We start from the raw sequence: 139463 nt of genomic DNA on the forward strand, positions 1-139463 counted from the left end.
TATGCTAGTAATTTGGTAGTGCTTTGGTTATGGTATGAGAGGGTAGAAAATTCAAACTGCTGATCATGACCAAAATGCATCTTCATTATTGTTAGTAAGAGAGAAAGATATATATATATATATATGTATATATGTATGACGATTCAGTCATTCAGATCATTAATCTGAGCATATTGGATGACAAAGTTTCTACAGGGAGAAAATAAGAAGCTATATAGTAGTATATGGGTAAAAGGTTTAACTCCATTATTGGGAAAGGAAAGCAGTGATGGGCGGCCCGCCACGGTGGGACCCAATCTGCGCCAACAGCTTCTCGAGCCGCACGTGAACGCTGCGCCAAGCCTCCATTAACTTAGCCTCTTTGGCCTCTTCCTCCCTCTGCACCGCCCCCAACCGCTCCCTGTACTCCCCTTCCATCCTGCTAACATACGCCGCCTCCTCCTCCCTCAGCCTCCTTATCTTCGCCTCCACCTCCTCCGCCTTCTCCCTTCCCCTCCGCTCCTTCTCCGCCTCCAGCTGCTGCTCCAGCCGCTTAAGCCTCCACGCCGCCTCCTTCCTCTGCCGTGCCCACACCTCCCTCCCCTCCTCCAGCTCCCGGATCAGCACCCCCATCTCCCTCACCGGCAACGCCTCTGATGTCGGCGGCGACGCGTTCATCCACGGCGGAAGCACGGCGGCGGGATTTGCCGGAGGATCGGGCGGCGGAAAGGCGAGTTTCGGCTGGACGTATTTCTCGGCGAATGTGTCTAAAATGTGGTCGTAATTCCCGGCCTGGGAAGGGGAAGAGTGGTGCTTGAGCTGCTTCTCTTTGAAGACCTCCCACCACTTGCCGAGGCGCTTGGCGGTGCGGCCGGGGACCTCGGCGGCGATCTTCTTCCACTTGTTGCCGTATTTGGCCTGGAGGGAGATGACGAGGGACTGCTCTTCGGGGGAGAGGGAGCCCTTCTTGATGCCCGGCTTGAGGTAATTCTTCCAGCGCTCGAGGCAGGACTTAGGGTCGCGGTGGAGGGCGGAGGGGAGGCGCTGGGAGATGAGGTTCCATTCGCGGGGGCCGTACTGCTTCACGTAGGCTCGGAGGAGGGCGTCTTCTTCCGGCTGCCAGCGCTGACGCTCCTTCATCGCATATTTACTGTTTGGTGGGTTTGGATTGGGTGTAAGAAAATGGGTTATATAGGGAGAGTAGCTGCTGTGCCTGTTGTAGTTTGTTTGGACATGATAGCACACCATACCACTCTCTACAAGATGCCAGCCAACCTATGCATTACTGAACTCACTATACATCTATCTTTTCCGATTTCCTCTGCTTTTTTCTCCCTCCGTGGGTTCCACTCCCAAATCCATTCATTATTGTTCTTGTCCCCTTTTTCCACTTATTTTTTCTACATTTTAATTTGTGTTTAATATGGTGAGTTTCAACCTATTTTAAGGACAACTTCAAACTCAGTCTATTAACAAAATTGCAATTCAAACTCAATCCCGGATGATTTTTTCAAACTCGAAAGTAGCCCAAACATGATATGATCTGTTAACTGCATCAACTATTTTTGTCTTGACGCGACATGATAAGAATAAACCTGGCATAGCTATAACAACATGATCTGATTAAATGCAGTGAAACTTATAACACTATTGAAACTTATAACACCATTAGAATATGCTAACACTATTAAAACTTGATTTAAAAATTGCTTAAGATTAAAAATCTAGAATTTGATACATAATAGTAAAATCCAAAACAATCACTTAGATATTACTATTAGATTCAGAGAGTCAATATATTCACACTAGCGTTGTAACCCTAATTAAAAATTTCAAGATATAGAAATAAAATTATAATATATTACCCCATCTGTTCCACAGTAGTGAAGTCATTTTATCATTTTAGTACGTTCTCTAGTAATGAAGTCATTTTATCTTCTTAGTAAAAATCAACACATTTATTATAACTTAACTTACTTTGACTTACTTTATTCTCTCTTCATCTCTCTATTTTTTTTTCATTTGTTACGTACTTTATTTTTGCCATATATAACTCACTTAACACATTTTTTCTTTATTTTTTCTTTATATAACTCACTTTAACACATTTTTTCTTAAATTGCGTGCCAAAAATAAACACTTCTACTAACGCGGAATGAAGAGAGTATTTATTAGTGAATTATTTGAATCCAACTCGACTAAATTCGAAATTATTGAATTTAATGGATCTCTTTAATAGTAATCTGAACTCAATAAGCATTGTTTCAAATCCAAGTGACTAAACAGAAAAGGTAATCTAAATAGAAAAAAGAAAAGAGGATAAAACAGAAAATAACATAACAAATTTAAATGATTTATTTAAGACGAAAATAGTAGTAGTCTATTATTAAATATGTACAAATATAATTGCGGCACATAACATATCATATTAGACGAATACGACATAAATCTATAACGAACACAATACAAAAGTATTGTCTCCCCCATCGAGATGATAAGAAGATTCATATGATAAGGTTGTGATTCATCCCATCCAACACGAAATTTAAAGAATTGATATTTAAAAAGTTAAAATAGTAAAAATAAAATATGAGAGAGAAAAAATAGAGAAATAAAAAGAGAATAAAGTAGGTGGATAATAAAGTAAGAGAGATAATTTTTTACTAAAAATGAAAATGACTCACCAATAGTGGGACGTCACAAAAAGGAATGTGACTCGCTTATCTGCTTATCTTGGGACGGAGGGAGTATTAATTTCATGTACTAGTACTCCCTCAGTCCCCATTAATGGTCCACTTTTTGACATTTTTGTTCGCCCCCCATTAATTGTCCACTTTCACTTTTACTATAAATGATAAGCATGTCTCACATCTCACTAACTTATTTTATTCATATTTTATTTTAAAATCAATAAATAAAAATTAGACTCATGTTACACTAACTTTTTAAACCAGTTTTGATTATATTTTTTAAAATCTGTGCCGAAACTAAAGTGAATAATTGATGGAGGACGAAGGGAATAGTATATTAGTAAAAAAAATTGTGAAACTTATTTAAAAAACAATAGGAAAGAAAAGAGAGGGTGAGAGCGACGGTGTTAGGGAAGCGCGTGGGAAAGGGGGGGGAGTGGCGCCTGGAGCACCGCATTTCTCGGATCTGTTGTGGCTACTCCACCAACACTCAGTGTGTGTGGTCCGTTGGTGGGGGCGGCGCGGGGACCTCTCTCCCTCTACAGTGCCATGCCCATCTCACTTGGAATCTCATGCGCGCTTCTCAATCTTTGTTTTTTAAAACACGACTATTACATATTGTAGTAATCAGTGCCCTACCACTACCATCCCCTTTTCCCTTTTCACAAATCATAGCATCGGAATGTCAACATCCCTCTTCCTCACCTCATCAAATCACTTTACTTTTTATTACATACGTCCACTCCTCTTTTCCCCCACCCGTGTAACGGTGAAAATTTTAGTGCTCTTATTGTAGTACTCCCTACCTTCCATAAGAATTAGTACTCCATCCGTCGCACCTCAAGTGATTAACTTTTCATTTTAGATTATCTCATTTCAAAGTGATTGATTTTCTTTTTTAGCTAAAAGTAAAACTTCAACATCTCTTACTTTATTTTCTATTTCTTATTTGTGATAGCTTCCCTTCGAATTGATAGCTTCCCTTCGAATTATCCATATATTAGCTTTAATGTGGGGGGAGGATCTTTGTTGATTATCTCCTTTTTAACTGCATCATATTTGTGATCTGGGGCTCGCAAGAATTGGTATACCCGAAATCTTTGCTCTCTCTGGTTGTATTTTTCGATCTCTGTCGGATAACTCATTGGGTTTGGATCTCGGGTGTCAATCAAGATCCATAAATCCTGGATTTTGTTCCATAATTCTTCCAATGTCATTGTACCTTGTCTCATGTAGTATGCTTGTTAGTGCAGATCTCATATCTGGACAGGGTCTGAGCCGCTCATGTATGTGATGACAAGTCCGTCCCATAAGTCTCTTATCGTTTCATATCGGGACACCTCATTGACCAGGCTTGTCTCGAGGTTGTTGATAATCCAATTGAACACCGTATCATCCCGTTGTTGCCATTTTGCATAACCGGGATTTTCGATCGGGGGGAGGGGGTTTGAAACTCCGATTATGTGAGAAGTCAATCCTTTTCCGCCGATCGCTCGCTTCATGAGGGTCACCCACAGAGGATAATTGTCTCCGTTCAGTTTGGTTTTCACAGAGACCTCCCCGAAATTCTCGGGATGGTCTGGTTGAACTGACAGGGTTATTTTTGGTGGTGTTACTAGCTTTGTTTCTGGTGGCATGTTGAAATTTTGTTTCGTGAAAGCCGCAAGTTGTGCAGCAAATTCGGGTGGAAAGACAGATTGGCTGCCCTCGGTTTGGGGTTTTTTTGGAGTGTCTGGTTCTGAGTCTGACATGGTTTGGGTTGCTGATTTGCAGGTTTTGGTTTGGAGGGGATTAGGCTAAAGGCCGAGAATGGTTAGGGGCGATGATGACTTTGTTTCTGAGTCCCATGGAGTATGGAACCCGCTCTGATGCCATATCAAATAGAGAGATTTAGACAAGAAGAGATGATATTAGGAGGAAGGTATCATTCTTTATTTCAGTGTATTTGTTTGTACAGAACTTTCATCCTCTTATAGGTAGAGAGAGGATGTAAATATGATAGAGACTTAATCTATTCCTAGTATAATCAATTACATATCAATTACATGCTAATTGTGCTACTTTCCCGGAGTAGATGATTCTCTGCAATCTTTTCTTGTCAACAGAACCATCACTCGCCTTGCCCATAACTGCATTAATTGCTGCGCAAAGTTTCTAAAGTTAAGTACTGAGAAGTTGAAAATTAGCACTCAACACATTTGTGAGAGAAATAAACAAAAAGCATTCGTACGAGAGAAGCGGTGAGTGTTATATTGCTAACTCAATATTTAATTGCTAACTATAATTAAATAATAGCTATTAGATATTCAAATTAAGGGCCTAGATCATTAGTCCCGGAATATCAATACGATCAACAAAAAACGTCAATAAGGGTATTAAGGTCAATTTACAACAAATTAGTTGTAATTAACCTTTGAAAAATATCTCATAACTTTAAAAAGCATATAACTTTCTCAATTTAACTTATTTTTTCGCACAACATATATCAAATTTTAGATAATTTCATAAGAATTCTAACGAGATCTCACTTGCATATGTTCCGATGTCAAAATTTTAAAAAAATCAAAAATTTTCAATTTTTCGTACAGCAACAAACGATAACATGATATAAATTATGTCAATATAATACATGTAGAATGTCAATATAAGCAATGTGTTAATATTCTCAAATCATTGTGTTGACATTCTCAAAGCATTGTGTTGATATTTTTAAAACACTATATTGAGATTTTCATCAAAAACCCTAATTTGGTAGTTTTTTTTATCTTTTTCGATTTAATTAATAAAAATGAAAATTACACGTTGCAAATTGTAAACCACGAGTTTTCTAAAATCCTATGGTCTCAAATTAGTCGTAGTTAACAATTATCAATCCCCCGCATTATTTAAGGATATATGTTAGTCTCTTTTCACTTAACTAGTAACCGAATCGAATCACGTCGAAAGTTATGATGTGAATTTGTACTTAATTAATAACTGAATCAAATCAAACATTAATTCCAATTCGGATTAAATAATTAAAAGTTAAATACCAAATTTTAAATCAAATACTCTTACTTAATTACCTTGTAATCCAGAGACAAAGTGCCAGTGTCACTTGTGGTGGAGATGGATTTAATTTGCAATAGTAGATTTTAATTAAAATTGTGAATTCTTACGCTTAAACACTGAAAATTTCATATTATGCATAATTATTATTAGAGGTCCCCAATCCGAACCGAACCGGACGAACCGGCCCGGAACCGTCACCGGCGGTTCCGAACCGGAACCGGAACCGTCGGCGGCGGTTCGAACCGGCACCGGAACCGCCGGTTCGGCCTGGCCGGTTCCGGTTCCAATTTTTCGCTAACCGTAACCGGCGGTTCGGAACCGCCGGTTTTGCCGGAACCGCCGGTTCGGCGGTTCCCGGCACAATTTCAGGCCTACTCCTAGCCTTTTCAGAAACCGGGCCCGCGGCCGCCGGATTTGACCGAAACCATGGGCGGAAACCGCCGGTTCCGCCGAAAACCGGCGGTTCCGGCGGCAAACCGGCGGTTCCCGCCGTTTTTTCCAAATTTTGAAAATTCAAACAGACGCCTAAACCGCCGGTTTCCGCTGAAATCCGGCGGTTCCGGCGGTAAACCGGCGGTTTCCGCCGTGTTTTTCAATTTTTTTTTTAAATCACAATTTTCCCCTATAAATACCCCCCCAATCCTCTTCATTTCTACTCACCCCATTCTTGTGTAACTGTGTTAATAAGAATTTCTCTCTCAATCTCAATTTCTCTATTCTCCATTTGATAAGTATCTTATTGGTGAAAAAAAGTGGGTATCTTTGGGGCAGATGGTACTGGAACACAAATTTATATATGGAATCTGGATGAATGGGGATCAGATTATAGTTTAAAATGGGAAGCTGGGTTCACTGGCGGGAGTTCGTTTCATCAGGCCATCAGGGTGGTATATTCATCTGAGTCCGACGATGAAACGAACTCCCGCCAGTGAACCAAGCTTCCCATTTTAAACTATAATCTGATCCTCATTCATCCAGATTCCATATATAAATTTGTGTTCCAGTACCATCTGCCCCAAAGATACCCACTTTTTCACAAATAAGATACTTATCAAATGAGGAATATCTTTTAATGATCTTCTAAGTCTTTTTTGCCAACACTTGTAAGTTGTAAATTTGTAATTGTTGTAACTTGTAATTGTTGTAACTTGTATTTAAATTTTTCGATTTGTAACTGTTGTAACTTGTATTTAAATTTTTCGATTTGTAATTGTTGTAACTTGTAATTGTTGTAAGTAACTTGTATTTAAATTTTTCGATTTGTAATTGTTGTAATTTGTAATTTTAAAGTTGTAATTTGTAATGTTAAGTAATAAGTTGTAATTTGTAAATTTTAAGTTGTAATTTGTAATTTTAAAGTTGTTTGTAGTTTGCAATTTTAAAGTTGTAATTTGTAATTTTAAAGTTGTAATTTGTAAATTTTAAGTTGTAATTTGTAATTTTAAAGTTGTATTTTGTAATTTTAAAGTTGTAATTTGTATCAATAAAATTGCATTTGAACATCGCTTTATTCTAATTTTATTTATGCAAATATATCTACATATTTTACTTGAATTACAAATTTAAAATGTAAAAAAAAAAAAAAAAAAACCGCCGAACCGGATGAACCGGCCCGGAACCGGGCAAACCTAGGCGGTTCCGCGGTTCACGTGAACCGGCGGTTCACGGTTCCGGAACCGGAACCGCCGATCCTTGGCCGGTTCGGTTCCGGTTCCATTTTTTTCGAACCGGAACCGGCGGTTCCGAACCGTGAACCGCCGGTTCCCGAACCGTGGTGACGTCTAATTATTATGTTCTTTTGGTATTTTTATTTAAAAAAAACGGTCAAATTAATTAATTATATAATGTCATAATAATTTAGATACAAAAACATTACTTGTGCAAAGCATATTACATATAAAAAAATATACATAAAATTAAAATTTGTTGATTTATTTACAGTCCTACTCTACTCTAACTTATAAAAATAGGTACTCTAAATTTCGACTCATAATTAGCTTACAATAAGTGTTGCAAATTCAGACAATTTACTCTTAAGCCCATATCAGATTTTTAAATTTATTCAACTTGATACTGGGCCCAAATATATTATATGGGCTAAATTTAAGCTTATGTAGAGGAAATGCATAACATCGAGAGCTAAAGGAAACTATTACACCTCCCGCTCAAACTTGGTGATTGCAATTTAAGATTCACAAATACTTTAAAGATATTGGTTTAATTAGATAGCTTATATTAAGATTACTCATAATTGCATATGATTTTTACGTTTTTTTTTGTAAAAGAAGCGAGTAACAGTCAATTATATTATTTTCGGGGGTAAGTTCTTTAGAAGTTTGTGGTATTTTTGTTGTAATTGATAGAATCTTGCCTTTAGCTTTCTTAAAGATCGACCGCATGCTTTCTCACTTGAATGGACATGCATTTACACAAATTTAATAAGAAGATGTGAACAACCCTATTCTATGTGAATTCATGTGATCATGTAGTTCGCTTTTGATATATGGTGATTATGTAGTTGATTATTTCTTTTCCATCATACTTTGTGCATTTTATATATTAATAGCCCGTGGCGAATTTACCATAAAATAAGGGGTACAATTGTACTTCAAATGTTCAATGGCAAAGGAGGTAATTACAGGGACTACATATTAGAAAAAAAAAAGTGTTTCATTACAAAAGAATTAAATAAAAAAAGTACTCCTCGGTTAACATTTTCATCTACTCTTTATTACCGCCTCCGTTCTACAAAGTTTGTTCCAGTTTGACTCGGCACGAGTTTTAAGAAATTATTTGACTTTGTATTAAATGGAGGTTTGTAGTGGAATAAGAGTCCCACATTGAGGAGATTGAGAGGTGTATTTAATATATATTTTTGAAAAGATTTCAATTGGGACAAATTTTGTAGGACATATGAAAATGATAAACTGAACAAACTTTGTATGATGGAGAGAGTACATTAGTTTTTTTTAGTACCAATAATTACTAAGTACAACTTTGTCTTGCATTTCCGACCACTCTAAAATAAAACAACCGCTTAATTATAATTCAAATAGTCGTGGGCCTTGTTTCTCTTAATAATACTCGAATTATTGGATTGACTATTCAATATTTTGACTCGAATAATTCCCACAAATTTGAATACGATTTTTATTTTAGAGCATCCACAACGGCAGTCGTCCCAGCGGACACGGATGTGCGTTGCAGACACTGGAGTTCCGCGGCATTCCGGGGACGTCCGTCATTGCGGTGACACGACGGATGTCCCGGCGGACGTCCCGATTTTTCATTTAAAAAAAACTCTATATATACGGCTCGTTAAACTTCATTTCATTCACACCACTTGTTTTAACGAGTTTCTCTCTCTACTTTCATTTCTTTTGAAGATAAATGGAACACTTCGAATTTAACATAGCTGAATTCGGCTAATCAACCTTGTACCCATGCTCACAGACTCAGTCCATACCAAAACCATGTCCACCTATAAATGTAGTAGTACTCCTATTGACGAAAATAATCGACAGTTGTATGACTAATTTTTTTTTTTTTTTTTTGGTCAAAAACTGACTAAATTGTGTTGGTCTTTATACCCTTATTTTCAACGTTAAAGAAAATTATCGATAGACTATATTTTTACCCTCTTAAATTGTTTTGTGTATGATGTTTTTTATTCTAAGCTTTTATTACTAAATCCATGGAAAACACGTGGTAGTGGAAATATAATAAAATTATTCCTACGAATTTGTTACGAATCTATGTCCTCGTCTAATGAAACTCAACAGAAATTATGAACAGGAAACAAATTTGGATTCATAATAAATATTACACGATGAACATTTATAATGGTTAAAAAACTTATCTATTGTAATTTGTTTTTCCACAATAATCGAATCATGGAGATGAATTCATTAGTTTCAGTATCCACATTTGCTATAAATCTTTTAGTTGAGAAACCATTTGCTATGAAATCTTAATATTGGGCTAATGAAAAATAAAAATTACCGTATTCCATTCAAATGACAAGTGCAACATCATTTAGGATCAAAGTATTGCAAATGTAAACTCTATTTATAGATTAATTGCAATTAGGATCACACCAAATTTCCACGCCATCACAAATCCAACAATTACTGAAATTTAACTTGTAAACAAATTCACTTGTATTGATTAGCAAAAATAAACATTGATTCTAAAGAAGTGGAAGAAATAGACATTTTTACATGACGCAATAATTTTGTTGGAGTAATTCTAGTTAACCAAAAACGTCAAAATAAAAATAAATTATATAAACATTTTAAAATATGGAAGTATGGAACTAGGTTGTGACCGGTGACCACCGTCCAACAAAACACGTACACGCACACATTGAGGCACAGCCCGCCGCTACTCGTTTTACATGCTCATATATTTCTATCATCTCTATATATGACACTCTCAACATTCAATCAACAACACATCAACTCAATCCAATCACACAGATACATACATCAATCATTCATTTCAACAAACAATTTTGCCATGGCCGCCGCCTCCTCCACCATTCTCAAAGCCGCCGTCTCCTCCCCTTCCCCCGCCAGGCTTCCGCCGCCCGCCGCCGCCCAGAAACTCTTCTCTTTTACCCCATCCAAGAAGAAACACTTCCTTCCTAAACCCCTCACTAAATCCTTCTCATGCAAAGCCCAGGCTGCTGATCCAGCTTCCACTACACCAAGTAAGATCGATTTGCTTTCATCTTTCATCTCCAATTCCTCAATTTGTTACTAATTTCTTCATTAATCACAATTAATTTTGTTCTAATTCAGCCAAAGTCCAACAACTGCACGTCTACGAGATCAACGAGCGCGATCGCGGCAGCCCTGCCTACCTCCGATTGAGCCAGAAAACCGTCAATTCCCTCGGTGATCTCGTGCCTTTCAGCAACAAGGTACAAAATTCCCAAAATTAACCTAATTAAATTCCAATTTCACAAAATTGACACGATTACGGATCGGGCTTTGCAGGTTTACACCGGCGATTTGAAGAAACGGGCGGGGATAACGGCGGGGATATGCATCCTGATCAAGCACGAGGAGGAGAAGAAGGGCGACCGCTACGAGGCGATCTTCAGCTTCTATTTAGGAGACTACGGCCACATCGCGGTGCAGGGGCCCTACCTCACCTACGAAGACACCGAGCTCGCCGTCACCGGCGGCTCCGGCATCTTCAAGGGTGTATACGGCCACGTCAAGCTCCACCAGATCATCTTCCCGTTCAAGCTCTACTACACCTTCCACCTCAAGGGCATCCCCGATCTGCCGGCGGAGCTGCTCGGCCAGCCCGTGCCGCCAGCGATCGAGGTGGAGCCCACCCCCGCCGCGAAGAGTTGTGAAGCCGGAGCCACGCTCCCTAACTTCACCAATTAGTTGCCCCTTCTTCGTGGCCGGTGACCGGTTGTTGTAATAAATTTTTTAAGATTAAATTAGTTGCTTCTTTTTTATATTTTTAATCATCATTAGTGGCCAATGCATTTTCTGTTTTGAGAGTGACACCCACTCATCACTGTCTCCATTTAATTTGAAGTCATGATCTAGTTTAATTTACCTTTTTGGTATCTTTTTCCCAAGTTTAATTAAGTGTTTTGTTATGTAAAAACTGAATAAGGTGACATTTAAAAGAATGAAAGTGTCATTAATCAAAGAGGTGGTGTATGTGAAAGGTAAGTTATCTTCTTATATGTAAGTGGCATGTTTAAGTTCAATACCGCTATTTCGCAACTAATTTTAGATACTAAATCTTACTATATCGAGAGACATTAGAAGATTATAAATCAACCTGTAATTTTAAACATTTTGATATTTTTGTTTAAAAGATTTGTATAATTTTGATCAGACGAAAGAAACATTATATTTTAGTTTTTGGGTTAAAGAATTGGCCCCATTACATATATGGGTTGGGCCTAAATTTTCAAGGCGCCTATTAACACAGTCTCTCATTTTATTCAGATTGCGAATAAAGAAACCTTTATTCTAATACTACTATTTGTAGAAAAGTTAGTTGATCGGAAGCAAATTTAAGCCACATTATATTGACATGAATAGCAAGTGAAGTGATATGGAGTGAATCTAAATAATCAATAAACTTATAGCAGATAAATTACTAACATCTTTCTACATTATTATACAGATAATTTGTATTTATTAATTGATAATTAGATAAATAAATACAATAAACGAAGTTCGTATCCCCTAATTCAAATACACTTGGATTAAATAATATTATGCTTTACACGAGTGACGAGTGCTTAGTAAAACTTAGTCTTTTCACGTTAATAAGATACTACTAGTATCATTTAAATGTTTTGTTTCCATACATTTTATTTTTCATTTCTATACTCTTACGTGATTATGCTATTGCAACTAAATGCAAGTTGATCACGTGTGCACCAAAAGTACAAATATAAAAATAGAGCACATGATTTAAATGGAGGACTAATGTATTTTATATCGTTAGCTTTATCTGTCCCACCACGCCACATATGGGCTGCTTTTTCGAATTTAATTGAACATGCCAATACAATGGTAAATAGTAAATTAAAAATTGGTTTGGTGACCTACCGAGTCATATTATTCAAGATTTATTTATTACAACGACAATGTATATATGAGTGGACGACAGTCTTTTCTTAGACCATCCACAATAGCGCCCAGCCGACCGCCCAGCCGAGCGCCGGCGCTGGGCGGTCTATTGCAGTCGCCCAGCGGACGAATGGAGAGAGAAACCGCGCAACGCTGGGCGGTTTCGTGGCGCTGGGCGATCTGCTCGGCGCTATTGCAGCGCCCGGATCGCCCAGCGCACCGCCTAGCGCGAAATTAAATTTTTTTTTTCCGAAACACTATATATACGCGCTTTGCTCGTCATTTTCATTCGCACCACTTGTTTTAACAAGTACTCTCTCTATCTTAATTTATGTACAAGATCAACAACGGGAAATGGATCTCAACAACGAGGAGTGAATTGGCACTCCTTTTTATTATTATATTTTTTTTAAATTAATGTATTTTTTAAAATTATTGTACTTTTTTAAATTTTAATAGTATTATTAAATTTTTCCCGTATATGTCTCGTAAATTAAATTTCGTATATTGTGTGATTGTTAATTATTTCATTTTGTATATATTTGTTAATAGTGATGTGGATATTATGTGGCTAGGCTATGACTGGGCTATTGCTGGGCTATTTGCTTGTTTTGATGATGTGGCAAGAGGATTTTTAGTGCTGATGATGTGGCAGTGGCTAGGCTATGGCTGGGCTATTGCTGGGCTATTCCTATTGTGGATGGCCTTAATACATTTCGATGCGCGGAAAGAAAAATCTTTAAAGTATCAAAATTCATTTTTAGCCAACATCTATTTTTTACGAAACAACGAGATTTAGCTGATTGGTTATTATTCGCCGCATGTGAAAATACATTTTTTTCCAATCTAATTTCATCAAATATAATGAAATGATAAAAAATGACTGATATAGTCCTACGCATATCATAATTGAGTTGAACGAAGTCGAATTTGTATATGTGGAGAGACACATAGATCTCGAATTCAATTACTAAAACCATTATTTTTAAATAGACAAATATTAGAGATGACTAACTAATTAAAGTGGGCAAATATGAAATTAATAGTTGTATTTGCGAAGGATATTAACTAAACCCTAGCTACAATCGCGGATCTTGAATTTTCAATATGGGGATACGATAAAAAATAATATTGACTTGGAAGTTCAGAATCAATCTTTTATCTTCTACGTGTCTTTATTTTTCTGGTAAAAAGCTTTAGTATTAATAAAAACATATTATTTTTTAGTGTTACTACTTAGACTTTCATTATTAAAAAATGAAATTTCTAAATCTCTTTCTAGTAATTTATTTAAAATTTTGCATAGTATGTTATTTTTTTTGACAAATCATTTTTTGGTTTATTGAAAAAAAGTAGTATGAAGTAATTAAGAGATTTAAAAAAAATTCATTCGAAATAGAAAATACTACTAGTATAAAAATTAAAAAATATTAAAAGAATTAAGCTTAAAAGAATAGTGTAAAAATATAATAAATATATTAGTAGAAAATAAAAAATGTTTTACATGAAAAAATTAAAGATATTACGTATTTAAATGCATTACTAAACAAAGAAGTTTCAACTGAACACAACCAATTAAAACATGACTTACCCCGCTACCCCAAGACTAGGGATGTCAATCGGGCTGGTCCATCAGGTTTCGGGCTAATCGGGTTGTGATTTCTTTCGGGTTATAAAAGTTCAACCCTAACCCTAAGAGCTCGTATTTCGGACTAGCCCAACGGGTTAATCGGGTGCTACAGATAAAATTTACATGCGATAAATCCAATAAATAGTGATGAAAATTATTATATTCATGAAATGTAAAACATCTAATTATGATAAATTTGAGATATTTCGTGAAATTTTAATGCATGTTTAAGAAAATTAAATATTTTTTTAGCGAATTTGAAGTTTTTAATTTATTTATTAATTATTATAATAATATTAATTTTTAATATATAAAATTGAAAGTTATTTTTTTAATTATCTATATTATAAAATTTATCGGGTTCCGGGCTAGCCCATCGGGTTTTCGGGTCTGACCCTAATGGGTTGCGGGTTAATCGGGTGTGAGCTAATCGGGTTTTAATTTTATCAGGCTAGAAATTTCCAATCCTAACCCTATAAATTTGGCAGGCTATTCTGGCCAGCCCACGGGTTGCGGGCTATACTGACATCCCTACCCAAGACTCGAACTCGGGTCTTGGAAGACATACAAAACTTTCATCTCACTTGGCCAATTTCATAACTTGAAAGATAGTGGATTATAAATAAACTTAGTACTCCTCATATCCCACTTTAAGAGTTTCATTTGAGTTCGGTACGAATTTAAGAAATGTACAAGAAAATTGGTGAAAAAAAATAGTGGAATATGAGTCATACTTTCATATATTAGTTTTATAATAAAATGTGAGTGAAAAAAGATTGGTGGAATGTGAGACCTATTACCATTTATGGAATATTCCAACGGAATTCCTAAAGTGGGACACCCAAAATTGGTAAATTGAGACTCCTAAAGTGAGACGGAGGGAGTACATGTTTTGGGGGTATAATTATACTCCGATGTTCTATTCTCCCTCCTCCGCCAGTGTCGAGCTAACATCATCATATGCATGTACATAATGTAAAGCAAATTAGCAGTTGAATCATGAATTATGAAATTCTTGTTTATCCCACAACTTGAAATATCGATTGTAAAAACCATGAACTCTGGTTTGTGAAAATGTTAAAATTCTTGATTTTTATTGCTGATTATCATAATTGATACTTAAAGTTGCGGGACGAGCATGAGTAAAACCAAAATTTATGATTTTTCCAACAAATTTGCTCTATAATTTGTAAACAAGCTTGTTCACTAGACACAAGCGAAGGGGGTAGCCGTTTACTGTTGTCAATTGTAAATTGGGTTGATGATAAGAGCATCGGCATTGCCATCTCGATGCGGGCTCAAACTCGTCTCGGCGAGACAAGCCAGCATCGAGATGGCGATGCAGCCCTCCCGTCGCGTCCAGTGTCCCTCAGAGACGAGGAAGCTGGCAAGCTAGCTCGCCACGCGCCAACACCACGTGGCGAGCTCTGGCGCAAGGCGTGACGCCCGCGAGTGGGCGTCGTCATGCTGATGCAATAAATAATTTTTTTTAAAAAAAATTGATTTTTCGAAGAAAAAAAATTATAAAATTAAAATTTTTAAACGGTAATATTACCGTTTGAATTTATTTTTTTTTTCTTTTTTTATTCTATAAATACTCTCATTACCTCTTTCGTTTTACACACAAACACACTATCTCTCATCTTTTTTTCTTCTTATCAGTTCATATCATCTCTCTTTCCTCTCCAATTTCTGCAAAAATGTCCTGTGACGGAAACTCCGGCGTCTAGGGCGGCTACGACTTGAACGGGTTTGTCGACTGGGGGCATGTACAATGTTTTGGGTGCTTCCGGTTCCGGTTAGTCGCCAGGCACCCAAGGCTCGTCGACGCCGGCGTACCAAACACTATCTTTTCCAATTGATGTATAATATCGTCCCTCCGCCCTGAGGTATGGGCAAACGCAAGGATTATCCCAAATTAGGGAGAATATTCCGGAGGAACACACTCCGGAAAACCTTCCTACCGGAGCTAGAAGAGGAGGAGGCGGAAGAGGGTGCCAGAAGAGGAGGAGGACGAGGCGATGGAGGACGTAGGTCGTCATCCATACAGCTCCGCGAAGACAATGGCTCTCTTCAACGCTTGGATCAGCACGTCGTACGATCTCATCGTCGGGAATCAACAAATCCGCGAGTGTTTTTGGGATAAGGTCACCGACGTATACAACGAGCAAAAGCCGAAGGGGACCTTCCGCCGCAACATGAAAATGCTTCACAGTCATTTTGAGCGAGCCGACAAAGATATCAAAATATTTTGTGGGATTTACAAGCATGAAGCGGAGAATTACCAAAGCGGAGCAAGTGGAGCCGACATTTTGAGAGCGGCTTTGCTAGTCTTTAAATCCGACACCGGCAAAGATTTCAAACATCCCGATGTTTGGCAGTCGGTCAAAGAGCTTGATAGGTGGGCTGGCGGTGTCCAGTCCAACACGGGCTCGAGCTCACGAAGCACACGGCGGGTGGCCAATACTCGTCTAGTGAGGGCGGGGAAGGCAACGCCTCACAAGAGGTTGAGTTCCCAACATTTGATGCAGGGGGCTCCTCCGGTACACGACGTCGGCCGCAAGGGAAAAAGGCGGCGAAGACGGCTAGAGCTCGCGCATGGAGGGGCCGAGGCGAATCAAGCCAGGTGGGCTCCCAAGGTCCGCCGCCCTCCTTAATGTCCATGTACTTCACCATCACGATGGCTGACACTTCCCACATGACGCCTGACCAATATCAAGCCCATCTTGCCGGCTTTGCTTATCTAGCAAGACAACTTGGTATTCCGCTTCAAACGGGTGCACCGCCACTGCCTTCGGGGGATGATTCGCCGGCGGTGTAATTTTTATAATTTAAGTTTGCAATTTTTAATTTCTAGTATTTTAAATTATGTCTTATTTATTTATTTTTTTAGATTTTAATTATGTGTTTTTTTTTTTTTTTTTTAGGATTTTAAATTGTAATTTCATTTTATTTGATGAAGTGTGTTTTTTATTAATTGAATTTGTTGGAAATAAAAATAAAAATGAAATTGAATGAATAGTTAAGGGATGAGATGGTTAAGAGATGGAGGGTTGCAGGTGTTGTCTCTTAGTTAAAAGATGAGGTAAAAAGTGCAGTGAGGCCCATGAATAGTTAAGGGATGAGACGGTATTGAGGCAGAGATGTGAACGGCTTAAAGAGCAATGTTTGTGAGTGAATATTTGGGATTGATGTTAGAGGTAGGTTACGGATTCCATGCGCACGCAGAGGCAGTTTAAGAGTCTGTAACGTCCACAAATTCTGTGCTGATATACACGATATTTCATTATCAAACCACCCACTGAAAATTACCCATCACTGAGGGGCTATGTTATAATTTAAATTATGCATCACTTGCAAAACTGCACATATGATATATGTGTCATGATTTGATTCTCTTACAAGATAATATGTACTCAAACTCCTCTAAGTCTTGTTTCCATCCCATTCCCCTCCTATGCTATATGCTAGCTTGCGCCATATATTTAGCATGTCATATATAGTGTAGAGAATATTAATTTAGGTTAATTCCAAAGAAAAATCTATAAACTATAAGAAAATGAAGCTAGCTAGTCTGCACCAATCAAAAGCTTTACAATCATCAAGTAAAAAAAAATCTTAATAATAATGGAGAGGGACCATTGTACCATATAAAGCTCAGGATAATAAACCGCAGCGATAGCCTTCCATTTCCGTTTCGTCTCTTTCACCATATAATAATCAAACCCTTTCAAATAGTGAAATAGTGTTGTAAGTATTTAAATGACCACGTGCTCCTACGTATGTTGCAGTAATATTTCAACTTTCTGTTTTTTTTTTCAATTCAAAAACTAAAACATACTCCACATGACCAATTAAGTTATAAATAAACTAATTTGAGATTGAGAATATTTTATACAGTAATTAAAAAAATCTGAAATTTGAGTAGACATATCAACTTTATTACGAAAGAAACAAGGGATCGGAGGATTAATAATCCAAAACGATTTATTATTATTTTTCCATTTTATTAAAATATATCTAAACCAATGTCAATAGTGATAATCATATTCGCAATTTTCCAGTTATAAAACAAAATAAACATATATGCGAGAAGAAAAGAAGTTACGTTTATTTGATTGTATTTGTATGGTACATTTCAGTATGCATTCAAATGCATATAAAAGAACAAATGTGAAATCAAGAGTGACATAGATATCCACAAATATAGCAGCTTCCATGATTGAGAGATGTCTAGGTCTTCTTAAATCTTCCTTGATGTCAATCCCATAAATCTCGTAATTCCTCGAGGCGGAAATATCGGTAGGTTTCTTCTCCTATAATATATGAACCTATAAAACGACAAACTAATTACTAGGAGTATCATTTTAGTAGTATTTCCTTGTATATAAAGTAGTAATTGGTGCAATTTCATTTTAGTAGACCAAGCTGAATTGTTAACTGAGTCTAACATATTTTAAAGGACGAAATAGTCTTTTGTTGTTTTTCCTGACTTTACATTTTATTTTGTCAGAGCATCCACAACGGGCGGACGTCCGCCATTAGGCATGAGAGGGACGGATACGGACGTCCGCTGCGGACACCTGAGTTCCGCGGCATTCCGACGACGTCCGTCGTGACGTCCGCCATTGCGAGTTCTCGACGGACGTTCCGATTTTTTATTTTTTTTTAATAAAAACTCTATATATACGGCTCGTTGAACTTCATTTCATTCGCACCACTTATTTTAACGAGTTTCTCTCTCTCTCTCTCTTTACATTTCTTTTATATATCCAGAATGGTTAGTGGTAGTGGTAGTGTGCGGGTGGTAGTCGTGGAATTTCTGATGACGTACGTCGGTGAATTAGAGAACAGTTGCGGGTCGTTACGTCCAGGGAGATAAATCGTGCGATACAAGCAGCCTTGCAGCAGCAGCTGCAGCCGGCGGTACCTCGACCCATCCATCGTCGAACTATAGTACCCCGGGACCACATCGCTGCACACCGTCGGTTGTATGAGGACTACTTCGCTCCGGAGCTGCAGTTTGAAGAGAACATGTTCCAGCGACGTTTTAGGATGCATCATCCGCTATTTCTGCGTATCGTGGGCGCTTTAGAGCGTCGATATTCGTATTTCAGGATGAGGGAGGATGCGGTTGGTAAACCCGGCTATACGCCCATACAGAAGTGCACTGCCGCAATTAGGCAACTGGCATACGGAGGTGCGACCGACATGTTCGATGAGTACCTCCACATCGGCGAGACGACTGCCCGCGATTGTCTGAATTATTTTTGTGAGGGCGTTAGGGAGATATTTGCGGATGGGTATCTTCGGAAGTCTACCCCGGAAGATTGTCATGCTCTGATGGATATGCACGAGAGTCAGCACGGGTTTTAGGGAATGTTGGGCATCATAGATTGTATGCATTGGGAGTGAAAGAACAGCCCCGCCGCCTGGAAAGGGGTGTACACTACTGGTTCCAAGGGCAAGAATCACACGATGATCCTTGAAGTGGTAGTTGACTACCGGCTGTGGATTTGGCATGCGTATTTTCAAGTAGCCGGATCGAACAACGACATCAATGTCCTCCAGTCATCGCCCCTTTTCATTGTCCAATGCATGGGTGTTGGTCCGGCCGTCAGTTTCGTCGCCAACGGCAACCAACACAACATGGGCTATTATTTGGCGGATGAGATATACCCTGTGTGGCCCGTCTTTGTGAAGACGATCAGATGCCCCACAAAAGAAAAGAAGGTGTATTTTGCGGGTCGTCAGGAGGCAGCGCGCAAGGATGTGGAGCCAGCATTTGGTGTGCTCCAGGCTCGATGGGCGGCAGTGAAGGGTCCATCACGGCTGTGGTATATTGACAGCATCGCTGATATCATGTATGCATGTATTATCATGCACAACATGATTGTCGAAGATGAAGGTCCAGCACTGACTGAGTGGGCCAATGATGATGTTGATGCTGCCGGTCCAAGCCCCGGCGTGACCACCGCCAATGTACGTATGTGGATACCCCATGAAGAGGCCGACCGAGTCTGTGCATTTGCCTCCATGCGCCAACGACAAGCCCATATTTGACTCCAGAAAGATATAATCGAAGAGCTATGGACGCGGAGGGGTCGTCGTTGATATTTAGAATGTAATTTGTTTAGACTTTTTTTTGCTGAAATGTACTTTTTTTTATTTAATGAAATTATCATTGCACTTTCTACGTCCGTATTTGTGTCGAAATTTTAATTTCGTAAATTGTTGAATTCCTTAAATTGTTTAATTTGGTGAATTCGTGAATTTTTATTATTGTGGGAAATCCGTCGGGATGTCCTTAGGGATGCCCGTCATTGTGTAGTGGGATGTCCTTATAACGTGGCAGTGCAGTGGGATGTCCTTATGACGTGACAGGAGGTGTTTTTGGGAAGTCCGTTGGGATATCCGCCGGGACATCCGTCCCAGTGTGGATGCTCTAATTTTGTTTTATTTCCTTTAAAGACAGGGTTTCAAATCACTTATATTAGTGGGTTTTATTGTATCCCAGTTTGTTTATAAAATTGCCTAGGCTCCGCTATAGTTTAAAAAGGGACGTAGGTGCCTAATATTATAAAAAGTTTTAAAAATTTATTTTTTTTCAAGAACTTTAAACTTATATAATATCACAAATTTAAATAGTTATTGAATTTTTCTCACCAGCGACAAAATTCAACTACATTTCATTTGTCATTACATCACATAAGATATAGTTATTACTAAAAAATGATAGTGATGTGATTATAAAGTTCCTAAAAGCTAGATATAATTATCTATCTCATTTTAATGTAGTCCGAATTTGTCGCCGGTGGAAAAAATTCAACAACTATTTAAATTTGTGATATTATATGTCAAGTTAAGAGTTCGTGGAAAAAATAATTTTTTAAAAAATTTCGTGATATTAGGCATCAATATCCATTTTAAAAATCAGTAAAAAAACTATAAAATTTGAATTTAGTCTCAATTATCTCATGGTGAAATATGTTGAGGAAATTTTCAACCAAACAATGTCGTTTTATTATGAATAGATAACATTATTTGACTCACTAGTTGTGACATCCGCATATGACTTCTCAGCTATCATATACTCTATCCGTCCGCCATTAGGAGTCCAATTTATGGGCGGCACGGGTTTTAAGAAATGTAAGAAAAGTGGGTGGAAAAAGTTAGTTGAATTGGAGTCTTACTTGTATATATTAATTTTAAATGAAATGCGGGTGGAATGAGCTAGTAGAAGGTGAGACCCTATTACCATTTATGGTAAAAGTGAACCGGGACTCCTATTCACGGACGGACTAAAATGAAAAATGGGACTCCTATTCGCGGACAGAGGAAGTATCAGATACTCCCTCCGTCCCACCATAAGCGAGTCACTTTCCTTTTTGAGATGTCCCACCATAAATAAGCTATTTTCATTTTAAGCAAAAAATCATCTCTCTCACTCTATTTTCCCACCTACTTTATTCTTTTTACTCCTCTATTTTTTTTTCTCTTTCATACTTTACTCTTTGTACTTTAACTTTTTAAATAACAATTCTTAAAATCTTGTGCTAAAAGAAGTGGTGCTCTTATGGTAGGACGGAAGGAGTACAATTTTAGATAAACTTTTCGCTACATGATTTATATTGAGAAGAAGTTAGTGAATTTTCCAGCTTATTTTAAAAGTTGTGGGGCTATATCACTATTTTTCCAGCAATTTATCATTGAGTTATATTTCCACATCTAAGAATGAATTCGGCTTGGAATTTTTTCGAACTACTAGTATAACTTTTAACCGAAACTTCTTAAGTCAAAATACCTAACCCAACTAAGATATTGAAATGTCATTACCAAATTGACAACAATTGGACATAATAGTGCGCATAACTTATTTCCTTTTTTTCTTTACTTGCAAGTGTAGTTTACCAAGTTGCTTACATGTTAAAATCTGCACTGTTTGAATTTTCACTTAAATGAATTTTCACTTAAATGAGGCTTAAACTTATTTCGTCGAATAACAATTTCATTTAGGAACTAGCTAGAATAGTGCCATTCCATCTTATGTGTGAATTATTTATGATAAGACACCAATTAAATCAAATAATTAAAACCATTTATGCTGACAAAGTAACTCAAATGACTGCACCATATATTACATGAATGAAATCACAAAATATATGCAAGATTTTGTTTCCACTCCCCACCACTAAATATATGACAAATGGAGAGAGTGGCCCATAGTCGATCGATTACAAAATATTTACAAGTTGGAATTTCTTTGCTGATTGGACTTATTATTTATTTATTTGGAGTCATTTATTTATTGGCACTATAAATATGATAATTCAGATATTAGAAGTAGTATTAGAAAGAAAACAGAGTATGGAGCGATCAGTAGACGAGAGTGATTTTAACCTCAATGAATGGGGCGTCAGAGCTCGAAGGATCAGCCGCGAAAACACCAAATCCAGAAGATTCTCAGCTTCAAATTTGAAGAGCTTGAGAGAAGAAGCCGCCTCCTTCAGATCAAACGTCACCGTTTCAAGCACCGCTTCCTCGCCTGGCTACACCATCAGAGGTAATTAATTGAACACCCAACACATTCCTCCTCATCTCTACCTTTCTTCAATTTTGACACAAGCTCCATTGATCACGCAGAGGAAATTGATCCTTCCACATATTCCTTCACAACCGCTCTCAGAGGTAAAAGTGAAGACTAATGAATCAATCAATCAATGAAAACACATTTCAATTCGAAAATTGAATTAATCAACTGGTGTTGCAGGGTTGCAAGCGAAAACAGCGTACGCGTGGGAGGCGCAGCAGCCTCGAGATGGATTGATTCTGAATTCGAAATGGAACGAAGCGGAAAAATACATAAGCAATCCGTTATCAGGAGAAGTTCCTCTGGAGTGCTTATCGGCCAAAACCCTAAGCGGCAGATCCTTCCGCGGCCTCGCCACCAGAATCAGCATGTCCGCGCCGCTCATCTACCCTTCCCAAATCCACCACGAAAAACCACGTACCTTTTCTTCTGCATCATCTATAAATACAGAATAAAAAATGTATACATAATTTAAAATGTTTTGATTGTTGGAGAGCAGAGGCGGAGAAGAAAACGAGAGACGTGGGGACGCAAAGCACGCCGATAGATCTGAGCTCGAGCAGCCCGACGCCGGCGGCGACGCCTTCGATTGAAGATCGATCGATGAAGATATTGACGAGTGAGGCGGAAGGGGGAGATTCATCTGTTTCGTTCAAATCGGAAACAGCAACGCCAACAGAGGTGAGTAATTAAGTAACTGACGGACTTGTTGTTTTTCCTAAATTAAGAAGAGTTAATATAAAAATGATTTAGAGTCCGTCGCTTTCATTGGTCCCATAACAGAGGCAATACGATAAGTGGTCCATGAATGAAATAGACCACACAAGAACACTTGCAAGTTAGGCAATGAGTTCCATGTCCATCACAGGAAAATGTGGACTCAATCATCTTCATTCTTCCTCGTCTTCCCCTCACTCACTCTCATCTTCCCTTCTATCCACCTATATATTTACAAATAAGGCAGCTAGATTTTGGACAGACAGGGGTAGTAAGTGTGGGGGACTGGTAGAGATTCGGTCCCTTAGCATGTGCTAAGGTCACATTCTTCATCTTGTTTTCTTTTGATGCACCCCTCTCTCTTCTGCCAATCATCAACCATTCTTTATTTATTTCTAATTCACAATGAATAAGAACCTTGATTGAATTTGAAGTATGCTTGATGCACCTTATAAACACTCCTAAGAGTTTCATAAAATGTTAAAAATTATTAGTCATTTATCACGCGAATGATTGTGGAACATGGGATTTTATCCATCATAAAATAAGTTTACCCAAACAACTCTTAGTGTTGTCTTCCACATATATATCGCCAATTTAATACCATCCTTTCACCACACAATCCTCTTCTTTAATTTCCATTGCTCTTAGTAGATATCATAAGATTCTTCCACTCTCAAAGTTTATTGATTTGCCACAATAATTGTTAGAATATCTTTTATTTACTTTCTTCCTCCATTAAAATGTATGCATACTAACTACGGTCTATTTGATTATTAATTACCATGTATATAGCCAGTGTGTGTGTTTTGTGTGAGAAATGGTAGTAGATGATAATAATAGCTCACTGATGTATTCCACTTCACCCAAGTTCAGCACCAACTAGTTGATATATTCAACTAATGAGGAACAAATATAAATATCTCATGACAAAAATAAACTCTAACCAAAAAAAAAAGTTCACCCTTGTTAAATTTAGTAATAAGAAGAGAAATTTGTCAACTTGTTAAGAGAACTATTTAGTTGAAATATGGCTTGCAGAAATTCCTATTAATTAACTAGTGCATACAGGTAGAAGAGAAGGAAACAATAGAGGAAGAAAGAAATGGAGGAGAGAGAAAAAAGCAGTGGGGGATGGGATGCTACTGCTTATCCTTGAGGGGTCTGTATATCATGAGATCACAAAGGCACAAAGAAAAACACAAAAAGGAGAACAAACAATCCCACCTTTCTTGATCATCTCAATGCCTAGCCTCACTGCTACAACTTTGTCACAAAATAGAAAGATTCTCCATTCCCCTCTTCCACTTACCTATGCTCATATTGCACATCAAAACCATTCATAATATGCATGCATGTTAGTTATGGTTATATTTTTTTACCATCTAGTATTATTTCCAATGATGTATAATATATTCTTTAAATTGTATATCAAGCTTTAATTTTCATGAATATAGTAAAATTAAAATGTCAATAATTTAGTCTGTTAGAATCAAACTAAAAGTATAATATTTAACAAATAATGTGACCGTGCATTAAACAAAAGTGGTGCTTACTGATGATACTCACATAAAGTATGTAGCGTACATATCATTCCTCACACATATATCGCATATACAGTTGGGCTTTTCAGTATAAAGAGTTTATATACTAGTATATAGTTGAGTTGTGCATGGAACTTGCTGGTGTATGAAAATCAATCCCAAATTACCTTTTCCGGTGAAAAATTAAATTATTAATTTTATAGCAGAAGCCAATGTTGATATTTGAGAGCAACGTGACATGATCCCTAAATCAAGCGATTTTGTGAGTTATGAACGCAAATTCCAATACGCCTCACGTCATTTTCCTAATTTTCTCATTAAGTTATTTATATGATCATACAATATTATTGCAAAATCCTGTGAACAATTTATTATGTCAAATACGATGTCCTTGTGCAGAAAATAATGCAAATTTAGTCTTATTTTTTTTATCTTCGAGAAACAAGTCCCCTTACTCAAAATACGTACATGCATATGACTGATTACATACCGTACACTGTACACAGCTCCATAGAGAAGAATTGGGACATACATATATTTAAAATTTACTACTCCTACAAATTAATTTGGAATATTGACAAATGACATATACTGTTGTCATAAAGGAAATTATAATATCATATATAAAAATATTGTTGAGCATATTGATAAATTTGTAACCCTAATTTTTAGCATTTTTTACCTAGTATAAAATATACTACTATATTCTATATGTAACATAAGTTAGAGATGGATGTCACCTCGTATGCATTCTGGAGTTCAGAACGTGGTGAAGAAAAAGGAAAAAAAGTGATGAATGATAAATGGAGAAAGAGCCAAAAGTTTTTTGTAGTGGGCAAATATGTGGTTGTTTATTTGAGTGTTCCCCTGAATTATTGTACTGTGTCTTTGATGTTATGTTTTTTTGTTCTCATTTAGTGAAAAATCTGACAAAAGCTTACTGGTTTTCCTCATCTTTCTGAGTTGGCAATTATTCTACTCCCTCAAAGTTTGTCCAATTTTTCCATTTCCATCCGTCCCTCAAAGTTTGTCTCATTTCACTTTTTACCATTTTTAGTAATGGACCTCATATTCCACTAAATCATTCATACTCATATTTTATTATAAAACTAATATATAAAAGTAGGACCCATAATCCACTAACTTTTTCAACTCACTTTTATTACATTTCTTAAAACTCGTGCCGGATCAAAGTGAGACAATATTTGAGAGACGGAGGTAGAAATATCTTTTCTCCCAAGTCTCTTTCATACACACACATTCAAATTCGAAATTATAAACATGCATTTATTTAATTTTGGGAAAAAAATGTAATGTCTGTGAGATTAGTGAAAGAGGGTCCAATCTGACTAGGTCATGTCTTGTCATGGTGCATGGATCTTTATTGACAGCCTAAACCAAATTTTTGCTGTTGGAAGTGAAGCAATCCCAGAATCTGTTCGCTTTATAGTTCTGAATTAAACCTATCACTAATTCACTATTCATCAACGACTTTTTTGCAAAGAAAACGGTTAATGGATTTTTGAAGATCTTTCAATATATATGTGCCATAATATTAATGAAGGGGTTTGAAATATTAAGATAGGAAGCAATGTTTTAAAAATCGGATCGAATCGAATCGCTCATGAATTAAACCATCTTGGACTGGTAAAATCGGAAATCAATTAAACCGGTTCCAACATTTCTTTATTTTAAAGACTTAAGTTTGATGCTCACGTGAGAGCCCTACCAAAGTTATTCGAACAATTCCCAGCATTTCAAATTAATGGGTTTAAAAGTCTAAATCCTATAATCACCTACAAGAAGAATTAATCCCCAAAATTAGTCTAGTGCACTACTAAGTGTAAACTGAAAAGTTAAACGGGTATTTTTTTTTATATATTATCTGTCACTAAATGGTACTTCTTTCATCCGTCATTAGGAGTTTCATTTGTGTTACAAAGCTAAGTGGATGAAAAAAAGATAGTGAAATGTGAGACTCATTTTAATATTCCCTCCATCCCTTGGTTCCACGTATGTTTTAATGCATAATTGGTAAAGTAAGAGAGAGATAGAAAGAAATAGTAATTAAAATATTGTTAGTGGAGAATAAGATCACCTCATTAGAGAGAGGAAAAAAATTCAAAATTAAAAATTTCATACTTTTCAGGAACGGATGAAATATAATTTTATACTCTCCCCGTCCCATTCAAGATGACCACCTTTCCTTTTTTGTTTGTCCCAATCAAGATGACCACTTTCCAATTTTGGAAATAACCTCCTCTCTACTCATTAAAATATTCAACTACCTTTTTCTTATCTACTTTATTCCACCTAACAACACTTCCTAGAATCTCGTGCCGCTCAAGAATGTGACCATCTTGAGTGGGAGGGATTAATAAAATGTGAGAAGAATGAGTTGGTGGAACGAAAGATCAACATATCATTTATGGTAAAAGTGAACGAGACTCCTAATGGATGAAGGAGAGAGTATAAACTATTTCCCTTTTAGTCGATGTAGACCCCACTCTCCACTAACACTATTTTTACTACCTTTTCTAACCTCTCTTTTAGTTTAGCATTAAAATCGGTGCCCAACCATATGCTCATATTTTATAAGGACAGAGAAAGTATATTATAATAATAAATATAATTTGTCTTTTTTATTTCAAAGGGTCTTTTTCCTTTATTGGAAGACGCTTGGGAGTTGGGAACGTATATTATTATAGTACAGTACTCCATGTTATTATCCGTATCAGTAATTATCTCATTGTCTTTATTTATGTAATTTTTTATTTTATAACGAATTTGATATTTTAACGTATAGCATTACTCCATAATTTATATTTTCATCCGCATTAGTAATCATCTTTTTATCTTGAAATTATGTAACTTTAAATTTTTTTTAATGAATTTGATAACTTACTAGTGACTTACACTCTTTCGTGTTTTTAATACTTATATTATTAAAAAACTACATCATCAAATTATACATATAAATAAGATTTGAGATGTAAGTGTGATTGATATCAGTGTTATAAAAACTAGACCGGTTCGATAAGTTTGGCTGCAAATAAACTAGCTAATAGATTGGCCAGTTGAACCGTTTTAGGCGGGAGAAATTGGCCACTCGGGCTGAAAACCACCGACTGGTTGAACCATTTTTAAAAAAAAATTCTAAGACTATTCCCATAAATCATAATGTTATCGATCCCAAACATAATTTCTGATTATTTTATTTCATTTTTTAGCATTTTAAAAATTATAATGTATTTGTCAATATTAAAATATTATTTATTGTTATTGTTTCATTGTATCCAACTCCACAAAATTTGTTTTCTAGATTTGTCACTGGTTAGTTTGCTTGTTACTCCTCGTTAATGGGTCTATTAACCCAAGTATTCACTCGACACCACTGCTTCTCAAATGGGTCTATTATCATAATTATAGATGATAATACGTATAGTTGCATAAATGTTGAAGTTAGGAATTATATTACTTCTTGCTTCTTAAAGCCCCTACTATTATATTTTGTCTGAAATTAATTACTGTGTACACATATATTGGCAGGGAAAAGAACTACGATAAAGCTTGGAAACAATTGGAAAGAGGTTTAATTTGGTATTGGCATTCGCCTAATCCAAGAAGTGGGACTTAGGCTTGTATTTTAGCTTTCGTGTGATTTAAACATTATAATGTTTTGACTCGTGTGTCTCTACAAAGATATCAAAGAAAATAGAGTTTTTATTCTTGGCTAAATTTGATCATTACATAAAGATACATTAGTTAATGTTACATAAAGATATTACTTAGGTCATCTGCAACGCTGTCTCTTATCCGTCCATTAACCATCTCTTAAATTACTATTCTTGGGGCCCACTGTACTTTTTACTCCATCTCGTAACTAAGGGACAGAACCTACAACCCTCCATCTCTTATCCGTCTCTTAACCATCTCTTAAATTACTATTCATTCATTTTCATTTTTTTATTTTTATTTCCAACAAATTCAATTAATAAAAACACATTTCATTAAATAAAATAAATTTACAAGATAAAATTCTTTAAGAAATAAAAAAAATATAATTAAAAATCCTAAAAAATGAAAAATACATAATTTAATTTCTTCCGCTCACTCTCACTAAATTCAAAATCTTTAAAGCTCAAAGAAGCAGAAGAACGACGATGATGTGCGTCTACTGGTTGCCAAATTTTGCCCAAATGTGCTCAATTAGATCATCTTGGAGTTGGGCGTGGGCGGTAGAGTCACGTGTCCTCATCATTTTTGCATGTAGATAAATGTATAGTATATAGAGTGGTGAGAGGGTCCCACTACTGTTCAGAATGTTTTGAAATATGTACCTGATAAATGTTGGTTTTTGAACTTATATGGAGTATTTGTGTTTCATTTACTTGTCTGATGAATTATTTGTTTTAAATTTTGGATTTATTTATTATAAGTCTATACTTGGGGTGTCACAGTTTTCCATTATTTTAAACTCTATTAGTATATTTTATTTTTCACTCATTTTATTACCACCTTCTTCAGACCTTTAAATATAGAAACTATCTACTACTACTACATATCCCTTAAAAATAAAAACTTTCAGAACATTCTATTTTAGAACTAAATTGTACAATTCACTAACACTACTTTCACTATTTCTTCTCTTTTTCTCTCTTACTTAACCCATTTTTTCTCTTCATTTCTCTTAATTTATCGATTTATCTCTCTTATTTTATTAATTATGCATTAAAACTCGTGTCATTTTTATTTTTATGATAGTTCAATTTTCTTAGATTTTTTGATTTTTTATTAACTTTGCATTTTTATTTTTTATTATATTAACATTTTATTTTTTATATTTTTATTTTTATTTCAAGTAGATGGAACTAACTTTGAGAATTAAGCTCACATGATCCGGCAGCCTGTTCCTAGTTGTTACTATAAGTGTTGCTGTGTCGGTGAGTTGAATTACTAACATTCGTCCATGACCAACCACAAGAAATATAAAAATTTGAACAGAAACAGAGGAAGTGATGTAATAAATGAACCAAAAACTTGAACTGAAGACTGGTGCAAACGCTTAAATTATTTAGTAACAATAATTATTGGTAAGGGCAAACGCAAACATGGATGAGTTAATGAGATATTTTTCATTGCAATTGCAACTTGACTTCAATAGAAGGAATGAAATGAATTGAGATCGTAAAAAATGAGGCAATGATAAAAATATGAAGAACGTTTCAATATGTAGAAACCTCAAGTACCACACACATAAGATAACCATTCAAGTCTTACTACGGCACAAGGATTTCTATACTAAAACATATTTCAGAATACATCCAACACAATACAATGCTGTCACTGTTTTCCTCCCTCGCCAGATTAACCTTTCGTAGTTTCCTTAATCTCATCCCCTGCTTCGTCCTAAAACCAAAACAAAACAATAACACCTTGTCAAAACATTCATCAAAAGACCATTTTGTACAGAAATAGTATAAGCGTAGCATTGATTCTGTTTTCATGAATGTGGAAGTACCGCTACATCAGACGTCCAAAGAGTCAAATTGTCTCGAAGAAGTTGCATGATCAATGTGCTATCCTTGTATGATTCCTCACCCAGAGTATCTAGCTCAGAAATAGCTTCATCGAAAGCCTGCGTACAAGAAACAATGTACAATGTGAGCAACTATACAAAAATAAATAATGTTGAAGGTGATAAATGGTTGAATGAAAGAAAATTAATCATATAACATATAGATTGGGGGAGAATCAGTTGGAAGCAATAATGTTTGGATGTGGTAGATAATGATGTGATGGAGTTAATTACATTACTGAAAACATTGCGATTTCCGTTTCTGAATATCATTTTCTTCAATTCTAATGTCGAACTTTTAATATGAGTTCTAGCAAGCTACTGCTAGAAAATGGAATCATATACCCAGAACAATCAAATACCTGCTTTGCAAGGTTGCAAGCACGATCAGGAGAGTTGAGGATTTCATAATAGAAAACAGAGAAATTCAGAGCAAGTCCCAGTCTTATAGGGTGAGTAGGAGCCAACTCTGCAAGTGCAATATCCTACATGGAAAAAATTAACACAAACAGGTTAATAAAAGGAAAAAAAGAAACATCGTTGAACAAATCTAAAAAAAGCATATGCAAATCTATGGTAATTTACCTGCGCTGACTTGTAAGCAAGCAGAGTGTTCTCAGCTGCTTCTTTCCTTTCAGCCCCAGTCTTAAATTCAGCCAAGTACCGATGATAATCACCCTTCATCTTCAAGTAAAACACCTTTGATTCCGCAGAAGAGGCAGATGGAATGAGATGGGTCTCAAGGAGCCCCAAAATCCCATCACATATCTTACTTAGTTCTGCCTCAATCTTACCACGGTATTCTTTAATAATGCTAACATGATCATCATTACCACGACTCTCTTCCTTCTGTTCAATGGAAGATATGATCCTCCATGAAGCCCTCCGAGCACCAATCACGTTCTTGTATGCCACTGAGAGGAGATTCCTTTCCTCCACAGTCAGCTCATCACTATCGACAGCCTTTGCCACCTTTTCCATAAACTCAACCATTTCCTCATAACGTTCAGCCTGTTCAGCCAACTTGGCCATGTAAACATTTTCCTCGCGGGATGACTCAGCTGGTGACATTTTAATGAACTAAAATAGTACAAAACCTGCATAAAATTCAAAACACTTATTTAGGCCACTTACTATACCCTGACATTTAACATGCTTTCATTAAACAAAACTAAAGTCTTAAGTTAAGCAAAGAAGAACCTCCATCAAAGAACAACTATTTGCACTTCCAATTAAAAACTCAACATTCAAAGTAATTCATCAAATGACACACGCCAACAATACAGATTCCAAATCAATTGCTAAAGTATGCAGCAAAGTTCTTTAGGTTAGGTTTCATGAATAAGCATTACATTTAGTGAAAGTTGTTTATAAAAGGTGTTCTTTTGGTAAAGTAATGCATTTCACTAATACATAAGAGAAAATAATAGATCCGGACCTTGGTAAGGGGGAAGACATTAACTCCAACTCAAATAATATTTTCACAAGAAAACATTACCAATCATTGAATTCATTATCATGCCCGGATCCAATTTACATCTCTCCACTTTATCAAGGCAAATAAATCAAGTTAAACAAAGTTAACAACACTTCATAACAGTAACACAATACATCGTTTACAAAACCAACTGACTATATCCTCCTTCAAGTCCTACCGGATTAAGTAAAACAAGCACACAAACCAATAATCGGAAATCAGACCCCATTTCATCAATCATTACAACTACAAATCACCAGATCTATGATTCAATTTTAACCAGCAACAAGTCAAATCCCATTAAAATATAAAAATCCACAAACCCCCAAATTCGAAAGATCCAACCCTAAACCTAAAACTAAACCTCAAACCCAATCACATAAGATCTAGCAACAGAATAGGTAGAATCAATCTAAAAATAGCAATAAATAAATAATAAAACCAAAAACCGAAAAAAAAACGAAGAAGAAGAGTGGACCTGTAGAAATAGATCTGGAGTTTGATTCGGGAAATGCCAGGCTTTGACGAACCGATTCGATAGTGTGAAGGCGCAGTGAGGGGGAGGTTTAAATAGTGAAAATTTAGGGGGGAGGAGGCGGCCAGCCAATGATAAAGCGACACCTGGCGGAGAACGGCGGAGTTTGCTATTATGAGGACGTGGTATGCGACAAGCTGGCATTGACTCGTCAAAGCCCTCTATCGTCATTTCAATCAGGTAGGCCCTTCGGCTTCACGGGCAACATAATGGGCCGTAGGGCCCGTTTATTCATCAATGAAGGTCTTCAGTCTTCACCGACTTGCACAACTAACATCTTACTTCCACTTTTTTTTTTCTAGGAAAATAGTAGAATTTAAATTATTGTAGAATCAACCAATTTCTTTCAATAATAGTCGAGCTAAACGAGAATTTGTATCTTTGTAAAGAAGAAATTTGGAATTAGTTGATGCATAAAATATTTCATGAGGGTAAGTAAGCTTGTATGCATGGAAAATTATTCAAACACAAGTTTATGTGATCTCAAAATACATTTTCTAAAAGGACCTCAAATAGTAAAATACAGTTAATTTGTAAGAATTAGGTTGTCTTCCATAAAATAGTGTTAATGATGATCTCACAATAACTAGTTACCGGAAATGATTACATACTTGACTCCAATATTCAATCTTGATTTACTATCACAAGTCATTCAATTTTATGATGATCCTCATTTATTTACAACTACCATGCATTAAGCAATATGCCAAAATTTCACATAAGAAACCAAAAGATACAAGAAAACTTCAGCACTATCAACATCAGAACTTTTACTTTCATCTACTCTTATCCACATGCTGACAATGCATGTTATCTCCCTTCTACAATCATACCACAAGAGACATAATACGCACACCCCCAATTTGGCTGATATCACATGGAGGTAATTCTAGCTTTTGTCACAACTCACAAGTCTTTGGTGGAGCATTTGCCAAAATATTTTTTTGTCCTAAGTAGTAGTATATCATTTTGGTCCAAAATAATATAAATTGGTCAAAATGCTTGTGACCTCGTTACAATATTAACCCATACTAATTAAAGATCTAAATATTACTCCCTCCATTCTACTTCCATTCTACTACAAGTAATGGATTTTTTGGGCAATAGAATTTAAGAAGTGAAGAGAAAATAAAATGGAGAATGAAAGAGAAAACGAAAAGAAATAAATGAGTTGGTTTTTGTTAAGAATGAACATTGATCACTTATAATGGGATAACAAAAAAAAAGAATATTAATCACTTGAGTGATAGATTTCTTATGCGTACATATTTTAAGAAAATTGTATATTTTTATGTTAACTGGAGAGAGAATAAAATCTGAGAGATATAAAGTAAAAAAGAAATAGAGAATTAAGTAGGAAAAAAGAAGTGAAATGTCTTTTTTTTGTGCTATAAATGAAAATTGATTACCTATATTGGGACAATTGAAAAAAGGATATCCACCCCTTGCGATGGACATGTATATAAATAATTGTTAAACAAAAATCACAACTAAATTATATACACATTTCTTATCATTTTTATGAAAAATATAAATAATTCTTAAAATACACTTCATAATTAATTATATGAATTATGTACTTTCTTATATAATTTCTTTTAAAAAATAAATAATAGTAGTATTTTATTGCATAATTATGTTTTCTAAAATAATTTTCTTATATAATTAGTTATATCAATTATATTTTGTAAAAACTTAGATGAGAAACATAAATTTGTTTCAAAATCTAGTATATATTTTTCTTACCAATGGGAAAATCAATTCGCAATTTTAAAGTCAGATGCAACTACAAATTTCAATCTTCCCAAATTCAAAAAATAAAGGTAAAACAAGACTTAGAGAAGGGAACAATATTAAGAAATGAGCAAACTATTTGATTATGACTCAATGAAACTAGCTTCCGACAATCACATGATTTTAAACACAACACATAAAAAGCAAAAAAATCAGGGTCCACAAAAAGAACCCAATCAAAATTTTCTAGGTACAATGACTATATAAAGCTGAGGTAAATCAGTATCAATCACGACCCTCATCACGATTACAAAACAATAATCTTCTAAAAAACAAGGCACTAGTCAAGTTCACCACAAATTAGGTTGGTTTCCGCATGTTACGGCCAGCACGAATAACCTCATCTACGAGTAGCAGCTGAGATGCAATCACGGGGCTGCAACAGACAAAAAACCATTTCAGCAGATTGGATTGATAAAGCACGACAAGGAGATTATGAATTAATGGGAAGAAGATATTTAGAATGGAGAACAGAAGGTGTACTGTCGGCGCATCTATACACAGTTTTCTCGACATACCCAGAGTTTATAAGCTGACGCTTGACAATGTAATTGTCAAAGATACCCTCCATTTGAGGGTCAATAGGCTCTCCAGTTTGAAGATTTAGTCCAACCACATTACCCTTGTCGTGTTCTCCCTGGGAAAGAAGAATCAGTGTTTAGGGACGTCTCAGCCATAAATTACATTAGGGAGTCAATCAGTACTCGATAAATACAACAATTACCGTAAGGTCAATGATAACATCCTGGGTGTCAAGGCCAGAGTTTTCAGCAAGTATCTTTGGAACCACAAGAAGCGCATCAGCAAAGGCTTCCACGCCAAGTTGGGCACGCTATTCAAAGTTGCAACAGCATCAGAGCAAATCCCATAAACATGTGTATAGATATTACTGAAAGATAAAATAAAATAAAACGAAATGAATATAACGTACTCCTTTAACAGTTTTCTTGACTTCATTAACCAGGTATTGTCTGGCTGCCACCTCGAAAGCCCCAGCACCCTGAGATATGCAGAAAAACAACAAACTTTATAAAAAGGCATTTATTTATTATTCAAATAAAAGAGAAAATGTAGCATTTTTATACAAATTAAAAAATCACTAATAAATAAGTGAATCGGAGGCCAAATGAAATGGTGATAAGTGATAACTGTGAAACTTCAGCATCACCATGGATCAAGTAGACATTACTAATCAAAGAGTAAAGTTCAATTTAATCACACACAGTTAAAAAATATATTAACTCACCAGTACAACAGCTTCATCTTCAATAGTGTTTTTCACTGCCCTCAGACCATCACGAACAGCATCCTTAATTTGAGCAATCGTGTGATCATTTGGCCCTGCATGGTTGTTTGCAGGGTGCATTAGCATGTACACAATGAATATAACCATTTGTATTGAACAAGATGATACACAGGTAGGACCACACAATAAAAAAAGAATCAATGAACGGAATAAAATATATTGTAGCCAACAGGTGTGGAGACACAGAACTAAGAGTAAGATCAGAAACTAAAAGTACCTTTAATGAGAATTGTACAAGAGTTAGGATTTTTGACATTTTCCACAAACGTATACTTTTCTTCTCCAAGTACATGCTCATACACCACACCAGCCCAACCAAGGCAATCAGGGGTTAAATCATCAACTGAGTTGACAGCCTCTCCTCCACAAGCCAAAACCAATCTCTCCATGTTTCTCCTTTTAGCCCTTCGCAGGGCAATTATCTACAAATTATACCAAAAACCAGAATGAACAGAATTAGGATACAAATTTTACAACACAGTTTTTATTTAAAACCATCAACAACAAGATTCTAGGAGTAGATGATAAAGAAAACATAGATTTTCAAACGTGAAGGAAACCAAACTTTTGGATAGAAAATACTCGTATAAACCAGCTTCTAAACAGTAATGGTTGAGAAATAATTTGTAATTTAGCAAGGAACTGAAAGATCTTTTTAACTAAAGACACCCAATAGTGTGTTGATGCCAAGAGCAAACCACATCAAATGACAAATATAATTAACAAACTACTCGAAAGAAGTCAAGAACAACAAAATATTGGAAAAAGAAAGAAAGAGCAAGAATGTAAGTCACCAGTTTTCCTTCAAATTTAGTATAAATTAATTTCCCACGGTTATTAGACAAACATGAAACACACTAACTTGAAGTTCCAACAATAAGCTTACAGAATTGGGTGAAGCGTGAAGAAATTATATCAAGTATAGCATATCTATTACTATTTCAGTCACACTTCTAGAATGGCAAGGGCAACTTACTCCAGCTCGCGCAAGAATATCTAATGATGGAGGATCAATTCCTTTCTGATTAATGACAACAAAATTGCTGTTATCATCAGGACACACCTGAGAAAACACTAGATATTAGCTTGTTTGATAATAAAACATTTAAACAGTTCACCGCCCCATTAGGACCACAATGACATAGGTGGACGCACAAACCTTATTTTTTAAATCAATTATTTTCTGGACCCTCTCATCAACAGATCGTCTTTCTGCAGCAACCATTGCCTCTCTTTGTTCAGCACTCGAGTAAAAGAATCCTGCATTTACTTCACTGAATAAAATAAAGTCAATCTCACAGCTCTGAATATCATAAGGCTAGCACAAAAATCCACAAATCATTACCTCTTCTCATACTCTAGTGACACATTGCAAGTCAAGATATAACAATTCTCTGCTCGGCGTTTCATATCTGGATGCCTTGAACCATGGTCAAGAACTAGACCCTCAACCTAGAGCAGTAAGGCAATGAATATGTACAGATCAGTATTAGGCAAAACAAATTATACATCATTATGCAACACAACATATCAACAAGCACAGCATCAAGCAGGCAAATTTAATAGCATAATACCAAAGGCAACTGACCAACCAGTCTGAAGCATACGAAAGTAGGTTAGCTTCGCTATACAGTCATTAAATCCTAAATTGTTAAAGCTACAATAGGAAAAGAAACAGGAATTCCCTTTAAGCGTAAGACAGATGTAGCTTTTTGCATGGCATTGTTTTAAAAAAATAGCTAAAACAAACCAAATTAAACATTTAATTGACACCTTCCGAAGAATAATAGATCATCAAGATAACATACCAAACGAGTGTCAACATCAAACTTGTGGCGCATGTGCATTATCTCAACCATAAAAAGATCAATATGCTCTTCAGGCTTGCGGATGCAGAGGACCTGCATCATTATAAGAACATCTTGAAATAATTGGATGTGGCAAATTGCTTTAGATATATAATATTAATTGCAACTTAGCTAATATTATTCATCCATCTTTCTCTGATACCAGGACGCGAAATAAATTAACACTGAGCTCAAGCACTTACAGCATTTACGACAATATCAGTTAGTTGGTCTGCCAATGCCTCGTACAACTGCGCAGGAACAGATGTGTATGCAACATTAAGTGCAATATTTACGAGTTATGTACATAACACAAAAATAGAGTGGCTGAGAAAAAACCTTAGTCCTTAGTGCTGTTCTTGCCACCATCTTCAGTATCTCTTTATCAGGTTCAGCACCCATCACTACAGGAGTCTTAAACTTTTCGAGAAATTGGAGTGTTGCTCTTTTAGCTATTTCAAATCCATCAACCAGAACACGTGGATGCATTCCTGAAATAATATTAAGTTACAGCATTGCATCTGTTTTCACAACATAAAAATTGTAACTAGTTTTTACATATACAATTTGTGGAATTTTTTCTACAAGCCAAAACAGAATCAGATGATCAAAAAAGATCCTGGAATATACTGAGAGCCAGAATATTCCTAAATTAAAAACTTCACCGCTAAAAAAGTACTAATATTTTCATCTACTGCACAGGTCACAGAAGGCATCGACAGCCATCATCACAGGCTTCCTATTCGCTATTACTCTTTTTCAATACTCCATCTGTCCCCTAAAAATAGATACTTTAGGGGGACAACACATGTTTTAATGCAAAATTGGTAAAGTATGAGAGAGAAAGAGAAAAGGTAGTCGAAGTAGTGTTAGTGGATAATGGGAGTGGGGCATCATTGTAGTATAATTGCAGTGAAAAGGGACCAAGGGACTATTTTTTGGGGATGGAGGGAGTACTATTAAATTCATTTTCCATAAGAAGGCAAATTTTTCTTACGGCTATATAAGTGTAAGTGTGTGACACCCAATATTATCTTAAATAAAAACTATTTGTAAACACACACAGAAATTTGCCTAAAATCCATGCTTGAGTAATTTAAAAAGTGGTACTTAATATACTTATATAAACCACCGTGACAATGATAATAGACTTTTGATACCTTACCAGTGACTATTTTAAAAAATGTATTTCTGACTAACCTTCGTCTATGTACCGCTCTGATTGCTTCATGAGCTCACCAATAAAGATGACAGTAGAAGTGGTACCATCTCCACTGGTTTCATCTTGAGCAACAGCAGTCCGAGCAATCATAATGGCTGTAGGGCTTTGTATTTGCTGTCATAAAAATAAAAATATGTAATCTTAAGAATAAAGCTATATATATACTCCTCCCTCCGTCCACGAAAAATAGTCTCATTTTGCCATTTCGGGATGTCCACAAAAAATAGTCCCATTTCTGAAAATGGGAAGTTTCTCTCTCAAACTTTATCTACTTTATCTCCTTTCCTTTCTTACTTTACCAATTTCTCATGAAAACCCGTGCCATCCACAAATGGGACTAATTTTTATGGACGGAGGGAATATATTTTAGTCCTGCTCGCAGCTAAAAATTCCAGCTTGAGAACATGTAGTAAATCTCAGAACCTATCTAAATAATATAAACACAAGATGCAAATAAATCAAGTAGACCTAATGCAAAAAAATTAAACAGATCAAGTCTTCTAGCATTTGATCTGGTCCCTACGTGTTTCCTAGCCAAGCCATTTTTTCTATTTGAAATTCAATAAAATGAGCGATAATGATCTTTTCTTTAACTTCATATCATTCTTCCGTGACTGTTGGAGCAACCCTAGTCTATTCTGCAAACTCTGCCCCAATAAATAGATAACATCAGGTTCTCTCCTACTTCTAATGCGCGGAAAACTTCCAGCTGAAGACAAATGTAAACTGGTTCACGGAGTGATTAAAACACAACAATACTGAGAAAACGTGCTCTCAAACACGACGTCCGTAAAATACAGATTACACACCACTGCAAACGTTAGATACCTTAGAATCTCAACAAGATTTTATTTTTCCTATGTGTTTAGACACCACCAAGAAATATACATGGAGGCAGATTGTCTACACTTCCAACACCGAATTCATGACACAGAAAGGCAGATTCGCACAGAATATCATAACCAGACAGAACAAATACTAGAAATGTGCATTCTCGTATGTTAAAAAATCTGAACTAATTAGCTTGCTAAATGAAAAAATGAATACTATAAAAGCAACACAAAAACAGGGGTACAAAGCTGACCATTTCCTTCAACAGAGTGTTTCCATCCTTAGTGAGCTTGATATCGCCAGCGCCACCAACAAGCCTGCAAATATCAAACGCTAGTTACCAACAGCAAACTCCCACAAGGGAAGTACTATAAAACACACAAACACTCAAACACGCGCGCGAAAACAAAACATTAGTACAGTACATTTTAATAGTTCCCTTTGGGCCGAGATTAGATTTGAGCACATCCTGGAGGCCCTTTGCGGCATTGATGTTCATATGCAGCGCATGAGACTTGTTCAGCACCTCAGCGTTAGGATTCAGCACCTTCAGCGACATCGTTAACACTCTACTCCTCGAATGTAAAACCGATAACACTAATGGAAGCTAGAGACTAGCCGAATGAACAATTGTAATGACTCCGAAATGTAAACTAGATCGAAGTTTCAAATTACTACGTAGAGAGAGAGAGAGTGGAGTGGGGAAGAAGAGGGTTTTTGTCTAGGGCTTTATGGAAAGAAAGGAAGCACTCGAGCACCGCAGTGTGCGTGGCTATTGATACGACGTCGGTTTAGTATATTCGAATAATATAAATTTGTTCTTTAATATTTTCGCTTTTTCCTAACTCTCCAAATTGATTGTTCTCCGTCTCTGTATCTCTTCAAACTACTTTCTCGCCTATCTCCCTCGACTGCCACCACCAGCACATCGCCGCCGTCGTTTACGTGCTTTCCTCGTTCAGCACTTGACGCCGCCGAATGCTCCCTCGCGTTGCTCGGTGTCTTCTCCACTGCACCGGAAAACCAACACCGTGGTTATCTAGCTGACACCGAACACGGTAGTTTTTGGCTCCGCTTTCTCTCATTAATTAATCTTATTTTCCTTCTAGAAGATTGGACGGACTGAGAATCTTAAATGGATCCAATCGGTTCCCGGGCGGGGTAAATGATTAAATGTCTGTTCTGAGCCCTATTTGATATACTCGACAGTTAAAATCCAAGTGAGATTAGAAAATCACATTCATCATCGGTTGTGTGATTCACTAAGGCAGCAAGATCATATTTTAGGTATGAATTAGTTTTGCTTTTAAGTTTTTAATATTTTCCTAATTTCAATCACGATAATTTGAAACAGAAGTATCAGACTGAACTCTTAGACTAAAATGTATTTTCCTTTTGATCAGCGACTATCAATAGAAATTACAGCCAAAACTCGATGTGCTTGACGGAGATGAAGCGTGAAAATCAGCTGCTGATATTGTATGCTTCACAGACAGGAAATGCAATGGATGCTGCTGAGCGGTTTGGCCGCGAAGCTGAGCGTCGTGGCTGCCCTTCCATCTCTGTCCTCTCCATGGACGAGTTTCATCCCGTAAGTTAGAAATTTCAAATGAAAAAGAAATAAAGTTTGATACGATTTGCAGACTTATTTTCTCATGCACTTGAGTATAATAATGATAGTTGTTTTTGCTTGATTCAGAGCGAATTGCCGAACAAGGAAGCCGTCATTTTGGTGGTGTCGACCACAGGTCAGGGGGAAAATCCAGATTCGATGAAGGTTGCTTAAATTGAAGCATTGTTATCTAATGTTTCTGGTGTCAATCGAATTCTACACTAATATTTTGGCTGAACTGCAGGGGTTTTGGAGATTTTTATTGCAAAAGAATTTGACAGAAGACTGGCTTAAAGGGGTTAATTATGCTGTGTTTGGACTGGGCGATTCAAGCTACCAAAAGTATAATGTAATTATTATAAGATTGATTGATAATTTATCTTACTAATCAAGTTTTGGTTGATTAAAATCTCATTAAGCATATATCACATGCTAAATAGTATTAAATCATCTAACAACATGACTCTTCTGGTTATAGTTTGTAGCAAAGAAACTGGACAAACGGCTTTCAAGTCTTGGTGCATCACCGATTATTGAAAGAGGCCTGGGAGATGATCAGCATCCTTCAGGGTACCATCTTCACTTCTGGCCCTCTATGCACGTTTCTCATTAAACTGTGTAGACTTTTTGCTGCTATTATTGGCGAATATTACATTACATCATAGTAAATCTACAGATATTAGAGTACTTATTGGTAGACATAGGTCGGTTGACATAGGGTCATGGTTATTCTTTATCACCATTGTGCATATCATCTAAAGTGGGGAGTTATGTATCATGATGTAGTTTGTTATGTGTGCTGCCAAATATATTCGGAGTAATACTAAAAGGAAATGTGGAAATTAGAAAATGGCCGTGGAGGCGTGGAGCAAATTATTCTATGGCCAAAAATCTAGAGCTTTAGCATGGAAGTTTTGTCTATATCCCCTCTTTTGGGGGCTCCAGATCAGTTTGCACTTGATTACCTAAATTTTACAAGTTCATAGCCCCGTCACCCGTGTGATTGGCCTTGAATACGGGGCGAGGGAAATGTGATGAATTAGTTCTTCAATGAATTCGACCACCAATATTTGTAGCCATATTAAGTATGCCTAATTGCCTATCAGTCTGCATGTCAGTTGCACTATTTTAAAAGAGTGATGTTTGGTTTTTTTCTCTAATCTGAAAGCTAGAAGGTAAAAACTTACCATGAGAAGAGATAGAGATTCATCTGTGCAATGGTGTAACTAACAAGCACTTGATATCAGTCTTAGCTGGTTACAATGAGATGGCTGGTGGATGGTCAGGAATAGTATGTGGAATGGTCAACCATATATGATGTGAATATGGTGAAAAATTGAAAAGTTGTTTTAGAAATAGAGAGCATAAAGCTTTACATGCTCAAGTGCCATAGATTCTTATACTCTTCATCCCGGCCTTTTGATGTGTACCTTTTTGAAGATTATATGTTTGATTGTTTTCACCTTCTCAATATTTTGCCGTATCTATAGAATGAATTACCACAAGGAAGGCTAATTGGGAATTTATAAAATCATTGTTAGGTATGAAGGGGCTCTAGATCCATGGATGTCCTCCTTGTGGAGTATATTGTATCAAAGAAATCCTAGGTTGCTTCCAAATGCTATAAATCCTGACGATACTTTGATGGATCAACCTAAAGTGCAAGTTATATATCATGACACTGAAGAAGGGCTGTCACCTATGACAACCAACGCAGGTTGTTAAACCTTTTGCTATTTTGAAAATAATGTTTTAGTGTTGGACATTTTTTCATTATTAAATGTTATGGCGTTTGCTTATGATATTACTGTTAAAATACATTGATAAAAACATGCACCTGATTTATGTGAGGTAATGTAAACTGTAAGATTGAAAAAAATTGTTTGTAAATTATGGTTAGTAATAACTTTATTAAACTTATGTTTGTAGCCACTTCTCAAACAAGGATGCTGAGCATCTTAAGAGTAAGGGATTAATTTTGATTGCAGTAATCCTTGTATGACAAGCAATTCTGTTTGTTGTTCTCTGACATTGTTGCCTTGCCATATGCTTCGAGATGATATTTATTACAGAAAATACATATTACTCTTCTCCAACTAGCATAAGCACCCCCAGATTGGTGGTTTGTGTTGTCTAGGAGAGTTAGAGTGTACTATTTGTTTCTTCTATTGGCTTGAATCCAGACCTCTTCTGATTAAACACAATCATTAATTCTTATATGCTTATCTACTGCTATTTACATCGATTAGTTCTCTATAGCTCGGCAGTATTTATAGTATCTAAAAGATGCAGTAGATAGACTCGACTGACCGAAATTTTTGGATGTAGCTTGCTCTATATCCTTGGATATTTGCTTTTCAGCTTTAACCATTGGATTCGGATGCTTTTTAACATAAAAGAATTTATGTTACAGATTTTAACTATCTGGAGATGCTACTTGAGAAAGCCCACTCAATGAATCCTGCAAAATATTCTGGAAAAAGCAGGCCTGATTGCTTCCTCAAACTGGTAGGCAGTGTTTTATGCATCTCTAATATTGATTTAATGAGGTGTCTAATAGTTGTAGCTTCTTTGGTTGGTGCTAGGCTATGAATATGGTTATTTTGGTGAATCACATGTTGACCCTAAAAAGGAAAACTTACCTATGTTTTTTTGCCTCACCAAGCAGCATGGAGAAAGCGACAGACAGAACTACTTCATTGCGCTTTTTTATTTCATATTTAGTGTTGATCTTTTACCTTTTTGTCTTCTTGACCCTATATCTCCACCCTAGTGATGAGGGCTGTCTCTTTAGTCTTTATATTGTCACAAAGTGTCCTTTGAGGAAACAAAATGGAAAAATAAATATTTAGTGATATAGATTTAAATGTTGTCTTCCTTATACTCATAATATTGTCCAAATATTAGTCATAACCAAGTTGAAAGAATGAATTATTTAATAGAGTACCTAATGTTTTGGCAGCCATACATCAATTTGATCATACTTGACTGTGTATGAAGTTCTTATTGCTTGCAAATATTTCATAACAATAACAATTATTTTTGTTAATGTAGACCAAGAATTATCAATTAAGTCGAGTGGAAAGCGGGAAGGATGTACGTCACTTTGAGTTTGAAGCTGTTTCATGTGTAAGTGAGGCATATATTTTTTAGATTAAATTAATATACATCAAGTGGCTCTCAATTGATGTGAAACCTCTTTATTTAGCTGTCTAAACACTTAACCGATAGTTTATTCCTTTGCAGCCAATCAATTACGATGTAGGCGACATTCTTGAGTTTCTTCCAGGCCAAAGTCCTGAAGCACTTGATGCCTTTATGCAACGGTGTAATTTGAACCCTGAATCATACATAACTGTAGGTAGTTCTCTACTTACTTTTTATTTTTAGCATTCCAGTTCTTCTGCTCAATATCAAATCCCCAATTTGTCTCCAACTCTCCATATAATCCTGTAACAGCTTTTGTTTTTGTTTTGCTTAGTTATTTTATCCTCCCAACTGTTTCAGTGCTTACTTGCTTTCAGGTTCAGGTTAGAGATAGTGAGAATTATGGTTTTGCTTGATATCTACCAGTTTTCCCCATATGATTCAAACAGCTTATGTTTCTGTTTTGCCTACATATTTTATCCCCCCCCAACTGTTTCATTGCTTGCTTTCAGGTTCAAGCTAGAGATAATGAGAACCGTGGTTTTCGGAAACCTTCTACCCCTGTGAAGTTGAAATCCTTCATTGAGTTGACAATGGATGTTGCATCAGCTTCCCCTAGGCGATATTTTTTTGAGGTACTATCGGGGCATGGTTTAGTTCCTTGTTTATTGTCTTTCATTCTAAGAATATAATTTATATCTAAAGTTTGTTATTTTCTTAAAATAAATTTGGTTAACTACTTATCACTTTTAAAGTATAAAAATAGAAGTTACTAGCATATATAGTTAACTCATTTTTTAGCTAGCTCACAAGCATACTAGTAGCTCAATAATAGTGCACTTAAGGTTTCCTTTGCTACTCATGACACGGGTTTCATAGGATACCCATCACATTCATATATCTTGTTTGCGTAAAAACGAAGACCCTTTGTAAACCAAAGGGTCATGATATATTATGCAGATCTTTCGGATATTGTAGAACACCTCCCAGGTAGGATAAGTAATACAAATCTTTATTATACAAATCATTAATTTATTAATTATTAATTGATTAAACTACCATACTTTCACTCGACCATCATAAATTAGTTGATGAAATTATTAGAATTTTATTTTCCTACCATAATTTACTTTTGTAGTAGATACTATAGTTTATGTAACCAAACATAATATTGATACTTTACATGATACTAGACATCCCAGGCAAACATATCAGTATTATCACATATTATGTCATGCTGCATACCAAACAAGACCTTACAATACTAGATGCTGTGAACTCAGGGTTTGCCCTATTCTACTAGGTATTGTAACCACAATATATGATAATAACGATAAACATCCATTGTCAATAAGGACATCTACTCAGAAGATGTCTCAGCTAACTATTTGAGAATTTTCGAAGGGTCCAACTAAAATTACTACATTGAGATTGAAGCATTATATGTCTAATTTAGCGTAGCACTTCTAAATTCACGAGCTACTCCAGGTCATGAGTTTCTTTGCCACTGCTGAGCATGAAAAGGAAAGGCTTCAATATTTCTCCTCACCTGAAGGAAGAGATGATTTATACCAGTACAATCAGAAGGAACGGAGAACTGTCCTTGAGGTGATGATATGGTTTTTTACTTTGATTACTCAGTATTACACAAACAGGAAATTAATATTTACTTCACATTTTTCATATTATAAAAAATTCACAAGAGTACTGCAATATAACTGGGAAAGCTAATAGTGGTTCAACCTTCTCATCAATTGAAGTTGGTAATGATGTGGGCCTATGACACATTTTGATCTCCAAGTAAAATGTGTGATTTTTCATAATCTTATAGCAAACAGTTTGCTTTGGTGTAGGATGCTCCATGTAAAAATACCACGAGATCTGTGTAATATACACTTCATTTTCTTAGGGTCCTGCTCTGTATGGACTATAGATTTATCGTACTACTAGATACCTCAGTTGATTAGTAAAAGACTGTTGATTCGCTGCACCTAGTATAGGAATTAAATTCTCTTACTGTCTCTGATTGTGCAATCATAAATGAAATTTATTAATTTTTGTTTCCGTGATGTAGGTGCTGGAGGATTTTCCTTCTGTGCAGATGCCCTTTGAATGGTTGGTACAGCTGGTTCCTCCACTAAAAACAAGGGCCTTTTCCATCTCTTCATCTAATTCAGCCCATCCAAATCAGGTCCATTTAACTATAAGCGTAGTGTCATGGACAACAACTTACAAGAGGAAACGCGTGGGTCTTTGCTCATCATGGCTTGCGGGTCTTGATCCCAATCAGAGTAAGATTAGTTTTACGGCAACCCCTCCCCTCCCAGGACCTCGTGTCGAGCAAAATGTATTTACAGTTTCCTGTTAACAGGAGTCCTTATACCAGCATGGATTAGCAAAGGCTGTCTTCCTCCGCCACCACCATCACTTCCTCTGATTCTTGTTGGACCTGGAACTGGATGCGCGCCTTTCCATGGGTTTGTGGAGGAACGTGCAATTCAGAGTAAAAGTGTTACAACTGCTCCGGTTGTCTTCTTCTTTGGGTGTAGAAACGAGAAGGACGATTTCCTGTACAGGGATTTTTGGCTGTCACATTTGCAGAAGAATGGAGTGCTTTCTGAAGAGAAAGGTGGAGGATTCTATGTTGCCTTTTCGAGGGAACAGCCGCATAAAGTGTATGTACAACACAAAATGAGGGAGCAAAGTAGTAAAATATGGAGTTTGCTAAGTCAGGGCGCTGCTGTTTATGTTGCTGGATCTGCAAATAAAATGCCTGCTGATGTATTGTCAGCATTGGAGGAAATTTTTTCGAATGAAACCGGGGTTCCAAGAGAAGCTGCATCAACATGGATTAGGAAACTGGAAAGGGCTGGCAAGTATCATGTCGAGGCTTGGTCTTGACCTTCTTATTAAAACTTACATTGCAATGTTTACAAGCATGAAGGTGCATGCCTTTTCGCAATATTTATGGGTAAAAATTTGTTGTTCAACATACATTTGTTAAATGCATCTACTGAAAGGAGAACACATTTTTCTGAACTGCTGGAATTTCCTTGTTTTTAATTAATTTATTATAATCTGTGTTTATGTTCGATATTGTTGATTCCTTTTTTAGTTATTAATTTCCGTAGATATATATGTTGTTCTTTTGGATTATGAAGGGTGTAAAAGACTAATTCACCTGATAGGCTAATAGGAGATGAAATTGTGTTAATGCTCAATTTACTCATAGCAATCTGCAAATGTTGCCTTGAAGTAACAAACTAAAAATTTCTGACATAATTAAGGTGTATCATGGAGTATTGTTTTTCCATTCACTTGTGCATCAAAAACCTTGTCCTCTGACATTTCGGCATTCTTTTGCACATTATATACATTTAGATTCTCTATTATTTCTTCATCATCTGATCCGCACATTGCATTGGAGCCATCATCATCTGAGCCGAATGCATCTCCAGCTGCAACAGCGCCATCTGAGTCGATTGCATCTCGAGCTGCTGGTGCTACCTCATCGTAATCATCTTTCATGGGAATATCTTTTAAATCTTTACTCTCTTCTTGCAGATCAATGTTTCTGCTCAATTCTAGAGTAATCCCATTTTCTTTTGCAATTTGCTTAAGCTGATTTTGTCTGGTCTCCATACTCGCTCTCTCGGTCGATAATCCCTCTACCAACTGCAATGAAATAATCATCTTAAAATCATGCATTTACTTAATTATCATCTCAAACTCTCCGACTAACTTACCTTGGGATAAACTCTGCAGCCATTTCTTAATTCCACAGCACTATATGCAAAGTCTTTGCCATATTTGGAAGTGAAGATGCGGCGAATCTCTTGCAGCTCCGGGAACTCTCCAGTTCTCGAAGCAGCAAAGATCAAGCTTGATACCGCCTCCTTCACCTCATCCGGACACTCCCTGCATCACACAGTCAGACCTTCTGTTAACACTTCCTCTGGTTTAACAAAGGAGAAAAAAAAGCTATGATCACACTATTTTTGCACCTGCTGTTTGTGATAATCTCAGTGCTCTCCTTCAATATATGGCAGCACATCTCTATCATAACCAGTGCATCCAATGAATTTTGCTCCTTGATCACTTGCTCAACCTATAAACAGAAATTAAACTCACATCAACTACACACACTCAACTCGATTGTGGGATGATAAAATCTTCAGCTTGTGAGATCATATTACTCGAACGAGAGCATGGTGTTGATGAGGTTGTTGGTGCAGCAGCTGAATCACATCGGATCTTGCTTGGCTGCATCTCACGCTGTGAAGGTTTCTGAGAATGACGATTCTAGAGACTGCGATATTTGCCACCGTCCTTAGCTTCTTCGAGGCGTTGGAGCTTCTTCCCAGCAGAGCATTCAACTGTTTCCCCATTCTGCTCAACTTTTTGATCTCTTACAACCTTTAATATAGTTTGGTGGTTTGATTTGATATGTTTGGTAGTTATATATAGTTTGAGGTGTCTGTGGAGTTGAACGAAAGATTCAAACTGCATGTGCGCAAATACGTATGTACGCAGAAGATTTCTCCACTTTTATTTTAGATTTTCCTAAACTTTGATTCTGGTATGAACGAGTCCATTTTCAACTTGCAACTTTTCCTTCTATCTTTTACTATTTGTGAATTTTATGGCTCAGTCATTGAATTGGAAATTTATTGACTATTCTTATTACGGTCCTACACAAAAATTATTTAGTTTTAAAATTCCTTTTTTGAAAGGCCTCTCAATAGTAAGCTTTGCCAACATTAACGTCGTTTGAGCCCCCCAACAAGTTGGTTTTGTAAGAGCATCCACAGCTCGCCACCAGATCGGTCCCGTCACGCCGAGATGAGATGGTGGCGAGACATCGTTGCAGGAGTCTTGTGGCGCCGAGCATCACTTAGTGGAGAGGAAGTGCTCGAGTTATCGAGCGACGCGCCTCCCCCACATGGCGCGTTCTTATTGGGCGGTGAAGCCACTCACCCCCTCTACGAGTGTGCTTCTTTTGCCTAATTAAAATATAGATGGAAAATGTTTTTGGTTTGCGAACTTTTGCTAAGATAAAAATTTTGGTCAGTATCATTTGAAAATATCTTCCGAGGTCCATTAATTTAGAAGTAATATCGTTTGAGTTACTTTTTCATTGTTTCGAACTTTTTTTTGGATAAAAATACCCTCAAGCCCATGAATGACATTTCTGTATATTTATTTTCTCTTCTTCATTAAAATATTTGCTTTATACTATCTCTAATTCTCCTTTCTCCTTTCTTCTTTCTTTTGTCTTTTTTTCTCCCTTCTTTCCCATTTTTTCATTATCTCTTCTTCTCCATTTTCCCATTCTCTCTTCATATGAAAAAGTAACAAACTAACAGTATAAATTGAAATGAATCAATGTGTACCTAATTTAAAACAATCTTCTAAGATGTCTGAAATGCCCTTCATCGGCTTGAGATGATAAGTGTGACAGTGACATTCAAAGTGTGACGTTTAATGGCGGACGGAGCAAGTTTCTCTCTCTCTGTTAAGGTTACTTCCATTTTTTTATTTCAATTATTTTGCTAATTTTGCAATAAAACTCATACACTGTCAAGATTATCTTATTAATAATTGATTGAATTCTAGCTTACCGAATAATAATATGCACTAGCCAACTTATTTTTATGGGGTTATTTTTATGAAAGGTTACAACACTATAATATTGTAAATGGATCTCAAATTTCTAGTATTTTTTTCACATAAGATACATAGCTCTTTTTAACCCACATAAATCTGTTTAAAATTACTTTTTTTTACAATTTAATTGTTTAATTGATCTTTGACAAATAAAAAGTTATTAATTCAATATATACTGTCAATAAAATAATCAGATTTTCCATGAAAAATACTAAGTGAAATTTTAAAAAATTACTACAAGAATATATAATATTTCAATTAATATAGATTTTCCTAAAACATGGAGTTAATATTATAAAATGGTATGCAATTGCAATGATTGGCTTAATGCACCAACTGTGAAAGTATTTCCTTGAATGTGTTAATGACAGGACTCAGAATTATTTCCTATTTGCTTTTTGCTTTAAATTGCAGGGTGCAATCACCACCTGAATCTATCTTCTCCTCTTCCAGTCCCTTCTCCTTCTCCTGCCCCTGCTCCCTTAGTTTCATACGATCTCTTCATCAATTAAAATTATGAGATAATTAAGTTTAAGAGACATGAACCAAGAGGAAAGTTCACGATAAAAACAAGAAAAATGATGTAATACTAGTATGCAAAATAGCTTTACCGCTTTGATAAAAAAATTTAAGCTGTTGAAAGAACAAAAATTTAGACACTATTCATGAGATAAATACTGAAATCATGATAAAAATAAAAGCAAAAGCTGAAAGAATGAACAATGGTTGCTTTATTTTAGCAAAACGTTGTCGTATATCGCACAACTGTGATTTCTCCCACAGCAGAGGATCTCTCCCTTTCTTATATACACTTGGATTCTCCCACATCCAATGACTTTTGCTCTTTGATCACTTGCTCAACCCATAAATAGAAATTAAAAAACACACACACACTCAACTCGATAAAATCTTGAGCATGTGATGAGGTTATTGGTGCAGCAGCTGAACCACATCGGATCTTGCTTGGCTGTATTTCACGCCGTGAAGGTTTCTGAGAATGGCGATTCTAGAGATTCGCCACCATCCTTAACTTCTTCTTCTTCCCAGCACAGCATTCAACCTCTTCCCCATTCTGCTCAATTTCTACATGTGGTGTGGCCTTTAAAATAGTTTAATATGTTTAGTAGTTATATATAGTTTGTAGAATCGTTGCTGGTATGAATTAGTCCATCTTCAACTTCTCTCCTTTACATTGTGAATTTCATGGCAATTGTGACAACATGAGATGATTTTCGAGACTATTCTTACTATTGGGCCTACACTAACATTAGCTTTAAATTGCTTTGTTTCAAAGGTCGCCAAATGGTCAGCTTTGTTTGAGCCACCAACGAGTTGGTTTCCTAATCACACGCATTTTACACACACAGCCACACTCTCTCACACCTCAAGGTAGGAGTTCTTTGTAAGTTTTTCTTAGCCATGAGCTCCAATTAAAAGTTAGTATGAAATAATTATTGTTTAGGAATGAGTGCTTTTACAGTTAAAAATAAATTATTGTTATAAATGAAAATAGTTGTGTCATATGAGACAGTGATTATAATTTTTTACAAATAAAAGTTATCGCTTGTTCTATAAAATGACACTTCACATTATTAAAAATAACTTTTGTTTTTATGAAAATAACTGGCGGATCTCGGGGGTGAGGGGGCAGTCGCCCCCTCCCGGCCGTTCGGAGAGCCTAAACTTCCCCAATCGAGCCGAAAATAGCATATCCGCTCCCTCCGTGGAGTGTAGAAATATATTTTTTTTTCAATTAATGTTTTATAAAATGAGTAGTCTAATGGTTTGGTTGTTGGTTTTAACTAAGAGATCTAGGGTTCAACCCTTAACAAGAACATATTTTTTCCATTTGTTACTTTTTAATTTTATCAATTCATATTTCTTCTTATTACCAAACTAATTCCTTTAAATAATTTATGAAATCTAAACTTTCACTAATTTGTATTATATTGTTATATTTATTCTTTAGTTAAAATCATTTTTAACGTAGTGTTAATGTCTTTTTGTCCTAAAGTATTTATAATTTGTGATCCATGCATCTTAATTATTCTCCATGTAACAAAATAAACATTTTAAATATTTTTTAAATCTAAATATTTACTAGCTAGTGCTACTTAAATATTAATATAAAATTATTTATTTTATTATTAAAAATAATATTAAAAATAATATTAAATATTTAAATATTAAATATTTAAATATTAAATTTTGCCCCGCCATTTTCAGGGTTTGGATCCGCCACTGAACACCACAGTCCACAAGCATGCATAATAAAACCAGCCCCATCGACAATCTTCTTCCCAAAACTATATACTAGTACTATTAAAGATAAAAAGACAAGGATATTAAATCTTAAAAAATATTAATTGAAAATTATCGTCCATATTTCGATAACATATATACATATGCAATAATAGAAGTATAGAACCTTGGGCCTCATCGGCCACACACATTTCGCAAAAATGTTACTAGTATCGTAAGTATCTAACACGAGTCTTTGATCAGAAATTAGAATTTTTCGGAGATGAACAATAATATATCAAACTATTCCCTCTAAAGAAAATGACTAAAGATAATGAAAGAAAGTAATTAAGAGATTCTAATTTTAACAATATAAATAGATTTTTTATATATATTTTTAAATGTTATATACATGCGTAACAAACAATATCTTAATCGATAATTTTAACAATATAAATATATTTCTTTAAATATTTTTTTTACTTTCATATACATTAAGATATGCGTAACAAACAATATCTTAATTATTTGTACATATAATTCTTTAGATACTTTTTATTTGTATACGCTATGTCCCAAGTTACTTGAGTCGTATTTAATTTTGAATTGTCTCAAGTTATTTGAGTCGTTCCATTTTCTTTGCTAAAAAACATCTAATCTCACATGTTTTATTCTTTTTTACTTTACTCTCTCTTCTTTTTCTTACTTTATTTAACTCACAAACACAACTTTCTTAAATTTCGTGTAAAAAAGAAACGCATCAAGTAATGTGTGACGGAGAGAGTACGCAATAAACAAGGAGTTAGGAGAAGTATTTTATTTTATTTTATTTTATTTTATTTTATTTTATTTTATTTTATTTTATTTTATTTTATTTTACAAATATAATAAACATATTATAAGCACCACACTAAAAAATCACCCAAATCTAGAACCCTCCAAACTTCGGATGCACTTTGCCATTTCTAATTTTATCCCAACATAAAGAACCTCAGGCGCACCGCACAGCATCATCAATACGTGTTCGTCTCTGATTGGCTGTCACCAGATGGTCAGTGACCCCGCTGTCACTAAATCATTGCCACCCACCACCTATATAAAACTTCGACTGACTTTAAAGCTGCCGTTTCTACTCCGATTTGTGTCTCCCCTCTCTTCTCTCTCTGCAATCATCCGCACGCACCTCTTCGTGGCCCACCGGAGATCGGAGACGCCGCCTCAGAGAGCCAACGACTAACAGTACCCGAGATGAAGATTTTCGTGAAGACTCTGAAAGGCTCGCACTTCCCCGTCGAAGTGAAACCCGAGGACACTGTATGAGTTCTGTCGCCGTTAATTTCTCTTATGAATATACGCGAATTTATGAGTATAATTTTTTGTTTGTCTGTTTATTATGTGAATTGCTCTCTGCTGCAGTGGATTGGACTGTAATTAGGGTTTTCGAATTTTATTAGATCTTGTTTGCTGGTCTTGCCTTTGCTTGGGATATACGTTCCTCATATTTTTATACGTGTTTCAATTTGTTATGATGCCGTGCGTAGTTAAAATTGAGTTCTTGTCCCTGTTCCCTAGAATTGGCCTAGTTAGTATTAGTTGTTGGTAGTATAATGTTGAATTTCAGCATCCACACATATTTTTAGCACTAGTATTTAGTAATGTCAGTAGAACTATGGCTGTTTCCAGAGAAGCAATTCTTGTGCCTTTCGAATGTAAGGATCTTATAACTAATTAGTACACTTGAAGTCATGATTCATAGGAAACCGACTGTTGTTGCTTTTTTTCTCTGTAGCACTTATGTTTTTCTGTTAGTCCTTTTGGAAGAAACTCAGTTTTCTAGCGTCTGATTGTCATGCAGTTTTGATCATTGTAAATAGTTCTCACACTTTGCTCAACTAAACAATGGATACTTTTTTTAGGAACTTTTAAAGATTGCTACAGTGTTGCTTCTGATGGTATGCTTTCAATGAATGTGTGGCATTAATACTTTCTTTAAGTTATGGTATTCATAGCACAAATGGTTGTGAATACAATAAGCATTCTGGCATGTAATCCATCTCCTTTACCCCAAAGAAGTCTTTTTGTACTTAATACCTTTTTCTAAAAATTGTTGTTTCACTTTAGACGACTGTGGTTTCTCGTTATTTACTGCATTGTATACATGCATGCAGTGGGCATGATAATTTTTGCTTCTTCATAAGTTATCTGAGGAACTACTGTGCTTTAATATTAGGAAGTCTCCATGTTCCTTTTCTAATTTTTGATGGTGGTTTTTGTTTAATCTCCTATTGAATTGGTTATTAGGTGGCAGATGTGAAAAAGAGTATTGAAGAAGTCCAGGGGTCTGGTGTCTACCCTGCTGCCCAACAGATGCTTATCCATCAAGGGAAAGTGCTCAAGGATGAGACAACTCTAGAGGAGAACAAAGTTGCAGAAAATAGTTTTGTTGTGATTATGTTGTCCAAGGTAATTTTTGCTTGATATATAGTTTAGCTACCTCTGCAGTCCATTTTACTACTTTTTGTTTGTCATGTTCTATGGAGGGCTCACATGCAAATACACAATTATATGCATGCGCTTGATTACATCTGTATCTTGCATATTTTGTAGACCAAGGCTTCATCAACTGGAGGAACATCATCTGCTCCACCATCAAACAATGTAATCCAGCTTACTTACCATTTTCAATTAGCGAAAAGCATATATAGTGGTTATTGTGTCGATACAATATATCATTGTACTAGGATATGCATACATACATATATAAATTTATAAAAACTCATACCACTTATAATGTCATTTCTAATTATTGGCTGGTTTACATGATCGCCTCTTAGCCACAACCTGCGAGTAATACATCTCAGCCAACGTTACCTGTAACAGCAGCTCCTTCTCCTGCACCAACTGTTGCCCCGTGAGTTCATCTTACTGCTCTAGTTTCAAACTGTTCGGATAAAAGTCTTCTTCCTTGATGGTCTAAATGTCAGGACTTAAAATTATTTCATTTTTGCTTTAAATTGCAGCGTGCAATCAGCTCCTGAATCTTCTCCTGTTCCAGTTCCTTCTCCTGCCCCTGCTCCGTTAGTTTCATATGTTTTCTTCATCAATCTAATTATAGTTTTCAACTGCTGTTCTTCATAGCATGATTTCTAATCAATTTCTTTGGTTTCACTCAAACAGCTCAGCAGATGTGTATGGTCTAGCAGCATCAAATCTTGTTGCTGGAACTAATCTGGAGTCCACTGTTCAAGAAATTTTTGACATGGGTGGAGGAAGCTGGGATAGAGATACGGTTGTTCGTGCCCTAAGGGCTGCATATAATAATCCTGAAAGAGCTGTTGAATACCTCTATTCTGTGAGTCTTCTTTGAGAATTATGAGTATTGCCAGTGATTAAATGTTTCATGTTTTGTGCTTCCTATTCATCTAATGTCAGGAGTATGACTTGTCTGCAAGACTGAGAAGTATATTTTACTGTATGATTATTTATATATCATGTTTTCTTATAACCTTGGAAAAGAATTTCATCTCAGGGTATTCCAGAGCAAGCGGAAATTCCTCCCGTGGCACAACCTCCTGCAGGTGTGCAGCCTGTAAACCCTTCATCCCAGGCTACGCAACCAGCTGTACCTCCCAGTGGGCCCAATGCTAATCCGTTGGATCTATTTCCTCAGGTATGAATTTTTCTGAGAAACCAGCTAATTCTGCAGAAGAATTATTAATTTGACATAAACAAAAAAAAGATGTTGATTGTTTGTTTTTCCATGATTCAGGGTCTTCCAAATATGGGTTCTAATGCAGCAGGTGCTGGCACATTAGATTTTCTTCGTAATAGTCAGCAGGTCCGTTTCTGAACATGGCTTTTACTGGTTCGAAGCCAGATCTTTAGATATTTAATTGTGTTCCATCCCTCTTGTATCTTCTTTTTTATCTAATAGTATTGCTTTATTAACATCTTCAGTTTCAAGCCTTACGAGCCATGGTGCAAGCAAATCCTCAAATTTTGCAGGTACTTGTAGTTGTCAGTTTAGGCTTCTTATGCAGGCATTAGTAGCTAAGTACATATCCTAAAATAGTGTCCTGTTCCTATTTGCAGCCTATGCTCCAAGAACTTGGAAAGCAGAATCCACAGCTTGTAAGGTTGATCCAAGAACACCAGGCTGACTTCCTACGCCTAATAAATGAACCTGTTGAAGGCGAGGGGTAAGAAATTGGTCTTTGTTGATATATTTGTCTTAGTTGTGTTTAAATGTAATATCTGGTTTTGTGGTTGCATTTGCGGAAGCATTTGAAACAATTATCCATGGATTTTATGGTATGAAGTCCTTAGTTCTCAAGTATTGCCTACATTAATGTTTTCAGAAATATACTTGGGCAACTCGCTGAAGCAACGCCACAGGCTGTGACTGTTACTCGTGAAGAGCGGGAAGCAATTGAACGTGTAAGATTTTCCTTCTTTCCAGTGTAATAAAATCTCGTCTAGCTGATTCATTAGTCCCATTGCATACTGTTTATCCTATATTTCCTGGCAAGAACCGACTTTCTCTTGAATGATTGTTGGACCTCGTTCGTCTGTTGAGTATCCTGCCCAGGAAAAATGTATAAACCATTGATTAGTCTGTTCTATTGTGTGCTTGTAGACTATGTTATAAATTCAGTTAGACTTGAGAAACCATCATGTAGATCGCGAATAATCAGACAAATATGCACCGTCAAGAATCTTCTCCTGCTATTAGGAGTAGAAAAGCCAGAACTTTGACATTTAGTTTATAGCTTAAGAATTAGAAGTGTTTGCAGAATATCTATGCAGTTGTAATGGCATCTGACAACGAATGAATGGTAATATAAATAGAGGCAATAGAAACATTAATGAGGTGGCTTTTGTATGTGGGGCAGCAAATCCCCATTTTGTGACTTGGGATAGAGTGTTATGAGAATAGAAATGCTGGTGCAACTTTTGTTGGTAAATAATCATAATGTCGGATATGCTATTCTTGCTTTGGTTAATGCTAGACTCCTAGTAAACGTACACTTGTAAGACTACAAAAGTAATCTGCATACAAGTAGCAGTAAGAAAGACATTGAACATCCATAGCATGCATATGAGAGTACTCATAGAATGGTAGAACCTATAACTCAAATATTTTTATGTTGGAATATGTCTTGTTTTTGCAAGCACCACTTTTGTTTGGGGATTTCTACTTCCATTTTTTAGTCTTGAAACAGTTCTGGTTTGTATTAAGCTTTTCACGAAGGGGCTTAGTTTTGAAGATGAAAGACATTTGCTTTAGTTCTTAAATTCGGTACCCTAAGTATTCTGTCTTGATGTGCAGCTTGAATCAATGGGTTTTGATCGAGCCTTGGTGCTGGAAGTCTTCTTTGCATGCAACAAGAATGAAGAGCTGGCAGCGAACTACCTGCTGGATCATATGCATGAATTTGAATGATGAAGGCCATTGCAATTGAAGATCTCATGGGTTTACCTTGTTTAAAGAAAGTTGTCGTTGCCGCGTGGATTAACTTTTATATATTGATCAAAGTGGCTACCATAGACAGTTAACTTTTGGATACACAAGGTAGATACATTCTTAAAGTTGTGGTATTTTCTTGAACTGCTGTTAGTTTCTGTTTAGGCGTTTGGTACTGGGCTTCGACTTGGTTTTCACCGTTTCTAGCATTGGTGCCTCTCTATGAATGCTTCATTTATTCTTTTCCAGCTTTTCAAATACAGTTGGATACCATTACCATCATGGAATTATATTAGAATCTGAGTGCTTCCTTCATTTCAATTGTGGTCAAGCTGAAGATGTGTTTGGATCGTATGAGTGTCTGTTGTTGGTTTATTAGATGAAAGCAGAGTTTTCAAAGGTTTGGAGTCTTACAATAAAAGGTCCACTTCGTTGTTGAGCCCATCTCTCGGTATGCAGACTCTACACCCTAACCTAATCTCTCTTGGCGAATAGTCCAACCACCGGCCCCTTCTACATCCCAACTTGATCTCTCTTGGCGAATAGTCAGCCGTTTGGTTGGTAGGATAGTTCTGTTCTGTCGCTAGGCCTGCCTGCGTCTCATTAGTCATGGCCTGTCTTGACAGTATTACTTTCACACATTTCATCTTTGCCTCTACCCCTGTGATTAAATTTGTCCCATCGCTCCTCTTCTCTTCCACCTCTGTCGTGCACCGCTGCCTAATTTCTGAAACTGGTTCTTCCTCTCGTCTCCCTTCCTCCCTAGATCTGAGACACCTTTGCCCTTGGCCTCACCTCACTGCTGCGTCACTTTTTTCATCATCGCTGAGTTTGCTGGGATCTTCTTGATTTTGGGTTATGTGTGATGTAACTTTTTTCATCATCGCTGAGTTTGCTGGGATCTTCTTGATTTTGGGTTATGTGTGATGTACTGATGTTCTTACTTTTTTTTGGCAAATTGTTTTTTTATAAAAGTAAAGGTTGTTTTGTTATTTTCACAATTGTTTCTTGCTCGATGGGTTATATTATATGAATAAAGGGCATGAATGACAATATTTGGGGTTATATTGTCCGATTATTTATTTACTTTATTATAATTCAGTAAGTTTTTATTAATACTTATTTGTTTAGATCAATAATTAATTTAATTTACTTAGTAGATAATGAATTGATTTAAATTGTTTCATAATTTTTATAATAAATAAACTTAAATTAACGTTTATATTTTTATTAAACTTATCAACATAACATTTTACTAAAATTCTTTTGGATATTTAGTAGTAACTTATTATTATTTGATTTATTGAACTCAGTACCACCTTAGGACCTCAATATACTAATTATAGTCAATACTTTGAATACATGATTAATGGTGTGGATAGAATCATTTTATTATGATTTCTTGTCGATAACATTTTATTTAGAAAAAAAATAATTTTGAAACAGTGAAAAATGGGACACGTGAGAAAGACATACTTCTATGAGAATAGGACAGGACCTAAGCCGGGAAATAGGTGTGCAAAATTAATTAATTTAATAATTTAAAAACAATTTAACTTATTTAACGCACGCAATTAATATATTTAAGTAAAATAATAAGACATTCAAAATCGTGGTATAATCAATTAACCGCACATGTATTCAATAGGCATGCAGCTAAGATTAAATAAAGTGACATGATAAAAATAAATAAATAAATAAAAATAATTAGTATCACTAATAAGATTGAAGCCTAGAAAACATATAAGAAATGTAGCGAAGTTTTATTAATTTAATATACCTATAGTAGGAAAGAAAGATGAGGAGAAAGAAGAAAACAAAGTCTCCGGATAATTCTTTAGAATGATGATCTAAAATAAATTAATGTGTAATGTTAACAACGATATTAAGTTATTAACACCACACAAGAAAACCTTTTTTTTAATCCCTTGACAAACAAAAGTAATTAAAATAATTAACAATTTTATAAAGAAGACTTCTACAACAATAGTAATAGATAATTAATGGAACCTAATTAGTACTTAACTTTTTTAGGAAAATAATTTAATCGTGATCATATAAATTGTCAATGTAGGACAAATAATATCATCACTATACTAACTCACGTTATAAGTGGTTGGAAGTTGATGGTTGACATACCTATCCAATTAATAAATATAATAGCCACACTTGACCTCTTTGATTCTTGACCCTTATGTGGTTACACTTAAAGATATATTGCACATTTCGATATATATTCAACTTTCAACTTGTTTCGCTACATCATCTAACCAAAGTACTACCACCAACTATAAATGACGCCATCATTAAATGATCAACATTATTTTTAGTGAGCTCAAAATATTAGACTTCGTTATTTTAGCACCGAATCTTTTTATTTTCGAATGTGCCTCACTTTTTATTTTTTTTAAAAATAATGGGTTTTTTTAGGTTAACATGGATATGGATGAAATCAAATTAAGTAAATCAAAGATTTTCATTTATATATATATATATATATATATATGAAATACTTAGTATGATTAGAAGTATTATTTTAATTTCTGATTGTTATGCACCTGCAGATGAAAAAACATTGCATGCAACAACTCAATTAATTTAACCAAGATAATGTACTGTGCGTAGATTTTTCTACTATTTTATTGCATAAATTTGTGAGCCATCCACATATGAGGTGGCAATAAATGTGGAGAGAAACGGTTATCTTTGAGGTAAGTAGGTTGAGAGTTGAGACCGTGAATATGTATGTGTATGTCTGTTTTTGATGGAACAATACACTGATGATCTCATCTCATTGGTGCAACCAACATCCATATATTCCCTCCGTCAATAGGAGTCTCATTTATGAGCTGCACGTATTTTAAGAAATATCAAGAAAAGTGGGTGGAAAAAAGTTAGTGGAATAGAGCCCCCACTTATATATATTAATTTTAAATGAAATGTGAGTGGAATGAGTTAGTCGAAGGTGAGATCCTATTACCATTTATGGTAAAAGTGAACCGCGACTCTTATTCGTGGACGGACTAAAATGGAAAAATGGGACTCCTATTCGCGGACAGAGGGAGTATATATTAATGCATAACTATAAATAGAGGATTGCTGCAGCAGGTCGGGGGCAAATATCGGGTACGACTTGATTTAGATTTATACTATTTTTTAAAGTTGGAACGTACTGAAATGAAATGAAACGTCCAAATAAGATAGACTGATTGAAATTAGACATAAAATTAGAATTTACCAAACCCCAATCAGGCCCTCGCCCTGTTGCCACCTCCTGGATATATACATAGGTAAAATATAGTACTCCATGATCAATTTTAGATACTCTCTTTATCCATAAAAAATAGTCTTATTGATGGACGACAAAAGTGAATGCAAAATTGGTAAAATATGAAAGAGAAATAGATAAAGTGGGTAAGTAGGAGAGAGAAAAAGAAAATGAGGATAAGCTACGAGAGAAGAAGATAAAAAGTTATTACTATTAATAAATTGGAAGTAATTTTCCATTTTTAATTTTTTTTGGACGAGTGAAGTATTACTTCACATTTGCAAAATTATGCATGCGAACTCAAAAGATAAGATATGAATTTTTGTATATTTTCCAATTTACAAAATTGTGGCCATGAACTCAAAAAATAAGATAAGATAAAATACCAAATACTAATCATTATATCTTGTCAATATTTAGCAACACTGAAGTGTTCATAACTCTTGATCACTAGTTGCTTCAAAACTAGTATAATCTACCCTTGATCAATAAATACACTATTCACGTGCTTTTGTTGATTGTGTCAGCATGCTCATGCAGAATGCGAGAATCCGATGCTCTTCTTTTGCAACGATGTCGGAAATGCACACGCGTGCTTAAGAATGTGCTAACGTTCAAATCCCATCATTTCTCTATTTATAAGCAAAAAAAATCCAATAAATTTTCATTTTGGCCCACAATTAATAACTTCCATTTTGTTACCTCCTCGCCCCGAAATAAGCTGGAATTATTAATTTCCTACACATACCACACCTAATTCACCTTTACATCACTAAATTTACAATCACGAAAGGAAGTTCCATTTTCTACCAAATTCAAGTTTTTAAAAAGTGAATGAAAATTCAGGTTTATAAGCTATATGCCCAAGCCCCAGTTTTGAGGATTCATTTCATATTTGAATGTGGTGTATTTTCATTGACTTTTGAACATCACCAGTCTTCTAATTCACCCATCTTGCAATATAATTCCACATTAGCATCCAAATATTTTAGTGTCAAATTCGGCTGCCATTTCAATTTCGATTTTGACAGAATCTTAAATTGAATTAAATTTTGAAAATGATCTGTATTTTGTCACCAATATATGCATTAAAAAATTGAATTTAATTGGAGCATATGAATTTACAACCAGGGAATCCTTTAAACTAAATCTTAATTTTTGGTAATAAACTACATTTCACTTTGCACTAAATACTAGTGGTTGTTCGTATTTAAGATTAATGAAAAGATGCATAGTGTGAATTTGATAATTGGGGTAAGAGATAAGCAAGAAGCCAGATAAGGAGCAGCTGAGCATTTAACATTTCATTAATTGGTGAAGAAAGCAGAAGTCTATACCCAATTTATCAAAATAACTGGCTGCCATTCTTTCTACACTACACCTGTTTATGTGGTCACAACCTTATTCAATTAATATATTCACCATTTATTGAGACTACATCTAGCCAATTTGAATCCCCAAGAAAACTACTTCCAACTGTTAACTCTATGTACGTTATTGCAATATTTTCCATAACATTTTAATGGACTAGCTAGAATTAATTTGGTCTCTATAAAATTCAATTACCAAATTGTTTTGTAATCTATTAAAAAATAGGAACAATTGTTATTTAGTTGACTTTTGGTCAATCTAATAGCTTCTGAAATCGCATATAAAATCATCTTTTTATTTTTTTCAATTATCCTATAATAGTAAAATTTAAACTTGTTACCCTTTAGAATCATTATTAAATTATTAATGGTTAAAATAATTTGAATAATTACCCTAAGTGGATATTGTATTCGTTGGCAAAGCAAAATTTTAAGAGTGCTATATGCATAATTAGTTAAATTAAAACATACCCCCTACCAAATCTAACATTTAAGTATTTATAATTTTTGTTATTATTAAAAAATTATGAAGCGTAGTAGAAATAAGATAAAATAGTAGAATATTAAACAGCAATATATACTCACAAAAGTAATGTAAACAATAAAAAATGCATGCATATATGCACAAAAAAAATGTACTATAACTTTGCATGGATACTTGATAGTATGTGATTAATTTAAAATGTGGATATGTATGAAAATGTTGTTCATAGGTTGAGATGCATTTGAATTAGTCCAACCAAAAAAGTGTACAAAACTATCTCAAATGTAAATACATCAACTCAAAGCCCAAAGGCTTCACATGATTATTTTACTTAATCTGTAAGACTGCAAACATGCGAATTTCATATGTGTAGTTCACCTATAGAAAAGACTATTAATCTATAAGTAGGCTTTGGTGTGTTTATACATGAATAAGTTGGAAGAATAATATATGTTGGAGGGAGGCTGTGTTACGCATGTCGATATCCGAATTAATTAGGCGGCAGTGTATATAAAAAAGCTAGGTTCACACAAACTCTGACTTTACTTAAAGCTTTTCACACCTTTACTTCAATTCATAAAGCAATAATAAAGTATCGTCTCTTTTCTACTATATGAAAAGATTTTATAAATCGAGTCCCAAAAGGGACACATTATTTTAAATTCATGGTTATGTTACATGTAACAAATACTACTACTATATTGTCGATTTGATTATGCAATCATGTGTTGCCCTAAAAATATTACTACTACTATAAAATATAAACAATTTCACTCACTTAGGGTTACTCGTAGGGCGGCATTACCATTTACTTGGAAAGTAAATGTGATGAAAGTCTCTACCAATAATTCTTGACTTAGAAAATGTGACCATTAATTGCAAATGAGTTTATTTAAGGTATTAATGAGAATTAATTTTATCATTATACGGACACATGGAGATTACTTATTGTATGGACAGCCCATGTCATTAACTACACAACCGCACAGTTAAGCCAACTCATACTACAAGAAATTAAACCTTTTTTTTATTCAAATAGTTAGAATTTTGTGCAAAGTGAAAAATGAAACTAGATTCTTATAAAACTTGAGGAAGATGGAGTACTAATTTATGGCTTATTAGAGTAATTAAGTTTGCATCATGGACCTCACAAAGAAAGGTAGACGCATGCATATACATGGAGTAGTATATAAAAATATACATGATGCTGTTTAATTAATATTTAAAATACAATAACATTATTTTATTCATAACAATTTCGTTTTGTTATCAATATCATATACTTACTTGATTTTGTTATATTGGTTTCGATTTTGATAATTATGAGATGTTTGGGAAAAAAATGAAAAATTACAATTTATATAGATGTTGCGTATGATTAACATGGTTTGGTTATCTGCACGTCAAAAATTATGAAGGAAATTAGGTAATGATAAAACAAATTGAACTATGATTCCACAGCTTAACTGAACTGCTAATTACCTAAGGCATCCAAATAGTATGATTTTGAACCTATTTACATCAACTAATTAGTCCGACGGATATATGTCAATTTAATAGTTAAATTTGCAATTATTTTTGGTTGTAAAGACATAGCGACGAACATTAAATTTTGCATTATACTAGATCTAAAAAACCTTGTTGTTACATGTCATTCATTTACATTAGCATGTTAGTACTATATATCTTTGCACATTATAATGTGTAAACTATTAATGTTGCCAATAAATGGTGGCACACATATATGAAGTATTCAAAAGTATATGTAATGCACTTTAAAAAAGGATGGATTATATGCTAGAAATTAAGCAGAATCAATTTGAACAATAAAGAAAAAAAGATGGAAAAATAATTGTACTAAACGAAGGAAAAAGGGACAGAAATTGTATTGGTAATTTAATTACGTGTTCTTCTCATTTATGGGTAAATAGTTTTGAGCCTCCAGGCTCCAACTATGGACAAATGTGCAATTGGGTTGTGAATTTAAAGAATATTAATAATAAAAAACAAAAATTCGGTTTCTTGTTGAGAGAGATAAATGTTGGTCTCCCAGCCACTTGACCTAAGAACACTTGCTGTATTAAATCACTTCAATATTATTTTCTAAACTATATCTATTCACACAAAAATTAATTCTAGTAGCATCTTACAAAATTTCGCCTTCCAAGAATTATGAGCATTCACATGTGTTAATGGATTTGACTAAAAATAATAATTATTGATTTTAAATAAATTGTTAAAAATGCACTATCATAAAGGTAACATTTATCATGTTTCGAAAACACGAGTACGTGTAATATGAGCCATTTGCTGTCAATTTATTATGCAACTTTTAAACATTGGTGGTTATATGAGTTATGGCAATGGTGGCATTTAATTTTACTGATATGGTAATTTCAAAGGAAGAAAACTGTGGCAACTCTTTGAAATTCTTTTTTCCTCATTTAATTTCTTGTATATAGGATTAGGATTTAGGAGTGGCCATATAATTTAATTTTTGCTGCTAAAATATAACTAAAATCCATTGCTAAAGTGTCTATAGTCATTGACTTTTAAGTAATCACATCGCCAATTAAGAACTTTCGAGAAAACGCAATACATTGGAAAACTGAAGAGGGTTTATTCTTACACTGTACTTACTATTTATTCAGAGTATTTGTCCTAGCGGCAAGGAGCTTAGACATTATTGTATGAGGTGCCGAATTCGAGCCCTCTTAACATCAGTTGTAATTTCCTCCTTCATATAGGAGTTAATTTATAAAAAAAAACACTGTACTTATAGGAGTTAATTTATTAAAAAAAACACTGTACTTACTATTTTAAAATAGTGTCTTATCCTAAAATGTATAGACGCGGTGCAATTTCGCAATTAATTAAAGGTAATCCTCGAGTTAATTATATCATTGACTTGTCCATTCAGAAAGTGTTGTTTATATATTCTCAATAGTAACATGTTAAGAAATTTGTTAACATAATGCATCTTGGACTTCAAAATTAACAATGTTTTGATTATTTATTAGTATTTTAAACCATAGTTAGCATATGGTCACACTCATATATTCCTTGCGACAAAAATTGGGTGTGAACGATCTGCTGCCCTTTCTAGGAGTAATAACTAATAATTAGAAAATTAATTGGACTAATTAGAACTTTAATTGGGGTGGACGGATGGGTTAGAGTTTTAATTGGAATTTAATGGTACAAGCATGATTAGAATTTGCTAGTTCTACTCTTTATTTTATTTTCTTGCCAAGTGTCAATATAAGTATTTTATACATACGTCTTCTATCCTACTTGCCACGTGTCTGTATAGAGTAAATGACTTTTGAATAAATAAGTGAAATAATAATTTACTAATATAATTGTAAACGTGTAAATTTTGGATAGAAAAGAAAAGGATAACAAGCATAAAATTCCTGTGTTATCGGCTGCCCACATTCGAGAATGTTGCATGAATTCAGTTAAATCGATCAAGAATTAACTCAAGTGATGTCATAGTATCTTTCATTTAACTCATGTGATTTCATTACATATTTTAAATTACCTCTTGATATTTCATTCGAATGTTATTAATATTTCTAAAAAGTTGAATCTCTACAATATGACTCAAATAGACCAAGGGCAAAAATAATACTCCTACTCCTCTCATATAAAAATAATACTCCATATTTATTTATAAAAATTATATTTCTATTTTTAAAAAATAATTTAATTACTTTTTTAATTTGTTATTTTATTATTTATATTAAAACACGTATCTATCTAAAAAATGACTTTTAAGAATAAATAAGAGAACTACGCGGACATTATATTCCTATGGAAATAATTACTTCACCAATCCAAAACGTGTTCGCTGATATTATATTGAAATAACTCCTTCACCAATCAAAACGTGTTCCAAAATAACACCCTCTTCAATTTGGCTAAAATATAGTAACACAGTTTTCAACTAATTATCACTTTAATCTAATCATTTGAGTCTTCTAGATTTTCTTATTTGAACTTGAGGGGGCATTGGCTTCACTGAATGCACATATCTAATTGTTGAACCGGATTTTTTGGTTCCAGTACAAAAAATAATGATTAAGAACATTTTTTTTAATTTAAGGTATTAATTTATGTTTTAAAAACATTATTAACGCTTTAAAAATATAATGACGCAAATGAAACTACTCCATTAATGTAAAATATTAAGACGTAATTGAAAAATGTGTCCTCAATTTAAGAGCAATTTTCTGTGTCCGAAATTTAGGCATATTTTTTAAATCTTCTTTTTGTGTCTTAAATTTTTTGTTATAGTGTAATTGTTTGTACTTAAGTTTAGTTTGTTATAGTGGAATTGACTCATTTTTATCTGAAATATTAATTTTAAATTATTAACAAATTTTTATGACTTCCATATTAAATGAAAATATTTTCTCATTTTCTTTTACTTTTATCATTTATGAGTTTCACCATCTATCATACTCCTTCTCTATTACTTTATCTATTATGCATTAAAATGAATATCATCCTCAATTAGCTTATTTCTCAGGTCAATGGTCAGAGGGATTAGTTATTTATATGTAACAGTGTTACTTTATGAATGAGCTATATATAAGTTTACATCATGGAATGCATTCAGATCAAATTTGTGCTAGAGTCAAATCAGGATCAGGTCAGATATGTAGTGATCAGACTAGGGTCGGATTCACTAATTAACAAGACCTCTTTGTTCTTCGTTAGGAGAGCTCAGTCAAACTCAAACCAAGCGACTGATTTATACAATTCAAGGTTTACAATCTTGAATACAAAATTACAATCTAGCTATTACAACAAGATTAAGATCCTCTTAATCTCTTGCAACTCCTCTGCCTGCACACTTAATGAACGAGTTAGTAACACAAAAGATAGATCCTCTCGGATCTTAAACAGTTACAGAAGTAAATCAAGACTAAGCAGAAAACACCGAATAGAACAAGACTTCGGCTCAGCCACCCGCCGATAGAACAAGTCTATTCTCCAGAAAACCGATCCAAGGGAGCACGACTGAATCTATCAGTGATTGACCTCACACTCCTGATTCCAGCACCAACAGACTCCTCAACACCAGATCTAAAACCTCCGAGAACAAACTCACACAGAATCTCTCACACACAAAACCCTAGTTTTCACCAACACACCAGCAACCTAAGTGGTTGCCTTCTCTAGCACTGTAGCAAGATCAACTACACTCTTAACCGTGAGAGATCACAAAGACACTGTCGGAGAATCGTCGGAGAAGAAAGCAGAGAGAGAGAGAGAGAGAGAGAGAAAGCTTCTGAGAGAGAGAAGTCGAGAGAGTGAGAGAATGAAAAAGTGAAAAGAAAAGGAACACCAACCTTCTCACATAACTAGCACACACCTCTATCCAACGGCTGAGAGCCTTGATCCGGGTGGGAGTACACGTGGCTGCATCTGGAGTGTTAGGGTTTAGTTTTGGGCCAAGCCCAAATTAACATCACCTGGGCTAAAGAAATAGACAGCCCAAATGAAAGTCCATCACCAAATATTCGACATACTCCACCTTGGACTTTATTCTGGGAAACCAACTTGCAATATAGGCTAAGGTGTAAGAAATCATCACAGCCTATAACGTAGCCCCCTCAGCCCCAAAGAACAAAAGTTCACCGACATTTTGGGAACCACCAGGTTGCCTCCAGACACTAGAGGGTTAAGCCCATTAGTCTAGGAGGGCTTACTGCCTCAAGCCACCTACCAGTCTTACCACTGCAGGTTAGATGACTGAGGTCTTTTCCTCGGGACATGCACCTATCCTAGATCAAAGTGCAGAAACTTAATGCAGAAAAGAAGTTTTTCAACAGGTAAGGTTTTAGTACCCATATCAGCAGGGTTTTTATCTGTATGCACTTTTTGAAGAAACACTTCACCTTTTTTCTACAATGTCCCTAATGTAATGAAACCTTACATCAATGTGTTTAGTTCTATCATGGAAAACAAGGTTTTTACATAACTGAATAGCAGACCGAGAATCAGAAAACACAGTGGGAGATGACTTCACAAATTTAAGTTCAGAGAGAACTCCCTTTAACCAAACTGCCTCTTTCATTGCTTTTGTGATAGCAATGTACTCTGACTCAGTAGTGGACAAGGCCACTATATGCTGTAATTGAGACTTCCAACTAGTAGAAGATTTGCAAACAGTAAACACATATGAGGTTGTTGACTTCCTCTTATCCCTGTCATTTGCATAGTTAGAATCCATAAAATCAGTTAGGGTAACACCTTCATCACACTTAGAATAACACAGACCATACTTATAAGTATGTTTCAGATATCTCATAAGCCATTTCAAAGCTTCCCAATGCACAGGTCCAGGATTAGACATATATCTACTAAGGCATGATACTGCATAGGCAATGTCAAGCCTAGTACTCACCATCAAATACATCACAGAACCAATTGCATTTGCATAAGGAACTTTCTTCATAGCATCAATATCAGATTTAGTTTGAGGGCACTGGTCTTTATTCAACACAAAATGGGAAGCCAAATGCACTGAAGCAGATTTTGCATCAGACATGTTAAATTTCTTAAGAATTTTGCCCACATAGGATTCTTGATGCAGCACAAGGGTAGAATACTTTCTATCTCTGAAAATATTTATCCCTAAGATTTTCTGAGTATCACCTAAGTCTTTCATGTCAAAATTCTCACTTAATGCAGACTGCACAGACTTTATGGTTTTCAAACATGGACCCATGATAAGCATGTCATCAACATACAGCAACAAGAACATAGGCATAGGAGACTCAAGGTTCTTAACATACAAGCATGCATCAAAAGTGCTTCTTACAAAGCCCAACTTATGCATACATATATTAAACTTGATATTCCACTACCTAGGAGACTGTTTCAAACCATACAGAGCCTTTTTTAGCAAGCACACATGATTGGAAAACTTAGGATCAACAAAGCCTTCAGACTGTTTCATATAGATAGGTTTATCTAAATCACCATGCAAGAAAACAGTTTTAACATCCATCTGTTTTAACTCCCAATTAAAATGAGCACACAGAGCAAACATCAATCTCAAATTAGTGAATTTAACAACAGGAGCAAATATTTCAGTGTAATCTACACCCTCTTGTTGAGTAAAGCCTTTTGCAACCAATTTGGCGTTGTACCTAAGGCCCTCCACCTCATTTTTCAGTTTGTATAACCACCTGCAATCAACCACAGATGCACCAGGAGGCAAATGCACAAGTATCCAGGTAAGATTTATTTCAAGAGAATGCATCTCCTCCAACATGGCTTTATGCCACTGATTCCATAACTTAAATTTTATGGCTTGCTTATAGGACTGGGGTTCATCCCCATCAGATTCAAACACATTGAAAGCTAAATTTATAAGAGCAATCAAGACAACAAATCTAGAAGGTTTTTGCACATTCTGCCTTCTAGTTCTATCCCTAGACAGCACATAGTCACTCAAGTTAGTATTAGCAATATCATTTTGGACACCAGAAGGGCTATGTAAAATGTTCTAAACAAGAGAGTTATTCCTTAAAGGACTAGCATGCACATCAGTATTATCCACATTTTGGGGCACATTATCATTCTCATTTCCCTCATGGGGTGTCTCATCAGGTGTAAAGACTGGATAAGTATTCCAGAAAGGCTGCTCCACCTCACTTGGAGTATCATCTTGATTCTCCACTTCAGTGAGTGGTACTGTGGACTCCTCCTCCATAAGAGGTTCATTGTCCACAGATTATGGATTTGGGTCACTAATTACCAAAACCGCTTTGTTCTTCGTTAGGAGAGCTGAGTCAAACTCTAACCACGCGACTGATTTATACAATTCAAGGTTTAAAATCTTGAATACATAATTACAATCTAGCTATTACAACAAGATTAAGATCCTCTTAATCTCTTGCAACTCCTCTGCCTGCACACTTAATAAACAAGTTAGTAACACAAAAGATAGATCCTCTCGGATCTTAAACAGTTACACAAGTAAATCAAGACTAAGTAGAAAACAACGAATAGAACAAGACTTCGACTCAGCCACCCGCCGATAGAACAAGTCTATTCTCCAGAAAACCGATCCAAGGGAGCACGACTGAATCTATCAGTGATTGACCTCACACTCCTGATTCCAGCACCAACAGACTCCTCAACACCAGATCTAAAACCTCCGAGAACAAACTCACACAGAATCTCTCACACACAAAACCCTAGTTTTCACCAACACACCAGCAACCGAAGTGGTTGCCTTCTCTAGCACTGTAGCAAGATCAACTACACTAACCGTGAGAGATCACAAAGACACTGCCGGAGAATCGTGGAGAAGAAAGCAGAGAGAGAGAGAGAGATAAAGCTTCTGAGAGATTGATAGAATGAAAAAGTGAAAAGAAAAGGATACCAACCTTCTCACATAACTAGCACACACCTCTATCCAACGGCTGAGAGCCTTGATCCGGGTGGGAGTACACGTGGCTGCATCTGGAGTGATAGGGTTTAGTTTTGGGCCAAGCCCAAATTAACATCACCTGGGTTAAAGAAATAGACAGCCCAAATGAAAGTCCATCACCAAATATTCAACAAGATAAATGCCGGAGTCGAGTTTTAATCTAGGCTCGGGTTGGGTCCGAGCCGAGGTGACGCAAGTGTTTGTGTTGAGCTTTTGGATCAAATTTATTTCATTATTTCTTGTACAAATAGAACTATGGAATGAAACAAAACTGTGACATTTGCACATTTGAATGTGCAGCCATGGAATGAATTAGTGGGATGGCTTAAATTATAAATTAAGGATAAACATCCTGGAAAGTACTTTTTAGGTTATCCTAATATATTCCAAAATAAAAGAAAATGACAGAGAAACGTAACTTATAGCACAAACTGACGTGGGCGGAAGTATAAACAAATTAAACGCAAATCGGTTAATCAAATTGTGAGAATATCAGACCATTAACTCACTAATTCAAGAAGGATACCGAATTTTAGGACAAAAATTAACTCTTCTATGAAACAATTACATACTTTATCATTACTATTATTCCATTCTATTTGTAACGAAATCATGAACCCTAAAAAAAGTTGTCTTGCGTAATTGCAACTTTTAACCACTTTCCGAATCAAATCCATCACCAAACTTATACTTACAATGCTAAAACATGAGCAGTAATCTGTTAGTTTGAAAATGACCTCATCAATCCTTTGATAAAGATAGCAAGCAAAATTTGAATATCTAATTGACATGCATACATTAGTATGATATCAAAATTCTAATATTAGATATATATATATATATATATATATTTAAATGTAAAATCAGTTTACAGGTTGGTATTACATATTAACAGGGTCAAACAACCCAGAATTAAAAAAATTAAATAATAAAAATGAGTAATTAAATAGTAGTATAAGCAAAGCAACATAGAAGTCCAGCTAAGAGAGCGTTGTGCTTCATTAAATCCCCCTACCTGCCTTCATTCATTGCTCACTCCCTCCATATTTCCACCTTTTAAATCCCCCTCCCTCCCTCCCTCACACCACCACCTCCTTTTTTTTCGCGCTCTCTTCTCTTTTACTTTATTCTTTTTTATCTAAAACAAACAAACAAATTAAATCACCATGCAAGACATATTGCTCAAGTACATGAAGCTAGGTTATCAATACCTAGTGAACCATATCTTGGCTTTCCTCCTGATCCCTACCGCCATCGCAGTGGCGGTAGAGATCCTCCGGTCATCTCCGGCGAGATGGAATTCCTTTGCTATAGACCCCATCCACCTCATCTTCTGCTCATTCCTCGCCGTCTTCATCGCCACCGTCTACTTCATGTCAAAACCCCGCTCGATCTACCTCGTTGACTACGCGTGCTACAAGCCCCCGGTGACCTGCCGCGTCCCGTTCTCCACCTTCATGGAGCACTCCCGCCTCATCCTCAAAGACAACCCCAAATCCGTGGACTTCCAAATGCGCATCCTCGAGCGGTCCGGCCTCGGCGAGGAGACCTGCCTCCCCCCCGCCATCCACTACATCCCCCCCACCCCGACCATGGACGCCGCCCGCGGCGAGGCCGAGACCGTCATCTTCTCCTCCATCGACTCCCTCATGAAATCCACCGGCCTCAAACCAAAACAAATCGACATTTTGGTCGTCAACTGCAGCCTCTTCTCCCCCACCCCCTCCCTCTCTGCCATGATCGTCAACAAATACAAGCTCCGCAGCAACATCAAGAGCTACAACCTCTCCGGCATGGGCTGCAGCGCCGGATTGATCTCAATCGACCTCGCCCGCGATCTCCTCCAAATCCACCCCAACTCAAACGCGCTAGTCATTTCCACGGAAATCATCACCCCAAACTACTACAAAGGCTCCGAGCGCGCCATGCTCCTCCCCAATTGCCTCTTCCGCATGGGCGGCGCGGCCATCCTCTTATCCAACAAGCGCCGCGACCGGAGCCGCGCCAAGTATAAGCTCGTCCACGTCGTCCGCACGCACAAGGGCGCGGACGACAAGGCGTACAAGTGCGTGTACGAGCAGGAGGATCCGCAGGGGAAGGTCGGGATAAATCTATCCAAAGACCTAATGGTTATTGCTGGGGAGGCACTTAAATCGAACATCACCACGATCGGGCCATTAGTCCTCCCGGCATCCGAGCAGCTCCTCTTCCTTTTCACGCTAATCGGCCGGAAAATCTTCAATCCGAAGTGGAAGCCTTACATCCCCGATTTCAAGCAGGCGTTCGAGCATTTCTGCATCCACGCCGGCGGTCGCGCCGTGATCGACGAGCTGCAGAAGAATCTGCAGCTGTCGGCGGAGCACGTGGAGGCGTCGAGGATGACGCTGCACCGCTTCGGCAATACGTCGTCGTCTTCGCTGTGGTATGAATTGGGGTATATTGAAGCGAAAGGGAGAATGAAGAAGGGAGACAGAGTGTGGCAGATCGCATTCGGGAGCGGGTTCAAGTGCAACAGCGCGGTTTGGAAATGCAACAGGACGATCAAAACGACGTCGGATGGGCCGTGGCAGGACTGCATCAATACTTACCCGGTGCACATCCCGGAAATAGTCAAGATTTAATTTATTATATATTTAATTACTACTACTACTACATAAATATGTTTGTAATCCATAAATCCAACACTCTTGGTCGATCAATTGTTAATGTTAATTAAATTAATCATGTTGTATCAATTTAGGTAACTCAACAAAATTTTACTGCTGCGCAATTTATGTGCTCATTTATTCTGGCTTTATTTATGGCTCTTGCAATCAGCTGTAGAGTCTAATAATAAAAATTAATTTCTTGAGTTGTTTAATGAATATGTTGTCCTGCACGTGAGCAACCAACAGGCACACATGTAAATTGGTGTGAAGAAAGGCACATTGACCAATCAAGAGTGGGGGAAGTAAATGCTATCAACTACTACTTTGTTGCCACTAAATTAAACCATATTCGTTAGAGGGTCTTAATAAGTCGAAATAAATCTAGGACCACCGCCGTGTAGCTGTAGCACAAAGGCGGCGGCACACTAGCTATATTAATCAAATAATCGTGGATATTTAATGTTTGAGGCAAATCATAACGGATGTTTGGTTCTGGCTACTCACATAGATCCATGATGTGGGATGCTGTGCCTACACAAATGCCATTATCTCTTTCTACCTCACTGTCTCAACGGCCTCGTTTTGTGTTGTTTGGCAAATAATAGCACTAGACTAAGGAGAAGACAATTGCACGTCGTTTTTTCATATTTTATTCACAGCGAGAAGACGACCTACTCATTTTGTGGAAGAACTCGAAATCAAGAAGAAGAAGAAATTTGGAGCTGATGTTAGTAACAACGCATCCTCAAATTCTTTTTTGTGTGTTGAAATCCTTTATTTTAGTAGGGCACATTAGTTGATGCATACTTATATTTGAGGTGGGGATTATTATTATTATTATGTAAAATGACTTTATTAATAATTTTGTTGCCAAATATGTGAAGCGTGACAGACATATTGGAAAGAGAAAGCTTAGTTTGGGCATTTTCCAGTAAATGGTAAGTATTAGGATAATTTTGGGGTGCACCATTCTTTTTCTTGGTCTTCTTTGATTTGGATTGCGATAGAGGGGTCGGGTGCCCAATGCATCATCAAAATCATTACATAAATGGGGGAGCTGGAGCTCTTCGTAGTTCATATCTTCGACCAATCATAGCCTCATTCTAATCCAAGTAACTCAGAAACTAAAAGGAAAAAACAGATCACAACATTTATGGTCAAAATCATTTAGAATTTTATTCCATCTAATTTATTCTTTATCAGTCCTATGGCTCCATTCAAATAATACTCCATGATAAAAATGAAGAAAAATATAAAAATAAGAGCTTTGTAAAAAACTAGTTGCTGCAAATAAAGATCTCTTGGGAACTCTTGATACTGATAAAGATGGCATGGTCATGTGGAGAAACACCATCAAGGTTTCTTTGACTAGCCTAGGCACTCTGTCTTATTTATCAGAAGGGCTACAAATAACAAGTAGTCTCTCGTGTAGTCATGTGAGCCAAAAACACATGCTTAAGTCTTTTCCTCAAGGCTTTCTTTTTATCAATCACACTACCAATCTTTGTAGACTGCCAAAGAATTCCGTAATAATTTTTGCAGCTGATGGCTTCATAAAAAATACTACTACTATGATGTTTGTCGCTATTCTACTAAAGGATCAATAATGAGACCTGAAAATGGAAGAGCAACAAAGACCCTAAAATTAACACAACTGCTTTTGATAAGATGACCTTATTTTAAACAATAGAAGCCATGTGGTTTACTGAGTTCAACTTCCAGATTACACTAATTTCTAATAAAATTTGAATACTTGAATTTACAACATGAATAACAAAAGAAATAGAGTTTTTATGTTCTTGGTCAACCACCCCCTCCAAAAAGAAGTTAAAATTATGGCTCTGTAGCATAACATGGACATCATGCAATTAATGTCAAACCAATTAGTAGCATAACTTCTGAAAAAAAGGATAACTTGCAACAAAATACATCGTCATCCCAATTCAATCCTCTTCCCACTCCATGTCTTCTTATTCCTCCTTTTCATGAATTCAAGTTTTTTAACTCGAGAATTATAACTTCTACAACTAACAAGGAACTTTACACAAAGATATATACCAACATCCTTTTTTCTTATACGTATTCATCATACAGAATGTACAACATCATCTTTAGCTTACAAATTTCGTCCTTACTTTAAAGAAGATCAATTCTAGAACTACAATACTTTAAAGCTTTTATTTCCATCCTTGGATCAAAGGACCTTTGCAAACAGCTTGGTGCATTATCTCCCTTCAACACAAAACCTTTGAACAAAATGCAGCACTATCTCCCTTCAACTCTTTGAGGATGAGTATATATATTGCGAATGCCAGAGATTGTAGAGAAGTCTTGGGATGACTACTTAGGGCATCGTTAACGCAAGGGGTCAGGCCGCAAATCGCGAGTCCCGGCCCGAGACACGCGTTGGAGGCGACGGAGTTCCGGCCCAGGCCGGTCCCGAGGTCCGGCCTGGCGGGCGATGGAGCTTCCTGTTGGAGGGGGTTCGGGCCGCTACTGTTCACCAATTTCTGAATTTTTACAGTTCGGAAGAGGAAGAAGAGGGAGAGGGGCGACATCAATTTTCTAATTTTTAATTTTTTTTTGCATTTTTTATATTATAATTTTTAGTTTTTTAGTTTATAATTTATTATTTTTGAATTAAGAATGAATTTCTCGTGTTATAATTATTCAACGTTTTCAATTTTTACACGTAAAATAGGTCGAAGTTGTGAATAGTGTCATTTATTAGTTGCGGCCCGGGTTGTGGCCTGCAGGGTTAGAGCAGTTATGGCCGCAACTGTAGAGGAATGATGACGTGGAGAGGACTTGAGGCCTGAAACCGAGCCGGGGTTAATGATGCTCTTAGGACACCAAATCCATTGGTCCCAGAGATGGTAAGGTTTTTTTTATGACACCATATTGAATTTTCCAATACCTCCCATACCAAAAACACCCAAAACACAAATCGATAATATTGAACATGGATGGCCCATTGTGCGTTGTTGAAATCAGTGAACTGATTCCAGTTTGCCTCGTGTTGGTCCCAACGGGATTCCCCAATGTCCCTGACGAGGTAATCAGTGTCTACTCCCAGATGGAGTGCAATAGACCCTATGACACCCCCACTGCATAATGTCCCTTTATCCTTCTTGGATGCCCGTTCAAGGTGCTTGATCATGTAATGGGCAAGGATGATCGACCTCTTGTGAAGGAGACTCCATAAGAGAAAGAGCTCGTCCCGCTGCATGCTGTCTTGTTGTGATCGGGCAAATGGGTGGCCTGCACATGCCTTTTGGATCATCCTCAATAATTGCCCTCTAGAATGCATTTCTATCGAACTCATCCGGCTCTCTATGGTCATCCGTCGTGAACCCAACGTTCCCTTGAAATCCTCCATGGTCATCTCATACAGGTCGTTCCTCTTGCGAAACCTGATAGCTCTAATGCCCGTTCGGTTCGTGATAACCTCCAAAGTGGAGAGAAACTCTAGTGTGAGCACTTTATAGGAGAAGACATTATCCCCATTGAAGAGCATCGTTAGTTGGCCCACCTAACAAAGCTCGTTGAAACATTGTGCCAACCCTAATTGAGTGAGGGCCTCCGGGCATGGGAATTTGGACACTCAATAATCGGCTTTGTGAGTGCCCGCCATCTTTTCCTCTCTTTGTTGTTCTGCAAATACACATCAGTCATCACAATCCTTGGGTCTTAGCACCATTTTCACCTACAAAGAAAATTTGATATAATTAGGCCTTATTTGTAACCAAAACATCTACCATCAATGCATATTACCAAAGTGAAGGTACTCCCCCAAACTTGTCCCTAAACATAGCACTTATCACATATGTATGCAAAATAGAGTACCATTCACTATCCATTTCCACATCTCAAACAATAGATAGACAACAAGCATAGGCATTACCTCGCAAAGTGTGCTTAATATTCAATAGTCAAGCAAAATACAAACATTCAAGCACAATCTCATATCTTAAAAAACATGTGATGCATCAAATCAAACTACAACTTGCTTTAACAATACAAAGTTCACACTTTTTACTCACCACACAATATAACAACCTCTATCAATATGCAAATTACCAAAACATCTCCCGAAAATTCCAATCCACCACAATTTAGCACAAAGTAAACCACAATCACAAATTATCACCCATCTTTAGCAACAATCCAACAATTAAAATTCCATCAACAATGGAATTCACAACATCCAAGCCTAGACTATGCAATCAATTCTTCCACAAGTATATGTCTTTAAACCACAAATCATTCACAAATTCAACAAAATTCATACTTTACCCCAAAATGTAGCATGTAGCCACAAATCATCCAATAATCTTGCGAACAGCTTGGTACACTATCTCTCTTCTACCCTTTGGGCGAAATGCTACAAAAGGAAAAGAAGCCGAAAAGAGTTGTTTGGTGTGCGTCTTAATAAGAGGATGAGTATATATTGCTAATGCCAAAGATTGTAGAGCAGTATTGCTAATGCCAAAGATCGTAGAGCAGTATTGGGAAGACTACTTAGACCAATGGACCATTGGTCCCGAGTAATGGCGAGGTTTTCTTTTGACACACCATATTGAATTTTCCAATACCTCCCATACCAAAAACCCAAATCGATAATCCTATTTCTCGTCCATCCCAATCGAGCAACCCAAAAGTTGAAGATTTCACCATTATCTTTGGATAGGTAAACAATTGGAATGCTTCACGGCCAACAAGAACTTATATCAGTATAGTCTAGTTTACTATGTGAATTATCGTCATTAACCAAGTACCTTGGTCAAAATGAGTACAGCATTATTTAACTGATTGTACATTTAACTCAACTAATTTACATTTTCAGTTAAATTATCTATAGCATAAGAGATAAAATCGCAGATATGAACCATAAATAAAATTAGAACGAATACACATAAAATCAGAGGTTTTAGCCTGACATAGCACAAATCAATTGAAAGTTGACATTTACATTAGAAGAATTTAACCTTAGCCATGAAGAAATGCAATAGGTAAATATCAAAACAGAGAGAGAGGGAGATAAAACTGCGGCATACCAGAGAGCTGAGTTGAACATATAAGAGTAATGAGAATAACCCTAGTTTTGGGCCTTTAGAATTTATACTAGTTTTCAAAGTATTTAATCAGACTGGCTTGGATACCAAGCCCATGTCAAATTGTTAATCATACATAAAATCTAATTCGAATTTTCTTTTTGAAATTTATTTAAAAATACATTTTATTATAAAAATTCGATTAAGAAATCTATTGTTTGTCCATTCCACGATGAGCCGATGAATATTTTAAATTTTTTTCAAAAACAATTATAGTAATGTTTATAAGGCCATGAGAAATAGGTATTATATTAATATGATTTATACGTAACATCAAATTAATCTTTACATAATAATAGTGTAACACATGTGCATCTCTTTAATTTACTTGTATTAATCAGATTTATATAAAGTAATATCTACGCTATATATAATAAAAATAACAATAACTATATATGTGATAATTTAATACTATATATTTGATACCCCTTAATTTTAAATGTATGGTCTACAAGTTAGAGACCCGAGAAATGACCATGGTGTCGCATCGGCATTAATCTCTCTCACCTCTACACTTTGTTCGCCATCCCTTCTCCTGCCATGGTTCTGGCGGTAGTAGTGGTTTCCACGACCATTGTAACCCCGCGATAAATTAAGTCTGCATTTTGCGCGAATGTTAAGAGGCTGTGATTTTGATGATGAGTTTTCAAGTTTAGTTTGATTTTATTTTTTATGTCGATTTGAAGGCAGGGGGTTAAGGCTTTCAATTTTGAGATTGTACTTATTGATGGAAAAACTTAGGGCTGACAATTTTCGACACGACACGATAATCTGACACGAATCCACACGAAATTATTGGGTTGGGGTCAAGTCTTATTGGATCCGTGTCCTTATCTGGTTGACCCATTAAGAACCCGATAATTTCGGGTTGGGTTCGGGTCGGATGCGGGTCGGATACGGGTAACCCATTAAGAAATAATATTATTATTTTTATTATTATTTAAAATATATATATTACTTTAATTTTTTAATTTCTTATAAATTAGGTTTAAATAGTATAAAACGAATTTTAATTGTGTAAATTAGGTTAAAAATTAAGGTTTAATCGTGTAATATTATGTTTTAATCGTGTAATATCAGGTTCGAGTTATTATCGTGTCGTGTCAACCCATATTATATCGTGTCGATAACGGGTTCGTGTCGGGTGCGAGTCGTGTTCGGATTTGAAGGTAGCAGGTCGGGTTCGTGTTCGGATTTACAGTTTCCTTAACAGGTCGGGTTCAGGTTATGCCTTATTGGGTTGGGTCATTATCAGGTTGACCCGATAACGACCCAATCCGCATGATTTGTCAGCCCTAGAAAAACTCTTTAATTATGGTCAGTAAAATTAATAATTATTCAATACTGTAATTTAGTTATGATTATAACTAATTGCTTCAAATGTAATTAGTCTAATAATTTATAAAATATAGCTTGACTTCGTTAATAAAGTATTACTCCTTCATTCTCATAGTAGATGTCACACTTTTCTTTTTAGTTTGTCTCATAAAAGATGTCACAGTTCATTTTTTTTGTAAAAGTTTTCTCTCATGTTAATATAAATATAATATTTTCTCTATCTACTCAACACACAAAATAATTATCTCATAAAATCTCGTGTCATTATCTAAGTGTGAACCCTTTTTTATTATAATTAGTTAATTATATCATCAGTCTAATGTAATTCGTGAATGAGTTGGTTGGTTGTTAGTTGGATTCAATACGTTGAATGATTGTTGAAAGTTGAAAGTTGAAAGTTAGAATTGAATTGAATTGTGTCATAAATATCAATGGATATACCCACACTTCCTTATAATATCATTTGTATTTTGTAGTATAAAATAACATATACCATATACAATTACGTACTACAAATATCATTTTTTATATCCAAATTGTATTTATAAATATCGAATTTAGTATATTGTCTTATTACTAAGTACATTATTCATATAACATTCAACAAAATAAATAATTATAATTATAATAAAAAAAACTGATACCAACTATTTCTATCTGACACAACCCGCAACTCTTCTAAAGTGCTACTTAGTTAATTTTTAGAATTTCCATCAAATGACAAAATTTTCTATAAGGGGCATTAAGAGTAAAATTTATCACCAATTACCAAAAATGTAGGAGTAATTTTTAAAACAAAAAACAATACTCCTAGAAAGAGGTCATGTTTCTTTTTTCGTTCGTCCTATAGAATTAGTCAATATCCATTTATAACAATCTTTTTCTTCTTCTTTTTTACTTTATCATTTATGAGGTCTCACTATCCACTACACAATTTCAACTACTTTTCCCCTTTCTCTCTTACTTTACCAATTATGCATTAAAACTCATGCCGATTCCAAATGATATATTTCTATGAGACGAGGGGAGTATAAAAAAACATCAAAGACCATTTTTGTGCAAAACACAAATATCTTGTACTCCTTATTTTACAATAACTAGTGAGTAACTTGTTTTAATTTGTGATCTGTAGTAGTAATTATTTTACAGCCCGTACATTATAAAATAGAGTGAACTACATAAATGGTACCTGATCTTTCACTTTCGCACATAAATGATACTTGATCTTTATTTTATATCGTTTTTTGTACTTATAAATCACATTTTTGGTACCTAATGCGATTTTCACCCAAAAATGTCCTCTGAACAAATTCATTTTTCCATTTGTGTCATAGATGATAATTTGAGAATACACAAAACTAGTACCAAAAGTGATATTATAATATCTTCTTTCATTCTCCTCACTCTTTACAATATTATTATTAATCAATATTAATATTTTTATTTTGATGTTATAAATTAATAATTAATTTATTTTTTTATTTCATTCAAATATATTTAATTATATTTATAGTTATAATTATATTTAATTAATATATTAATATTATTGTTATAATACTAAAAACTAGTAGTAATTAATAAATAATTATAGTATAATTATTTAAATTCTGAATCATATAATATTATATAATAATTATTATTATTATTTTGTATTAAATTAATAATTAATCAATATAGTCTTAATAAAATTTTAAAATTGTGAATTGTTTTCATAATGATATAAAGAGTTGAATATTTTAGTTAGGTGTTTCAACCCTAAAATGAGTATAAAGTAATTGTTGTAGAGTTTAACTAGATGAAGTGATGCACATATGCACGGAAGCAATGGTGGAATGCACTACACACAATCAAGAAATGAGAGTTTAAAAGTTAGTTACATAACGGCTACTAGCCGTTTTTTTTTTATTTTTTTTATTTTTTTTTTGATGACTTGTATAAATAGAAGTAGTTGAATTAGTAGAGAGATATACAAAGTTGTAAACACTCATTCTATACACATTGAATAAGATTCAAAAGTTCTACTCTCCAAATTCGACTCTCTTATCCTTCATTGATTATTCTTGATCGGCTATCTTGTTCTTTATTCAACAATTGGCACCGTCTGTGGGAAGAATGTGTGATTGATCGATCAAGCAACTGTAACAATGGCAGCAAGACTCGAGGCGGAAAAGTTTTCTGGAAAGAATGATTATGGCTTGTGGAAAATGAAGATGAAGGTTGTTCTAGTGCAGCAAGGGCTTGCAGCGGTTCTGACTTCGGCTGAATCAGAAGGGAAGGGAAAGGCTCCTGCGCTAGATGAGAATGCTCAAGCCAAGCATGATTAGATGCAGTTGAAAGCACATAGTGCTGTCATTTTATGTTTAGGAGACAAGGTGTTGAGAGAAGTTCAAGGAGAGACTACTGCATCTGGAATCTTGAAGAAACTGGATTATGTTTACTTGGCCAAATCTCTTGCTAATCGTTTGTATATGAAGAGAAGATTGTATTCATATAGTTTCTCAGAGGATAGATCGATTGTGGAGCAGCTGGAGGACTTTTGCAAGTTTGTAGATGATCTTGAGACAGTAGATGTCAAGATCAATGATGAAGACAAGGCAATTATGGTGCTCAATGCCTTGCCTAGCTCTTATGATCAATTGAGAGATGTTATCCTCTATGGAAGAGATAAAGCTATCACCTATAATGAGGTGTATTCTGCACTTATGGCTAAGGAGTTGCAGAGAGGCAGTTCAAGAAATATTGAGTCTCAACCAGAATCTCTCAACATCAAGAAATGGAACAAGAAGAAATTCAAGAAGAAGGCTCCAGAGTCTAAGCCCGATAACTCTGGAATGAAAGAAACCATGTCTTGCCACTGGTGCAAGAAACCAGGTCACTTGAAAAAGGAGTGCTATGGATGGAAGAAGAAGTTGGCATCAGAGGGCAAGTCTCACACCAATGTGATCAGCAGTGATGGAGAAGATGCTGCTGAAGTGATGAATGTGATGGATAGAATTGAAAAGGGTTCATGGATAATGGACTCAGGCTGCTCATTTCACATATGTCCAAACAAAGACTGGTTTCTTGATCTTGTGCATTCTGATGGATCTGTGTTGCTAGGAAATAACAAAGCCTGCAACATCAAGGGAATATGGAGTATAAAGTTCAGATTAAATGATGGATCTGTGAAAATTCTATCAGAGGTCAGGTACATCCCAGAGGTCAAGAGGAATCTGGTATCTCTTGGCACTCTTGAAAGGAAGGGATACTCGTTTGTTTCAGAGAATGGAGAGATGAAAGTCTGCAAGAATCAACAAGTGAAGATGGTGGCTCACAGAGCAAGCAGCCTATACTATCTTGAGGCTACTGTGATTTCTGGTGAGTCCCATGTTACTACAATCAGTGATATCAGAAAATGGCATCTCAAGCTGGGGCATCCAGCTGAAGGAACTTTGAAAGCATTGATCACAAATGAGATCATTAAAGTTAGCAGTTAAGAGAAGATGGAGAGATGTGAGGACTGTTTGCTAGGAAAGGCAAAGTAAACATCATTTCCGGCAGGTAATCATTCTTCCACATCACCCCTTGATTACATACATTCTGACTTGTGGAGTCCATCTCCAATCAAGAGCCTTGGTGGAGGAAAGTATTACATGTCTATTATAGATGACTTCTCAAGAAAAATGTGGATTTATATCTTGAAAGAGAATCAGAGGCTTTCCAAACATTTAAAACATGGTGCAAGGATATGGAGACTGAGAAAGGTAGAGTTTCTAAGGTGCTCAGAACTGATAATGGCTTGGAGTACTTATCAAAGGAGTTTGAGACATTCTGCAAAGAGAAGGACATTAGAAGACATAGGATCGTTCCTGCAAATCCACAACAGAATGGTGTTGCGGAAAGGATGAACCGCACCTTGCTAGAAAGGGTAAGGTGTCTTCTGTCTTCTTCTGGGATTGGGAAGGAGTTCTGGGCAGAAGCTGTGAGCACTGCAGCTTATTTGATAAATAAGTGTCCTTCCTCGGCTATAGGAGGCTCTATACCAGATGAAAAATGGTATGGCACAAAGCCTGATTACTCCAGATTGAAGCCTTTTGGATGTAAGGCATTTGCACATCTAAAACAAGGTAAGTTGAATGCAAGAGCCTTGCAATGTGTGATGATAGGCTATCAGAGAGAAGTGAAGGGGTATAGGCTCTGGTGCTTAGAGCCTGGGAACCAGAAGATAATAATTAGCAGAGATGTTGTCTTTCTTGAGGACAATATGTCATTCTTAACTAGTAAGAATCATGGAAAGGAAGCTGAGACAACAACTGGGACAACTGATTTTGATTCACCACTGATTGAGAGTCGGGATGCTTTATCTGATGATGCAAGTAGAGAAGCAGATGAAGCAGGTGGAGTAACCGGTGGAAGTCAAGATTTAGAGCATGCTGATCAGTCACATCCAGATGCTCAGCAAGAGTATCAAATGGCTAGAGACAGACCCATGAGAGCAAATATAAGAAAACCAGCAAGATTTGATGATTATAAGATGCTCTATTATGCTCTCCATGTGGCTGAGGAGTTAGAGTCCACTGAGCCTAGCTCTTACAATGAAGCTGTGAATGGACCAGAGAGGGATCAATGGATCCAGGCCATGAAAGAAGAGGTTGAATCCTTAGTCAGCAACAAGACTTGGATTCTGGTTGATAAGGCAGAATCCAGAAAAGTTATTGGGTGCACATGGGTGTTCAAAAAGAAGATTGAGACAGCTGATGCACAAAAGATAAGATTTAAAGCAAGGCTTGTTGCAAAGGGCTTCAACCAAGAAGAGGGGGTGGACTTCAATGAGGTGTATTCACCTGTTGTCAAACATAAATTCTATTCGGATTCTCCTAGCAGTAGCAGCAAAGGAAGGTTGGGAATTGGAGCAATTAGATGTGAAAACAACATTTCTAAATGGAGATCTTGAGGAGACTATCTATATGTGCCGGCCAAAAGAATATGAGATTCCTGGATCAGAACAAAAATTGTGCATGTTGAAAAAGAGTATCTATGGACTCAAACAAAGCAGTAGGCAGTGGTACTTGAAGTTTGGAGAGAGTTTGACAAATCTGGTATCACTAGATCTCTATATGATAGCTGTGTGTTTGTGAAGAAGAAAGGGAACAAGGGGCCTATCTATCTACTCCTATATGTAGATGATATACTCATATCAGGTCCAGACATGACAGAAATAATGAAGGTGAAGCAGCAACTCAAGTCAGATTTTGAAATGAATGATTTGGGCAATGCAAGAAGAATCCTTATAATGGATATAATTAGAGACTGGAAGGAGAAGAAGCTATGGCTATTCCAGACTGACTATATCCACAAGACTTTGAAGAAATTCAAGGTTGATAATATGAGAAGTACAACAACAACCATGGCTATGCATTTCAAGCTGTCAAAAAGTCAGAAAGCTGAAACAGATGAAGAGAAGAAGGAAATGGAGCTGGTGCCTTACTCCAACATTGTAGGCAGCTTAATGTACTTGATGATATGCACAAGGCCTGACATAGCTCATGCTATAAGCACAACAAGCAGATATATGGTAGATTTTGGCAAACAGCACTGGAGTGCTCTTAAATGGACACTTAGATATCTTGTTGGTGCAGATAAGCTGCGAATTTTGTTCACTGATGCAGGTGGAGCAGGAGAGGAGCCTCTAGTGGGCTATTGTGATTCAGATTATGCAGCAAATCTGGATACAAAGAGGTCACAGACTGGTTATGTCTTCACACTATTTGGATCAGCAATTTGCTGGAAGTCTAGCCTACAGAATGTGGTTGTTTTGTCAACAACAGAAGCTGAGTATATGTCTTTGACTTCAGCAATGAAAGAAGGGAAATGGCTATTTGGGCTCATAGCAGAATTTGGAGTGCAACAAGGTAGTGTAACAGTGCATTGTGATAATAGTGGAGCTTTGTGTCTTGCTAAACACCAAATGTTTCATGAAAGAAGTAAACACATTGATGTGAGGTTGCACTTCATAAGGAACGGGGTGGATAATGGTAGGGTGAAGCTGATGAAGATAAACACAGCTCATAATCCGGCTGACATGTTAACTAAGCCACTGGGTAAAGAGAAATTCAATTACTGCTACAGATTGAACAGTTTGTGTGCAGTGAATACTTGAGCATTACTTCATTAGTTAAGGTGGAGATTGTTGTAGAGTTTAACTAGATGAAGTGATGCACATATGCATGGAAGCAATGGTGGAATGCACTGCACACAATCAAAAAGTGAGAGTTTAAAAATTAGTTACATAACGGCTACTAGCCATTGGATCTTGAAGCTTGAAGCTTTGGTTACAACTGTTTTAGTGAGTGAAATCTCAATCACTCATTCTAGTTGATGACTTGTATAAATAGAAGTAGTTGAATCAGTAGAGAGATATACAAAGTTGTAAACACTCATTCTATACACATTGAATAAGATTCAAAAGTTCTACTCTCCAAATTCGACTCTCTCATCCTTCATTGATTGTTCTTGATCGGCTATCTTGTTCTTTATTCAACAGTAATTTCATAAAAAATATTCAATTGATTTAATTACTTCAGATAATTAATTTAATTATGTGTTTTGTTCTTGGTTTATATTATGAATGCAATTAGATGTATGTATAAAACACAAAATAGAAAGAAGAAAAAGAAGAAAAAAGAAAAAAGAGGAAACATAAACTAAGGAGAAAAAAGAAAGAAGAAAGGAAGATAAAATACTACTCCCTCAGTATTAAAAAAATAGAAACATTTGAAACGGCACGAGTTTTAATGCACAATTGGTAAAGTTAAAGAGAAAAAGAAAAAGCAATGAAAGTAGAGTCACTGGATTGTGGGGTACATGTCCTAAAATAGAAAGATTCTAAAGTTTTTATTTTTAAGGAACAACCCAAAATATAAATAGTTGCTATTTTAAAAAAACGGAGGGAGTATAAAGAAAGAAGAAAATGAAGAAAAAAGAAAGAAGAAGAAACTAAAGAAGAGAAAAAGAAATAAGAAAGGAAGAAAAAAAACCCACATATTTGGTACTATTTAATTGAAATTTACAAAAATATCCCCCATAACAAAAAAATCACATGTTTGGTACCCAGAGTTATTTTTTGTCATGAGTTACAAAAAACGATATAAAATAAAGATCAAGTATCATTTATGTGTGCAAAAGTGAAAGACCGTGTACCATTTATTAGGTTCACTCTATAAAATATTATTACCTTTGTCCTTGAAAAAATAAAAATGGCATGAATTTTAATGGATAAATGCTAAAATAAAAGAAGAATTGGTAAAATGAGATGGAATGAAAAAAATGGATGAAGTGAGAGGGGAAGAGAAAAAGGAATAGATTTTGGGGTCCATAATCCTAAAATAGAATGTTTTATTTTTAAGAAACAATGCAAAATAAAATAATTGTTATTTTTAAGGGATGAACGTATAATAATCATTACATATATTATTTTTAAATTTGGAAAAATAAATTAGTTGTACGATTCAAAGTATATTAGTCTCGACTACCTTGCCAAGTACAGTGGAGTACTTAGTTTTTATTTGCTGAGAAATTATTTGTTAATTTTATGTTAAGGAATCACGGATTTTATTTTGGAATATTTTAGATTTTGAATTGTATAATTGTGATGAGGTAGACTCCATTTTGAGTTGTGATTAATATGAGCAAGAAATAGAGGAACATAAATGATGAAAAACATTTAATTTCATTGACCATCTTAATATCTGTTCCCTCCTATATATTTTTGTACAACCAAAACATTTATCAGTACTTTGAGATGTTAAAAAGGAACAAAAAAAGAAAACGAGAAAACAAAGAATATATCAATGAAACTATTCATCTGAGCCGTCAAAACTGATCATCATCGTCAATCCCCTCACAAAGCCGAAAAATCAAGCCCCAGCTCCATTTTACAAAGCCCAGCTTCCTCAGCCGAGCCGTCAACAGCTTCACCAAGCTTCCAACTCTTCGGCTTAACACAGCTCTTAATCGGCTCGAACCCAAGCGTCAGATCCAGCCCCATCCCATCCTCGCCCTCCGATTCCGAGCTGCGATCCGCTACCGGCTCGGGGGTCTCCGCCGAAGCCAAACTCTCCTCGCTCCGCCGGCTCGTCCTCTCCGCAGCCAGCTCAGACTGATGGCTCAGAGCCGACCCGTTCCCGCTTTCGTCTGGCGACCCGACCCGGCTCCGCCTGGCCCGCTTGAAGCGGCAGCGGTTCCTGACCCTGTGCAAGTCGTCCGACCCGGACAGGGTGTCCTCTTTGGTGACGTGGCGAATGTCGAAGGCCTTGAGCGGCGGCCCGTTTTTGGCCTCGGCGGCGTCGGTGGGCATCGGGGCGATGGGCGCCCCCTTGAGCACCGCCTCCACCGCGGCCTGGCAGAGCTGCCAGCTGCCCGACCACATCAGCCCGACCGAGCCGTATATCGGGTTCACGATACGCCCGCACGCCTCGTACAGCAAAGACCTAAACGTAGCTGCATAATTCGAAAATTGAGGGTTAAGAAAATCGAATTTTAGATTTTGTTTGAATCAAAAATGTAAATGAGGAGGGGTTAGGGGCGGACCAGGGCGGAGGTTGTCAGGGGCGGCATTGATGAGATTCATGAGGCCGGCGCGGCCGTAGAATTTGGCGAGGAAGACGGTGGCGTTGGCTTGGGATTCGGGGCTTTTGATCCACTCCAAACACGGCCTTATGCTGCAACTGTCGCTGCAGCCCTTGCGCAGCACTCGACAGCCGTTACAACTCAGTCTCATTTTGAAGGAGCAATCCAAAATAATTCAAGGAGAGAGTGGAAATAATGGGAGATGGAGGTGGTTGAGTTAAATGTGGAGGTAGTGTGTGTGTATATATATGAATATGAATATGTATGAGGTTTGTTGGGGAGTTTATTTAAAGGTGGGGAGTGGAAACAAGAAAGGGAAAACTAGGGTCGCTTGCAGTTGTTTGGAGCAGGAAAGAGAGTGGTATTTGGTGAAAACCAGGTTGCCTGCCACATTCATGGAAATGGGAGGTGTACACTCATTTTCAAATTAGTAATTATTATTGCTACTATAATGTCAATTCAATCCAATATTTTCAAACCTTTATCAACCAATTATAAAACTCAATTCCTTCCATCACCGCGTGCTCTTCACCGCACCAACTTATAGTAGTTCAAATATTAAAAATTATGGGATGCGATTGGACTAGCATCTTCTTGGCTACAAATAATAAGATTAAATGTCAATTTTTATTAAATGTCAATTTTGGTTCATGACTAAAATATGAATTTGATCTAAAATATTTATTTTTTAAAAACGTGTAAATGAAAATGTCACTGAAGTAGTCCTTTTTTACAGTTCCGTCAAAAAATTAACGGTCAATGCTAATTGCATAGTGGCATGACAATTAGTTTTTTTACGGAACCGTTCAAAAATGATCACTCCGATAATGATTTCATTTGTTATGGACATGTACGTTAGCTTATCTTGGGACGGAGGGAGTACTAATATAGAGTTTGTGTGTGGATCGACAAATTATCACAGCAGTACTAGAGTTGAGGTTTGGAGGGCCAGTGTGGCTCATGGTTTGGAGAATTGCTTGCACATTCTCCAGTGTTTCTGTATGAGCTCGATTAAGACCAGTGGTGACTTGTGACATATGTGGTCTTAGCCTTGTAGTCTTGGTTTAAACGAATGATTGTTGAGATTCAAACTATCCCACATCAAAAAATTAGAAAATGTATAAACAATATATAAGTGCAATCTCTACTCCATTAATATGAGACTTTTGGGATATATTCTAAAAATAAAATCGTGAAAGCTTAGTTCAAAACGAATAATATCACATACTAATATGAAGTTGTGGTTTCAATTGTAAATAACTTTGTTTCAATTCTTTGGAATTTAGATTGACAAAACTTAATATGCATTTTACACATCTTCATGAAAATTTAGAAACAAACCGGTGGAAACTTTTTTTTAAAAAAGTTCATGGTATAAGCAGTGGTATTGCATTGAATTGGAAATGGTCATAGAGTTGGACGTTGTTCATTGCTAATAGACATAGAATTGGTAAAGGTCACAAAAACATTATTGACATGACTTGTCGAATAGATCACGTAATCTATTAAAAAATTAAACATAGATTATACTATTAGACTTGATGATTTTTCTCAGCCTATAAAAATTTAAATAGATTTACTAACGTAACAAATTGCAACTGAAGCGTGGGTTAATTATTTGGGTCTCGGAGGTTTTACATTATACTTCACCACCATTGGTGAACAAAACCTAATTTTATTATGAAGATAAAATATGACAGAAAAATTAAATAAAGTGAGTAAAGTAGAAAAAATATAAATATAATAAGCAAGAAAAATATAAAAATTATAAATTGTGATTATTTTTTATTTCTAGTATGAAATTAATTTTGATAGGCATATAAAATTTAAAAGATGGGATTATTTTTGCAATCATATACTCCTTATCCTAAGACGGATGTTACACTTTATTTTTTTAATTTATCACATTAAAAATGTCAATTTTATAAGAAAAATCTCAATGATATTAATATAAATATATTTTCTCATTCTAATACTCAAAATAATTTTTTTTAAATCTCTGTCATCTTATATGTGACACTACCTTAGGATATAGATAGATGTATTAACATAGAAAAGGTCGTAGTTGAAGTGTGAATTATGACTAAATCCATTGGTTATAGGAAAAGCAGACGTGTCGGTAGAAGGAAGAGTGGCGCGTGGAAGGCACAAGGAGGTGTCAGAGTGCGGTCGAATCGCCACATATCGTGGAGAAGGTGGGGCCTAACTCCACAGACTCCTGGTTTTCTGGAAAACCGCTCACTCCCCAAAACCGGCGGCTCAGTACCTGGTTTCTGGTATAAGGTCTGTGGGCGGAGTGGACGCGGACTCACTCAACTCAACTCAACTCAACTCAACCCAACCCAACCCAACCCGCTCGTGCTTATCCCTTACGTAACACAAACTTTTCTCATTACTTAATTCACATTATTTTTCATTATTCCAACTTCTTTCCTACGGATTTTCCTCGACCAGTGGGCGTTCTTGTTCATTGTTTGCCCCTTTCACCTTCCTTCACTAATACTTCTTCCGTTTCTCCATAGTTAGAGTCATTTTTTCATTATAGAAAGTTTCCTTCTAGTTGAGTCATTTCCCTATATAGTAACTTTTTTCTATCTCTTACTTTATTTTCTTTACTTTATTCACCTTCTATTTTATTCTCTCTACTTTTTTCCATCTCTTACTTTTTTATCTATTTATTTAACACATTCAACATCCATTTCTTAAACTCTGTACCGAAAAATTTTACCTCAACTATGAAGAAATGGAGGGAGTACTAATCTTTTTTAATAATTAAAATAATATTCCATTCTATTTACGGATTTATAATTTGGTTGGAGAAAGGATTAGTTATTTATGTTTATTTCAGTAGTAATATGGACAAATGAAACGACCAACTTTCTGAATAGAAGAGAATATGTTCAAAACCGTGTGGTGTGTGTTCCCACTGCACATAGAAGTAGAATAATAATGTTAATGGTTTGAAACATAACTAAATTGTTAAAAAAATTAATAATAATGAAGGGCATTTTTCGATTGAAAATCAGAGAAAAAGGTTGCGTGGTAATTTATGATACAGATGCTAATTTCTTGTTGATTCGGCCAGTCAAGATAAATGTATGTAATTTCACCTAACTTTGTGGAATTATCTTGAGAATAATTTAACCACATTTAGAGAGGAATTATGTAATTTCCGCAAAATTTGGGACCAAATTAGTTATACCGACAGAGGCTTCAAATTTATGGATTAAATATTAACAGTTTTTTAAAATGCGTGATAAATTTGATTACAAATTTCAACCTTTTCACTTGGCTACCCTTTGTTACAAATAGCTATTGGAGTTCGCCACAAATTGAATTACACATCAAATTATTGTTCAGCCGTTGGATTATGTTTGAAAATGGGATGTTCAAACTTTAAACAAGCAAATTGACTGGAAAAAAATCAACTTCAGTGGAACGAAAGGCCATCTTCAATTAACAAAAAAAAAAAAAGGCCATCTTCAATTGTAAAGAAAAATTAAAAAATGTAAAATTTTGGTGGATGATTATAATTATTCGATTTAATTATGATGCTTATTGATCGAGAATCTAATTTAATGAAATAATAGCAAGTTGGCGGACAATGACTCGTCCTTGCGTGGAATAATATTGCAATCCAATGATAACCTCGTCTTCTATTCTTTAAAATTTTCAATTTCGTACAAAAGCATACGTGGCAATGGCCCATGCGCCATTATGTTTATATGCTCTTCTATAAAATAAGTATGACTTCAGATCCACTTATTTAGACATACTACTTGTATTTTAGAAAGGCTGGGGGATAAAATACCTAACTTTTTTAGGATAACTGTCACACCTGATCTTTTCATATGTGATTTACTAAAATAGTGTTTAACCAGATGGTGCTACTGCTAACCATATAAGATAGAAAGAAGAAAAAGGTGCAAAATATATTCAACCACTTCATTCACTAAAATAGTGTTTAAACTTTAACCCTCTAAAATAATAATCCAATCAACTTAATTGGAATATAGCACTAAATATTTTGGTAATTTTAATTTCCCTAAAAAGAAAACAAGTAAAGGCGCTACATTTTGGCAAAACAAGACTGGGCCAAGAGCAGTGCAATATTGGGCTGCTAAAATTTAATAGGAAAACCCAAATGAAGGTCCCCAGTGTACTCCAAAGTCCAAACCTCAAAGCAGGGCATAATAAATTCACAGATATATACAGAGGGCAACAAAGCTTCATATCTCATTTCTTCTGTCAAGAACAAAATTATTTCCAACTATTTGACATGATATTTTCCATACTTACAAAAAAGCACTCTTTACAAAGCATCTCCCGCATAAACGGAAGGAACTCCCAATCGATATTTCCTCCATAAACAAAAACAAAAAAAAAGAATGGCATTAAACTCTAACTTCCTCCCCGGCTTCAATGTTCCGGACTTATTGCTTTTGGTCAGCTGAACATGGGTTACTCCTCAAGATCACCTAATTTTATTATTAAGCTACCCTAATCTAGAATATAACAGCCTAAGTTTTTTATATCTTCACTCCCTTGCAAGTGGTTCTCTCTCTCTAAGTTTTTACATGCAAAATTTATAGTATGCTATGCCATGCACTAGTAGTAACACGGGATTGACAATCAAAACCTTCAACTCTTACCGCTGCTTGTTTGTGTCCAAACTTCACTCTAGAATGGGATGGTGGAAGAGAAGCTGAATCGGAAGGGGAGGAAGCTGAGGGGCTGTGCTTTTGAACCCTGAAATGGGCATCTTGTGCAAGAGGATTTTGAGCTCTGCATGGAGGAGAGCCAAAGAAAAATGGGGGAGATGATGATACAGTTGTAAACCCTTCACCTTGGAAGCCCTCCTGTTGAACAAGATAAAAGGGTTCAATATTTTGGCTTATCACATGATAATGTTATAGCATGCAGGCTTGCACCTTATGATGTCAAAAGCCGAAAGAAATGACGTGATAACTTTTCACAAAAGAGAATATCATGTTATTCAAAATAAGATCTAGTTTTCTACTTCTGATGATGACTGCAAGATGAGATGTAGAGCTGATTGCTTTACAGCACCAACAAACAAATTCTCCAACTTCTCCATCTGGATATTATTAGTAGGAAGCTTTAATTAAAGATATTTTGTGTGACGTAAATTGGTTCCTATCTGGTAAGCTAGAAGACAGAATAAACTTGCAAATATCAGCAATCAGTATTTGCAACTATATAATCCTAAAGATGAAGCCAAAAGCACGGAAGATTGTAACTGATGTTCTGAGAAATTTTTGGCTAAACTTGTCACACTGTATGCTTGTAACATTAAATCTCCCTAATAGGATGGTAACAGTACAAAATAATAATAATAGTGCACTATAATTTTGCCGAATAAGAAACCTGGTGTAACCGTGGATGATTTGATTGTATACAGTTAACAAGGTTAACCAATTTATTCTTTTACGTCATCAAGCCTCGTCGTAGAAAAGGCACTTAATGCAGAGATTTTAGGAGCGAAGCAGCACGATTTACTGGAATATACAGATAGTACCAAATGTAATATCTGATGAGCAACAAAATACATAACTTATAGAGAGGCATTGCCAACAAAAAAAGGAGAGCAGATAGAAAACTAATCCCTACTTCTTCTGTTCCACAAAATGATTAATTAACAGATCAAAAACACCAAAGCTACACGGTGTAGATAGACAATCCGCAATATGTATTTGACTAATAAGGCTAAAGCAGTATGTCAGGTATCCAATTCGGAAACAATGAGGGATATTTGTAGGAAGAGAGTTAAATGGCAAAATCCAATGGACGTTGAAAGGAAAATGGGAAAAACTAAGTTACATGGAAGGATTTAGCCGAAGAATGATCATCAGTTACAAGATGCCTGAGATTAACTAACACAATGAATTCATGGTGTGAGAATAAAACGTGATAACATTCAGAATCATAGTTTTCAATCAATAATCGACCTCGTGCGAGGACACACGCAAGAAAAAAATATCAATTAATTCAGAAAATAACCATAAAATATAACCGATTCTTTAAATTAACAAATTATTATTCGCATAAATCACATAAACTATTTTATCAGCAAATAACGGAAAAATTAGAAGGAAGACAAAAACTACCTTACAAAGGGTTAAATCTAGCAATTCAGCGCCGGCTCTCGAATCAAACGCCTCAGCACCATTTCTGCTCCATCAGAAAACAAGTGAAAAATGAATGCATTTCCTTTGTTTAAGAAAATAATCTCCTCTCGAAAAAAGAGAAGGGCGAACCTTACCGCAAGTGACATCTCAAGGGCAGCACGGAATTGCTGAAATTGGAGGGGCAAACGCGACGAGGCTTGGGACATACAACCCGCCCCGTAGCTATTAGGTTTTCGTAACAATCCATTTTCGTCAATTTTGTGACATGTGATGAATTTTATGAAGATAACTGAATTTCGTGAAATTCAAAGGAGTATATTTTTGGAGAGAGAGAGTGAGAGAAATGAGGCGAGTGGCTAGTTCCACGAGGATGGAGGAAGACGAGTGATTATATAGGGAGGATAGTATTGGAATTATATCCAAGCCCAGGGGCATAATCGGAATTACCGTTACATAGATTTTATGTATACTACCGAATATTCTGATGATGCCAATTTTGGAGGAGAGTCGAGGAATACGTAGCAAACTTTTGACAAATAGAAATATATATAAACTCAATTCCAACTAGATATGTAATATATGGAAACAATCTAAATATAAATGTATTATATGGGAAATTTATGCATATTCTATAATCTATACTATATAATAGACACACTATATATAAACACTAATATATATACCCACATAATATATAGTAATCGAAATGACGAGCACATTTTTTTTAATAGTAGTTTTAGTTTATAAAATTTTTATTTAATTGCTTTAAATTCCAACAATAATTTGTCTTATTATTTTTATGAAGTTTTTTCATGATATATTGAAAATGATTAATGTAATTAAATTAGTTTTTTAGATCATTTTATAATTATTATTAATAATAAAATTAGATTATCTTATTATTACTAACTATATTTACTATAATTTAACTTAATGTATAATATTCATACAGTTAATATATACACTATATAATTACCCATATAATTATTTAATTTATACACTACATAATCCCTTGTATGTATTAATTTAATTTATATAGTATTTAATGCCATCAAATTTGAAGTTATAATTACACTTTTTATCTGTCTACATTTTTTTTATTTATAAAGAAGAAAAAAAGTAATCTCCTAAAAATCTTAAAATAAGTGATGTGATCATTTTTTTATATTAATTTACGTCCAAGATGTCTGAGTGAATAAATCATTTAATAATTTTAAATTCATGAAATGATGAACCTATATATATATATAATATGAGTAGTGATTTAGAGACATAATGTCTCCATGCCATAATACCCTTATGTCTCTTTGACATAAGATTAATTCAAATATGGACTAATATACCCTAACTGAATTATACATACCAAATCAAATTAGATATATATCCGTATTGATTTTAGCTAAATTGTAATATTCCGTTTTCATTTATGCATTAGATTAGACTTTATTTTTACAAATATTAGGCAGATTTTTATATTTTTTTAAGTAGTAGTATTAGGAAGCTAGTATATTTTATTATATATTATTTTTTATATCTTAATTATATTCGTAATGTGCTTTGTATAAGTTTGATTTTCTTTCTATTTTTATACTTTTTATATGCCATTAGTTAGTTTGTTTTTTAATTTTTATATTATTTAATTGTTTTAATCTGTTGGTATGTATTTGAAAGTTCAATTTGTCATTGTATATTCATTTTTAGATATAAGATATACTCCATATTTTGTATTTTATTGTTTATTTTGTGATTATAATATTGTTAGTTTTACATAATATGACATGTGTTTCTTAATTGTGCTATAAAATAAGTAACTATTTTAATTTATAATATGTTTGACTTTGAAATTGAACATTATGGTGATAATGACTCAATTTTTTAATTTAAAAAATAGTAAATAATAAATGAGGTAATAACATATGATTATATTTTTTATTAAGATATGACTATAGCGTTTCAAAAATGAAGAATTAAATGAAATTAAATTTGGGATTGTAAAGAATTACAACAAAATTTATGAAATTCCTAAAATTAGAATCACAAACTTAATTTATACCAATATATCATACTTATACCAAAATTTAATTTATTTCATCATAATGAATTGAACTAAGAACTCTAATATTTTATAAAGCATATGAGAAAATATTTAATATATAAATTTAAAATATAAAATAGATGAGTTTGGAACATGTGATTATTTCTATAGATGAGTTCAATTTATAATTTGTTTCATGATATAGTGAATTGACCTAAAAACTCTAATATCTTGGTACAGAAGATAAAATAGTACTAACTGCATAGCTTTAAACTACTAAATGGATGAGTTAAGAACACGTGATTATTTTTTTATCTAGGGCGACTTTAACTATCTAAAACTAAGTACTTAAAAAAATTAAAATTTTGGAAAATAAAGAATTCAAATCAGAATCATAAACTCGATCAATATTAATATAGTATATATTTTAAATTTGAATTTAGCTCTTAATATATTGATTGAACTAAGAACACTATTAACTTTAGAGCTTTAAAATATTAAGCAGACGGGTTAAAAACATATGATTATTTTTTTATCTACGTTTGACGCAACGTTCCAAAAATTAATAGATAAAGTAGGAGTGAGAAAGAGAAAAAAACTGTGAACAAATTTCCGCAAATAAAAAGGATACTAATTGCAGTGGACGGACCAAAATTAATATGTCGGAAAGAGCAAATATTAAATTTATATTTTTTGTAAAATTATTAAAGCATTTGATTTTTTTATATTTAGAATTATTTGTTTTATTATTTTTTCATATTAATGGAAAATAGTTAAAAATTGATAAACTTTTACTTATACATTCATTAATTTATTTTCCAGCAAATTAAAAAAATAAATCAACTACGTATAAAAATTACTCCCTTAGACAAATAATCTTCGAACTTATATAGGAATGTATTTGAATATTAATCCATATCTTCCATATATATTTCTTATAATGAAACCATCTTATTTATATCATACGTAATTAATACCCCTTATTCAAATTTTCCATTTTCAAGATATAGGGGCAAAAAAGTAACTTTATAAAATACAAATTTTATTAAAAGTAGAATATAATGTAATATTACTATTTAACCCTCATTATGTCTTAGACATTATGTCTCCAAAACATTTTTCATATAATATAGTATGTGCGTATATATAGTGTCCATAGAATGTGCAATCTTTCCATATAATAAATGGTGTGCATTTATATTTAGATTGTTTTCATATTTTATATATCTAGTTGGAATTGAGGTTTTATATATTTTCATTTGTAAAAAATTTAAGGGTGTGACATACCAAATAGAATTGCCACCTTGGTATTCCTTGACTAGGGAATTTTTTCTCATTTTGGAGATCTTTTTCTTTATCCACATCGATATTTTCTGCATTTATCTAATCTCGATTAAATCTAAATATATTTATTAAGTGTGACAAATAGAATGCATTTTTCATGCGATTCAAATTCATATTTGAGGAGGTCTTCCTTGTGGACATCTGCAATATGAAGGTCGTTTAGTAAAATTGTTTGATTACAATCTATAATAGGACACAATCCACACATAAATTGTTATGATAAATTTTTGTTCCCAAACAATTAATCAGTACTCCTTGTTAGTTTTAGAAGAAAAATCATTACTCACAAAATTGTTAACACAACATAAATTGAAGTGGTGAAATTCTCGAATATTAACTCCAACTCGCAAATACTGATTTATATCGCAAAGTGAAGGAGATGTATCCCTCAAATATTGACTCGGGGAAATTAATATTCAGTCATTTTCACAAAAGAATGCTTAATTATTCCATTGGTACTTCAACCAATTTGATAAATTGATATTGGACTCATATTCCATTTACAATATCTTTTTCATATATGATACTCTACTTATTTATATTCTTGCATGGTAAGTTAGGGTACTTATTTTCTTGCATGATAAGCTAGGATCCTAGCATTATAAACACTATGAGACATTGTTATTTTTTTTCAAATTGATGGATGAATAAATACAATCATCTCTTAATTATCATTTTCTCTTGCAACAAATCCTAACAAACTGCCTCCCTCTGCTCGATGAATTTCCCACGACGGAGAAAATTATCTCGCTGATCACCAATCTTTGGATACTGATCACTCGATAGGGTCACACTCGTATCATAAATGGCCAAAAGTTTAACCAACTATTTTGTCTCAATTCCATATCCTTGTAAATTTTAATAATATGAGTTGTGATTTTTGTACTAGGGCAGACACATTCCTTGATATTAAGACCTTAAACACTATTCAATCATTTTTCATTTTAAATTTTTTTATATATTTCAATTAAATTAATTTATGAATAAATAAAAATATTAAAATTTCACTAAAAGAACAAAATATATATAATTGAATAAATAAAAGGTTATATTACCAAAAAATATTAAATTATCTCACTAGGACATCGCCCCGGATTCGATGGTATTACCCAACCACCTAAATATTAGACCACTGGAGCTTAAATATGATATCGATTGTGCATTGGCTTCAATACTTTTATATCTATGTTGGTTGAGAAATTCCACTCAACATAGAAAAAGTAAAAGAAGAAATTAAAATAAGAATAGAAATTAAAATAAGAATTGAAATCAAAATTATGAGAGAAAGATAAAGAGAGAGAGAGAGAGGGGGATGGTGTGAAGGTGTGAATAATAAAACGAAGAATTAGTGTATCTATAGATGAAAAATGATTTTAAAACTAAAATCAAATGAAAGCAATTTCAGGTTGTGCTCATGAATTGCGACATCCCTGACCCTCATCACATATTATTTTACATAGTAGCATATATTATTGGTATTTATTATTATGAAGTATTATTATTTACATTATAAAAATAACAAATAAGTATGAAAATGATGTGTTAATAAATTATGTGAAAGTAATATAGTAGTGTACATATATAAGTGTACGTGTGTAGAGTAAGTGTGATGATATATAGCCCTTATTGGAGAAGCCCATATCTGCCAACTTGTAACGAGCCCAATATCCAGTGGCCCATTGCTATTTTGTGTTTGGCCCATGTGTATGAGTCCGGTGCCATGTGTTGGCTGTTGGGTGGAGGAATGGGTTGAGTAATTTATATACCCCAACCGTAATTCCTCTTCCTCACTTACTCGATTCTTCTCCGCAGCTTCTCTCTCTGTAATTCTAGGGTTTTCCCCTGAGTGATTTTCTGTGCTCTGGCTTGAGATCTTCCTCCTTCATGTGTGTGTAAACACTGGTGTGTGAGAGTGAGGTATGGTGTAGAAACCTCAGGTTTCTGGTCTGTGCTTCTTGACTGGGGTGAAGCCTCTACCGATGGTGAGAGATCTAGTGAGGAGAGATCTGGTGTGTGAGATGTGTGTTCTTAAGGTGGTTCTTCAGCAAGGTCACTGGATCTAGGGTTCTCCGAGATACAGTACTTGGCAGATTCCGGTCTGCTTGTCACTTCTTCATCCTTGCGGCAGATCGAACTGTGAATTGGGATATTGTGGGCTCGATATTAAAAGGACATGTGCGGTTGTACCTAGTGCAACTTGAGCCCATTAATTTTTGATCTTTTTTCACTTTACTTTCTGATCTACTTTTGGAGTCTATGGTTTCCTTGAAGTTACTAACATTTTATTGATGTTTCAGGAAGATCTGATCAAATAGTTTGCTTAGATCTTGATTCTGTAACTGATATGTTTACTGAGGGTTGATCTCCTCACAATTTTGAGTGTACTTAGGTTAGAGCATCCACAATGGAGGCTAGCGGATAGGCTAGCCGATCGCGAGCCCTAGCTGATCCGCTAGCCTCCATTGCGACAATTTAGGCTAGCCGATTCGCGGGCAATAGGCGATCCGCTAGCCGCCATTGCTGGCTCGGAATCGGCTAGCCGATTTTTTTTAATTATGTACTTTTTTTTTATAATTTACTTTTTTTAATTTAAATAAAATTATTGCATTTTTTCGTATCTGTGTCGTAAATTTAATTTCGTATTTGCGTGATTGTAATTTTTAATTATGTAATTCCGTAATTCGTGCTTCGAAGAGGAGTTTTTTTTTTAAATTAATGTAATTTTTTTAATTAACGTACTTTTTTTAATTTTAATATTATTATTGAATTTTTCTGTATTTGTGTCGTAAATTTAATTCCGTATTTTGCGTGATTGTAATTTTTAATTATGTAATTCCGTAATTCGTGTGTGGAAGAGGAGTTTTTTAAAATTAATGTATTTTTTTAATTAATGTACTTTTTTAATTTTAATATTATTATTTAATTTTCTCATATCTGTGTCGTTAATTTAATTCTGTATTTTGTGTGATTGTCAATTATTCAGCTTATATAATTTTGAGTGATGTGGTTAGGCTATTGCTGGGCTATTTGCTTGTCCCGATGATGTGGCATGATGATTTTTAGTGCTGATAATGTGGCAGGAGGTGTTTGTGACTGAGTTATGGCTGAACTATTGCTGGGCGAAAGCCATTGTGAATGCTTTTATTCAACCTTAGCCTCCGGGTGGTCGATCCCTAAGTAAGCGTAGCAATGTGGAATATTTTATTTTTATATATATGGGGCGTCATTTTTATTTGGCTTTTAAAAGTGATTAAACTTTATCCTTTTAGGAGTATTTTAATTATGCTTTAAATAATATTTAAATCTTTTGTACATGGCAAAATGGATACTACACGTGTAAGTAGGAAAAAGGATTGTGTTATCTTTGTGCTTAGGTGGATTACTCTGAAAAGGGATGACTAATGGGCTAAGCAGACGTTCGATACACACATGAGGAATTATAATTGGGAAAAGAAAAAAAAGGGGACGAAAAAAAGAAGAGAAGTCAGGAGAAAAATATAGGGAGATATTACAGTAGAGGATTTGAGGGGAAGAAGTGGAATCAGGGGTTTATCAAACTACTTATCATAATTAGTAATTAGGTGGGTATAAATAACACTTTTAATTTTATATGTGTGATGTGGTATTGATGGAATATGATATGGATATTTAATAGATATGTTTTATATATATGGTATTAGACTCATATGAATCACATGACTAAAGAGGATTTGTGACTGGATCTGAAATCACAATGGACATATTGGGACCTTCGGATCAAATCATATTTGGACCTACAGGTCCAATCACAGTGGGACCGTCGGGTCAAATCATATTGGACCTACGGGTCAAAGCATATTGGAACCTTCGGGTCAAATTATATTGGCATATTGGAAATCCCGAGCAGATACCAGACTTGATTTGTCATAGAATAATAAACTGGATAGAGAGGCATATGCATATGGATGTGAAATTATTTATGATATTTAATGTTTGTAATTGATGGTTTGGCGAATTTTTGATGGTGATGAATGCTGGAAAATACAGATCACGACACAGAGATTTACGTGGTTCGATTTACTGAGGTAAATCTACGTCCACGGGAAGAAAAGAGGGCAGAGTTGTATTGCTTGATCTGTTTTCTACAGCTTACAATACAGACTTGCTATTTGATATTTGATCTCTAGAGAACTTCTTTAGAACTTAACCCTTTTCTATCTGATCTAAGTTCTATTTATACATTGAACTAAGATCGTGGCTTGCATCACCACTAATGATGGTTGTGGATGTCGTGGAGGTCATGGAGATCCTGCATGGGTCCACTATCTTGCATGAGATCCTGCATGAGTCCACTATCTCTGTACTTGGTCCACTATCCTGCATGTGATCCTGCATGAGTTGATTATTTTCCAGTTCGGTCGAATACTGAGACCGAACTGCTGAACTATTGCCGAGCAGCTTTAGCCGATCTGAGAGTAGAGCTTGACTGGTCGGCTTTTACCGAGCTGTAGGCTGGGGCCGAACTCTTTGGTAATGCCGAACTGATACTCTTCCTTGGGCTTTGGGCTGATGGGCCGTCACTGCTGTTGGGCTTGTTTAGTCCGTACCACATCACTACCCCCCCCGAAAAACGAAGTGAATCACTTCGGCGAAGCGAGTCACTTCGGCATTTTGATAAAGGTACGGGGGAGGCTGACGTCAGGGGACGTGCCTTGCGCGTGACTGCATTAAATGCGACAGTAAAATCCGGCCGTTGAATCCTAAAAAGGTGGGATTCGAAACGGTGCGATGATTTTGAAATCTTCTCCGAATCTGATAAATACGCCCTTTCTTCATCCTTTGAATACTTTTGCTATTGCTTCTTCTGCACTCTGTCTCTTTTGCGTAAAAATTTCCTTCCGCTTTCAAGAATTTCTTCAGAATTTCTTCAGATTTTCAAAGAGTAAGAACCATGTCTTCTTCTTCTTCTTCTGAGTCAGGTAGCGGTAGGAAAGGGGATAAGGGGTCTTCTAGCCGGAAAGAATCCGGGGAGAAGACCGTAGAGTATTTTCACAGCATCTTGAGTAAGGATACTGTGATATCCCTACACGAAAAATATTTTTTTCCTGGGGGGAAGGCGGTGGTTCCTGACGATGATCATAGGGCTAACGACCCGCCGGAGGGTTATGCCACCGTTTACGAAGCCTGCTTAGAATGCGGGCTTCGTTTCCCTCTTCCCCCACCTTTTGTAGAGCTTCTTGATTTTTTTCAACTCCCTTTAGGTCAGGTGACTCCGAATTCTTGGAGGCACTTGTCGGCTTTTGCTGCCGAACTCCGTAGGCTAGATAAGGATCTGTCTCTGCGGGCAATCCTTAATTTTTTCCAGTTTAAAAGGAAGGGATCTTGGTTTTACTTGATCCTCTTACAGCCTTTTAGGGCCTTCTGCAAAACCAAGTGGCCGAAATGGCAAAACCGTTTCTTTTTTTATAATAGGACTTCGGCTCCGGGCTTTCCTTGGAGAGGGCCGAAGTCCGTGATTCCCCATCCTCGGTTAGAACCGTTGGCCGAGCTCGAGGGCGAGCTCAATAAGATTCCTATGATTAGGAAACAATACTCGGAAATTGAGCTCGTCAAGGGCGACTTCGTGTTCAATATCTCGTCTTCGGACGAAGAGACTGAGGGTGAGGATTTCTTTTTTATGCCTTACTGCTTTAGCGGCGAAAACTAACCTTGTTTCCTTGTTTTTCGGTAGTGAACATATTGAATAAGCTGAGCCGCAAATCTTCGGAGTCCAAGGAGCCGGAGAGGCCGAAAACCACCAGCTCGGCGTCTGATGCCGAGAGGACTCCGAAGAGACAAAAAACCTCTTCGGATCCGAAGAAGCCGGAGTCGACTTCGGCAAAGGGGAAGGGGAAGGCCCAGAAGCCCCCAAGAGCGTCGGAGAGAGACATCGTCATGGGGCCCCCTTCGGAAAATGTCTGTGAGCCTTTTGCATGGCCCACGGACTTCGCCGAGGTGAATTGTCTTCTTGATTCTTTGGCTTTGCTTCTTTCCTGTATTTTTGGTGCCCTCTGTTGACTTTTTTCTTTATCCATTTTCAGAGGAACGATATGCTCTCCAAGCTCGTCGCCGTCGAACTCTCCAAAGCGTCCAATGACTATGCTGAGATGCAGAGGAAGTTGGCGGCTGCTTGTCATCGGGCCGAACAGGCTGAGGCCAACTTTGAGAAGGCCAGAGCTGCTAGGATCTCGGCCCAGGATGAAGCTCAGTTTGCCAAAAACCAGCTCGTCATCCAGCGAGAGCAGACGAAACGGAGGGATGCTGCCGCCGTGGTTGCCCAAGGAGAGGCTCTCCGTGCTTTCGCGGAGAAACTCTTTCTGAGCAACCAATTTTCAGCCTTTGTCGGTGATCTGCTGAAACTGATGACCGATAAAGCCGAGCAGGGTCCCGAAGTCATCCTGCCGCTGTACGGCCGAGAGATAGCAGCTCGGCTCCAGAGTCTGCCGGTGCTTGAGGAGCTTGCTTCGTCCTCGGTCCTGCTTTCTGCGGGCCAAGTTCGTAGTTGCCGAGCTGACCGCGATGAGAATATGGAGGCTATCTTTGCCTCCATAGGGTCAGTTTCACCCGCTCCAATTTTCCACGGAGAGGGTGAGACCGAGCAGCTTGAGCAGCTGGTCGGTGATGAGCAGGCCGAGCAGGAGGCGCAGCAGATCGGCTATGGGGGCGCCGAGCAGGCTGGGGGGAGCAAGGAGGCCGAGGCTGAAGCTGAGGCAGACAAGGAGAAGGAAGCTGAACCTCACCGAGGAGCCGGAGACGAAGCTGGCGGAGTATGATTTCGTCTCCCTTCTCCTAGTTTAGTTTCTTCCTTCTTGTAAGATGGCCTTGAAGCCCTCCTTGTGTAAAAAAATTTTTTCCTTATGTATGAAAAAATTCTTCTGTCTACCCTTGTGTCTTCGTATAGCTTTTCGTACTCTCTTACTCCTGTTGTGGTTTACTACCTGCTCGGTAAGCTGAAATGCCGAACTGACGTAGCTGCTTTGTATTCTTAACTCTCAAGGAGCTGGAGGTACTTCACTGGAAGCGGCTGTACTCTTCGGCTTTAGACGAAGCTGAGAAAAGAGCTATAGCTGACCAGATGAAGAATGACGAACTCTTGGCTCGTTCAATGAAGCTGGAGGCCGATAATAAGGACTTAGAGTCCGAAAAGAAGGATCTGGAGGCCGAGCTGAACACTGCCGTCGCTGAGAGGACTGCGTATGAGGATTTCATCTGCAGGCGTGGGGGAATGACCATCTCTGAAGTTGAAGAACGAGTTGACGAACTGTGGGAGGAATATCATGTACTCCGGAGGAACAATGCGCTGGAGAGCTCGGCTTGCCAACAAGTCGTGAAATCATTGCGGCGCTGGGCTTCTCGGTACGACATAGTTCTTTCCCGGCGTCCCTCAATTGAGAGATTCCTCAGGCATTTCCCGCCAACAGATGCTAGTACTCCAGCTCAAACCTCTGATTCACTTGCTCAAAACCGTACTCCAAGTCAGCAACGAACTCAGGGACAACCAGAGACGTCAAGTCGAGGACGGACTGAAGTTCGCAGAGGAGCTGTGGTTATGAGTGAGCAAGATCGGCAAATGCTTCGTGAAGAGACTCTTCGCCGCCGAGGTGCTAGGGCTTCCCGGGCTCAGAGAAGAGGTGGCAGGTCGATTAGAGCATCTCGTCGACCTGCTTATTCTGCAGCTGCCTGGAACGCCCGAACTCAGCTTCACGAGGATTTTGTGAATAGATGGCTCAACTTTAGCAACCCTGGACAGTAGAATAGTCCTTTGTAATAGCGTAACGCCATCTCGTAGGGTAGCGGAGTTGTGTGCCGAACAAGATTTGAAAAATGAAATTTTGTTTTCGCTTCTAACACTGTGTATTTACAGCTTAGCGAAAAAATTTCATCGTACTTGTCCTCGGTCTTATGAAGTAAACTTCTTTGACCGGACTTGGTCCTTGGTCTTATGAAATAAACTTCTTTGACCGGACTCGTCTTTGGTCTGATGAAATAAACATCTTTGACCGGACTCGTCTTTGGTCTGATGAAATAAACATCTTTGACCGGACTAAGCTTGTGTCTTAATTTGGCGAGTTTTATCGCTTGGATCGGACTTTCCCTTGTCCTAATTCGGCGAGTTTTATCGCGTGGATCGGACTATCCATTTGTTGCAGTTCGTTTCAGACGAACTGCTTGTTTTTTAAGCCGAATTGTGGTCTTGTATCCTCCTTAGAAGCTTGGACTCACAATCGTTGGCTTGTTGTTGCAGTTCGTTTCAGACGAACTGCTTGTTTTTTAAGCTGAATTGTGGTCTTGTATCCTCCTTAGAAGCTTGGACTCACAATCGTTGGCTTATATATGTTCTAAAAAGGGGATCAGCCTTTGAAGAACAAGATACCTCAGTAACATTTGTAAGAGACGACACACACACAGACAGACAAAACGCACATAGACAAACAAAACGCAAGTAAAAAACAAAGAAAGCACATACCCCTAGGACCGAACTAGACACAAGACTGACTGACCGGACTGTCTCTTACAAATGGAACTTCATGAGGTTGGAAATGTACCATGTTCGGGGTGCTTGTTCTCCTGACATGTGAGTCAATTTGTAAGACCCTTTGCCGAGGACTTCTGACACCCGATAAGGACTTTCCCATGTGGGTTCGAGTTCGCCCAGCTTTTCTGCTCGGCTTACTTCGTTGTTTCTCAAGACGAGATCTCCCACTTGAAATTGCAGCTTTTTCACCCTTTGGTTATAATACCGGGCTACTTGCTCCTTGTACTTGACTGCTTTTATGCAGGCCAATTCTCTTCTTTCTTCGGCCAGATCTAGTTCGGCTCTCAGTCCGTCATCATTCATTTCTGAGGAGAAATTTAGAGTTCGGGGACTGGGTATGCCGATCTCAACCGGAATCACGGCTTCAGTCCGTTTGCTTGTGGGTGGGAGACCGAGCTTTTAAACCTCTCCTCTATGACTTCAGAGACGATTTAGTCTTCCCGGCAGGGAGAGCGTCAATAGTTAGGATTACTCCATCATATTGCGGCTCGTTATCGTCTTCGGGATCCTGTTGCCTTTTCGGATCCTGAGGAGCGCAGTTCGCACCTCCCTGCTTTTTGTTCTTTTTCGGCTGCTTGCTTTGGTATTTTTTTAATGTCCCTGCTTTCACAAGGGCATCAATACCTGCAGCCAAATGTCGGCACTCCTCGGTATCGTGACCGTAGTCTTGATGGAAGGAGCAATATTGATCCTGAGGTCGGCGCGCGGCCGATTTCGTCATCCGCCTTGGCTTTTCGAACATATCGGAATGCAGTTCGAAAATTTCCGCTCTTGACTTGTTCAATGGTACGAACTGAGCGGGCGGCTTCTCAGGATTGAGACGTGGCCCCAATCGGTCTTGCACCGGAGTCCTTTGAATCCTTTCAAAAGGAGTTCGGCGAGGATGTCCCTGATCGCCAAAAGGAGTTCGGCGAGGATGTCCCTGATCGCTATGATCGGGCTTCCTCCTGTCTCCTCGGGATGAGCTGTCTAAAGACCGTTTGCGACGGTCTGCCTCATCGGCACGGGAGAACTGGTCCGCAATGTCCCACATCTCTTGAGCTGTTTGCGGACTGCATTCCACGAGCTTTCTGTAGAGAGCTCCGGGCAGGATTCCATTTTGGAATGCCGAAATGACAAGTAGATCGTTGAGATCATCTACTTGTAGGCATTCCTTGTGGAATCTCGTCATGAAGTCGCTGATCTTTTCGTCGCGACCTTGACGTATAGAAAGCAGCTGAGCCGAAGTGATTCGGGCTTCCGCTTTCTGAAAGAACCTCCTGTGGAAAACATCCATTAGATCTCGGTAAGATCTAATGCTGCCTTGGGGGAGGCTATCGAACCACCTTCTTGCGTTCCCGATAAGCAGCTCGGGAAACAGCTTGCACATATGGACCTCATTGAGACCCTGGTTCGCCATGTTATACTGATAGCGTCCCAAGAAATCATGAGGATCCACTAACCCGTCATAAGTCATCGACGGAGTTCGGTAGTTCTGTGGCAAGGGAGTTCGGGTGATATCGTCCGAGAACGGAGTCTTCAATGCTCCGTACATGGCGAACCCGACATCTCTTCGGTATGGAGGAGATGGAGATCTCCTGTGATTCCGGTACCGAGGAGGAACAGGAACATGTCGGGGTTGAGGATTCTTCTTCCTGGAAGACACGGCACTACTGCGGTAGTGACTTTCATGTCTGGATGAGGAAGGAGAATCCACCGTTTTCGTCTTCGGCTCTTGGCTCTTTTGCAGGAAGGCTAAAAACTCATCCTGCTTCTCAGCCAAGAACAGCTTGACAGCCTCATTCAAATCAGGCTGCTGGGAAGACTCGGTGTGTGGACCTTTTGAGTGGCTTGTTCCTTCATCGTGAAAACTGGAAGTAGATGTCTCCCGAGGCTGTTTTCCGGACCTGCGGGCTGGACTAGCTTCCTCATGGTTTTCACGAACGGTATTACGGGTAGTATGTGATCTGGTATGCATTTTTTTGGGGTGGAAAAAGGGTCAAAAATTCGCTTTATCACAAATTTGGTTCTCTGCTTCCCACAGACGGCGCCAGTGATGGTTTGGCGAATTTTTGATGGTGATGAATGCTGGAAAATACAGATCACGACACAGAGATTTACGTGGTTCGATTTACTGAGGTAAATCTACGTCCACGGGAAGAAAAGAGGGCAGAGTTGTATTGCTTGATCTGTTTTCTACAGCTTACAATACAGACTTGCTATTTGATATTTGATCTCTAGAGAACTTCTTTAGAACTTAACCCTTTTCTATCTGATCTAAGTTCTATTTATACATTGAACTAAGATCGTGGCTTGCATCACCACTAATGATGGTTGTGGATGTCGTGGAGGTCATGGAGATCCTGCATGGGTCCACTATCTTGCATGAGATCCTGCATGAGTCCACTATCTCTGTACTTGGTCCACTATCCTGCATGTGATCCTGCATGAGTTGACTATCTTCCAGTTCGGTCGAATACTGAGACCGAACTGCTGAACTATTGCCGAGCAGCTTTAGCCGATCTGAGAGTAGAGCTTGACTGGTCGGCTTTTACCGAGCTGTAGGCTGGGGCCGAACTCTTTGGTAATGCCGAACTGATACTCTTCCTTGGGCTTTGGGCTGATGGGCCGTCACTGCTGTTGGGCTTGTTTAGTCCGTACCCCATCAGTAATCATATGTGTTGGTCAGAGAATATGTTTGATAATTGTAATGTGAAATTATTTTATACTTTTAAGTAATTATTTATTATTCATCTTGTACTGTATTTTATCCCGTTCAAATACATTTTGAATAGTTTGTATTATCTGATTTTTAACTATGGTGTAATTTATAGTGCTTCAGTATTTCATCAAGTGCACCAATCAATATTTTTAACATGACGTTGCTTGTGAAAATTTCGTGACAAATAGAGGAAAAAACTTGTACTATTTCTTTAGTTATTTCAAAGTTGGCAGTCTTTTTTCCAGTTTTCTTCTTTGAATTGGGGGATAAGGAATTGTGAATATTATTCAAGTATGCAAACACGAAATTTGCAAAAGGAAACTGAATAATTGTAAAGAGATGAATTTGAAACGGTCCCATGTAGCAAATGCACGCCTTCACCTCCCATGCCTTCCTCACCCGGAGCAACAAATGCACCACCATTCAAATAAAAGGAAACCGATGACACAGCAGTGCAGATGAGCATCACCAACGCCGAGCACACACGGCATAGACAATCCCAGCAAAACCCCCCCAACACTCCCACTGGAAACTGGACCAAAACCTTCACCAATGAGCCTATAGTAGTATTTGTTAAACTATAGAATTCAATGCTTAGAGGTTAGTCATGAAAATAATGAATTAAATTAGAGGTTGGATGTTGTATCACAGGGCAAATAGAATTCAATGTTTATTATTATTATTTTTTAATTTCATAGCCAATATCATTATACTCCATAAATCAACTGAATATATCATGGTAAGTGAAGTAATGATGAGAAAGTAAATAAATGTAGCTAGCTAGGAGACACGGGGAGTCTGCATGGCGGAGAAGATGGCTTAATATATTCGAATCTTGTGGTAGTGGGTGCGGGCTTTTTTCCAATTTATTTGAGATGAATGGTTCCAATCCTAATGTTGTCGCACGGCTTGTCTTTGCTGCAGATGAATGTTATGACATTCGGTGTGGCGCTGGTGCATGTCACGTTGTTGATCTCCACGTCGTTGATCTGTTTGAGGGATGACTTAACCACTAAGCATAGGTTCCATGGGCAATACTTTTGATGAAAAACGATGGGGTTGCCCGCATTGACCATGGTGACGTTGATGACGTGGAGATCCGAGATGGTGATTGTCCCTGGCTCATACGGCCACGTCTTGATCCTTATCCCGTTATGGGTGTTGGTGAAGGTGCAGCCCTCCACCCTTATCCCATTCACCCTCTTCTCATGCACGTTCTTCCCCAGACTCCCTATGTTGATGTCGTGCCCTGGCCCCATGTCAGGTTCTTGATGAGCACTTTGCTCAACTCATCCCCCATGGAGATGCAATCGTTTCCCGTCCCTATGAAAGAGTCGTGGACCTTGATGTCATGCCCCCAGGCAATGTGTAGGCCGTCCGTGTTGATGTTGTCCCGTGGGGCAGAGACTGTGAAGCGCTGAAGGTGATGTTGAGGTTGGAGATGCAGTTGGTGTGCCAGTTCTTGTTGTCCTTGGTGGTGATGTCATGGATGATTGAGTTGTTGATGAAGTTCAAACTCAGGTTGATGGGGAGGTTCAGACAAGTCTTGTTTTTGTTGCAGTCATTTGCTTTCCAAGCTTGTTCGCCCTTCCTGTCTAGATGGTCAAGGTGTTAGAGTTTGTATACTAGAAATCACCTTTCGAGTGATTGAATACTGTAAAAATTCTTATTTTATTTTCTAAGGAATGAAATAGATTATTTTTTTCATAATGTTGTTATGTTTTACATTTAATGGATGTTTATTGCATGTTTAAATGTATAAGTGACTTAACAAAGTCTAAGTCTTTGTTTTAGTAGATCGGTGTGGGCGTCGTCCACTTTAATGTAACACGGTCAGTTCTGAACAAAGAAAAATAAGAATTTCACAACCCAGATAGGGCTAGACTACCTATCTTGAAAGGTTGCAATGTCAGTCCGCATATTTCTAAGCCTTACTGAAATAAGATGACATTGGTGTGATAGAGCACTGAATTGGATCTAACAACGAGACAAGTCTTTATGCTATCTACTGAAAGACGAGGTTTTGATAATTATTTATTTCTTAATCAATGTACATTAGAACATACGGTATTGATTATGCACTACTTTGACTTACCAAATGGTGCGGGTTTTTCGCTACCCAATAATCTTGGTATATTGGGTAGTGGTTATTAATATCTAGCGGTGCTAGGATTGCTATTATATTGAATAGTGCGTGAGGTGAGTCTCGTTTGATAAAGTCCTCACGAGGAGCTCGAAACAAGGCTTTATTATTCAGAACCTAGCTAGTTGGAGTTTGATTACTCTATGAATAATAAATAAGCGTTTTTTGTTAAGTTCACTCTTGGAATTAATAAGATGTTAACTAATTAAGTCCATAGCAGATACTAATTAATTAATGAATGTTTTTATCTTAAGCACGGGAAATGAACGACAAACGATGAAAACCCGGATTACTTATAATTTTGGATTTTAATGGGTAGTACAATATTATTTCTGTAGTGGCTGCTAATAATATTTCAATATAAGATTGTATTAAATTGTGGGTTCAATTTAATTAGTACAAAGCTAATTGGGGAGGCCATATCCAAAGTCTTTCATAAATCCCTGACTAGGTCCAATATGTGACTTAATATAAATATGAGAATAAATGAGATAGAAAATACAATTATTTTTTCCTCAAAATTTTCGTCCCCCTCCTATTCCTTATAGGGAACGATTTTTCTTTTCCTCCGTGAGATAGTTTTCTATCTTCTTTATTTAAGTTCTAGTATTCTGGTGAGATCAGCCCACACTGATATCAGCATACAGTCCGGGAACCAGTCAGAAGATCCGTGGTCTGGTACTCAAGATCTTCACGTGGAGAAGGCGCGAGCTATCTTCGATTCTTTGGAGAATCATCAAGGTAAAATGGCTAATCCGTAGAAAAGCATGTTTTAGGTTTCAATTACACTTAAAGCACATTTTGATTCGAGTTAAGAGGATGATACATGTGATAATTACGCGAATAGAATTTGTCTAAATAATCTGCTAAATAGATCAGAATTAGTATGTAATTGATTTATGTATGCCCTTCCGCTGCCAACCCCTTCACAGGGAGCCACATAGTTGATGGTTATCCATTGGATTGATTGGGGCCTTGTTTCGCCCTGACATGTGGGCTTGGCTTAGCGTCCAATTTCCATGGTTATCCATTGGATTGATTGGGGCCTTGTTTCGCCCTGACATGTGGGCTTGGCTTAGCGTCCAATTTCCTGCTGGGATCAGGACTTGACTTGCCATTGTTGATACAATTGTACCATTCCATGCTATCATCAACGCCCGTATTTGCGTAGTTTAGATATGATGATAGTCAGTAAAACTATACAAATTGACCAAAGTCTAGTCCAACTACAAATACAATATTAGTAAATCACTATCACATCCATTTAATTAATTACATCACTGATGTCACCGCTAATGAATCAACCTTCAATAGTAACTGCAAAACTACAACTACGAACACCACATGAATTTTCATTTTGTCTCGCTTTTATTACGAGGTTTTGTAATATTTTTACTCTATGGCTCCGTTTGGTACTATGGAATTGGAGGTGTGGAATTGGAATTTGAGCCTTAAATTCCAAATCCAATGTTTGGTACTATAAATTGAATTGCAATTCCAAATCTTTCAATTTCTTAATTTGAATTCCATATCAAAGTAGAAAAATTAGAATTCCAAATAGTAATTTAAATAGCTTCACTATATATCCGCAACACACACTCCACACACTTCACACACTACGCGCACAATGCACACATTTCACTCACTACCCGCACTACACATACTACACGCACTTCATACATTTCACACACACTACACTTCACACACTACATACATACACTAGTTTAGGAATGTCAGTTTAACCTAAATTCGATGGGCTAGCCCGAATAACCCGCTACATTTCTAGGGTTAAGAATGAAAAATTACATCCCAATAAGAAATCAGGTTAATTGGGTCAGCCCGGTTGGGTTCGATTTGCTGGCGGTTTAGCAGGCTAGCCCAATTGGGCTGGCGGGTCGACCCGCTGGGTTACCCTTAGTTAGGGTTTACTATGTTTTTGCGCCGCACCACATCCAATCCAAATCCAATGATTTATTCAAATTTTTAAAAACATAACTGCTAGATCCCATAGTTTTATTTTACGTTGAAAAGTTTGCTTTCCAAATAATAGAAAAAACTATCGCATCTCCTAATTTTCATTTAACAAATTAAAAAAATTGTTAGCCAAATCTATATCTTGATTTATTAATTCAGATTTGCAGGTTCACGACTCTTTTTCCTTTACTACTAGATCGAGTGTTTCATAATTCATTTTCTGTATTGTAGTACATGATTAATTTTTCAATTTATTTTATAGAATTAAGTGTTTACAACTTATAAATAAATGATATTTTTCATCTAATTAATTCGAGATAAATATGATACTAACTAATGTAATGACTTTTACATTACATAATTAAAATGGTATATACTAGTATTACATTTCTTTTTAACTTTTAAAGAGGAAAAAGAACTTGTTTATAAACTATTTCACGAGGAACACCAACAATAGTACTACTATTATTTTTCACAAATCAGGTTAACTATATAATTCCATTTCTTACTAAATGTAATTTTGTTACTTTTATTATACATACCGAGAGAGGAAAATTGAGAGATGATTGAGAATGCTCTCATGGAAATTCACCATAGTACTTTGCAGTTTGCATGCATATAATGAATTAAGAATTTTAAAATTAAGTGCTATGAAATTATCTTGACGCGTTCCTTGACATGTATGGGGCATTTGTAGATGCATAATCCCTGATTTAATTTACACGTGACTATGGCCTATATCAAGTGCAGTATTAATCTACCTAATTTACAATAGTATTTTAATTAAAATTGATAGTAAAAAAATAGAAGACTAATATGTTAATTAGGTAGAATGAAGAGAGTTGACTCATCGTATCAACTCTCTTCTATTGTTATCAAGTTTATTGTCTTTTATTATACTCATATTTTTGTTATTTTTTCTAAAATTCTCCATTTTTATATGCATAGATTTTGGTACTAGGCAAATAAGTTTAAATTTCTTGTAGTGACGTTCAAGTTTTAATTAAGTATCGCGTTCTAACATGTCGTTGTCAGATGCAATTGACTTGCTACAATATATGACACATTTTATTTTACAATAAGATTATGCAGCTTCCGACCAAATTGCAAGTGTCCAAATCATACCATTTTCTACGCAACCTTTTCCCATCATTCCAATATATTTGCATACTGAAATACCAATAAGGAGCATATTATCATTCAAAGATAATGGAAGTGGAAAACACGGAAGATCTTTTTGTTGGTTATTGCGTGTAAACTTCATAAAATGCCACATCACATTAGGAATTGCAATGCATTATAGATTCATTTCTTTAGATCATCCACAATAGCGGCGAGCCCACAGGCTAGCCGATGCCTGGCACTCGTATTGTTGACGCTTTGGAGCGTCGATATATGTGTTTCCGCTTCAGGTACGATGCGGCTGGCAGACCCGGCCACACACCTATTCAAAAGTGCACTGCGGCAATCAGGCAGTTGGCCTACGGAGGCGCGGCAGACATGTGGGACGAGTACCTCCACATCGGTGAGACGACTGCCCTTGAATGTATGAAGTATTTCTGTCAGGGTGTGGTTGAAATATTCCGTGATCGGTACCTTCGAAGCCCTACCCCCGAAGACTGCCATGAGCTGATGCAGATGCACGGGGAAAAGCATGGGTTCCCGAGTATGTTAGGCATCATAGATTGTATGCATTGGGAGTGGAAGAACTGTCCCGCTGCCTGGAAAGGGTTCTACACGACCACTACAAGGGAAAGAATCCCACGATGATCCTCGAGGTCGTAGCTGATTACCGGCTGTGGATTTGGCATGTATATTTTGGGGTAGCGGGGTCGAACAACGACCTCAACGTCCTCAACTCGTCGCCCCTTTTCAACGAGCAGTGCCAGGGCGTCGGTCCGACCATAAGTTTTATCGCCAACGGGACCAGCATGATATGGGCTACTACTTGGCGGATGGGATATACCCGAGGTGGCCCGTCTTTGTGAAGACGATCAGGTGGGCATCAGATGAGAGGAAGGCCTACTTTGCGGAACGGCAAGAGTCGGCGCGCAAGGACGTGGAGCGCGCATTTGGTGTGCTCCAGTCTCGATGGGCGGCAATTAGGGGTCCAACGCGTTTGTGGCTTGTCGACTGCATTGCTGATATAATGTACGCATGTATTATCATGCACAACATGATTGTCGAAGATGAAGGTGTACAACTGACTAGTTGGGCCAACGACGATAATGAAGCCGGTCCAAGCCACGGCGTGGCCGCCCCCAACGTACGAAGTGGGGTACCTCACGATGAAGTCGGCCGCCTCCAAGCACATGCTGACATGCACTAAGTAGAAGCTCTTATTCGACTCCAAAAGGATTTAATTGAAGAGTTGTGGGTGCGGAGGACTGCACGGCGTTAGTTTTTTTTTTAATTATGTAATTTTTTTTAATGTACCTTTTTTTAATTGTTTATTGTGGCTAGCCTATGGCTATGCTATTGCTTGTCCAATTGCTTGTCCTGATGATGTGACAGTAGGAGTTTTTAGTACTGATGATATGGCAGAAGGAGTTTTTAGTGCTGATGATATGGCAGGAGGAGTTTGTGGCTAGGCTATGGCTGGGCTATTTCTATTGTGGATGCTCTTAGAGCATTAGCAGTGGTGCGGATGTCCCGGCGGACATCCCCGTAGACATCCCAAAAACACCTCTTGCCACGTCATACAGACATCCTACTGCGGATGCCACGTCATACGGATATCCCACTACACAGTGACGGACATCCCGACAAACTTCCCACAATAAAAAAAAATTAATGCAATAATCGGAACATCCGCGCGGACGTCCCTAGGAGTCAATGCAATGGCGGACGTCCGCACGGACGTCGCGACGGATATCCGTGGAACTCCGGTGTCTGCAGCGGATGTCCGTATTCGTACCTCCCTTGCACAATGGCGGACTTCCGACATGCCGGTCGGAATTCCACCGGGACAGACGCCATTGCTGATGCTCTTACAATATTTTGTGGAGAGTAAAGAGGTTGTCCAAAGCCACCGGCATTGCATGTGCGCCACGTGGCCCCCTAAACGTGTCCGGCGATTAATTGGTGGGGTGAAGAAAAAGTTTGGGCAGTCTTTCCATCCAATTAGGTTGCCTCTTTAGATTTGGGAAAAGCTTGAACAAACTTTTGCACTGTGCAATAAAATGAATGTGAGTGCGCAATTGCATAAGCCATGAAGCCGACCCTGCCTTTCTTTATTCTACACATGGAGGCTTCGTGTCTTCATAGCAAAGCTTCCCATTTCCTTTTTCTTTTCTTTTTCTTGTTGCTACACGATATTTGTTAATTGCTGACATCCTCTGATTTTTATATATGTAGGCCTCTTTCTCACTGCTGCTGTTGAAACTTCTAAAGTCAGCACAAGGTATTATCTGTCTTTATCTTGAATTCGGACATGGCCTTGTCTTCTGGTTTTTTCACCCCTCAACTCTGTGCATCTTTCAAGGTACGGTTGCATTAAATCTCTTATTAGGGCAGTTTCGGTTTGCAAGATTGTATCTCATGATTAAATATGTAGTGTGTTTTGGTTCAATCCTAGATGGATAATTATGTGATAATTAGTTATGACCAACCCCTCCAACTAAAATAATCATAGATTGTATTTTGATAGTACTATTTTATCTAGCACACCGAACACCACCGTACTGTTCTCAATGTTGTTCATTTTTTTAGTTTTTACATTTCTGCAATAGCTCTGTTTTTGGTATTAGACAAGTGAATGATGAATTGATTTCAACTTGTAGGTAGAGCGGCGGAGAGTGGGGTGGTGCAATAATTTGGTAAGCCAAAGATTTGGTCCATCACTTAGAATTAGAAGCAAGAAGATTAAAATGTTTGGGCAGCCATGGGGAAGTGATGTAAACCAAAAGTGGAGCTTTCTGAGAGGAACAATGATACTCACTCGACCAAATCATGGCACTAATATTCGCTTCAGAAACGCCTCACCGGTGGTGTATGCTTCATGTAATTCTTTGGCTTTTTATTATTCATTCAACATCTGGATCTCTATTTCAAGATATTTCATTTCTGGTTTTTGCAGTGGTGCCATGTTCTCAGATTGCAAGTAATGCTTTTACACTGGGAACAGCAGCTGTTCTTCCATTCTATACCTTGATGGTTGTAGCACCTCAAGCTGAGCTTGTAAGTATTTCTCAGGCAATAAACTTTTCCTAAGTGTGTTGTTAGTCTGAATGATTTGGTTTTGTGCAGACAAAGAAAATAGTGGGAAGCAGCTTACCTTACATGGCTCTTGGGGCATTATATGCGTATCTTCTCTACTTATCTTGGACACCTGATACTATGCGTTTCATGTTCGCTAGTAAATACTTGTTACCCGAGGTACTTCTTCCTTCCTTCATACACCATTACCATACCCAATTAGCCTCAAAATTCATCTTCATTGAGATTTGTGTAAAATTCAGTTGCCAGGCATGGTTAAGATGTTCTCCAGTGAAATGACACTGGCTTCTGCTTGGATACATTTGCTGACTGTAGACCTTTTTGCTGCAAGGTTTATCTCTCTCCTCCCCTCTATCTTACGTGATAATGGTGATTGCTGATTAACATTTTAATTCCAAGCAGGCAAGTTTACGGCGATGGGCTGCAGAACAATATAGAGACGCGGCATTCTGTGTTGATGTGCCTCCTATTTTGTCCGGTTGGAATCCTCGCGCACGCCATCACTAAAGCCCTAACCTCAGGAACAAATGAAACGAAGACCGATGAAGACGATACCATTTCTACTGATTTAATCAAATGATCCACACATCCTACATTCCCAACTCTTACTATATTGTACAGTTGATTTTTTTCTACCACTAGTGTTTAGCAACATAGCAGCTTAGTGTAGTCTACTTTATTACAACCGAAATCATGGAGGAATATACAAGACTTCTTCATGAAGCTCGACGCCAAACTGCCTCCACACAGCCTCCTTAGCCAAGTCAATGAGTCGAAGCATGTCGCCACTAGTTGCACCACCGCGGTTGATGAAGAAATTGGCGTGCTTCTCGGAGATCACAGCACCTCCGACTCTGCATCCTTTCAACCCGGCCCTCTCAATCAGCTGCGCTGCACACAAATCCGTCCCCTCTGGATTGCGAAACACCGAGCCAGCACTCGTCTCCTCCAATGGCTGGCTGCATCTCCTCCTATAATGTAGTAGTAATAGTATAATTTAGTATTGTAGCAATACAAGCAAATATATACCAAATGTCTACCTTTCCATGTATTCTTGCTGGTTTTTCTTTTCTGATTCAGAGACCTTCAGTGTGAAAGTGACAGCAGTTATAGCAGCCAATTCCTTCATGTCTTGAAACGAAGACCATCGATATCCAAAACCGAGCTCGCTTCTTTTAAAAATCACGCACTCTCCTTCCCTCGTCATAATCTCAACACTTTCCACAGCATCAGCCGTTTCCTTCAATATAAACATATCATCGAAAAATCAGAAAATGTGCAAGCAATATATAAGCACAATCCATACTCTATTAGTAGTACGAGTCCTAAAATTGGCAATATCATACTAATATGGAGTTTATAAGTACAATCACTATTCCATTAGTATGACGCCTAAAACTGATTTTATTATACGCTAATGTGGAGTTTGAGTGTGAATCACCGAAACCTCTAACCTGTCCATTTGCTCCGGCATTCATGTAAGTGGCGCCGCCAACTGTCCCCGGAATGGCTGCGGCAAATTCAAGGCCCGAAAAGCCCTCATTTGCAGTCTGGAGGCCGAGGCGATTGAAGGGGTAGCCGCTTCCAGCTCTGTACAAACCAGGCTCATTCCTCTCTAAAAAAACAATGCTATTTCGGATAACGCATCCATCGAATCCGAGGTCATCAAACAGGCAGTTGGAGCCTTTACCGATCACAATGTATCTCATCGACTGCTCATTACAGTGCCTAAGAGATGAAGCAAGCTGGTGGTGATCGGAGACTTGAACAAAGTATTTGCAGGGTCCCCCAATTCTCCACGTGCTCAGATCGCTCAATAGCTTTTCTCCCTGCGCTCTGCTTCCATTTAGGCTGCAATCAATATTAAGCAGCGCGGACAACATATCGGGAAATTACGCCCTCCAGTTTCAGATCCTCTGGCGTTTGTTGCTTGATTCCGACGGCGGCGGCGGGATCTGTCTCTCAGATTTCTATCTTCCGTCCCGATCCTCCGGCTTCAAATTTATCACTCCATGTTTTGAGCCCCTTCAATTTCCGTTATACTACATTTTACACCCCTTAGTACTCCCTCCGTCCCCTCATAGTTGAGGCGAGACTTTTCGACACAGAGTTTAAGAAATGAATATTGAATGTAAATTAAATAAAAAGATAAAAAAAAAAGTAAGAAAGAGAAAAAGGTAGAGAGAATAAAGTAAGAGAAAAATGTAAGAAAGAGAAAAAAGTTACTATAGTGAACTACCTCAAAAGTTCCTAGCTTTTCCGTTTGTGACACTGCAGGTCCCTAAAAAAAATATCGTCAGACGACCCTAACCTTAAACATAATCACATATCTTGTTAACTAAAATGCACTTAAGCCCTAAAAGGGCATTCTGGTCTTCTCAGTAAGAATGCTGACAGTGGCAGCCTGCATGCTGCACAACATCTACTGTTGACACATGTTCCTGAATAATTGCGACATAATTATTATTTTTGATGGATTAAATTTATAAAACTTCTAAACTTCTAAAACGACTAAATTTAAATTAATTCAATTATTATTTCTTCAAAGAAATAAAAAAGAAATACATCATTTTAAAACTAAGTACTCCTATTTTAAATATAAATTCATCGATGAACCTTAAATACAAATTATTAGTACACAATATTCTTTCATCATAGTATATCGAAAAAAATGAAAAGATGTTAGACACAATATTCAATTAAATGATTATTTATCCAAATCCAATATTTATGATACAGACGAAACAAATGGTTATTTCTCCAAATCCATTTAAACATAAAAGGTACTCCATTTGTCCCATGTTACTCGCACTTTTCATTTTAGGCTGTAAATTTGAAATTGATTTTTTAGTGTAATTAAATTAGAATTTTAAGTGTAATGAGACATCACTTAATAAAGGAGCTCTTAACTTAAACTAACATATTAATTAAATACATTAATTCTAACTTAAACTAGAAATAGTGTAAATAGTTTGTGACGTGCTGAAATAGAACAGTGCAAGTAACATGGGATGGAGGGAGTAGAAAAAAGTCAGTAGGGGCGGCTATAGTGGATATTGGGTCTGGCACCGGCCAAGCCCCCGCTGGAGTGGCGGCTTGGCCTGTGCTAGGTCCGTCCCTGCTTTGGAGATTCATCGTATTCATACATGCACGCCTTTATGCCTTTTCATATTTTGTTGAATAGACTAAATATCTTTTAATTACTACTATTCCAGTTTATGAAGAAGAGAAATGAATTTAAGAAAAAACCCTTGAAATATAGCAAGGGAAATATCAAATATGATTTGACAAAAAGTATGTGTAAGGTCTGCAAATCAGTGTAGGTGTGCGCAGAGTAGGTCTGCAGATTGCAGGTACTTAGATGGAAATGTCCTTCAAGGCATTTGGGTATTTTGGTCCGAAAATTGGCTACAAAAACAAGATATGTGATCATGTTTAAGGTGAGGGTCGTCTGGCGATATTTTTTTTTGTTAAGGGTATGCAGTGTCACAAACGAAAAAGTTAGGGACTTTTCATGTGGCTCACTCATGTGAAAAATGCCTCAACTATGAGGGAACTTTCCGAAACAGAAAAATGACTAAACTATGAGGGGACATAGGGAGTAATACTCTCTTCATCCCTTAGAATTTATCACCTTTTGACTCGACATGGATTTTAAAAAATGTTATAGAAAGTGAGTTGAAAAAGTTAGTGACAGTTCTACTTTTATATATATTAGTTTTGTAATAAAATGTGAATGATAATGAGTTAGTGGAATATGAGGTCCACCGTCAAAAATATTACTCCCAAGAATAAATATAACATAAATTTGAAGGCCGGAGGATAAATCTGGGAGACAAATCCGGCGCCGTCAAAATCAAACAACAAACGGAATCTCTATCTGAAACTGGAAGGTGTAATTTCCCAATATGTTGTCGGCAGTACTTAATATTGATTGCCTCTATGTCACAAAGTCAAACAATTTCTTAAAACCTGAACCGGTCAAATATGAGACATTTAATGGAGACCGGATGGAGTATATAAAAGTAGGACTCATATTTCATTAACTTTTTCAACCCACTTTCTATTATACTCCCTCCGTCCCACAATAAGAGTCATGTTTTGTCATTTCGGTCCGTCTCAAAAAAAGAGTCATATTTCACTTTTACCATAAATGGTATGTAGGCCCTACATTCCACCAGCTTTTTTCACTCACATTTTATAATAAAATTAATATATATAAATGAGACTCATATTCCACTAACTTATTCAATCTAATTTTCTTTACATTTTTTAAAACCCGTATTATAACTAAATAGAACTCCTATTGCGGGACGGAGGGAATATTTCTTAAAATCTGTGTCCGGTCAAAGTGTGACAAAATTTATGGAATAGAGGGAATATAGTTTTTATGGGACTAAATAATTATTTTTATTAAAATCACTTATGTAAAAGAAAATAAACAAAAGTACTAGTTAAAAAAATGAAAGTTCACAAAACCATACAAGAAAATACTCAAATAACGTGATACGAAGGGAGTAGTTTTTAAAAGCACTAATGTAAAACAAAATAAACAAAATTATAGTTAAAAAAAAGGGAACTGCCTTAAAAGTCACCAACTTTGCCCGAATTCCGGTTTTTCCCACGAGCCATAAAATTGACGTATAAAGTCACGAACTTTGCATTTAGGCAGGTATTTCCCAACCCGACCCGACCCTGTGTTTTCCGACAACTCAAAATCCTATGTGGCATGCCTGAATATTGACGTGTCCGGCATTGTAAAATCGGAAAACGACGTCCTTTCTAACACCTAAAACGACGTCGTTTTACGAAGCTGGACTTCCTCTCCAACTGCTCCGAATATCCAGTCTCCGGCGACTTCTGCCCCTTCGTCGGCAACCATGGCCTCGGCCAGAAAACGCACAACTCCTCCCGCAGCTGGTACCGCACCGACCCCCTCATGCTCGAGCTCATCTTCCACCGCCGCATGCTCGAGTACCCCTGCCTCACCCCCGACCCCTCCCTCGCTTCCGCCATCTACCTCCCTTACTACGCCGGCCTCGACGCCCTCCACTACCTCTACGGCCCCGACCAGAACACCAGCTTCCTCCACGGCCTCGATCTCTTCCGCTTCCTCACCCGCACCCACCGCCCCGAGATCTGGAACCGCCGACAAGGCCACGACCCCTTCCTCATTCCATCCCCAAAATCTCGGATTCCTCAAATCCTGGATCCAGCGCGTGAGATGCACGCGCCGCTCGGGATCTTTGCGAATCCGAACATCCGCCGCAGCATCCGGCTGGAGTGCGACAATGTGACCTCCCTTAGGCCGATGCTTCGGGCGAGCTTCCCTGCAACTAAGCGTATCTCCCAAATTGACCCGACCCGATGTTTTCCTGCAACTAAGCATCCTATGTGTTCCTGCTCTTTTTCTTAGAGTCGTCGATGAATTGAAGGTGTTGGATGATACCTTTTCAGCTTTTCTTCTCTGTCATATTCCTCACCGTGGGAGTATTTGAGATTGTGAAAAGAAATTTGTTGTGTGAGTAAGAGCGGCTCCCAATCAATTGGAAATTAAAGGCTGATTGACTAATTTAATTTTGGAAGAAAATTTGCAGATCATCGCATGAATAGAGGAAGATTTGATTCTGGCCATAGCCGTGGTGGCGGAGGGTGGAGGTGGTGTGTGATTTAGTGGAGTTTCTTTTTAATTTTGTTTTTTAAAGTTTTTTTTAATGTTTTTTTATGTTGCACAGTCAATAATTGTTGTCCATGTCACAGCCACGAGACGCCACATCAACAAAATACGACACGTCAGCTCGCTCTTTCGCCGAAAAACCCATCATGGGAAATCGGCGACTAAATGCAAAGTTCGTGACTTTATACGCTAATTTTATGGCTCGTGGGAAAAACCGGAATTCGGACAAAGTTGGTGACTTTTAAGGCAGTTATCCCTACAAAAAATATGAAAGTTCACAAAATGCACTAACTAATATAACCATATTTGAATCCCATCACAAGGATATAAGCCTAATGGGGAAACCAACTACACTAGACACTTATAGTACATGTAGTATAAATATACTATAATAGTCGTATATAGTTGAATCTCAAATTATTAAGTGTATCCTCATGCTTCCATGTAAGTCCGCCACTAGCAGATAGACATGCAAACGTTATATGGTATAAATATCTAGATATAATGTATAGAATTCTCTAGAAATAGGTATTAAAATATCTAGAATTTTAAGAGATAAAATCTAGATGTATAAGTGAAATTAGAAAATATTAAAACATGATCAACACCAAGTTTGAAAAAGGACGAAATCGAACTCAACGATACAAGCCTACAACTTAAAAATCAGAAACATAAATCATACATTTATTTAAGTTGCTTTCATATATTTACAATAAAAATAATGAGAACAGACGAGAACACCGTAAACTGTATTATACTGAGTAGATTGAGTATCTTTTTGATCGAACCGGACAATAACCCTAGCTACGGCATCGGAGACACTTGATGATATGCACGGGGATTAAGTGTGGAATGTGGTGGGCGGAAAAATGACGGTTTTAAAGATGGTTAATATGAAAGCCCTAGCATTGATGGCTGAGATGTAGAGGTTGAACTAGTGAACATATCTTGCCGTTAAATTTACCAATCCGATTACATGGCTATGTGGTTTCGGGTTTTAGAAGACAAAGAGATACCCAATGTCTTGGGCTCAAATTGCATTTGGGCTTGATTTAGGACATTTTATCATCAACTTCAAACAGAAAAATTCAATCAAATCCAAACTAACTGATACTGGATATCGAAATAAAAAAATTAAAATTAGTTTAATAAATAAATTCATGAAAATTATCTATATAAGTAATTATAGTATCAAATTAGCTGAATTTTGTTGTATTAATTTAACCTAATAAATAGGTAAACTAATTATAGACCTCTAACAAAAATAACACTAATAAAATTGAAATTTTGAGACACCAATTATATTCAAATATCCAATAATAATACTTAGTATTTCTTCCGTCCCTGAAAATATGTCACTTATTTCTATTTTCGTTTGTCCCTGAAAATTTGTCACCTTCACTTTTCCCAATTTTACAAAAATCAGTGATGTTAAACCCACAAACTAAATAGTCCATACTGAAGAGAAGCGATCCAATCTAGTCTTTTTCAGTTTTTACTCTTAAACCAATGATATAATGCCATAATTTGAGCCCAAGCCCAAACACAATTTGAGCCCCAACCCACCTATCGAGTTTTCTTTGTCCATACTAGGGTTAACCATCTTTTAAAACCCTCATTTTTTTTCGCGACACATTCCACCTTTAATCCCTGCGTATATCGTGTCTCCGGCGCCGTAGCTCGATCGAAAAGGTACTCTTCTTGTCTACGTTCTTTTTATTTTTGTCGTAAATTTCTGAAAGACAAGCCTTAAATTAATCGTATGATTTATGTTTGTGATGTTTGAGCTCTGATTGTTTAGGCTAGTTTTGTTAAGTTCGATTTCGTCCTCTTTCATGAACGAACTTGGTGTTAATCATGTTTTAATCTTTTCTAATTGCACTTCTGTATTTGTGCTTTTCAATATTTCCCCACGAAGACATTTGGAATAGATATGTGGTCATTATCAATATCTAGCATGATTTGTTTTTGCGGCTATCATGTCACATCAAAATTAACTAATTCCAACCACAGTTTGCTCTAATTAACCAAAAATTTCTTCAATTCATCTTGTGAAAGCGCAAAGATGTATACTGCTTCGCAAAAGATTCACAAGGACTGGGATGCTGAGCCCACTGAGTTTGAGGAGAGTGTAGCTCAGGTAATTCATGATTAATGCTTTTGAGCATTGTGGTTATGTTTGCATTGCGCTTTATCGCGATTTATTTATTTTTTAATTGTCTATGTAGGCTTTGTTTGATTTGGAGAACACCAGTGGAGACATTAAGAGTGACTTGAAAGACCTTTACATCAACTCTGCCTTGTAGGTTTCAAATTGTGTGGATTTACGTCTGCTTCCTTCGATCATTATATACTAATTTTTATAATGGACCTTAGGCAAGTTGATGTTTCTGGGGGCAAGAAGGCTATTGTGATCCATGTTCCCTACCGGCTGAGGAAAGCTTTCCGCAAAATTCATTCCAGGCTGGTTAGAGAACTTGAGAAGAAATTCAGTGGAAAGGTAACACTGATCTGGTTTTGTAAAATAACTTGTATTTTTGTTAAATTATTATGGTTCTATTTGTAATTTTACATGTTCTTGTGGTCAAGTGGACTAGCACTGGAATATTTGCTGGCTTTAGTGTTGAATTTAAATCTATTAGTATATGATTTCTTATTGATTATCATTGAAAATGCAGGAAGTTATTGTCATTGCTACTAGAAGGATTGTGCGTCCACCTAAGAAGGGTTCAGCTGTTCAAAGGCCTCGTTCCCGTACTCTCACATCTGTTCATGAAGCTGTGCTTGAGGATGTTGTTTATCCAGCTGAGATTGTTGGCAAACGCATCAGATATAGACTTGATGGATCAAAGATCATGAAGGTAGGTGATTGCGTCATTTATCCTAACTTTGTAATCTACAACCAGGGCCATAACTGATACTTTAAATCTCGCTGCTGTATTTGTATGCAGGTGTTCTTGGATCCTAAGGCAAGGAATGACACAGAGAACAAGCTTGAGACTTTCTCGGGAGTCTACAGGAAGCTATCCGGGAAAGACGTTGTCTTTGAATATCCAACTACTGAAGCCTGAAAATCTTGCAATCTAGTTGTGTTTTCCATTGCAAGAAATATACTAGTATGGGGGTATTCAAAGTTTTGATGAAAGAGAATTGGGCTGCTGTTTATTAGCTAAATTTGTTAAACCTATGTTGTCTTTATTAAAGCTTCCCTTTTTTGGATATTCTGTTATTTGCATCAAGTAAAAACAGCAGTTTCAGTGAGTCTTGCGGACGAACTAAGAGTAGTAAATTTCATTCTATTGTTTTTGCACTCGTAAATTGATTGAAATTCTGATAAAGTAAGCACAAAAGTTATTATCTCTGATAAACTCAGGCGTCTCCTGTTGAATCTCTCTCTAAATTTTTTCAAAGTTATCTCATATTTTGTCAAATTACAAACAATATTAGAGTGGTGCTTATCTTGGAAGGACTGTCCAAACCCCTCTCTGGACACTTCCAAATTCTTACTATGGAGTAGTACTAACGTACCCGACTTTCATGTTTTTCTAATAATTTCACATTTACAAGTATCGGTTCATATACATGGTACATTATAAGTATTACAAGACGGCAGGCAGCAAAACATGAACACAGGAAAAAGGGGGAAAGAAGCACACACATTTGCTACTTAAAAACCTGCTGCGAACCCCTGCTTTACACAAAATCAAGCCTGAGTAGTTCTCAGTTCTCACACTGATCTGTGCGTTTGCAGGCGTAAACAGCACGTCTCCTTCACCAACCATCTCTTCCAGAAATGCCTGCCGCATGGTTCCTTTTCCTTTCACAACCACAAAAACAAAAGGACCAGGAATGGCAGGAAAGACAGTTGACGCTCCTTGAGGAAGAATACACTGATCTACCTCACAAATTCATCGAAAGGTGGGAGATACTTTAATGTATAAGGATTTGAAGGAACTCTACGAAGAATTTCTGGAAAACCCTGCACCGAAAAATTGATTTGATGAGCAAAAGGAAACTATACCATGATGGTGAACGGAACAATAAATTAGGGATGACTATACCATGATGGTGAACGGAACAATAAATTAGGGATGACTATACCATGATGGTGAACGGAACAATAAATTAGGGATGACTATACCATGATGGTGAACGGAACAATAAAAAATAATCTGCAAGGGTACAGACTGTTTTTCACCCCACGAAGTAACAAAACAAGATGTCAAATCTAATATACTATGTGTGTGTTGGCATAGTGGTACAGTGGTTAAGGCTAACCTATCTTAATGAACAACTAATCTGCTCTCACCTGTTTGTACGTGAGTATGGAACATAGAGTTTGAACATCGGGGGGGTAAGACCAGTTCGTACAACATTGTCTGATGTTGCCATGCACTAAACACATTCACCACGTAGATATGCATGAGGTTCATTTGCACCCAAATATATGGCTTCACCAACTTTAAGTTTCACATAATTAAACAAGAAAGATGCAATGACACCAACTTCCCCTGGATATTGCTTTCCAAGCTGCAAAATTAGTTCCTCCTTCTCAGTCAATCCCCTCACCATGCAATAGTGGTTTTAGAAAAGAGACAGATGAAATCGGTGAACAGGCAACTGGAATCATCTTAGACTGAACTACCACAATAAAGCAAATGCAAACACAAGTCAGAAACAATATGGATCCAGATCTAAATACCTTCCTCTTTATGTTCAGTCGGTTTATCAACTTGGAGACTGCATCAGATATGATGGCCTTGCTAGCCGACATAAGTTTAGTAAATAGAGATCGCAGAACATCTTTTCGTTTCTTTTCCCCGTCCTCTTTGCTTAAGCATAATACTTGATTTGCCGATGCAGTGCCAACCACTTCAGTGATCTCAGGTACATTTTGGAGAACACTTTTAATTTCCTAAAAGCCAGAGAAAAATATCAAATAGATATGTGTAAAAATATCAAGAAATACTAAAGTCTAACTGCATTATGTTTTGTGTGGGGATGAGTGCTCTCTGCAGAAGATGAGTTAGAAAATAGTTTAATCTCACTTTGGGCCACTAAGACCTGTTACTATATTGTACAGTTAATTTTTTTCTACTACTAGTATTTAGCAACATAGCAGCTTAGTGTAGTCTACTTTATTACAACAGAACCATGGAGGAATATACCAGACTTCTTCATGAAGCTCGACGCCAAACTGCCTCCACACAGCCTCCTTAGCGAAGTCCATGAGTCTAAGCATGTCGCCACTAGTTGCACCACCGCGGTTGATGAAAAAATTGGCGTGCTTCTCGGAGATCACATCACCTCCGACTCTGCATCCTTTCAACCCGGCCCTCTCAATCAGCTGCGCTGCAGACAAATCCGTCCTCTCTGGATTGCAAAACACCGAGCCAGCACTCGTCTCCTCCAATGGCTGGCTACATCTCCTCTATAATGTAGCAGTATTAGTTTAGTGTTGTAGAAATACAAGCAAATGTATACCAAATGTCTACCTTTCCAAGTATATTTGCTGGTTTTTCTTGGCTGATTCAGAGACCTTCAGTTTGAAAGTGACAGCAGTTATAGCAGCCAATTCCTTCATGTCTCGAAACGAAGACCATCGGTATACAAAACCGAGCTCGCTTCTGTTTAAAGTCATGTACTCTCCATCCCTCGTCATAATCTCAACACTTTCCACAGCATCGGCCGTTTCCTTCAACATAAACATATCATCGAAGAATCAAAAAATGTGCAAGCAATATATACGCACAATCCCTACTCTATTAGTAGTACAAGGCCAATAACTGACAATATCATACTGATATGGAGTTTATAAGTACAATTTCTACTCCGTTAAACTGGAAGTATCATACTAATGTGGAGCTTGGGTGTCTCTAACCTGTCCATTTGCTCCGGCATTCATGTAAGTGGCGCCGCCAACTGTCCCCGCGGCAAGTTCAAGGCCCGAAAAGCCCTCATTTGCAGTCTGGAGGGCGGGGCGATTGAAGGGGTAGCCGCTTCCAGCTCTATAGAGACAAGGCTCATTCCTCTCTAAAAACACAATGCTAATCCGAGGTCATCAAACAGGCAGTTGGTTTGGAGCCTTCACCGATCACAATGTATCTCATCGACTGCTCATTGCAGTGGCTAACAGCTGGTGGTGATCGGAGACTTGAACCAAGTATTTGCAATTGCAGGGGCATCCTCCAATTCTCCACGTGCTCAGAAGCTTTTCTCCTCGGATCAGATGCGGCGCTCTGCTTCCATTTAGGCTGCAATCAATATTAAGTAGCGCCGGCAACATATCAGGAAATTACGCCTTCCAGTTTCACATAGAGATTCCGTTTGTTGTTTGATTCCGACGGCGCCGGATCTGTCTCCCAGATTTATCCTCCGGCCTTCAAATTTTTGTTATATTATTTTTGGGAACCCAATTTTACAAAAATCAGTGATGTGGTCGGTAAATTAAATTTAAAATTTGATAGTAAGTTAAACTAAGTCCATAGAAGCGATCCAATTAGGAGTAAGTTATAATTTTTCTACTGCAAAAACCCAATTAGGAGTATGTTATAATTTTTCTACTGCAAAAACGAGACATATTCGGTATTTGTTAGTAAGGTTAATTGGGACTAAATTCACCAATTATTACTGAATTCTAAATTCTATTTGTTCTAAAAAAACTAATGTATTGCGATTTTTTTTCATATGTATTTATTAGTCTTGTTTCAGTTTTTACTCTAAAGTCAATGATATAATGCCATAATTTGAGCCCAAACACAATTGAGCCCAATACATATTAGGTAAATCTGGAACCGCATTCCCATTGATTAATCTGACGGTCAATTTCAATCTGTACATCTCAACCGTCAATTCTAGGGCTAACAATCTTTAAAACATTCATTTTTCCGCCCATCACATTCCACACTTAATCCCTGCGCGTATCAACTGGGTGTCTCCGGCTTAGGTTATCATCCGGCTCGATCGAAAAGGTACTCAAATCTATACGTTGTTCTTGTTTGTGTTCTCTTTATTTTTGTTGTCAATTTCTGAAAGACAAGCATCTTAAATTAATCGTATGATTTTGATTGAGCTCTGATTGTTAATTAATCGTATGATTTTGATTGAGCTCTGATTGTTTAGTCTAGTTTTGTTAAGTTCGATTTCGTCCTCTTTCTTGTACGAACTTGGTGTTGATCATGTTTTAACCTTTTCTAATTGTTGTGATGGCGGTGTGCTTTTTAATATTTCCCTACGAAGGCATTTGGAATATTTAGCATGATTTGTACTTTCGGCTATCAAGTCACACCAAAATTAACTAATTCCAACCATAGTTTGCTCTAATTAACCAAAAATTTCTTCAATTCATGTTGTGAAGGCGCAAAGATGTATACTGCTTCGCAAAAGATTCACAAGGACAGGAATGCTGAGCCCACTGAGTTTGAGGAGAGTGTAGCTCAGGTAATTCTTGATTAATGCGTTTGAGCATTGTGGTTATGTTTTAATGGATAGGTTTGCATTGTGCTTTATCGTGATTTAATTTTTTTTAATTGTCTATGTAGGCTTTGTTTGATTTGGAGAACACCAATGGAGACATTAAGAGTGACTTGAAGGACCTTTACATCAACTCTGCCTTGTAGGTTTCAAATTTTGTGGATTTATGTCTGCTTCCTTCAATCATTCTACTAATTTTTCTATTATGGACTTTAGGCAAGTTGATGTTTCTGGTGGCAAGAAGGCTATTGTGATCCATGTTCCCTACCGGTTGAGGAAAGCTTTCCGCAAAATTCATTCCAGGCTGGTTAGAGAACTTGAGAAGAAATTCAGTGGAAAGGTAACACTGATCTTTTTTTTTGTAAAAAGTTCTTTATGTTTGGATGCATTCAATGCCTTTTATATTTCTTTAATTTATCATGGCCCTCTTTGTAATTTTACATCTTCTTATTGAATTTAAATCTATTAGTATTTGATTTCTTATTGATTATCATTGAAAATGCAGGAAGTTGTTGTCATTGCCACTAGAAGGATTGTGCGTCCACCTAAGAAGGGTTCAGCTGTTCAAAGGCCTCGTTCCCGTACTCTCACATCTGTTCATGAAGCTGTGCTTGAGGATGTTGTTTATCCAGCTGAGATTGTTGGCAAGCGCATCAGATACAGACTTGATGGATCAAAGATCATGAAGGTAGGTGATTGCGTCATTTATCCTAACTTTGTAATCTACAACCGGGGCCATAACTGATGCTATAATCTCGCTGCTGTATGCGTTTGCAGGTTTTCTTGGATCCCAAGGCAAGGAATGACACAGAGAACAAACTCGAGACTTTCTCAGGAGTCTACAGGAAGCTATCCGGGAAAGATGTTGTCTTTGAATATCCAACGACTGAAGCCTGAAAATCTTGCAGTCTAGTTGTGTTGTCAACTATTTTTCATTGCAAGAAATTTAACTAGTATGGGGGTATTTGAAGTTTTGATGAAAGAGAATTGGGCTGCTGTTTTTTTACCAAAATTGTTAAACCTATGTTGTCTTTATTAAAGTTTCCCCTTTTTGGATCTTCTGTTATTTGCATTAAGTAAAAACAGTTGTTTCGGTTAGTCGTTACTGATGAAGTATGAGTAGTAACAGTGTTTGATGGTTTTTATTTTCAAATTATCTTCTACATGTGAAAATCTTCATTATGTACCATATTGAAAGAGAAAGATCATTATGGAGCATTGTTTTTGCACTCGTAGATTGATTGAATTCTGATATAGTCTAAGCACGAAAGTTATTAAATTAATCTCTGACAAGCTCAGACGCCCTTGTTGAATCTATCTGTACATTCTTTAAAATTCTAACAGTTTTTGTCAAATTACAAACAATATAAGAATGATGATGCTTATCTTTTAAAGACTGTCCGAACCTCTGTGCTTATAGCATGGCACTACCAAAATTGTTACTATGGAATAGTACAGACTTTTATGTTTTTCTAATAATTTCACACAAACTTATACCGAGAAGATGGATTATGCATTTCATTGATAATGATTTATTAGCGTGTACAAGTATCGGTGCATATGCATGGTACATTATAAGTATTACAAGACGGCAGGCAGCAAAACATGGACACCGGATAAAGGGGGAAAGAATCACACACATTTGCTACTTAAAAACCTGCTGCTAACCCCTGCTCTATACAAAATCAAGCCTGAAGTAGTTCTCACACTGATCTGTGCGTTTGCAGGCGTAAACAGCACATCTCCTTCACCAACCATCTCTTCCAAAAATGCCTGCCGCATGGTTCCTTTACCTTTCACAACCACAAAAATAGACGGACCAGGAATGGCAGGAAAGACAGTCGACGCTCCTTGAGGAAGAATACACTGATCTACCTCAAATTCATCGAAAGGTGGGAGATACTTTAATGTATAAGGATTTGACGGAACTCCACGAAGAATTTCTGGAAAACCCTGCACCGAAAAACTGATTTGATGAACAAAAGGAAAACTAAATTGCATAGGCTGCTATAAATTAAGGATAACTATACCATGATGGTGAACGGAACGATAAAAAATAACCTACAAGGGTAAAGACTGTTTTTCTCCCCATGAAGTAACAAAACAAGATGTCAAATCTAATATACTATGTGTGTGTGTTGGATTAGTGGCACAGTGGGTAATGCTAACCCTAAAAGAACAACTAATCTGCTCTCACCTGTTTGTACGTGAGTATGGAGCATAGAGTTTGAACATCGAGTTTCTTTGGGGTAAGACCAGCTCGTACAACATTGTCTGATGTTGCCATGCACTCAACACATTCACCATATAGATATGCATGAGGTTCATTTGCACCCAAATATAGGGCTTCACCAATTTTAAGTTTCACATAATTAAACAAGAAAGATGCAATGACACCAACATCCCCTGGATATTGCTTTTCAAGCCGCAAAACTAGTTCCTCCTTCTCAGTCAGCCCCCTTACCTATCAGAAACAGTAACTCGTCATTCGTCAGTAAATATAATTTTAAGAATAGAAGCGCGCGCATCTATGATAGGCAATCAAAACTACACTCACTTGCAAATGCAAAACCCATCATGTTAGTATTATTTAATTGGTAACACCTTCTCGCTTAACCATTATTCATATTCTTCTGTTTCATAATTCCTGATGAATGTTCATATATACACTACAGCAATAGTGATTTTAGAAAAGAGAGATGAAATCGGTGAACAGGCAACTGGAATCATCTTTGACTGAACAATAAACCACATTAAAGCAAATGCAAACACAAGTCAGAAACAATATGGATCCAGGTCCAAATACCTTCCTCTTTATGTTCAGTCGGTTTATCAACTTGAAGACTGCATCAGATATGACGGCCTTGCTAGCCGACATAAGTTTAGTAAATAGAGATCGCAGGACATCTTTTCGTTTCTTTTCCCCGTCCTCTTTGCTTATGCGTAATACTTGATTTGCCGATGCAGTGCCAACCACTTCAGTGATCTCAGGTACATTTTGGAGAATATTTTTAATTTCCTAAAAGCGAGAGAAAAATATCAAATAAATATGTGTAAAAATATCAAGAAATACTCAAGTCTAACTGCATTATGTTTTATGTGGGGATGAGTGCTCTCTGCAGAAGATGAGTTAGAAAATAGTTTAATCTCACTTTGGGCCACTAAGACCTGTTACTATTTTCTAAGCTGAACATGGAACTCCACCCGGTTGTTTTAAGGTATAAGCCTCCCCAACCTAACCCCTGTTGACATACTTTTATTTTTCTTTCTGCAACTGTATTTGAAAAAACCATTCTGAGGCAACTCGCAAAGCAAATTGAGGAGCAAAATCGAATCAACACAACAAGGTTAAAATCAAGTTTGTAGTAGGCCTGATGAATTCAGGGGAATGAGGGAGAGAGAGAGAGAGAGAGACCAGGGATATGAATAGTGCTTGGAGATTAAAAAAGGTGAGACAATTTGGTTAGAATCAGTCATTTTCATTAACTGACATCTTCTTACACAAGTTTTTGGGTTTCATTAGTCTCCTCAAGGTGAGATTATTTAGCTGCAAGCCTTGGATGCAATCATCACCATAAAAATGATGATTGAATAGAGAAATATCTGGGTTTCAAAATGAAATTCACTCCTAAAGTTGAAGGTTCAGATTCATTCTTCGACATCAGTGAAATCCTGTGGGTGGGTAACTGGGTATTCAGCTTTGCTGCGGGATTCTTTGGTTATACATAAAGTGGTAAATAACAGGTGTGTGGTAGGTGAAAAAAAGAAGTTTTTGTCTGTAGCTGTTTTCCTACCATCATCAGGGGAAAGGTCTTTTTGCTCAAAAACAACACAATTTTTTAAATATATTTGTGCACGTGGATGCATACATACAGACTCACAGAGTTACAGGGGGATTCACACCTCCAAGGAACAGATTATGCATCAGGATTCAGGATACTCATGGTTCCTGGGTGTGAACCATGAAGCCATCCACAGAACAAAACATATGTACTCAGCCATTATATGATTTCCACCCATGGGAAACCTTAAATAGATCAGTGCACCTTAATGCCTCAACTTTATTTGACAATGCACTGACAGCTTCCAAGCACATGGTAGTCACATGCACAGATATTAAACCAAATTTTGACAAATAACAAAAACCATCCCCATTCATCCAGCAGATATATATCTTTACCAAATTACCAGATAATTCCAAAGTTTACCAGCCTATCTACATCCCAGACCAATTAAGTAAGAAGAAGTCACTGAATATGAAGTGTTTGCAGGTTTCTTAAAAAAACTATGAAGGGGCAAATCAATATTCCAGATCCAAACAAGAAGTCCATAACCAATAAAGAAAAATGCAACATGGAAATCATGATACCTCGAGACCAACGAAACCACAGAGAGCCTCGAACTCAGTGAGCGCCAAGGCCATCTCAGGCTTGTGATTGTCATCCTTATACACTTGCGGCTGTTGCTTATGTAGGATTGCAGCCAAACTCTTATCTGGATGAGCTTGTATAGACAGAGCCTTTGAAACTGAAAGTACCTAAAAGCAACATTCATTATATTAAAGATGGAAACGCTTGCTTTCTAACAGAATCAACGAATTTAACACAAATGAATTAGACAAGTCACAATTTTTTTCTAATACACAGATCTTGATGTCATCAGCAAGTGAGTGGATTTCCGTTTCGGAGGATAAGGACTAAAAAAACAGTTAAAAAAGCACACAAATATGAAAGACTACCTTGAAGAGAAAGGGGAGATTGGGACCCCATTTTTGGAAGACCTTATCCCCAAGCACGACAGGGTTCTGCTCAATCCAATCCTTCAAACTCACTAAATTGAAGCGATCCCGCTTGAAGCCGCTCTCCATCTCCACACCAGCACTCCGAATTTGGCAGTTGGGCACAACGGTTGAGGGGGCCGAGTCGTGGGTCCCCATCCAGAATTCAGCGAAGGGCTCATCACCGTCGATTTCCTCCCCCCTATTACTAGCGTATAGCCGCGCGACACCCGATTCCTCCCCGACCTTGCCCCATTCGTACCTCTTGACGGAGCATCTGAGCCTGACAATTCCCGGAAATTCGGCACCCATGGCAATGCGATGCCTAGGTTTAGGTTTAGTGAGAGAGAGAAAAAGGAATGTGGCGAGGGTGCGGGAAAAGCAGGAGAAGAAGGGGGAATGAGAGTACGCCCATGGAGGAAATGGGGCAGAGGATTGGGGCTTTTTGAAGGCGACGGTGAGAGGGAAATTAAATTGGGTTTATCATTGTAATTTTACTCTTACTTTTTTCTGCGAGGAAAAAAGTGTGTAAAAATGAGAAATTAGGGCGGAGAGCGGCCAACGGCGGAGGGAGACGATGGCGGGGGCGTCGGTGGGGATCGTTTATGGCAGTTGGAGTGAAACTGGTTTTCACAGCTTTTGGGTCCACCTATTTCCTTAAAATAAAAATAAAAATAAAAATAAAAATAAAAATAAAAATATTAAATATCGGTATTTTAAAATAGATTGAATACATGATTTTTCATTTCCTCACTTAAATGATACCTGATCTTTATTTTTTATCAATTTTTTTACTTATTAATTACATTTTTAGTACCTGATAAAAATTTCACCTCAAGATGTCCTCTAAACAAATGCATTTTTCCATTTATATCATGTAGGATATTTTGGGTATAAACAAAACTAGTACCAAAAATGATATTATAATATTTTCTTTCATTCTCCTCACTCTTTATACTATTATTATTAATCAATATTAATATTATTATTTTAATATTATAAATTAATAATTTATTTATTTTTTAATATCATTCAAATATACTTAACTATAGTTATAATTATATTTAATTATTATAATAATATGATTGTTATAATATAAAAACTAGTAGTAATTATTAAATAATTATAGTATAATTATTTAAATTGAGAATCATATAATATTATATAATAATAACAATTATTATTATTATTATTATTATTATTTATATTAAATTAATAATCAATATAGTCTTAATAAAAAATTAAAATTGTGAACTGTATTCTTTATGATATATAAAGAGTTGAATATTTTTAGTTAGGTGTTTCAACCCTAAAATGAGTATAAAATAATTTAATAAAAAATATTCAATTGATTTAATTACTTTAATAAATAATTTAATTAGGTGTTTTGTTCTTGATTTATATTATGAATATAATTAGATGTATGTATAAAACACTAAAAAGAAAGAAGAGAAGAAAAAAGAGGAAACATAAACTAAGGAGAAAAAAGAGAAGAAAATGAAGAAAGAAGAAAGAAGAAAGAAGAAAGAAGAAGAAACTAAAGAAGAAAAAGAGAAATAAGACCGGAAGAAAAAAAAATCACATCTTTGGTACTATTTAATTGAAATTCCCAAAAATATCCTTAATAATAAAAAAAATCACATGTTTGGTACCCAAGATTATTTTTGTCATTGGGTACCAAAAACGATATAAAATAAAGATCATGTATCATTTATGTGCGAAAGTAAAAGATCATGTACCATTTATGTAGTTCACTCTTTTAAATATAAGTGGGCATTGAATTAATCTTTTGCCTTTACTTTTATGGCTTATGGATCTAAATAGGAAGTGAAATGTGCATTCAAATATTGGGTAACTAAAAAAAAAATTTAAAATTTAGTCCGATTTGGGTGGTAGTTAAAAAAGTTCAATTATATCATAATTTTGACTATTGTTTCTTAGTGATATGGTGAAATTATGTATGCTTTTGGCAAAAAGAAAATATTGGGTAAACAAAACATTTGACTATTTAAATGGCGTCCTTCAATACATTTAGTCTATTATGTTTTTAATTTTTACATATATATGCATTACGCATTATGTGGATAAATTCAGAAAGCATGATGAAAATTTTCTCTATAAGACAAATAATAAAATATCAAAATCATGATATAGTTGATCATTTTTAAAAGTTAGAATTTGACCTGCATGATTTTTTTTTGGCCATGTGAATTAATCTCTTTGCCTTCATTTATGGCTCATGGGTCTAAATAGGAAGTGAAATGTGCAATTAAAATATTTTGTCAATACTCAATAATATAGGGCACTGAGATTAAATATTCATTGTATTGTATAGTGCAATCTCAACAATTCTGTCTTACAGATTTCAGCAATATTGAATTTTCAATGCAAATATTATTTGTACGTATCCAATGTCCTCTAATCCTATCCTCCCTCCTTCCGTGAATAAGAGTTCTATTCCTTTCCGACACGGGTTTTAAGAAAAGGGTAAGAAAAATGGATGGAAGATGGTATATGAGTCTCACTTATATATATTAATTTTAAATAAAATGTGAGACCTCTTTACCATTTACTTGTATTCGTGGATAAATTAAAATGAAAAAATGAGATTCCTATTCGCAGACGGGAGTAGTAGTTATACAGTACAGTACTAAATCCATCGCAAATGTACGTAGATGAATATATGACGTTGATGCGTCTGATTTTATTTTCAACTTTAAAGCATTTAATAGAGAGATGTTGAAACTGAAATTCTTAATTGATATACCAGATCAGTCATCAGTGTGCTTGATTAATAATAGTAATTCATAAAATTACGTAAAGTTAGTTGTAAATATATGAACTAACTTTGACTTGAAAAAGTAAACAAATAGTAGTAGTTATACTATTTAATAATACGAATTTCGGGGTAATTACATATTTCATATAAAATATTTTACTTTGTTTCAATTTAGTAAAAAAAGTATTAAGTTTATATATTTCATACAAAAAGTTACATTAGTGTTTTAAATTAATACATTCCGTTAAATATTTTAAACACCGTTAGTTAATTTATAATTTGTCTAATTTATCACCATAATAAAAGAATAATTAGAGATTTAATATAATTATTATACGATTTTAAATTGTTAATTGATTAACACAAGATTAAGTTTTGATTCCGAAAACAAATTGGTAGTATTGCAAGTTTTAAAATTGGACGATAGCTTTTCAAACCTCAAAACGGTTTTAAAATTATATTTTGAAGTATAAAAGCGCCGACGCAGAATAATATTGTCACAAAATTGTGTGTAATCTTTTTTGTATTCTGTATCCATTTAAATTAGTGCTATACTTTATCATAGTCGAGCTTCATTACATTGCAATATAGTGACCCTAATACGCTAAAAACCCAAACCTTGAAACCTAAATCATAAACCCTTAACGTTAAAATATAATCATCATGACCAATAATTGAGCCAAATATAAATAAAATCCTCCCACCGTCCCAGTTCAAATTTACTTTGTTAATCACTTTAAAACAAACTTTAATAATAGAAAAAAATAAAAAGAATATCATAACTTCATGTTAAACAATATGAAGAGTATTGGAAAATAT

The 139463-nt window shown here is 36.4% G+C and overlaps 20 protein-coding genes, 1 long non-coding RNA gene and 1 pseudogene across 28 annotated transcripts; 10 read left to right on the forward strand and 12 right to left on the reverse strand.

Moving 5' to 3' along the window:
- Nucleotides 1–66: 66 nt before the first annotated feature.
- Nucleotides 67–1368, reverse strand: LOC121746652 (protein rough sheath 2 homolog). The gene has a single exon (XM_042140562.1). It carries the CDS (start codon nucleotides 1225–1227, stop codon nucleotides 247–249), a length of 981 nt encoding a protein of 326 aa, XP_041996496.1. The 5' UTR covers nucleotides 1228–1368; the 3' UTR covers nucleotides 67–246.
- Nucleotides 1369–10096: 8728 nt separating this feature from the next.
- LOC121749627 (allene oxide cyclase, chloroplastic-like) lies at nucleotides 10097–11299 on the forward strand. Its single transcript, XM_042144210.1, has 3 exons — nucleotides 10097–10431; nucleotides 10523–10644; nucleotides 10721–11299. Exons 1-3 carry the CDS (start codon nucleotides 10146–10148, stop codon nucleotides 11120–11122), a joined length of 810 nt encoding a protein of 269 aa, XP_042000144.1. The 5' UTR covers nucleotides 10097–10145; the 3' UTR covers nucleotides 11123–11299.
- A 4728-nt stretch (nucleotides 11300–16027) lies between these two features.
- On the forward strand, nucleotides 16028–16553 carry LOC121748174. Its single transcript, XM_042142399.1, has 2 exons — nucleotides 16028–16365; nucleotides 16496–16553. Exons 1-2 carry the CDS (start codon nucleotides 16028–16030, stop codon nucleotides 16551–16553), a joined length of 396 nt encoding a protein of 131 aa, XP_041998333.1.
- A 5528-nt stretch (nucleotides 16554–22081) lies between these two features.
- Nucleotides 22082–24748, forward strand: LOC121747912. Its single transcript, XM_042142066.1, has 5 exons — nucleotides 22082–22527; nucleotides 22608–22652; nucleotides 22735–22971; nucleotides 23054–23235; nucleotides 24343–24748. The coding sequence occupies exons 1-5, from the start codon at nucleotides 22287–22289 to the stop codon at nucleotides 24505–24507; spliced, it is 870 nt and encodes a 289-aa protein (XP_041998000.1). The 5' UTR covers nucleotides 22082–22286; the 3' UTR covers nucleotides 24508–24748.
- A 5270-nt stretch (nucleotides 24749–30018) lies between these two features.
- LOC121747913 (14-3-3-like protein) lies at nucleotides 30019–32504 on the reverse strand. The gene is made up of 5 exons (XM_042142067.1): nucleotides 32349–32504; nucleotides 30979–31490; nucleotides 30756–30878; nucleotides 30337–30453; nucleotides 30019–30224 (listed from the first exon to the last, which is right to left on the reverse strand). The coding sequence occupies exons 2-5, from the start codon at nucleotides 31462–31464 to the stop codon at nucleotides 30183–30185; spliced, it is 768 nt and encodes a 255-aa protein (XP_041998001.1). The 5' UTR covers nucleotides 31465–31490; nucleotides 32349–32504; the 3' UTR covers nucleotides 30019–30182.
- A 1754-nt stretch (nucleotides 32505–34258) lies between these two features.
- Nucleotides 34259–40134, reverse strand: LOC121747643 (T-complex protein 1 subunit zeta 1-like). Its single transcript, XM_042141718.1, has 15 exons — nucleotides 39831–40134; nucleotides 39659–39722; nucleotides 38553–38688; nucleotides 37692–37843; nucleotides 37556–37603; nucleotides 37314–37406; nucleotides 36851–36957; nucleotides 36665–36779; nucleotides 36482–36568; nucleotides 35723–35927; nucleotides 35446–35540; nucleotides 35131–35199; nucleotides 34924–35031; nucleotides 34718–34836; nucleotides 34259–34575 (listed from the first exon to the last, which is right to left on the reverse strand). The coding sequence occupies exons 1-15, from the start codon at nucleotides 39962–39964 to the stop codon at nucleotides 34500–34502; spliced, it is 1608 nt and encodes a 535-aa protein (XP_041997652.1). The 5' UTR covers nucleotides 39965–40134; the 3' UTR covers nucleotides 34259–34499.
- A 121-nt stretch (nucleotides 40135–40255) lies between these two features.
- Nucleotides 40256–47258, forward strand: LOC121747642 (NADPH-dependent diflavin oxidoreductase 1-like). The gene is made up of 14 exons (XM_042141717.1): nucleotides 40256–40463; nucleotides 40615–40692; nucleotides 40809–40996; nucleotides 41105–41182; nucleotides 41262–41366; nucleotides 41496–41587; nucleotides 42559–42734; nucleotides 43431–43525; nucleotides 44072–44146; nucleotides 44264–44374; nucleotides 44677–44799; nucleotides 45653–45772; nucleotides 46239–46455; nucleotides 46536–47258. The coding sequence occupies exons 3-14, from the start codon at nucleotides 40841–40843 to the stop codon at nucleotides 47063–47065; spliced, it is 1878 nt and encodes a 625-aa protein (XP_041997651.1). The 5' UTR covers nucleotides 40256–40463; nucleotides 40615–40692; nucleotides 40809–40840; the 3' UTR covers nucleotides 47066–47258.
- Nucleotides 47259–47446: 188 nt separating this feature from the next.
- Nucleotides 47447–48552, reverse strand: LOC121748175 (IST1-like protein). The gene is made up of 4 exons (XM_042142400.1): nucleotides 48361–48552; nucleotides 48169–48272; nucleotides 47911–48082; nucleotides 47447–47839 (listed from the first exon to the last, which is right to left on the reverse strand). The coding sequence occupies exons 1-4, from the start codon at nucleotides 48550–48552 to the stop codon at nucleotides 47447–47449; spliced, it is 861 nt and encodes a 286-aa protein (XP_041998334.1).
- A 4644-nt stretch (nucleotides 48553–53196) lies between these two features.
- On the forward strand, nucleotides 53197–57818 carry LOC121748922 (ubiquitin receptor RAD23c-like). Its single transcript, XM_042143501.1, has 12 exons — nucleotides 53197–53386; nucleotides 54374–54535; nucleotides 54680–54730; nucleotides 54907–54983; nucleotides 55093–55149; nucleotides 55250–55424; nucleotides 55602–55742; nucleotides 55842–55910; nucleotides 56030–56077; nucleotides 56165–56271; nucleotides 56431–56509; nucleotides 57402–57818. Exons 1-12 carry the CDS (start codon nucleotides 53321–53323, stop codon nucleotides 57513–57515), a joined length of 1146 nt encoding a protein of 381 aa, XP_041999435.1. The 5' UTR covers nucleotides 53197–53320; the 3' UTR covers nucleotides 57516–57818.
- A 14371-nt stretch (nucleotides 57819–72189) lies between these two features.
- LOC121746427 (3-ketoacyl-CoA synthase 6-like) lies at nucleotides 72190–73848 on the forward strand. The gene has a single exon (XM_042140255.1). It carries the CDS (start codon nucleotides 72280–72282, stop codon nucleotides 73732–73734), a length of 1455 nt encoding a protein of 484 aa, XP_041996189.1. The 5' UTR covers nucleotides 72190–72279; the 3' UTR covers nucleotides 73735–73848.
- A 2660-nt stretch (nucleotides 73849–76508) lies between these two features.
- LOC121747343 lies at nucleotides 76509–78837 on the reverse strand. 4 transcript variants are annotated; one of them, XM_042141379.1, is made up of 2 exons: nucleotides 78819–78837; nucleotides 76509–77467 (listed from the first exon to the last, which is right to left on the reverse strand). In XM_042141379.1, the coding sequence occupies exon 2, from the start codon at nucleotides 77276–77278 to the stop codon at nucleotides 76529–76531; it is 750 nt and encodes a 249-aa protein (XP_041997313.1). In that variant the 5' UTR covers nucleotides 77279–77467; nucleotides 78819–78837; the 3' UTR covers nucleotides 76509–76528. The 4 variants fall into 4 exon arrangements, with proteins under 4 accessions (XP_041997313.1, XP_041997311.1, XP_041997312.1 ...); XM_042141377.1 differs by lacking the exon at nucleotides 78819–78837 and adding an exon at nucleotides 78058–78799; XM_042141378.1 differs by lacking the exon at nucleotides 78819–78837 and adding an exon at nucleotides 78053–78799.
- A 9065-nt stretch (nucleotides 78838–87902) lies between these two features.
- LOC121749726 (LOB domain-containing protein 40-like) lies at nucleotides 87903–89092 on the reverse strand. Its single transcript, XM_042144334.1, has 2 exons — nucleotides 88782–89092; nucleotides 87903–88691 (listed from the first exon to the last, which is right to left on the reverse strand). The coding sequence occupies exons 1-2, from the start codon at nucleotides 88969–88971 to the stop codon at nucleotides 88093–88095; spliced, it is 789 nt and encodes a 262-aa protein (XP_042000268.1). The 5' UTR covers nucleotides 88972–89092; the 3' UTR covers nucleotides 87903–88092.
- Nucleotides 89093–93030: 3938 nt separating this feature from the next.
- LOC121746964 lies at nucleotides 93031–95316 on the reverse strand. 2 transcript variants are annotated; one of them, XM_042140934.1, is made up of 3 exons: nucleotides 95104–95316; nucleotides 94949–95012; nucleotides 93031–93679 (listed from the first exon to the last, which is right to left on the reverse strand). In XM_042140934.1, exons 1-3 carry the CDS (start codon nucleotides 95214–95216, stop codon nucleotides 93407–93409), a joined length of 450 nt encoding a protein of 149 aa, XP_041996868.1. In that variant the 5' UTR covers nucleotides 95217–95316; the 3' UTR covers nucleotides 93031–93406. The 2 variants fall into 2 exon arrangements, with proteins under 2 accessions (XP_041996868.1, XP_041996869.1); XM_042140935.1 differs by having other exon boundaries at nucleotides 95099–95316.
- Nucleotides 95317–101311: 5995 nt separating this feature from the next.
- LOC121746577 lies at nucleotides 101312–110305 on the forward strand. Its single transcript, XR_006039055.1, has 2 exons — nucleotides 101312–101525; nucleotides 109849–110305. It is a non-coding gene; the product is annotated as an uncharacterized LOC121746577 (long non-coding RNA).
- Nucleotides 110306–110469: 164 nt separating this feature from the next.
- Nucleotides 110470–110862, reverse strand: LOC121748176 (polygalacturonase-like). Its single transcript, XM_042142402.1, has one exon. It carries the CDS (start codon nucleotides 110860–110862, stop codon nucleotides 110470–110472), a length of 393 nt encoding a protein of 130 aa, XP_041998336.1.
- Nucleotides 110863–116920: 6058 nt separating this feature from the next.
- On the forward strand, nucleotides 116921–118989 carry LOC121747432 (protein ABA DEFICIENT 4, chloroplastic-like). Of its 3 annotated transcripts, XM_042141467.1 has the most exons (7): nucleotides 116921–117204; nucleotides 117503–117538; nucleotides 117602–117722; nucleotides 117799–117899; nucleotides 117969–118097; nucleotides 118181–118269; nucleotides 118341–118989. In XM_042141467.1, exons 1-7 carry the CDS (start codon nucleotides 117154–117156, stop codon nucleotides 118516–118518), a joined length of 705 nt encoding a protein of 234 aa, XP_041997401.1. In that variant the 5' UTR covers nucleotides 116921–117153; the 3' UTR covers nucleotides 118519–118989. The 3 variants fall into 3 exon arrangements, with proteins under 3 accessions (XP_041997401.1, XP_041997400.1, XP_041997402.1); XM_042141466.1 differs by having other exon boundaries at nucleotides 116923–117204; nucleotides 117503–117722; XM_042141468.1 differs by having other exon boundaries at nucleotides 116924–117123; nucleotides 117503–117722.
- LOC121747433 (UDP-N-acetylenolpyruvoylglucosamine reductase-like) lies at nucleotides 118482–119938 on the reverse strand. The gene is made up of 2 exons (XM_042141469.1): nucleotides 119393–119938; nucleotides 118482–119178 (listed from the first exon to the last, which is right to left on the reverse strand). Exons 1-2 carry the CDS (start codon nucleotides 119819–119821, stop codon nucleotides 118975–118977), a joined length of 633 nt encoding a protein of 210 aa, XP_041997403.1. The 5' UTR covers nucleotides 119822–119938; the 3' UTR covers nucleotides 118482–118974.
- Nucleotides 119939–125165: 5227 nt separating this feature from the next.
- LOC121746409 (40S ribosomal protein S7-like) lies at nucleotides 125166–126876 on the forward strand. 2 transcript variants are annotated; one of them, XM_042140231.1, is made up of 6 exons: nucleotides 125166–125307; nucleotides 125674–125755; nucleotides 125844–125917; nucleotides 125992–126115; nucleotides 126294–126476; nucleotides 126567–126876. In XM_042140231.1, exons 2-6 carry the CDS (start codon nucleotides 125681–125683, stop codon nucleotides 126684–126686), a joined length of 576 nt encoding a protein of 191 aa, XP_041996165.1. In that variant the 5' UTR covers nucleotides 125166–125307; nucleotides 125674–125680; the 3' UTR covers nucleotides 126687–126876. The 2 variants fall into 2 exon arrangements, with proteins under 2 accessions (XP_041996165.1, XP_041996166.1); XM_042140232.1 differs by lacking the exon at nucleotides 125166–125307 and having other exon boundaries at nucleotides 125653–125755.
- A 211-nt stretch (nucleotides 126877–127087) lies between these two features.
- On the reverse strand, nucleotides 127088–130029 carry LOC121747894 (annotated as a pseudogene).
- Nucleotides 128242–129800, reverse strand: LOC121748177 (UDP-N-acetylenolpyruvoylglucosamine reductase-like). Its single transcript, XM_042142403.1, has 6 exons — nucleotides 129707–129800; nucleotides 129497–129648; nucleotides 129155–129310; nucleotides 128789–129046; nucleotides 128318–128530; nucleotides 128242–128256 (listed from the first exon to the last, which is right to left on the reverse strand). Exons 1-6 carry the CDS (start codon nucleotides 129798–129800, stop codon nucleotides 128242–128244), a joined length of 888 nt encoding a protein of 295 aa, XP_041998337.1.
- Nucleotides 130030–130431: 402 nt separating the features above from the next.
- LOC121747896 (40S ribosomal protein S7-like) lies at nucleotides 130432–132186 on the forward strand. Its single transcript, XM_042142041.1, has 6 exons — nucleotides 130432–130586; nucleotides 130973–131055; nucleotides 131157–131230; nucleotides 131305–131428; nucleotides 131594–131776; nucleotides 131866–132186. Exons 2-6 carry the CDS (start codon nucleotides 130981–130983, stop codon nucleotides 131983–131985), a joined length of 576 nt encoding a protein of 191 aa, XP_041997975.1. The 5' UTR covers nucleotides 130432–130586; nucleotides 130973–130980; the 3' UTR covers nucleotides 131986–132186.
- A 396-nt stretch (nucleotides 132187–132582) lies between these two features.
- Nucleotides 132583–136489, reverse strand: LOC121747893 (mannose-6-phosphate isomerase 2-like). The gene is made up of 5 exons (XM_042142040.1): nucleotides 135827–136489; nucleotides 135458–135625; nucleotides 133895–134107; nucleotides 133286–133552; nucleotides 132583–133041 (listed from the first exon to the last, which is right to left on the reverse strand). Exons 1-5 carry the CDS (start codon nucleotides 136175–136177, stop codon nucleotides 132721–132723), a joined length of 1320 nt encoding a protein of 439 aa, XP_041997974.1. The 5' UTR covers nucleotides 136178–136489; the 3' UTR covers nucleotides 132583–132720.
- Nucleotides 136490–139463: the final 2974 nt, after the last annotated feature.

This window comes from Salvia splendens, chromosome 9 (genome assembly GCF_004379255.2).
Source record: "Salvia splendens isolate huo1 chromosome 9, SspV2, whole genome shotgun sequence".
In the NCBI taxonomy this organism is placed as follows: Eukaryota; Viridiplantae; Streptophyta; class Magnoliopsida; order Lamiales; family Lamiaceae; genus Salvia; species Salvia splendens.

Excerpts from the sequence above, each read along its gene's own strand:
- LOC121747432 (XM_042141466.1), top strand. The coding sequence starts at position 117,154 with ATGGCCTTGTCTTCTGGTTTTTTCACCCCTCAACTCTGTGCATCTTTC. Across the intron at positions 117,723-117,798 it reads ACCGGTGGTGTATGCTTCAT|TGGTGCCATGTTCTCAGATT; the intron begins GTAATTCTTTGG and ends TGGTTTTTGCAG. Across the intron at positions 117,900-117,968 it reads TAGCACCTCAAGCTGAGCTT|ACAAAGAAAATAGTGGGAAG; the intron begins GTAAGTATTTCT and ends GGTTTTGTGCAG.
- LOC121746964 (XM_042140934.1), bottom strand. The coding sequence starts at position 95,216 with ATGGATTGTTACGAAAACCTAATAGCTACGGGGCGGGTTGTATGTCCC. Across the intron at positions 95,013-95,103 it reads CCCTTGAGATGTCACTTGCG|AAATGGTGCTGAGGCGTTTG; the intron begins GTAAGGTTCGCC and ends CTGATGGAGCAG. Across the intron at positions 93,680-94,948 it reads TAGATTTAACCCTTTGTAAG|GAGGGCTTCCAAGGTGAAGG; the intron begins GTAGTTTTTGTC and ends CTTGTTCAACAG.
- LOC121748175 (XM_042142400.1), bottom strand. The coding sequence starts at position 48,552 with ATGGGGAAACAGTTGAATGCTCTGCTGGGAAGAAGCTCCAACGCCTCG. Across the intron at positions 48,273-48,360 it reads AACACCATGCTCTCGTTCGA|GTTGAGCAAGTGATCAAGGA; the intron begins GTAATATGATCT and ends TTCTGTTTATAG. Across the intron at positions 47,840-47,910 it reads GCTGCAGAGTTTATCCCAAG|TTGGTAGAGGGATTATCGAC; the intron begins GTAAGTTAGTCG and ends ATTTCATTGCAG.
- LOC121747912 (XM_042142066.1), top strand. The coding sequence starts at position 22,287 with ATGATAATTCAGATATTAGAAGTAGTATTAGAAAGAAAACAGAGTATG. Across the intron at positions 22,528-22,607 it reads GCCTGGCTACACCATCAGAG|AGGAAATTGATCCTTCCACA; the intron begins GTAATTAATTGA and ends TTGATCACGCAG. Across the intron at positions 22,653-22,734 it reads CTTCACAACCGCTCTCAGAG|GGTTGCAAGCGAAAACAGCG; the intron begins GTAAAAGTGAAG and ends CTGGTGTTGCAG.
- LOC121747913 (XM_042142067.1), bottom strand. The coding sequence starts at position 31,464 with ATGTCACCAGCTGAGTCATCCCGCGAGGAAAATGTTTACATGGCCAAG. Across the intron at positions 30,879-30,978 it reads TTGCTTACAAGTCAGCGCAG|GATATTGCACTTGCAGAGTT; the intron begins GTAAATTACCAT and ends TTTTCCATGTAG. Across the intron at positions 30,454-30,755 it reads CTTGCAACCTTGCAAAGCAG|GCTTTCGATGAAGCTATTTC; the intron begins GTATTTGATTGT and ends TCTTGTACGCAG.
- LOC121749726 (XM_042144334.1), bottom strand. The coding sequence starts at position 88,971 with ATGAGACTGAGTTGTAACGGCTGTCGAGTGCTGCGCAAGGGCTGCAGC. Across the intron at positions 88,692-88,781 it reads CCCTGACAACCTCCGCCCTG|CTACGTTTAGGTCTTTGCTG; the intron begins GTCCGCCCCTAA and ends CGAATTATGCAG.
- LOC121747642 (XM_042141717.1), top strand. The coding sequence starts at position 40,841 with ATGTGCTTGACGGAGATGAAGCGTGAAAATCAGCTGCTGATATTGTAT. Across the intron at positions 41,367-41,495 it reads CAAGCTACCAAAAGTATAAT|TTTGTAGCAAAGAAACTGGA; the intron begins GTAATTATTATA and ends TTCTGGTTATAG. Across the intron at positions 44,147-44,263 it reads AGTTTGAAGCTGTTTCATGT|CCAATCAATTACGATGTAGG; the intron begins GTAAGTGAGGCA and ends ATTCCTTTGCAG.
- LOC121748174 (XM_042142399.1), top strand. The coding sequence starts at position 16,028 with ATGGCTCTCTTCAACGCTTGGATCAGCACGTCGTACGATCTCATCGTC. Across the intron at positions 16,366-16,495 it reads TCGGTCAAAGAGCTTGATAG|GGGGCTCCTCCGGTACACGA; the intron begins GTGGGCTGGCGG and ends CATTTGATGCAG.
- LOC121747343 (XM_042141379.1), bottom strand. The coding sequence starts at position 77,278 with ATGCTCTTCAATGGGGATAATGTCTTCTCCTATAAAGTGCTCACACTA.
- LOC121747643 (XM_042141718.1), bottom strand. The coding sequence starts at position 39,964 with ATGTCGCTGAAGGTGCTGAATCCTAACGCTGAGGTGCTGAACAAGTCT. Across the intron at positions 35,200-35,445 it reads AAGATGAAGCTGTTGTACTG|GGTGCTGGGGCTTTCGAGGT; the intron begins GTGAGTTAATAT and ends TGCATATCTCAG. Across the intron at positions 34,837-34,923 it reads ATGTTATCATTGACCTTACG|GGAGAACACGACAAGGGTAA; the intron begins GTAATTGTTGTA and ends CTTCTTTCCCAG.
- LOC121746427 (XM_042140255.1), top strand. The coding sequence starts at position 72,280 with ATGCAAGACATATTGCTCAAGTACATGAAGCTAGGTTATCAATACCTA.
- LOC121748177 (XM_042142403.1), bottom strand. The coding sequence starts at position 129,800 with ATGCCCCTGCAATTGCAAATACTTGGTTCAAGTCTCCGATCACCACCA. Across the intron at positions 129,311-129,496 it reads ATGCCGGAGCAAATGGACAG|GAAACGGCCGATGCTGTGGA; the intron begins GTTAGAGACACC and ends TTTATGTTGAAG. Across the intron at positions 129,047-129,154 it reads CTGTCACTTTCAAACTGAAG|AGGAGATGTAGCCAGCCATT; the intron begins GTCTCTGAATCA and ends GCTACATTATAG.
- LOC121746652 (XM_042140562.1), bottom strand. The coding sequence starts at position 1,227 with ATGGTGTGCTATCATGTCCAAACAAACTACAACAGGCACAGCAGCTAC.
- LOC121746409 (XM_042140231.1), top strand. The coding sequence starts at position 125,681 with ATGTATACTGCTTCGCAAAAGATTCACAAGGACTGGGATGCTGAGCCC. Across the intron at positions 125,756-125,843 it reads TTGAGGAGAGTGTAGCTCAG|GCTTTGTTTGATTTGGAGAA; the intron begins GTAATTCATGAT and ends TTGTCTATGTAG. Across the intron at positions 126,116-126,293 it reads AGAAGAAATTCAGTGGAAAG|GAAGTTATTGTCATTGCTAC; the intron begins GTAACACTGATC and ends TTGAAAATGCAG.
- LOC121747896 (XM_042142041.1), top strand. The coding sequence starts at position 130,981 with ATGTATACTGCTTCGCAAAAGATTCACAAGGACAGGAATGCTGAGCCC. Across the intron at positions 131,056-131,156 it reads TTGAGGAGAGTGTAGCTCAG|GCTTTGTTTGATTTGGAGAA; the intron begins GTAATTCTTGAT and ends TTGTCTATGTAG. Across the intron at positions 131,429-131,593 it reads AGAAGAAATTCAGTGGAAAG|GAAGTTGTTGTCATTGCCAC; the intron begins GTAACACTGATC and ends TTGAAAATGCAG.
- LOC121747893 (XM_042142040.1), bottom strand. The coding sequence starts at position 136,177 with ATGGGTGCCGAATTTCCGGGAATTGTCAGGCTCAGATGCTCCGTCAAG. Across the intron at positions 135,626-135,826 it reads ATCTCCCCTTTCTCTTCAAG|GTACTTTCAGTTTCAAAGGC; the intron begins GTAGTCTTTCAT and ends TGTTGCTTTTAG. Across the intron at positions 133,553-133,894 it reads GACTGAACATAAAGAGGAAG|GTAAGGGGGCTGACTGAGAA; the intron begins GTATTTGGACCT and ends TGTTTCTGATAG.
- LOC121748922 (XM_042143501.1), top strand. The coding sequence starts at position 53,321 with ATGAAGATTTTCGTGAAGACTCTGAAAGGCTCGCACTTCCCCGTCGAA. Across the intron at positions 53,387-54,373 it reads AAGTGAAACCCGAGGACACT|GTGGCAGATGTGAAAAAGAG; the intron begins GTATGAGTTCTG and ends ATTGGTTATTAG. Across the intron at positions 56,272-56,430 it reads GAACCTGTTGAAGGCGAGGG|AAATATACTTGGGCAACTCG; the intron begins GTAAGAAATTGG and ends TAATGTTTTCAG.
- LOC121747433 (XM_042141469.1), bottom strand. The coding sequence starts at position 119,821 with ATGTTGTCCGCGCTGCTTAATATTGATTGCAGCCTAAATGGAAGCAGA. Across the intron at positions 119,179-119,392 it reads ATGCCGGAGCAAATGGACAG|GAAACGGCTGATGCTGTGGA; the intron begins GTTAGAGGTTTC and ends TTTATATTGAAG.
- LOC121748176 (XM_042142402.1), bottom strand. The coding sequence starts at position 110,862 with ATGGGGCCAGGGCACGACATCAACATAGGGAGTCTGGGGAAGAACGTG.
- LOC121749627 (XM_042144210.1), top strand. The coding sequence starts at position 10,146 with ATGACACTCTCAACATTCAATCAACAACACATCAACTCAATCCAATCA. Across the intron at positions 10,432-10,522 it reads TCCAGCTTCCACTACACCAA|CCAAAGTCCAACAACTGCAC; the intron begins GTAAGATCGATT and ends GTTCTAATTCAG. Across the intron at positions 10,645-10,720 it reads TCGTGCCTTTCAGCAACAAG|GTTTACACCGGCGATTTGAA; the intron begins GTACAAAATTCC and ends CGGGCTTTGCAG.